The sequence below is a fragment of the Meles meles genome, chromosome 2 (assembly GCF_922984935.1).
Source record: "Meles meles chromosome 2, mMelMel3.1 paternal haplotype, whole genome shotgun sequence".
Classification (NCBI taxonomy): domain Eukaryota; kingdom Metazoa; phylum Chordata; class Mammalia; order Carnivora; family Mustelidae; genus Meles; species Meles meles.
Window position 1 is genome coordinate 203872146 of NC_060067.1, and position 144179 is coordinate 204016324.

At 42.5% G+C, this 144179-nt stretch overlaps 1 protein-coding gene across 3 annotated transcripts; it reads right to left on the bottom strand.

Moving 5' to 3' along the window:
• Positions 1-12555: 12555 nt before the first annotated feature.
• AGPAT5 (1-acylglycerol-3-phosphate O-acyltransferase 5) lies at positions 12556-87357 on the bottom strand. 3 transcript variants are annotated; one of them, XM_045991586.1, is made up of 10 exons: positions 86775-87357; positions 72770-72839; positions 65923-66038; positions 63713-63802; positions 53535-53625; positions 44257-44418; positions 37541-37664; positions 35311-35518; positions 31062-31196; positions 12556-12726 (listed from the first exon to the last, which is right to left on the bottom strand). In XM_045991586.1, exons 1-10 carry the CDS (start codon positions 86991-86993, stop codon positions 12685-12687), a joined length of 1257 nt encoding a protein of 418 aa, XP_045847542.1. In that variant the 5' UTR covers positions 86994-87357; the 3' UTR covers positions 12556-12684. The 3 variants fall into 3 exon arrangements, with proteins under 3 accessions (XP_045847542.1, XP_045847533.1, XP_045847550.1); XM_045991577.1 differs by lacking the exon at positions 12556-12726 and adding an exon at positions 26418-27253; XM_045991594.1 differs by lacking the exons at positions 12556-12726; positions 31062-31196 and having other exon boundaries at positions 31414-35518.
• Positions 87358-144179: the final 56822 nt, after the last annotated feature.

The window sequence follows — 144179 nt, forward strand, 5'->3', positions numbered from 1 at the left end:
CTGCTGTCTTTCCTCAGCAAGCTCATGACCTCTCCTGGTCGAAGTCGTGGGCTCAAGGGTTTACTGAGACCATTAGGTGTTCAAATGCGGTTATCCATTTCCCATTAAAGGAATATGATGAATTTCCCATTTCAGTAGCAAGTGCCCTTAAATTTGAAGTCAGCATTTGTGAGCTACCCAGCGTCTTATCCATGAAGCTCATTCCTGAGACCCGACGTGTATCATACCTAGCTTGCATTTCGGATGACAGGGTCCATCGGGCTGATTTTTATTAGGGGGACAATTACTATTGCCATTAAGGAAGAAAAAAAGCCCTTTTCTGTGTCCCTTTAGGGACAGTGGAGGCCCAGCTCTTGGGAGTGGGGGCCCAGCAGACGACAGACACGGGGGGAGGGGGAGGGGGGGCAATGGGTCCCCTCCCCTGCAGCCTTGCCCTGAAGATCAGATGCGGTCCCTCTCGGATCGGTTCCCTTCACTCATTACGGGGGCTCTGCCAATGTTGGCTTGGAACCTGTGAGTAGGATATGACCTTGAAAGGCTCTCAGGATTCCCACCACCCTCCTCGGGGGCCAAGGGGCATCTCCATGGCAGTCCGGTCCGGTGGGCAGCGCACCCACATTTGGTCAGCCTCCCTGGGCTTGAATCCTGGCTCCCTTCCTTGTGAGGTGAATGGCTTCACCTTTCTGCGGGAAGTGTTCCTCTCTCCAAAGCAAGAGTGACGGGAGCAGCCTGCGTATTAGGACTGTGTGTGGAATCAAGTAGGATAAGACCCAAAAGGCTTTTAGCCAAGTGTTTGGCACAGATTAAAAACACGGCATTTAGTGAAGATTAGTTTTCCAGGTGGCGGGCCTGTGAAGAGAGGTGAGTAAGCCTGTGTCTACATGGAATGACACCACTTTTCTCTGAGATGTTTGAAGTTCCCTCAAAACTTGCAATACCCACGTGGCAGCTTTTGTCGGCCCTGTCCTCCCCGGAGGACATGCCCACGGTGGGGACAGAGATGACACCAAGCCTCCACTCGGTCTTGGGGTCTCACTGTCAACCACCTGGCAGGCGTGTTCAGACTTTCCGAAGGCCAATGTGAAACTCCTATGGGGTCTTTTTGAGCCCAAGGTAAAGTCAAGGAGCAGCTCTCATAGAACTTTCTCCTGGAAAGAAAAAAAGGTTATAGCTTTTTTGTTTCGTTTTCTGTTTGGTTTTTTTTTTTTTTTTTTTTTCTGGTTTAGAGAGTTCCTGACGTGCTTCTTCTTGTTTTTCTTCATACTTGGGGACAGCAGAAATGATGCACAGCCTCCCCATAGTCGCGGGGTGCTGTGCGCTGGACCAAGTTATATTTACTGAGAAATTTTTAATAAATAAACCACAGCCATGAACCCATGCACCCTTATAAACCAGCCGTTTCTCATGGGGAGAGTTCAGGAGATTTTATGGAGTAATACTATGTTCTCATGAGAATTTTATTAGAAATCAGAGACTTGAAATCCATCAAGCAGGAAATTTATGAGGTTACATGGGAACTATCCTTTCATTGTGACATTCTGGGTTAATTTACTTCTTCATATTATGTTGATTTACTTCGTAAATTTCAGCCCTGAACGTTGTCTTAAATTTCTCAGCAGATTCAAGCCAGCTAATCGATTTCTTGAACTTTTCACTTTCCATTTTTATCCTTAAAAGAAGATAGATAATTATTGATGGTCTATATAAGAAAGCCCCCCCCCCCATCTGTGGGAAATGCATATTGCTGGTCAGAAACGTGTCCAAGCAGGTCTTTTCAAATGCCAAGGAATAAACAGAGCTTAGTGGAAAAACATTTTTATAACCACTTGCAATTCTTTACGTCTCTAACTTTTCCGCTCAATAGTTTTTTCAAATAACTTTTTTTTAATTGTGTTTTGTGAAGCACCCAGTTAAAATTTCACTTACCAAAAAAACCAAAACAAAACAAAACAAAAAAAACAACTTGTTTATCATCATGTAACCCAACTTGGAAAATAGCCCAAACCCAGAATAGATGTTTGTGCCGGGGAAGTGAGAGGAAGTGTTCTAAACAAGTGTTTCGTCTGGGCCTGTTCCAGCCCTGCATTAATTGTCGTGTTAATGGTGTGAGGAAGGAGGCCAGGCGGGGACTGGCCTTGAGCAGGGGCTAGAAAGTGAGTGGAGACACAGGAACTGGGCTTCCAATAACCAGATGACCCCTTTGCCGACATTTGAGCTTGACTCCAGGGGTAAAGTCCCCAAATTAGCTAATTTCTCTTACTCTCTAAATTTAATTCTTTTTTTTTTAAGATTTTATTTACTTATCTGTCAGAGAGAGAGCAGGAGTAGGGGGAGCAGCAGGAAGAGGGAGAGGGAGAAGCAGGCTCCCCGCTGAGCAGGGGAGCTCCATGCAGGACTCGATCCCAGGACCCTGGGGTCATGACCTGCGCTGAAGGCAGAGACTTAACCCACTGAGCCACCCAGGTGTCCCCAGACCTATTTTTTTTAAGATTTTATTTATTTGACAGACAGAGATCACAAGTAGGCAGAAAGGCAGGTAGAGAGAGAGGAGTAAGCAGGCTCCCCGCTGAGCAGAGAGCCCGATGCAGGGCTCGATCCCAGGACCCTGGCATCATGACCTGAGCTGAAGGCAGGCTCTTAACCCAGGACTCTGGGATCATGACCTGAGCTGAAGGCAGGGTCTTAACCCAGGACTCTGGGATCATGACCTGAGCTGAAGGCAGGGTCTTAACCCACTGAGCCACCCAGGCGCCCCACAAACACTTGCTTTGGGAGTTAGAATTTTACTGAGATGCCACAGTGGTATGGTTACTTTGTTTTAACCTTTTCTACCCAGCCATGACCCCAAAGCTGCTAATATTAGAAACAATATTTGTAAGAAAACAATCAAGAAGTCACCTGCTTGCTGGCCCCATGTTTCTTGGTATCAGAGAATGATAGCAGCGGCCCCGTCCCGGTTCAGCTCCTCTTTGAACCAACAGAACTTAGTTGTTCTTCCAAAAAGCGAATACCCATTGCTGCCACTAGCTCGTCTTTCTGAGTGCTGCCCTGTGCCAGCCTCTGAGCTATGCATATCTATCAGCACATTTACCCCTGGGAGCTCTCGAAAGTGGATCCTTTTCCTCTCCCATTTCCCAGATGAAGAGCTTGAGGCTCAGGTGGGGGAAGCAGTCTCTCCGGGATCACACAAGCAGACGCGGGGCCCAGAATATTCGGGGGCAGGCTGCTACCTAGGTGTTGGGGGTCAGGCCATTCACACAAGCTCCGCCTTCAGGAAGATCTCGTTCTGGTTTCAGGAGCAGAGGACTTGAGAGGATAGCCAGTACTCAGGTCCGTGATGGCCCAGAGTGACCATCGTTGTGTCTGTCTGTGTGTGGGGCGGAAAGATGCCCGGATGGCAAATAAGCCCAAGGAAAGAGGCTCCACATCATATGCCATCGGGGAAACGCAGAGGAAAACGGGGAGATGTCGCGGCGCACCATAGAGTGGCCCACCTCTGGGAGCACCGACGACACCAAGTCCTGGAGGGGCTGTGGAGCAATGGGGACTGTCACCCCCCGCTGGGGGCATGCAGAGTATGCAGCCGCTTCAGAGACAAGCCGGCAATTTCTTACAGATTGAACATGTTCTAACCGTTCGATTCAGCACTCATGCTCCTTGGAACTTACCCAAAGGAGTTGAAAACTCATGTCCAGACAAAAATCTGCACATGGGGGGCACCTGGGTGGCTCAGTGGGTTAAGCCTCTGCCTTCGGCTGAGGTCATGATCCCAGAGTCCTGGGATCGAGCCCCGCATCAGGCTCTCTGCTCAATGGGGAGCCTGCTTCCTCCTCCCTCTCTGCCTGCCTCTCTGCCTACTTGTGATCTGTCAAATAAATAAATAAAATCTTTAAAAAAAAATCTGCACATGGGCACTTATAGGGGTTTTATTCATAATTCCCCAAACTTGGATACAACCAAAAGGTCCTTCAGGAGGTGATGGATACGTGAACAGTGGTCCATTCAGACGGTGGAAGAGAATCATGGCCGCAAAGAGATGAGCTCTCAGGCCCTGAGAAGATGGGAAGGAGCCTTAAATGCATGTCACTAAGTGAAAGAAGCCAATCTGGAAAGGCCCTGTGGTGCGTGACTCCAACTCTCTGACGTTCCAGAAAATGCAGAACCATGGGGGCCGTACAGAGATCAGAGGCTTCCCCCGGGTTGGGGGGAGGAAGGAAGGACTAGAGTACAGAGGGGTTTTCGGGCAGTGAAAATGCTCCATATGGCATCATCATGGTGGAAACACATCATTATACATTTGGGCAAACCCACAGAACATCTAACAACAAGGGTGACCTCTGGTGTAAACCACGGACTCCGGGTGATGACGACGTGTTCACGGACGTTCATGATTATGACAAAGGTCCCGTGTGGCTCAGGATGCGGGTAGCGGGGGAGGCTGTGGAAGGGGGAGCAGGGACCGCTGGGAAATCTCTGCACCTTCCATTCAATTTTGCTGCAAACCTCTAATGGTTCTAAAAAAATTAACACTCTAAAAAACAAAACAAGGAAATAGGAATGTCCTTGACTTTAGGAAACATTCACTCCAGTGGATCGGGAGCGGGGCACTTTGAAACAGGGTTGTACATATCAAGAAACATAAAAACAAATCAAAATGACAAATCTGGCTCATTGATGTGGAGACCATATCAAGGAGTGCTGGTAAGAAGGGAGGACAGCGGGAAGACTGCCGGTGGAGGAGGTCTGGAAGGGCCGGAGGGTGTGTTTGACTCATGGCCAGAGAAGGAGGTGAAGGCGGGCCCTGGACCAGAGCCTGGGCCAGACCTTGGACCAGACCTCTCACTCGGCCTGGGGTCTTTCCCTTGGGATTTTGCCTCCAGATTCTTACCCCTCCCCTCCTCTGGCCTCTTATTAGGGGAATTGGTAACCAGGTGGTTTGCTCTAGCCCCAGGCAAGCTGTGTTTGGTGATGGACCAAGGAAAATCCCCACAGAATACAAACCCGTCTCCCAGAGCATATCCAGGAAAGTGCTGCAGGCAACAATCTGTCTTTAGCAAGCAGCCTCAGAATCCTGGTCCTTCCTGGTCCTTCCGCAGAGGTCTGAGGGCTCCGAGTGACAGATGTCGCTGCAGACCACGCCGTCCACGGGTGTGGCCTCTGCAGGACCACCAGGAAGGACCACCAGGTGTTGGCAGGGCCTTCTCCCCCTCCACTGGGACATGGGATGTTTCCAGCGTCACACCCTGAGGGAAGTCCCCTAGCCCTAGGAGAAACTCCAGCCCCGGGGAAGAGCTCCAGAGAGCACCCCCTCGGGATCAGAGCGGTGCAGGGGCGGGGTGCCACAGCGGGGTCAGAGGGCAACGTGGTAAGTCCCCATGGCTCTGACTGCTGCCCCAGTCTCCTCCCCATGCTCACAAGCTGGGGGAGGTGCAAAGGACACACACTTTACATTTGAGATCCAAGCAGGCTCCTCATGGGGACCCTCACTGCCGAGGGTCCCCAAGGCCCCTGTCACAACCTGGCCCAGGAAGGTGACCCACTTTCCACTGTCTCCTGCTTTCAGCCCATTGTCTTGTTGGGGGCCAGAATGGCAAGGGCTACAGGTGCCTTCTCTCTGCCTAGAGAGAGTTCTGGAACATTTGAAAAGGCTCTGACTCAGAGCGGGTTGAGCAGCAGTCTAGCAGTGTCTTCTAGAAAAGGTGCTGACTCACCCTTGGATGGCCGATTTCTCCCAAACAGCGATGTCTTTATCCAGAAGGTTGAGCTGAAAGCAGGACAGGAGTCAAAGCCATTGCACCTGATTCCCATCAAAGAGAAAGCAGTTTCCTCACCGAGGTAGAACAGAAACACTGGCCAGAGTCCCCAGGGGTTGGAGCGTTCCTGGAGATTAAGCTAACTTTTACAATATGTTCCTGCCCCACAAGAGCCCGTGTTGAGCACTTAGTGCACTAGGTTTAAGAAGCATCCACAAAAGTTCTGCTTTCCATGAGCTGTTTTCCTCCACAGAAGACCATCAGGGGACGCCCTCTCCCCAGAAACTTCTGGCAGCCGGGGACCTCGTCCACCCTGCTCCCGGGCCTCCCCAGGGTTACAACCATGCCGGAATACCCTGGGTAGGCAATACAAGTTTACGGAAGAAAGTGATTTTTTAAAAAGATTTTATTTATTTATTTATTTGAGAGAGAGAGAGAGAGAGAGCAGGCAGAGGGAGAGGGAGAAGCAGAATCCCTGCTGAGCAGGGAACCCGGTGCGGGGCTCGATCCTGGAACTCCAGGACCATGACCTGAGCTGAAGACAGAGGCTTTACCAACTGAGCCACCCAGGGGTCCCTAAAGTGATTTTTTAAATGCCTTTGACTCTGCATTGAAGTCGTAAAGAGACCTAAGTTGTTCCTGTCTTTGATGAAGAGCCCGAAGTGAGGAAAGCCCACAGAGCCCGAGGACAGAAGGCTGCCCCACCACTAACTGAAGGGCCTCGTGTGCTGGCGGCCCAGCCCCAGGGCTCAGGCTTGGGGGTGCAGCCCGTGCTGCCCCAGCCCCCCACCCCCGCCTCATCTGGGCGACTGCAGGCCAGACTGAGTCACACACGCAGGACACACGATCGCGATATGAGCCCTGTACTTGCACCATAGTGACCATCCTCCAGGCTCCTAGAGAAAACCAGCAGAGCGGGAAACCGAGTTCACTGCAAATTCAGCCTCTTGATTCCAAGCAAGGATCTTCACGCTTTTTCAAAAATGCTTGATTCACCTCCTCTCTGTCCCTAAGACCTTGCCCATGACGTTTAGCCCAGCACGGTCCTTTCTGGGAAGATGGAAACCGTGTGTGCAGAACCTGCTTAGTTCCCCCACGTCTTCCCACTATAGAAGCTTTGAATTTTCACTCACCGTCTCCTCGCCCTCCCGCCCCTCCTCCATACAAACACCGTCTCCCAGCCTGGCACGCCAGCCCTCCCTGCTCCGTCCTTCCCTTTCTCCATGAGTGACCCATTCTCTGTCTCTAGATGCTTCCCCTAAGATGCCGAGCGCTCTGAGTGTCCACCACTACGACACGTCGCCCAACACGTTTCCCTCGGCCGCCCTGCTCCCCCTCCCCAAGCCTCACTTCCCCCAGCTCAGCCCCACTTCTGGCTCCTTCCAAACAGGGGCGGCCTCCAGCTGACACCAAGAATATGCTGGATCTAGAAGAAATCTCAGAGGCCACCAGCCCAACACTCTCCTTTTAGGCTGCAAGATGAACGGAGGTAACACTCCTGCCCAAAGTCACGGGAGTTCAGGTGGGCTCGGGATCAGAACCCTGACCCCCTTTCCCATCCAGAGCTTCCCAGTCCCACACGGCTTCCCCGTCCCAGGACTCCCAAAGGCAACGTGCTCACTCCCTTGCCCGCAACTCGGCGGGACCTCTGCCAGCAGCTCTCACTGCTCCTACGTGGGCTGAATTTGCGCACTGGCCTGACACGCTGCCCTGCACATAGACAATCCCTCACTCCCCAGAAGCTGCCCGTGGTTGGTGCTTCTGACCCCAACGCTCTGTCCACGGGAAGTGATGCCGTTACCCCTTCTCTCCCACAGTGTGATGCATGGCAGACTGTCTCCTTTTGCTTCTGCAGCCTTTGCCCTGGAAATGGAGAGTCCTTCCCATCTTGTTCCATTTCTGTAGGAATTACGACAGTGATATAAACAGATGGTGTTACTCGACCAGTGGGGTAAAGCGTTGAGGCAAAATACATTTTAAAATAATTTATAAATAAATAAATATAAATAAAATAATAAAATATCCAATTATGGGATTGTTACACATGAATATTTTCCTGATTTCCTTTAAACAGCATACAGTTTCCCTTCAGGAGGCCAGATGCAGCAATTCTCATCCAATTCTTCCAGCGTCCTCCCAGAGTCTTGAGTTAGAGGAGCTCTCGAGGTCTGTGCCGTGGGCGAGACAACAGATGTGACGGCATCTAATTGATGATCCGGGTCAGGATTTTCACAGGAGCAATTACTCAGATGCACGTTTTCAGTCATTCGTTTGTCACTGATCTGTTTAGCAGATTCTCTCTCGGTGAGGCTGATGTTTCTCTGGATGGACCACAAGTGCCCGGTGCACACACCTTGGGTAGCCTCGGTCGGGACCACGGGTCAGAGAAGTCCTTTCTTCCTTTCCTTCCCTCCTATCTCCAAGTCAGCCTTTATGCAGGAGAAGAAAGAAGGAAGAAGGAAGAAGGAAGAAGGAAGAAGGAAGAAGAAGAAGAAGAAGAAGAAGAAGAAGAAGAAGAAGAAGAAGAAGAAGAAGAAACAACAATTCTAGGACATGTATTCAGCGTCATAATCACAGAAACCACAAGCCCTTGTGTGAAAATGTGCACTGATGCCCTTTGCCATCTCAACTTCGAACACTTCGAAAGTTCCAAGATACCTTCTTCTACTTTTGCCATCTCACGGAAAGATACATTCGAATTTGAAAATTTACACAGTATTCGTAAAAGCAGAGCAGAAAATAAAGTACACCGGTGAGGGACACCTGGGTGGCTCAGTTAGTAGGGCGTCTGCCTTCAGCTCAGGTCATGACCCCAGGGTCCTGGGACGGAGCCCCACATAGGGCTCCCTGCTCAGCGGGGAGCCTGCTTCTCCCTCTCCCACTCCCCCCTGCCTGAGCTCCCTCTCTCTCTAACAGCAAATAAATAAATAAATAATAAAATCTTAAAAAAAAAAAAGCCCAAACCCCCAATGGGCAGCAGAGACCTCCATGGAGGGTGGGGGGCAACGGGGAGCAGGCAAATGTGAAGAAAAGTTCTCAGCTGTCGAGTCACGCAGGCCTGCCGATGGCCGTGGCCAGGGCACCTACCTTGGGCCTCAGTCTCCACATCCACAAACTGGGCCTCCTCTAACACCTGCCCAGCAGCAAGGTTGTCAGTGATTTTGAGATCACGTAAGTGAAGCACCTACCATAGTGTTTGGCATATTGCATTCATAATAAATATTCATGACGAAAAAGCCGAAAAAGCGAAAGAAGAAAACCTGGTTGAAATACTTGTGTGATAAACACTGGTTTCTTCCTTCTGTGGATTATCCGCGCTTCACTCATCGGCAGGGGATTCCGGCCACGACCAGCTCCCATGCCTCCCATACAGGTCAAGAAAAGGCTGCCCATCCGGGTTGGGTTCCGCTCCCCCTGTCCCTTCAGCTGGAATTCCTGTCACAAAATACAACTTCCACGGCTGTGCCCAGAGGCCACTTTGTCACAAACCAGAAGATTCTGTACGTGCTTCCTCCGTCCCCAGATGGATTTGCATATCCGGTTCTCCAGTCAGTTAGTCTCGCTCTGCGCACGTAGGGCTTCGTTTTCCACCGGGCCCCCAGTTTCAAAGTATCCATGGGGCCTGGGTCCTTTGCCAGAGAACCACACAAATGGAGCCTGGAACTCTTCTCACAAAATCTAACCAAAAAGTCCCCCTGGCCGAGGTCTGGGTGTCTGGAACGCCGGAGCTGGGACAAGGGCTGATCGCGGGAGGAGCAGCCGCAGGGATGCCCGGACGAGGGGCTGTCCCAGGGCCTGCCGGAGACGGTTGGTAGGAGCGGCCAGGAAACGCTTCCTCGGAACCGCTTGAACCCGGGCAGCACCTCGAGTGGGGGTCCGTGCAGGTGCACAGAATTTCCCGGCCCTTCTCAGCCCCTCCACAGGCGTCCAGGCCTCTGTGCACCCAAGCTCTTAGGGGTAGCCCAGTGGGGCCCCTCTTCCTGTTCAGTGTCTTTGGATCGGGCAAATCGTCTTGGCCCCAGAAATGCAACACTGGGTAGTCAAACCCCTCCATGGGGCCCCTGTTCATGCCTGGGGCTAATGTGCAAGGAAAAACCTCACAAGGCCGATATGGGGGTGGCTCTGGGCTTGAATTCACAGGGAGGGTCTGTGAAGCTCCCGGGGGATGAGAAGAGGAGATTGGAACAACAAACCTTCTCTCTCAGCGATGGGGGATTTTTTGGCAGCAGCGGTTGGGGCGGGGGGGAGGCTGTGCTAACGTACACAGGTGACTGGAACCCCCAGGATCAGGCCATGACTGTCCGTTACATTCAGTCATAATCATGGCTGTAGTTTAGGGCACACACACACACCGTCCCAATTTAATCCTCAAACTGGTCATACTCATTTTGTAGATACCAAAACCGCTGTTTAGGAAAACCAAAGGATTTATCCAGTGTCCCAAAGTGGCAGTTGGCAGAATCAGAAACAGAGCCCAGGTCTGTCTGACCATTTGCCCTTCTCCTCGCCAACCCCCAGCGGCTCCTCATGGCCCCCCGACTGTCACCCCATTTTCCTGGACACACTCGCCGTCCTCCACAACATTGAGGGTGTGCATGTTCACGTCTTCTGCCCGAGGTGATCTGCACACCCTCTCGGCTTTACTTATCATGCTCTGTGGATTCTCAATAACCCTCTGAGGGATCCTCCTAGCCCAGGCTGAAGCCACGTGGTGGCCACGAGGGCACCTGCTCACCACGAGCCGTGGCTGCCGCCGTGGCTCCTCCCCCCGGAAAGCATGTTACTAGGTGGCATTTTCAACAAAGGCTGTATTAGGTGTTTAAATATTGGGGAAATTGGAGAATTGAGATTTTTAGACAAAGATTTATCTGCATCTGAAAAAAAAAAGGTCTATACGCAAAGTGGTTTTAACGGGATCCCTTCTCACTGGGATAGTCATCAAGGCTTTGTGCAAAGGTCCTGACCCTCCTCTCCTTCCCGTCACATGGAGGTAAGGCATGGCTGTGGCTGAGCCTTGGCCAGTGAAATGTGCAAGCGGAGGAGGGTGTGTGTCGCTTCTGGATGGGAGTTCCATGTAGCGCCACGGCTGGGCAGGTGCTCAGGACGGTGGTCCCTGGAGAGCCCCAGGACCACCTCGCCAGCACTGGGACTCGACGATGACCGTGCAGGCCACACCCTGAGCTGGATCACAGCGGCCCTCGAGGGGAGTCCCCCTGGCCTGCCTCACTCACCTCCCACCTGCCGGCGGGCATGGGGTGCTCGGCTCTTTGCCTCTTGAAAAAAAACGAGGGTCATTTCCTGAAACAAAACCAGGAGACCTCAGCCAAGCCAGTCAGTAATTCCTCCCACCTGCAGTCCACGTCGGTGCCAGTGTGGAAAACTACTAGGCTGGAGGAAACTTTCCCCTCTCGGAGCATTCGTATTTGGTCTATAGAGAAGGTCACAGGTCACAGGGACCCCAGGGAGGCTGTGCTGCCGGAGAGCTGGTCCTTACCTCCCACCACCGGCACCCATCCTTCCGCCCCCCAGAAAACCCTGCTTCCGAATGGCATGGTTTTTTTTTTTTTTTTTGGTCTTTTTCCAGTCCCATGAGCTGAAGCAATTTTTAGGGGAAAGACATTGATTACAAAGGACAACTCTAGGGATCGGATGTGAAGATTAATGAGGAGGAAATGCCCCGGGCACGTGGGCCGGGGGTGAGTGAGGTCTCAAAAAGGTAGCGACAGCCAAGAGGTAGAAACAGCCCACGCGTGCGTCCAGGTTGGAAGGACAAACGGGATGTGGGGTCGCCCTACAGCAGAGTGTGAATGAGCCTTGGAAAGGAATGGGATCCCGACACCTGGCCCAGCACGGATGGGCCTCGAGGACGCGATGCCCAGTGAAAGATGCCCGTGGGGTCAGGAGAAGTGCTGTGTGATTGCATTTACATGAGGTCCCTGGCGTAGCCTAATTTTAGGGACAGAAAACAGAGCCGAGCTCTCCAGGGGCTGGCAGAGGGGGAATGCAGCGTTCGTGGGTAGTGGGAACAGAGTTTCAGTTCGAGAAAATGGAAAAGTTCAGGCAGTGGACGACGGTGATGGCTGACCAGCAATGAGAACACGTCGAGTGCCACTGAACTAAAAACTGTGAAAAAGGTAAATTTAGGTTAGGTATTTTTTTTACCATAATTTTTAAAAGTAAGAAAAGAAGGAGGGGTACGCTGGTCTTTGGGGGAGGCCAACATTCTCGCATCGTCTATCACGGGCGGAACCAACATGGTGCCCTCTGCCCCGTCCGACACCCACCACACCCTGGGTGGTCTGATGCCAGGCCTTCTCCGGGCTGTGCTGACCCTCTCATCCTCTGCGCCCACCCTTCCCCCAGGTAACAGAGCAAAGGTGAGGCCCCGGAAGCCTTATGAAGAGAAGAGGCTCGACTAGACGTTGACCAGCAGTTACCGTGCTAAAAGCCAGTGCCGGTGAGGCCCTACTGTGTGTCAGGGGCTTTGTATGAATGTTTCATATTCAAAACAAGCCTAGAGATGCGTAAGCAGAGCTCCCATACTAGGTTACGGGCTGAACTATTTCCCAAAAAATCCATATGTGGAAGTCCCGACCTCCAGGCTCTCAGAATGTGGCATGATCTGGAGAAAGTGTCTTTGCAGAGGTGAGCGAGTTAGAATGAGGTCATTGGAGTACGCTCGGGTCCAATGTGACTTGTTATATCATTTCCTAGGACGACGGTAACCGACGGCCACGACCGAGGCTGAGTCTGGGGCTCAAACAGCAGAGGTGCCTTTCTCCCAGCTGCGGGAGCTGCGCACGTAAGAGGAAGGTTCTGGCACAGCTGGTTTCTCGCCAGGCTGTCTTCCTGGTTTGCAGTTGGCTGTCTCCTTGCCGTGTGCTCACACGGCCTTTCCTCTGTGATGCGAGAGGAGAGAGCTCTGGAGCAGTCACGGCATGCCAGCGATGGTCAGCAGCACTGGGCATTGTACCTGCAAGTCAGTAAGGAGACAAATCTTCAGCTCAATTTCTCAACACACATGCCCCATGCTACTGGGCAGAAGTGACGTCCAAGTTATATAGTTTGCAATTTCATGATGCAAAACATCACGTGGGACATCTTACCACACAATTTTTACATGTCAAAGATACCGCAGAAAAGTGGTTAGAGTAAAATAAAATAAAACAATGGGGAAAGCAGTAGTAATTATTAAATAACTGAGTGAGATAAGCTCTACCCCTTGTTTTGGAAACACGGAATAAATGAGCTGTTTAAGAGGGTCTCTTTTGCTTGAAGTCTAGTCTATTCTGTGCACACTGGGTTACATCGTCTTAAAATACTGCCTCTGTTGTGTCAAAACAGCAGCATCCACAGGCAGGTCAAGTGCTCATGGCAGCAGCACGGCAGTGTCCCGAGGTGCTCAACACACCAGGAGACCCCAGCTTCCAGCGGAGCGTCCCCCCGCCCCCGCCTTGTAAGATTGTGGGAAGCGAGCTCTTAGGAGGATGCCAAGTACTGGATGCGTACACCCTTCTCCTTCCTTTACCAAGCCCCCTCTCAGCTTCCATCAGCTTCTCTCTGGAAAGTTTGCTGCCCTGGAGTAGTGTTCCCACTGCCGCTCAGAGAGAATCCCATCTCTGATGCGAGTCTGGACCCTCTCTTCTGGAACAGCTCTGCCTCCTCTGAGCTGCTTCAGAGCAGAGCCGTGGTCTTTGTTGCCCTCACTGGGGACGCAGAGTCTGAAAGCAGCACATTAAGTCCTGTCCAACACTTAGATTCGACAACCTTGTCAAGCACCTTTGGGACCCAACAAAAGTCCCATATCCCTCAGTCCAGATAGGATTCTTCGAGGCAGCGAGCAGAGAAGTTGAGGAAAAGCCATGTTTGCTGAAGCTGGCTGGTCCAGGAAAGGCCACTGAATGCCCCAAGCACAGCCCCCTCTTGCAGCAGGTGCCCAGCAAGGCTTTTCAGGGTGCAGTGGGTGCGCTGAGGAAGAGAAAGAAACAGTCTGATGGTAACATAGTTGTGGTGTGGCAGGTGCGCTGAGGAAGAGAAAGAAACGGTCTGATGGCAACATAGTAGCAGGCACAGCAGAGAAGTCGCTTAGAAAATGCCAGTGAAATGAATGAAGATGTGAGTGGACGAGTGGGTGAATTGCAGGTGCCAGATCCCTAGAGTCATAGCCCCATCATTCCCAAAGCAGACAGAGTATGTGTGTCCACGCAGGGACCCCTCCGAGGGATCGCAGTTACCAGCACAGGACAGCAATAAACGAACAGAGGACTGGCTTTGCAATCTCCCATCTCAACGTTGCCCTCAGGGCAGACACAGGAAAAGAACAGACAAGGCTGGATCTCCGCAGTTCGCTTTGGAGGGTGAAGTAGAAGCTACCTATCTGTGTAGAACCCGTCTGTGATCCATGGTGCAGCATCTCTGAGGATTTTCCTGCTGCACGTTGGTAAATTCTGATCTAGGACAAAGATTTTATTTTCACGGGAAGAGAACGCGATAGAGCCTTCTGTGTTCTAGGAATGATTCAACACGCAAGCTGAAGTTCACGGCGTTCCAGTGCCTGTCCTCATGTGATTTCTTCTCGGTCTGTATCAAATGCTTTTACAAATGAAGTTTTATGATGATTGTTCCCATAATAACTGGAACCAGAGCAATTAAATTTTTCCTGAGATTAATGCTTAGGGAGATAGTCTTAATGGATACAGGAAAATTTAGAGTGAACATGTTGAATGAATTGTTTCTTTTCTATGAGGGCAGGCAGAACACTCATCAGATACATACGATGTCTGTGACAAATCCATGCTAACTGAACTACTGATATTCATGTAATTCATACACTATGTTCATGGAACTCATCCATCTTTACGTCATAGATATGCAACTAGAATATTTATATAAACAAAATACTATTAGTAAAAAAGTAATCTTGATTTCTTTAGTAAACTTACTATCTAAAGGCATGCCACACATTTTTAAAGCGAACAACTGATATTTTGAAAGGAGACGATGATTTTCTAACTTATCTGTTTTCAATCATGTAGGAAATGATGTATGTGTAAATCCTGTCAATGTATAGATTTTGATCTGCACAGCCAACTTGCAGGCGCTTATCTCTTTTCAGAAACTTCTCCTGGAAATGGGGTTAACTGCATTTGGCAGTAGGTTTTTCTCTGGCCCAACAATTTCGCTACCCATAACACTTGTTCATTGGACCTAAGAGAACCTTGAGTTCTCCACTTCATTTTATTCTCTAAGGCGTCAGAATCCTCGATTAAATCAGTCAAACCTCCTTACTGAGCCTACATGGGTTTCCTAGGACAGCCATACCCAAGTGCCAGGGTCTGCGTGGCCAGAGCGTCATCTCCCAGGTCTGGAGACTGGAAATCCAAGCTCAAGGTGTCAGCAAGGCCATGCCCCATCTGAAAACCCTCAGGCAGCCTTTTCTCACCTCTTCCCAGCTCCTGGTGGTTGGCTGGCAAGCTCTGGTGGTCCTAGGCTTGTGGATGAAATCTTCAGTCCTCCTTGTTCTCGTGCGCCCTCCTTCCTTCCTCCCTCACACCGTGTGTGCGAATTCTTCAGTGCAATTAGAAACCCTTCTCAACAGTCTCCAGTTACTATCTCTTCTCAACCATTGCTGACATCCAACTGGTTTCCACCTTCAAACTTGACTAGAACACAGTTCCAAATCCACTCTCAAACTTGCAAAAGTGAGGCTTTTTCTGACTCCTCTATGGGTTTTTCACCGAAAGTCTTTATAAGCAGTTATCCTATGGCCTTTGATGCTCACAGATGTCCGACTCCTCAGAATCCTGCTCTGCTGGAAGCTTTCTGCTTTGCGACTTCTCCAGCCACAAGGTAGAACACAAGACAAAGGGACTGTTGGCCCAGGAGTGTCCTGGTGGTTATGCGAGCCTAATTCTAATAAGCGAGATGCTGGCTTTCCTGCCATCCTGCTCTCTCATTCCTCAAAACTCCACCTCCTTCCTATGCAAGACATTGCATTTCTATTTTTTAATTGACCTCCCTGACATCTGATTGCTTTAAAATAAGAACTGTTTGGTATTGGCTGGGACTTGGACTTGTTAGGACAAGAATGTATTGATCTGAGTCTTAAAGGCTGCAAGGAACAGACAAGGTGATGTCACTATCCAGAAGGGGCCCTTGGAAGATCAGCTACGGGATGCACGGGGTCTCTAAGTTTCGTAGACCAGGGAACGCAGCCAGATGTAGGTAGAAGTAGGGCAGGGGTTCCCCATAATCCAGAATACAGCCTCATTCATGTGCACCTGCTTCTCAGGGTTCACTCTTACTTTACAGGGCTCCAGAAAGGGGATTCGAGGGGGTGGTTTGCCACCATCCAATATGGTGGATCAGACAGACGGAAACTCTCACCAAGTCCATTGGGACTCAGCTGGACTTCTTCCCAGTCTGTGCTCTATTACGCAGGAGGTCTTCTGTGTTTCTTCCCATGCACACAGCACAGTCCATAACAGCTTTGTTGGGGAGACCATGTTGCCATCAGCATTCTTAAAACGCAACAGGCATCTAAAGCTTCAGAGACTTTTCCAGAAGTCCTTAGGAAACATGGTAACCCCTCTTGCACTCCCGCTGACAGTGTTACAGGGCGCTGACCTACCTTATCGGATAAGCAGAATCATTTGACATATACTCACAAACGTGCTGCAAGTCTGTTCTCATGGTTCCCATAATCCTTTTGCAAATCCAAACCCGACAAGCATGTCAGCCCTTTCCCTCCCACATTGTGTCCCAAAGCTTCACATTCCTGGATTTTATTTTTCACAGGCTAACCCTGTTAGTTTCTATTACCCCAATTTGCAGATTGATACACAGACGCTGAAAAGGAGGAATGCATCTGGATCCCACAATTTGTGTATAACCGTTAGGGCAGCATGTTGCCCACGCCGGGGCTGATCCCTGTTCATCCTCAGATGGTATCGGAACCAACGAGGGACATCACGTTCCCAGTACTTTCCAACTGAGTCAAGTGGCTGTGGTTGGGGAAAAATTCGAATTATACCAGATGGACTTTCATGTTTCCAACAGGGTCACGGCTTCTGTGGTCAGAGTCTGGGGAAACGAACTAGGAAATGCTTCTGACATCATGACGGGCAGAGGACTCCAGGGCAGTGCTCTCTCTCCCATTAGGTGTGGTTTTTCCATGTGGAAAGAAAGCAGTCACCTAGCCAGCGGTCTCAGACGGTCCGCGGCCAGTGGGAACCATCCCCACATCATGGCAGACGTCATACATGGAAAATGAGCCGACATCATTTTGTCCCGTCCCAGGAAGGGTACTCGTGAATGACTGGGCGGTAGGGAGCGATGGAGCAATGGGCTTCCATCCTGTCCCAGGGGAGGCCTTGCGATGTAATGACTACCCACAACTGTACATTTCCTTTAGATCATTTGCTTGTTTATGTTTGGGAAGTTTTTTTGTCATTTGTTTTTTTTTTTTTAACGGAAAACCAAGCCAAAAGGGAATTTTTTTTTTTTTTAAGTCTAAAGATGGTAGTTTCCCATTCTAGAAAAACATACTAGCTTAAAATTTGCGTTGATGTCCTTGGACTTCTTGCAATTGGTTCTAGTCTTCAGGTAATAGTAGCAGATACTCATCGAGCCCCTGTTACGTGTCAGCTGTAATGTCCAGCTTCACCGGATTCCTCCAACAACCCAGTGGGGAGGGAACGGTTACCCTTTCCCGTGCTGCAGATGAGGGAACCCGAACTCAGAGAGACTCGTACCCAGAGCTGACCAGTAGGGGCCGGAAGCCCACACTCACGTGCCCACAGGACATGGGAGAGAAAGTCCACACTTTCCACACTTCATAACCTTCCCGTCCACGCCAGCCTCACTCAAGTTGGAAACAAGCACGTTATAGCAGGAACCTTAAGCATTTTGAATTGTTGCAGGTTATGCATGGGCTCGAACCCTATTTTCATAACATTTTATAACGTTTTCATAACATTCCATAATGTTTTCCTTCCCAAGACCACCTTCAGATATCGCCATGTGCTTTGGGGGGCAAGACGCTCCATGTTCTGTGAAAACAAAGGGGTGACTGGACAGGCGGAGGCTGAGCTCCCAGCCTCCAAGACTCTTATCCACCCCAGGGCTGCAAGGCCAGGCTCTCTGCGAGTCCCCTCTTTGCAGCTCTCGGAAACTGTCCCTTTGCTTTAGATTTCCGGCCAATATCCTTCCCTTGGTATCCAGAGAGAAAGCAGAACTATCTATTTCTGGGTATTCTGCATGGAGTGAAAGCCTGCCCGTGCCCCATATGTCAGAGGACCCTGCCCAGGTGTCCCTGCCACCACCAGGCTCCCGCCAAAAGAGGAAAGCCCTGTGCCTCCCGACTGTCAGTGGAAGACCTGGTGCCGGTCACTGGGGTGTGAGACGGCGGCCGTGGAAGGCTGGGCAGAAAGTGGGGTGGACAACACGATCCAACTCCCCTTGGCCGCTGCTGTCCGCCGTTGGGGACCATCTACCTCCTCTGCACGGCCTGGGTCGCGATCCCTGGCAGGCGTCTGAGACAGTGAGTTTCTAGGATCCTCTCAGACCTACTGACGCAGGCTCTGTGGGATGCACCCGGGACAGTCAGTGACCAGATGGGGACCAACGCCTACTTCACTCCCCCCAGCTCAGCTTCTGCCCCCAGCGGCCAGAAGCCCAAAGCGAAAGTGGCCCCTGTCACATGCCACCCAGCGTGACCTGATCCCCGGGGTGCGTGACCCCCGCCTGAAGAAGGTTGCGGGTGAGAAGCCAGAGGAGAAGGGAGGTCAAATCTAGAAGCGGTTTTCCGGAGGAACAAGGGGGAAAGCGCCATATACAAAGGCCCTGAATCTGGAAGCCAGTCTGGGAAACAGGATGCAGCCAAAATGACGAGTGGGTCTCCGAAGTAGGAACGCTGGCCGGTGAAGATCTGCGCAGGCCTGACCGCCCCTCCTCCCCACCCCGCAATGTGCAATTGAAACGGGGCACCCCCAGCCTGCGCCCTGGGAACCGGCTGCTTTCTGTCCAAGGCCACATCAAAGTCATGGTACTGGTTTTTATTTTTCTGTGGATCTAGCCTCTGGGGCTCTGCATCCCGCGCAGGAAACTCCGAGCGGTTCATGCCTCTGGGTCCACGGGAGGGGCTTTTCCCCACCAGACTGGCTCGGGCACTGTGTTTACGAGGCTGGTTATAAATCCTTCAGACCCAGCGGCCTGGACCCTCCCAGGGCAGACGCCTGCCACCGTCATGAGCCCTGCAGGGCCAGCACCGCGGAGGTGGGAGAAGCTGAAGCGAGCTGGCCCGGAAGCTGGGACTCCCACATGTCCCCCGCCCCAGGGGCAAAGACTGACTTGGGGTGGACAGCGAGTCCCTCCGTATCCGCGCCAGTTGGGGCATCTGTCCGCTTGGACGGTCTCATTCTGTGTGCTCCGTCGGGTTAAACCCAGGGGGTGAACAGCAGGTGGGACATGAGGCAGGCGTTTCTCTGGGCAGGAGCTGTTTGCAGAGGAGCTCCCAACTGCTCCTTCCTGCAGGAGGTCTGCGGGCTCAGAAAATAGGAAGGCCTGGGGAGAGGAAGAAAGAAACAGCCTTCAGCTTCCCTGCACTTTATTTTGGTCTCCTTTGGTAACGGTCTTCTTGTCAAATAAAGGAGGTCTTTCCTCACCCTGAAGATATCACCAGCTTGTTCTCGCCTGCCTCTGGAGTAAAACAAGCCGACGCAGTAGCACCCAAAGTTTAAATGACATAAGCTCCCAGGTGGCTTCTGGCCTGTGGGGTGGCGGACCCCGGGGCATCCTGGCAGCTGGGTCCTTCCTGCTAGGTGCCGAGCTCTGCCCTGTGCTGCCGGCAGAGCCGAAACCCGGCCCCCCTCCACGGGTTCCCCCTCAGCGCAGAGCAAGCAGCCTGCGTCTCAGTCAGCTCCAGCCGCTATAAGAAAACGCTACAGCCTGGAGGCCTGAGCCGCATACAGGTGTTTCTCCAGCTCTGGAGGCTGGGGTCCGAGGTCAAGGTGCCCACAGGTCCCATGTCTGGGGAAGGCCTGAGTCCTGGTTCTTACACTGTGTGTTCTGACTGTGTGTCCTCACATGGCGGGGGGAAAGCCAGCTCTGGTCTCTTCTTCTTTTCTTATCAGGATGCTGATTCCATCGCTTGAGCCCTGCCGTCAGGACGTCGTCTAACCTAATTACCTTCTAAGGGCCCCCACCTCCAAATACAATCACGTCGGGGATTGGGGCTTGAACATTGATTTGAGGGGGGCCCATTCAGTCCACGGCAACCTGGTCATTAGTCTGTTTAACAAAGACTGATCCTGTTGAGGAGGGGCTAGTCAGCTCAGCTTGGGGAAGACAAACCCCTGAGATGGGTTTTGAGACACGTGTAGGAGTTTGTTAAGAATGAAGGACATGACAGACCGAGGGAAAGGGGATCCTACCCAAGGGTTTAGATAGTCGCAGTTATTCCTAATTGTTCAAAGAGCAAAGCAATAAGCCGAGCCATCCAATAAATCTCTCCTCCACGAAGCATTTAAGGCACACAAATGGGTGTCCCTCAGTGAACGGCACTGAGCAGTGAGTCTCACTCCCATAGCAGAGCGACCGTTCTGCTGTAACGGACCTTCAGAGACCTCCGGATGGAGGGAGAAGTGTTGAGTTGTTTTAGAACGTCAGCACCGCGGGGGATGTAGGTCTCGGCGAGTTTAGGACGGCAGGGAGGTCTAGAAGCCTTATGGCCATCTCAAGCCACCTCCGTCTGGGACGGACAGCCTCAGTGCGCATGTGCTCTGCGGTGTCCTGAAATGGGTATTAAATACAGGTGCGAAGGGAGCATGGCAGGGGAGAGGCAGAGAGAGGCAGGCCAGTCCCGCAGGGGCCCCACCAGCGTTCAGAGATGACAGGGGCAGTCACGGGGAAAGCACGTTGCTGGCACACAGACAATTAGGTGTGAGTCCCACCTGCTGGACAGTGAGTCCTCTGAGCCTGGGGATGGTTTCTCATTGATCCGTCAGGCTGCCCTAACAAAATACCACAGACCGGGCAGCTTCAATGGCAGGAATTTGTTTGCTCCCCGTGCTGAAGGCTGGAGGTCCAAGGTCAAGATGTTGGATCTCCGGAGGCCACTCTCCTTGACAGGTACATGCCACCTACTTGCTGTGTCCTTGCTGTGTGACCCCCTGCAGCCCGCCCCACCCCCGCCCGAGCACACGCGTCCCTGGGCTCCCTTCCAGATCTTATAAGGACATCAGTCCGACAGGATTAAAGCCCAACCCTGATGACCTCATTTTACTTCCGTCACCTCTTTTAAGACCCTATCACCAAATATAGTCACGTTCTGAGGTCCTGGGGTTAAGAGTTCAATCTATGAATTTGGGAGGACACAGTTCAGTCCATAACAATCCCCAGGAGCCCAGAACCAAGCACAAGCACCTGGCACGTTGGTGGGGGGAGGGCGGACATGTACTGATTCACTCAACCTAAACATCTTTTTTTTAATTAATTAATTTATTTATTTATTTTTTGACAGACAGAGATTACAAGTAGGCAGAGGCAGGCAGAGAGAGAGGAGGAAGCAGGCTCCCTGGAGCAGAGAGCCTGATGTGGGGCTCGATCCCAGGACCCTGAGATCATGACCTGAGCCGAAGGCATCGGCTTAACCCACTGAGCCACCCAGGCGCCCCAACATAAACGTCTTTTTACTTCCACTGAACTCTGCTCAGCTCTAGAAAAATGGGCTAACTTGTCAATGGTGTATTTACAGAGTCTACACATTAACAGACACTTTGAGAGCAGGGGGATCTATGAATTAGGCTGGGGAGGTCGGAGTGCCACAGAAGGAGCAGTCGGGAGCTCCTCTGCAAACAGCTCCTGCCCAGAGAAACGCCTGCCTCACTGCTGTTCACCCCCTGGGTTTCACCGGGACCGAGCACACAGAATAAGACCGCCCAAGTGGACAGATGCCCCAACTGGCGCGGATACGGAAGGACTCGCTGTCCACCCCAAGTCATCCTTTGCCCCTGGTGTCACCTGCGGCAAATAAAGGCAGAGCTCAGTGCTCCACGCTTGCTTTCTTCATCATACACGCAAGCCCCCGGGTGCAGGTGAGAAGCCGCAGTCGCGGAGAGTGGACAAGCCCTGGAGGAGAATGTGAATGGCACAGCCTCTCCTGAGTTTCTGGTTGAGCTGGGACAATGCGGTCATGCTTGTCCCCGCCACAGCTCCCCCAAAGGCAGACACGTCGTAAACAGGAAGAACACGTAGAAAGCAGGATGAACAGGCACCAGGAAGTATCCACCGTTCCTTGGGGCCGAGCTTGGTCCTGCCCGGCAGGTCCGCTCTGCAGAAAGGAGGTGGCGAGCCTGGGTTTCTGCACCAGCCGTGGTCACTAACGCAGGCCACCAAGCCCACGTGTGCGCTTTTCCAGCTGCCGAAGACCTTGCAGGTTACCCGAGCTACTTGTTTTGCACAGATGCGGGAACAGACCCCATGCCGGGTGCCTTACAAGCTGAGCCAAGGGGGCAGATCAGTCTCTCCTCATGTCCAGGGGCTGGTGTTTCCTGAGGTCCCATCAGAGGCCCTGGGGAACGTGGGGAAAGCCCTGGTTGTGGGGTCAGGCCAACAGAGGGGGGCCGGGCCCTGCGGGGACTTTGCAGCGACCTTTCTGTGTTACTAACCTGTGCAGGGAAGGCTCGATGCACGCCTGTCCCCTTGGGGTCTGGTGGGGAATGAGCAGGAGAGTGCACATCAAGCCTTTCTGGGGCCGGTGTAGGCCAGGCATGACTGAACGAACGTGGGGCCATTTCCATCTCGTTCCCCTGCCCCGTTCTCCCAGCAGCTCTCTGCCCGCAGCCCTGCCTGCTGTCGCTGTCACGGGCACGCTCCCTCCGCCTGGAGACCCCCCGACTTTCCTCCCATGTGCTTGGGCCTGAAACTGCCTTCCTGCTCTGCTCTCTGCCTCCTACGACTTTGCAGAGAAGCACACGTGTAATCACGGACGGCTGCTCTTCGGTGGCTGGCTCAGCGGCAGCGGGGGCATCTTTGGCTGGTTCCTGGCCTGGTCCTCTCAGTGACACGGCAGGAACCATCATGCCTGCTTTATAAATCCGTGCGCATGAAGTAAACACGGCCAGCACCTGCCAGGCTGTGGACACTGGAGACACGATGGCTGTCGCTGCTGGTGGGGCTACTCGGGTCCAGCTCAAGGTCCACGTGCTCTGCGAAGCCCGCGTCTTCCTGGAAACCAGAAGCCGTTAAATGCGGTTTGAGACTTACCCAGTCTCGGTCATGAGCTCGGCTGATCGCGCGTCACCCGCTGGGCTGTGCGCTGTGTGTGGAGATGGTGGCCGTGGAAATGGGAGGACGTTGCTACTCTGGATCATGACAGGCAAGATTAACGTTGCCCTCAGCCGCTGCGCTGTCCCAGCTGGCCCCACGGACAATGCCGACGGCGTGTTCTTCCAAGAGCGTCGCTGGAAGCGTCACCATCCTTTCAGGTGGCTTCAGATCTGCTGAGGGGACATCGGTGTTGTTCCTATTATTCAGGAAGACGCCAGACACTGACCTTCGGGTTGACAGGAGTGTGGCTGAGGTTGTCCCTCAGGGAAGACATAGGCAAGGTCGAAAGCTTCGACTGTAAAGCGTTAAGCATGACATGATGATGTCCCTGTGCCCTCCCCTCAGGTTTAACACAAATATCCATGTAAGTCTTGGGGGAAACCAACCGGGGGACATCCTGGAGGAGGAGGACAGCCCAGAGGTGGGGCGGGGAGCTGTAGCCGTGGCCTCCGAGGACCCAGGCCTGGAACCACCAGTGCCCTCTGTGGACTGCCTCCTGGGATGGTCCTGCCAAGTCTCTCCGCTCAGAGCCCGGTAGGGCTCTCCAGCTCCTGGGGGGACAACGAGAGTGGGGGGGTGGGACGCAGAGGCTCGTGTGTGGCAGAAGGGGCTGGGGCTCTGCTCTCACGGCTGCCCGCCCCTCCTGCCGGCCTGACCCATGGCGTGCTGTGTCTCTGGGCCTCGCCCACGGCGGGCAACGCGCTGGAGCAACAGCAGGCTGATCGTGCCGCCACTGCCACAGCCAGGGGACCCTGGTCCCAGTCCCCTCGGAGGAAGGGACCCCCGCCCGGCTCATCTCCACTCGCCTCGGCCTCCTCGTTTGAAAGTCGCTGTCCAGCTCCGGGATGCAGGGCATCCGCCTCTCAGCAAGGCCAGCCTGTCTCGGAGTGCAGCAGGGTGCCGGGGTGGCGGGCTGATGGCGAGGGAACAGGCACGTCCAGAACCTTCGTCGGGACTGGGCGCCGGGCTGGCCTCGGGAGACGGCAGCCTCCTCAGCGGGGCACTGAAGGCACGTCGGACCGAGGCACCAAGCCGGAGCCATTCTTGCCGGCTCCCTGTCCATCCCAGCCAGCTAGGGTACCGGAACGGCGCTCCCAGAGGCTGCGTGTGCGGCTGGACTGAGCCCCAGGGCCTCGGGTGGCCTCGAAGAGAGGGCAGCCCCTAGACGGGGACGCGGGCCGGGAAGGACGAGCGCGCCCCAAGCTGAGCCCTGGCTGCGGGTTTGCCATTTGCCTGCGGGGGGCACGGCCTGCCCGGTGTGCGGTGGGTCTCTGGCACCCGCGCCAATGGAAGAGGCTGAGATGAGGTCATCGAGGCAGGGAGCCGGGCGGAGAAGACGCCGGCAACGTTTCCCGTGGCTCCCATAGTTCTCGGGCGTGGCAGGACGTGTGAGGTTCCCCCAGGGGTCTGTCCTCTTCCTGAAGCACTCTGCTGCAGGGACGTGGCCACCAGGGGGTGACAGACAGTTGTGGCAAAGACTTGGACCCAAAGAGAGGCCGCTGGGCCCCCAACTCGGTCCCTGTTCCCACACTTGTCTCACGGCAACTGCACCCTTCCCCACGTGGCCGGTCGAGACAGGCCTGAAAGCCCGAAAGCCTGAGGTGTGTTTGATCTCATCCGTTAACCTGGCCTCAGCTGATGCATGTTGGCCGTATCCAAGGTTTGTGGCTGATGGCTTCGGTGGAGGCGTCTCCTACTCTTCAGAGTCCCAAGCCTCCACGGCAGGGGAGCCATCCTGCCATCTGTGGCCTCACCAGACACGCTTCATCCTCTCTGGGGCAAAGAGCCAATGTCAGGCATCTCAGGATTCGGATCTGCTTGGGATGTTTTTTAAAATGAAATCCGTATTCACTGAAGGACGTTTGGGGATCCTTCCCTACCCCACGGGGTTATCAAGAGAAAGCAGAACACGTGAAGCGCTTTGCACACTGTCTGAGGTCATAAACAACGTAGCTTCCGCTACGATGCAGCTTTTATCTGAATTATAGATATGGCTGACACTTTGGGAATTTGTCAACTGGAAAACTTTACATTATCTACATCATCCATCAAATATTGCCACATAAAGACCCATCGCTGTCGTAGTCCAGCAGAGGCAGATGAACTGGCATGAATATGCATATAAATGTAATACGTTGTACTAAGTAAAGTTTTCTACAAGTTGTTTAGAGAGAGGGTAATTGCGCAGGTGTGGAAATTAAGGAACACAGGGCAAGTCATTTATGTCAGAATCACTGTCTCCAAATTGACGGAGGCTTCAGGGTTGAGGTTGGTTGAAGACCAACCTTGAATGGAGTAGCAGGTCACCCGCCTACAAACCAGGGGGGACTCTCTTCAGAGGTCACCTAGACCCTGGGTTCAACATTAAAAATGTGAAGACAGGGGGTGCCTGGGTGGCTCAGTGGGTTAAAGCCTCTGCCTTCAGCTCAGGTCATGATCTCAGGGTCCTGGGATTGAGCTCCGCATTGGGTTCTCTGCTCTGCAGGGAGCCTGCTTCCTCCTCTCTCTCTGCCTGCCTCTCTGCCTACTTGTGATCTCTGTCAAGTAAATAAATAAAATCTTTTTTAAAAAATGTGAAGACCGGTAACGCATCACTCGGAAAAATCCTTATCCTCAATGGGAAGTATGTATGGGATATGTATGTGCATATTTCATATATTTGAAAGCACACTTGTGTATCATGAGTCTTATTTTATCGCTGATAATAAAGTCACATCGATCCGTGGTGATTACGGTTCAAACTGGTGAGCACCTGGAAGACCAGGTTCTGTCTCTACCGTTTACTCTCTGCCTGTGAGATCTCAATCAAGTCACCGTATTTCCTTTCGTTTGATGATTGTTTCTGCATCTGGAAAGTGAACTGGCTGTGCGTGACGCCCCTCTACTTCTTTTCCTCCAACTCTTCAAGTTTCCCAACTTGAACTTCAGGATCACGGCACTGAGGTTTTTGTTTTTTTTTTTTAAGATTTTATTTATTTGACAGACAGAGATCACAAGTAGCAGAGAGGCAGCCAGAGAGGAAGGGAAGCAGACTCCCTGCTGAGCAGAGAGCCCGATGTGGGGCTCGATCCCAGGACCCTGAGATCATGACCTGAGCCAAAGGCAGAGGCTTTAACCTACTGAGCCACCAGGCGCCCCCAGCACTGAGCTATTATAAATTGATCTTTTTTGTAACTACCAGGCTTTTTTTTTTTTTTAAAGATTTTATTTATTTATTTATTTGACAGAGAAAGACACAGAGAGAGGGAACACAAGCAAGGGGGAGTAGAAGGGAGAAGCAGGCTTCCCTTCGAACAGGGATCCCAATGTGGGCCTTGATTCCAGGACCCTGGGATCATGACCTGAGCGGAAGGCAGCTGCTTAACGACTGAGCCACCCAGGCACCCTGTAACTACCAGTATTAATCTGCAGTGCCAAAATCATTTACTAATAAAAAGAGCATTCTTTTAGCAAAACAAGGGGAATCATCTGGTTTCCTATGCACTTCTCAGAGTTATTGGCTGCTGCCTTGTTAAACCCTCATTCTTTTGCTGTCCCCATTTTTAATGTGTCTTCTGAGGCCACTATAAACACTCTGTTTTTCAACACAATTCATCTCAAATAATTTCCTTTGGGAAGAGTAAAAGGAGCAGACAGATGTAACAAATTTTAGGTCTTTATTACAAGCCGATGCAACTGCAAATATTTCCATTAATTATTTGGTATCGTAGTACCAGGTACCATGAACTAATTACATCCATTTAGATACACCAGAGGAATTTCCAATTATTTGCAGATTGTCAGAGTTCACTGATTGCATTCATGCTTGGACACGTGATCAAGGGAAAGTGGTGACTTATTTAACTAGTGATCGTGATACAATATGGAATCACCTTCAGATAATATTGCTTGAACAATAACCTCTGTGCTTCAATTTAACATTTTCTAATTTGTTGAAATTTAAGGATACAAAAACAACAAAGAATAGTATGACATAGTGTCTGCGGCAGGCCCAATCCAAAATCACGACTCCGTACTGTCGTATTTCTTCCGACTTTGTTTCTTGGTTGTACTTCGCTGTCCTGAACACCAATAATTCCTAGAGGATCCTTCCAAATCATTCCTTCCATATCACTTATTAAATATTTACTGCATATACCATTGACTTTTAAAAGGAATTTGTTGGCTTCAGGCTGTGAAGTCAAAACATAAGAGACTCGTCAGCTTTTAGAGACTCTTCAGCTTTTAATCATTGAATCCGATACTGCAATTAATCAAACAATGTCTGGCCTCAGATGTCTATCTGTTGAATAAACACATCCTGTTGAGTGCCAGATATGAGCTGGGAATTGTGGTCGAGTTTCAGGATAGAAAAGTCCAGTAGAAATATAATGCCACACAGCTTTGTAATCTTTCATTTTCCAGTAGCCACATTAGAAAAAGGTGAAATTTTAATGTATTTTATTGAACACAATATATCCAATGTTATTACAATATGTAATCAACAAAAATACTAATGAACTACATTTTTTAAACTAACCAAAAAACAATCTGGTATGCACTCTACTCTTAAAGCACGGCTCGCATGTGGGGGACAAGGGACTATGGTCACATGGGAAAGAGCAGGTGTGGAGGCGGGGTGTGACTCCTACATCGTCAGAGGGGAACTGGGAAGCGATGTCCTGGCCGGGAATTTGGGGGTTAAGGGGCCGTGATGGGGCGAGAGGTTGAGAGAGAGGAAGCTGCCTGGGGCAGGAGGGAGAAACCAGCAGGCAGCCTGGCCCGAGGAGACAGGTGGAAGGTGGCCATGCATCAGACGCAGCGGGCTGGGAGGCCGCCTGCACCGGGGGGCACGACAGACGGGAAAGTGGAAAGTCTTCGGGAGATGGACTCGATTGGCGGAAGTGACTCACCGCCACAGATCTGGAACCTGGCTGCCCACATCTGCAGGACTCCTGATTCTCAGACTAACGTTTCTGTGCACTGCACTGCTTCCAAGCCAAGTGCCATTTGGGCCTGTTGCTGCTCTCGGTTTTATCAGAGCTCGCGTCAGTGACAAAACAGATCAGGGAACAGAGCGACATGCTAGGGAAAGTTAGACAACCAGAAACCAGAGTGGGCGCGGGAATAAGAGCCCACTGAGGACAACCAGAGCCAGGAATTACTGGAGACAGGGACACACGGAGGCTGCTCTGTACCCGATTTATTTCTGATCTAAAATCCCTTTTTTATCTTAACTTCTAGAAACAGAGGAGAGGACATAGAGAGACAACGTAAAATACAAAGATATTAGCACACGAGAACAGAGGGATACAGTTTGGGCTTGATGTTTTAAATACACTTTATTTCACAGTGTCAAGCTTATGCTTGTCAACTGCCAGCCGAGAGCAACAGATCACAAACCTACAACAGAAACGCATCAGTTCAAGCGTGAGCAGCACGCGCTTGTCGACATCGTACGAAGTATCTGAGGGGTTTACAGCAAAAGGCACGAGTGTTGCAGAACCTGAGCCAGAGTCCTCCCCAATACTAGGATTTCTGGGAACAGGGGTCACCGCCTTCATCAGGGCACAGGTCGCCAGAGCACGGGCACTGGTAACCTGGGCACCGGGCACCCACCACACGGCAGGCACGGACCCAGGTACCATCCGCGTGTCATTTCGGTTCTTTCTCACAGACCGCTATTATTGTCTGTGTTTTGTAATTAAGGAATCAGAGGCTGGGGACTAAACCAAGTCCCCTCAGCTGGCGGGGGGGAGGGGAGGGACTCGAACCCCAGTGGCCCGGCACCGGAATCCACGCTCTCACTCCTCCCCGAATGTCCTTCACAAAGAGTGAGAGGGCAAATGAATTCTACAAACCTATTCCCACCACCTGGACCGCAGAAGGCCTGATTTTAAGACCCACAGGGTGCGTGAGCATCCGTGGTGTCGGTGGTGTGACCGACCTGGCAGTGTGGCCGCCAAGCGCACGGGAGTCAGAGTGGCCAGTGCGTGTACTCGGTCTGGGATCAGGGGCGTCGCCTCCTGCCAAGAAAGAGCCCCCCATGGCCTGCATTGGGCGCAGCTCTCGCCCGCCTGGCCGGCATCACGCCAGTGCTGCGGGGAGGGCGAGGGCGGGGCCGCCCAGTCCGGTCCACGTGCAGAGCCCAGGCCTCCCCCCTGGCCAGCGGGCTCCCGCAGCGAGCTGCCCCGGCGCCCCGGGCGGCCAGCCCCCTCGGCATTCCAGGCTCCTGCAAGGACACCTGGGGAGCAGCCGCGGAGAGTGACGGCATCGCAGCCCGGACGTCCTCCAAAGGGACAAGAGCAATGCTGCCCGAGACTCTGCCTGACCGCCTACTAAAAGGTCAGCCTCCAGCTGCCACCATTCAGAATAAAACCCGGGCAGCCGGGGCAAACCCCGCCCCACCAGGTGTCTCACAGATGGACTCACTGCCATGGCGCCCTCACCGCCACCCGGTGATCAGATTCTCCTTCACCTAACGCGTGCTTCCTTCTACGCTAGGTTCCTTCTTCATCCCCTTTTCCGTTAGACAAGAAATCATCTCCCAGGGTGGTCCCCGGCATGTCTCATTCGGGCCAGTGACGAAACAGTGGCATGGGGTGTGGAGAGGAAGAACAAATCCCCTCTGCCATCTTTCTGTCTGTCCACAAGACGGGGCATGAGACGGGACAGACAGAAGGTGCTCAGGAACAAGCGAGACGTAGTGCACCGTCCAGGAATCAGTCAGCGGACCCGAGACCCAAACCCACAGTAACTCAGGACGCGAGGACAGGATGCGGAACCACGGGGAACACGCTCAGTAATAAACACTGCTAACCATCGTGCGTCTGAATTCCAGAATGCAGCTGAGAATAACGGACGATTACTTATCCACACGTCATAGACAGGAAGTAGAGCTGAAATGACTTCGGAAGAATTATGATAATCTCTCACATTTATGTTCAACTTTATATAAAAATGCATTTTACAACTATTATCTCCTTTGACTCTAAGCTCTACGAGGCAAATAAGCGGTTCCCTTACGTTATTGTTAAAGGAGGGCTCCAACAGGGACGTCGTGTGCTGAAGGTGACACATACGTGGAGTGATAAGGCACAGACCATTTGATAATGTGGGGTTTCCCACGGGAAGCGACCTTCAGAAGGATCATTTCAAATATTACTGTACTCTGTGCCACTGCAAGGAAAGACCTTCGGCTCTGCCAGTCCACATCCCCCTTTGCTAACATGAGGACCCCGGGCTACCAACACAAGGGACAGGCATCCCTCAGCCCTCAGGCCCACCATGGAGTCCGTTTGGACACCATGACATCTTCTCATCAAAGATGGACAATGTTTCGTTTTGTAATTTCTGTTTGATTTAGATTTTAAACAAAACCTCTTTAGTGACTACGATTACAGTTATGACCATCTGCTTGTAAAGGCACCGAGGTAGTAGGAAATACTGCAGAACATCTTGTTTAGGGCGCCTGGGTGGCTCAGTGGGTTAAGCCACTGCCTTCGGCTCAGGTCATGATCTCGGGGTCCTGGGATCGAGTCCCGCATCGGGTTCTCTGCTCGGCGGCGAGCCTGCTTCCCTCCCTCTCTCTCTGCCTGCCTCTCTGTCTACTTGTGATCTCTCTCTGTCAAATAAATAAATAAAATCTTTAAAAAAAAAAAAAGAACATCTTGTTTAGCAGAAAAGAATGGGCACACGTTTTTCTGCTAGAAGCATTAGTGGGACTTTGGGGTATTTTATTCACACTCTCAGAGTCTCCATTTCCTCATCTGTAAAACTGGGAGTTTTCTCAACAAGAGAAGTTGAAAGACAAGATTCGCTGAGCACCGGCCACCTTCCATGGGCTCTGATAACTCAGAGTCACCAGCCAACCTTTGAGATAAATGCGACTATCATCAGTAATTTACAGGCGAGAGCATTTAAACAGAAACATCAGGTAGAAACAGAAACTTTAAAGAACTTGTCCAAGGTGAAACACCAAGTGGGAGAACCAGGACTCACCAGCTGGCGATTGGCCCACAGCTGTTCGCCTCCGGGCTGAGCAACCCTGCAAGCCCAGGGTCCACGTGTGAGGAGATGAGACAACTCGCTTAGATGTGAGCACGCGGCCTGGCATGCAGTAAGCACTCCACAAACCTCGGCAAGTATCAGAAAAAAACAAAGTTATAATGTATCCTATAGCTATTACTTGGCAATAAAACATTCATGTACATAAAACATACACATTATCATAAATATGTGAAAAAACCATCACCCAACAGATATTTTATCATCCTATATCAACAAGCAGCTTTTGAGATATATATATATATATATATATAATTTTTTCTGGATTAATGAAGCACCAATAAACTCAAGATAAATCAGAATTTATTCTGAACATACCATAAGGAGACAAGACTGTTAGGCAAATATCCTTTCCTCCTGAACATACAGAGAATATCAGTGGCATCTTTTTTTTTTTTTTTTTTTTTGCTTTAAGGCGCAATGATTTATAAAAATAAAAATAAAATCAGCAGGTCTTTTCTTACATATTCCCATGTAAAATTATGAACCACTACTAATTTAGATGGAATAAGTGACCATTGATAAATAGGTACTGAGAGTTTGTTCTACAGATCATATTTCCTTTACTACAGAAGTAACTGAGTGGCTTTCCAAAAAATAACTTTTTCCCCCTGCTCAGGGTAGGGTATTTGTCCCTCTGACCTCATGCATGACTACTCTGAGAATAACACCGTAGCTGGTAAAAGTAATGGATTTACTTGCTTGTCCACAAATCGGAAAAGGTGTCAAATGAAATCTTGGGGATAATGTTGCGTCACAACTACTCTAAACTAAGTCAGTAATTGTATATCTAGCACTTCAAAATACCTGAGCAAAGTTTTATTATATTCAATTACATGGAGCTTACCCATATAAAATCAAATATCTGAATGTTTCCAAATTATCAGTTTGACTAAGTACCAATTTTCATTCTAATGTTTGACTGTTAGGTTAAATTAGTCTGTGTATAATGCCAAATACTAAATGGTAACACATTCCAAGTAAGCCAATCTTTAAAAGTATGTGTAACCCATAATAAAAACCAGTCTAACCCCTCCCTCTCCCCCCCAAAATCCTCCTTAACAAAGATACGTAACTCACTACAAGGTGGTATCTGGAATATCTGCCTGGACAGCCTTTTCTTCAATCTAATACATCAAGAACAAATACTATTATGGTTAAAATCTATTAGTACATTTGCAATTGTACACACGAATTATCATTATGATGAACATTGCTCTTCCTAAATGTGTGTCCGATAGATATCTGGCAGTTACTTCGTGTCTCTACCAGATGGGCATATTTTATATATACCGTATGTTTATAATGGTCCATCTATTTAAAAGATGACTTTCTTGACACAGATCTGTTCAGTGAATGTAATAATAAACCATATAACGTTGCAAAGGAAAAATAAAGCTTTATATGTATATAACGGAAAATTGGGACCACGGTACAGGAAACAAAATCACATGGGAATGGAAGACACGAAAGAAACCATTAGTATGTACAGGGCAGGGATTAGTCAGATTGGTTCTTTACTTACCAACCTGGCTAAGTTTAGGCCCTGGAAAAGTCTCCGTGAGGTACCTAATGATTACGGAACTGTCAAACAACAAATACTTGTGATATACATTGTGTAAGAGGCATAGATGAGTTTGTATAATGAAACTAAAATATTGCTTCACAATTTTGAGTATTGTAATGTATTTTTAAAAGTTTGCTCAATATTTATGAAAAAATATTATAATTTTATATATTCAGAATGTAGGGCCAGTCACAAAGCTTACGATGTAACTGAAGACCGTTGGGGAATTTCTGGGTCGCAAAATGTTAAATAGCACAGACATTAGAGACAGTGAAAGATTTTATTTTTTCTTTTACTTTCATCCAAACACATCCTTTTCTGGAAAACATAAAAGCATGCACATTGATGGCATTCTTATAAAGAAAATAAGTAATAACTAAGCTGCAAATCAATAATGAAAATAACACAAACATAGGCTTAAATGATATGTGAAGAGATTTACAGGTAGATACAGGGCTCTTAATTTTAGAAAATAATAATTCAAGTCATATCAGCGTATGTTAAAAAGAAGCTCCTAATTTTCCAAATATTTTGATACAAAATTTTTAAACTAACAAATATATTTTATAGAACTTCTATGAGAATATAAGTATGTTCATAAGAAATATGATGTTCAAAGTGATCTTATGCAGTTCACTGTGACTTCTTAAAATCAGTTATAATCAACATAATTCCAATGTACTACTTCTTGAAATTTAGAGCATATCCATGATATTCAAAGTCAGTTACCCAACTTACATATACTTTGATCTAATTAGAAACAGGTTCTAACTTTAAGATTGTTAAAAGAAAAATATTAACAAAGACATGGGATGGATTTAAATTTCACTTTACAAGTAAGAGAAAATGACAATTTGGCATGAGAACAATTTTCAGAAGTGTGACCTACAGTGCTGTGCATAATTAGGCCGGCTGTGTCCTGCGGGGAGGTGTGTACACATACTCACACTAATGTACACGGACAACTCACACCACCCAGCGGTGCAAGGTGCTGTCTGACATGGCCTGCCCTCTGGGTCTGGAGAAAAACTTGGATGAAATTTCCTTTCTTTATTATTTTCATTTTGTTCATCATGATTCAGCTGGTGTGTTTCATCTGGGGCACAGATACAATTTTGCAACAAAAATCCATGAAGCAGAAATGTTATCCTAAAGGACTGGTAGGCAATCAAGTTGAAGTTGTAACAACACAGAGCAGATGCAAAAAAATTTATCCTCTTGCACATCCATTATTTCATGACTGAAAACTGATTTGTGTGATTTGTTTCCTGAAACACCACTCTTATTCGGAAGTGATATGGATTAATTGTGTAGCCCCATTAAAAGTAATGAGAACTAAACAAATTCATTCAGGCCTGATGGATTCAATCTCCCTTGCTCATGGAAGGTCGATCTCTTGACATGAGACCAGCACAAACCGCCTCTGGCGCAGCCAGTGGGGTCGCCCACGAGAGCTCCCGTGAGCCCACTTTGCGGCGGGACAGACACTGGCTGGCTCACAGCCCTCCTGCGCATGTCCTGTGCCAGGCGCCGAGCAGCACGCGGCCAGGCATCCAAAGGAAGAGAATCCAAACAGTGGAAACTGACCGTGATGACATGAAAAAAAACCGACTTCCGAACTAAATGTTGTGCTAAAACTCAAGAGTAACAGCAAAGGCACGTGCTAGTAAATCTAGTCAGACGTCTGGAGGCTCCCATCACCTCAAATGTCTGTGGACTCAGGTCCAACAAAGGTTCACACTGATTATTTTGATATAAAAAATAATAGGAAACCTGAAGGTTTTCAAGTAGTTATGGCACAGATGTCGGGAAGTACTAAGAGCTTAGCGTAACTCTTCAAAAAGCCGGGCAATGTAAAGTTCTGCTACAATGAATCAGGGTCACAATTCTAACTTAAACTTAATTCTCATATTTTATACATTATTCTTTTGTATACAATACAGGGTGTGCAAATTTAGCTGTTTCAATAAATATTAGAAATGTTACTCTGCAAATATAAAGTAAAATCAGCTAGTAATGCAATACAACAAAAGCATGCGCTAACCAGAGCTTCCTCCCCATGGACAATTTCTTGCCCTTTTCCTTGGTATCCCTCTTGATACTTACATACAATTTCTTTCACTCACTTGGAGAAATTAAGCAGAAAGCAAAATATTACATAGCTCCAAGATACTAAATACTTTAGTGATAAATGCTGGACTAGTCAAAGTTGTAAAAAACTAAAAGTAACAAATACAGTGAAATATACTGCGAATTAATGTTCATGAATGCAGCTATCTGAATTACAAAACAGTAACAAATTATACAATCCTAATAGTCTTCTGAAGATGACATTAGTTCGTAGGAAATGCCAAGTATAGCATAAACTGTTTAGCTTTCCCCTTTCCAGCAGCTTCTGTTCTAAAGTTGTAAAACCATGTATATTTGCCCAAGACCAACTGTATGCCGGCTTTAATCAGAAATTCTATTTTACCCAATGTTCAATCAACAAGGCTTTATTTACACTTCTTATTAAAATCAGGAAACAATTTGACGTAAGGCGTGGCTGCCAACACTGAACCACGGAGCACATCCCACTGCCTGCAGACAGCTACCTGCTCAAGCTTTTATACTAACCCACAAGCAGCCAATTAAGGTTCCATAAATCCACGTTCTTACATAGAGTTTCCTTCCGGCCTCGGTCATAAGCATACCAGCAGTCAAACCACTTAAGATCAATAATGATGGTAAAGTCTTTTTGAGACTTAATTTAGAATTAATACTTTCCCCAGGAAATTTGTTTCTTCTTTCTGGATCCACCGAATCATAAAATTCTATAAGCAACCTATGGCCAGAATGGGAAAAAAAAAAAAAAATTAAAGTTTCAGGTTTAGTCATTTAATATTCTAATTTAACAAATAGCTCTGTTTGCCTATTACATGCTGGAGAAGTTATAGGTCCTTGGGATAAGGAAATACCTAGAGACTTGATTTAATTGGGGTTTCTAGACTTTAAAAATACCTTTATATGTTCATGATTATTGTAGATGAATTGTATTATATGTAATTTTTTTACAAGATAGTTTTAGGTAATTTTGTGGGGATGATTTTTTTGAACTTTAGATTTTTAATAATTTTGCAACCAGACTCACTCACACATGGGTAATAACCTACCCCACTTCATCTCCACCTTCCCCCGTCTTTACTCCTCCCTCCTATGGCTCCCATTCCATCAGAAGTCAAAGAGAAGATCAGTAGTTCTTATAACGTATAAATGGAGTTTCCCTCAAAAAGCCCTTATTTGCATGGGATTATAAAAATAAGTACAAGAAGGAAAAAATAGCATTGTTAATTCATTTTCCTATCTTATTTAAAAAATGTAAAGTTATAACAGCAGGAGAGACTCAGCAAAAAACTCTCAAACACAAGTACAAAGCAGAAAACCCTTCTACTACCTTAACACACTCCCTAGAGATAACCACCGTTTTAAAAGGTCCAGGCTCACTCTAAGTATGTATCAGCGCCTATAACGTGAAATAAATTGGATGTCTTGTTTTTTTCTGAGAACTGATTTTCATGTCAAAACACACACATTTTACTTTTGAAAGTAACCCACAATTCCGTAACCCACAATTCTGTCACATACAACTGATGGCCACGAAATAAGGAAATGTAGCTACTTGTCCATAAACTTCATAAAGTTTCATTTCCAATGCAGCACACTCTTAATAATTTTCATTTCCTAAAGTTAACTCAAAAGGGTTACTGAGGACATAATTTTATTGTAATACAACAAAGAAAGGGGGACCAGAGCAGTCTGCTGAGAAGCGTATCAGGAGAATAACACACAGGTAAAATTTCTGAACATAAACCCAATTTTGGAAGTCTTACTTCTGAGTCTGTAAAAACGCCACACTTGGGGTTTTAGTAAACAATGTGTCCTATAATTAATGGATCTGTTTTTTCAAAAAGAGGGTAAAAAGTAGAGATGTTTAAAACATATCTTTCACAAAACAGGATATGCACCAAAGGATAAAACTCCCACTGACAGCGAACAACAAAGCATACATCCTAAAGTATTCACCCAAGAGACTGACATCCACTTTTCATCTTCCTAGAAAGAGAAGAAAATACTAAAATTTTTTCCTTTAGAAAACCGTATTAAATCCAAGGGGTTCTATCATCCCCTACGGAGGGCCCCTGGTCCTTCCAGATTTGCTCTTGGGTAAGCAGAACTTCACACTCCCTCCCTCGGCTCGACCTCATTAAGCCGTGCCTCACCCAGGAGGTGTCTATATACACCCGTAATTCACCGGCAGCCAACGCTCAACAAGGGTCAACCTACTGTCCTGCTCTGAAGTGATGTGAATAGCACTGAGGAACATAAGCTCAATCCCAGAAACTGTTTCGGCTCCAAAACACTAACAGCAAAAGACGTTCTGGTCAGAATGTCGCCTTCTTCCAGCAAGTGTACGCATGTCATTCCCACACGTACCTCGGACACAGTGTTCTATCCCACAGCCTCGCCTCTGGGCACCGCGGGCGTGCCAGCTAGTTCTCAAACACAACACCACTTTGTCTGACCCGGGAATGCAGACGTGGGGCATCTCACAGTGAAAAGCTGTGTGTGTGTTTTCTAATTGTATATCCAACCACAGAGTACCTCTAGAAAATACTGAGAATGAAAACAGGAAGGCCTCCTAAAACACGTTCTTTCCTTTCACAGACAACGGGACAGTAAGGTTTAAAACATGAACAGACTGGACTTGAGTTTACAAAAAAAATACATTAGTTTGAAATTGTTTATTTACTACACTGAAATGTAGCCAAACCCAAGTTTTTGAAGTAGGAGAACTGTTGTTACTCACTTATCTTTAATTTCAAAACGCTCATGAAGCCATCTTCTCATAAATGCTTGTTCTTCTGGGACATCTTTTTTGTCTATACGATCAATGTGAATATGAATTTTTGGACATTCTTTGCAAAGAAATTCTAACAAGAAACAAAAAAATTCATTTTTTGTTATTTTACAACTCATCGTTATATAAAACAACTGAAAATGAGGTAAAATATATTTTTAAAAGATGAAAAAAGATTCTTAAGCTTAAAAAAGAAAAAAGTTAATAGAAAAAAAGAAATATATACTGATGGTTTTAGGTTTCAAGCTGAAGAAGAAGAGTGCTATAATATCCTAGTCTACCACAATTACCTGAAGTCATTCAGTTAAATCAAAAGTACCAAATGTCACTCTGCATACACAAACCTTCAAGTCCGTAGGCGGCCCAGGAATAGAAACTTGTCCCCAAATGCCAACCACCCTCAGGCTCACTAATCACCTGCATGAGCGCACCAGGCCGCTGCGTCCAAGCATATCACTTGTCACACACTGTCACTGCTGTTCCCACTAGACTGTGAGTCCCCGAAGGGCGGAGGTGAAGTCTGGCTGGTTCACTCTGCCAGAGCACTGGGAGCGTGAGGCACTTAACCCCCTGAGTTCCTAGTGCCTCGGCTGGGTACGTCAGCCTGTCACAGAGTGTCACACACCCAGCACAGACGTGGGAAAGAGAGCTCCCCTCCTCTAGGACTTGCTGTTGGTTTCTACTCACTGGTACCCCCAGCTCTCCTGCCTTTGCCATATTTTCACATCTCATACTTGGTTTAGGAACCAAATTCTTTCTGTGGAATAGCTCCGAGCTTTTAAGTGACTACAGTTCCTAAGACACGCTGATTTGAACAAAGCAGGCAGTTCTTTCTCAGCCTGCGTTGCATAAGCGCCAGGATTTATTCCAAGACAAGAAGAGCTCTGAGCTGGGAAATTCCCCTTCTCATGGATGCCTTTCGGTGAAGAGCTGAGATCAGGAACAGATTAAATTCCCTGGAGAACAAGGAGATGTTCCAAAGAGATTTCAAAGGAGACTATGTTCCCTAGGTGGGAATGCAAGGAGGCTGAGACCTGTCCTCTCGAGTTGGAATGTGTCCAAAGACAGGGTTCCAAGAAGTGGTGACTCACAGGGTCTGCAGCTGAAGGAAGTTTCTGCTTCAACAGGAGTCTCGGGACTCCACAGGCATCTCTTTTTCGCTACGGATTCTCTACGATTGTTCTTAACCACTGGTGTCAGGCCTTAATAGCACGCGGCATCTCCGGCATCAAAACTGTCCTGTTATATACTTTCAGCAGTGAACTGGCTTTCATGATAAAGGCACAAAAAGCACAGGGGGACGACCCGATTCTGCAGTTTCTGTCCTTGCTTTCTCAAGTTCTGCTGTCATTTATGTAGTCGAAGGATCTCAATGGCAGAGCCGCGCAGAGCTTCGGAGCATGGACAGGGAGCCAGCAGCCTGGGTCCCGCTCCCTGGTCAGCCCTGGGCAGAGGGGCTCGCTGTTGGTGCCTGTCTCCCAGTCTGCAAGACAGATATGAGGGAGCAGCGCTGGCCTGACGGGGCCGCCATGAGGAGTCTGGACGTTGAGGTCCGAGAGCAGCACCAGCACACCATACGCCCAACTTTCTGGCTGCACTTTACTTCTCATCTCGCCCTCTCATTTGTATTTCTGATCCATAAAAATGCAGAGCCTGATACCAAGTCCCCGACCTTCATCTAATTATCTACATCCCCCTGCTCAGCATCTCCTTCATTCAACAATAGGCCAACCTGTAGTTAGCCCTGAGGCCGCAGGGATGTGCAGGGCCACAGGCTGGGGAGATAAAAGTGAGCAGCCTTGAACTTGTAATTGTGGTGCCTGGGAAGTGACAGCAGTGTCTCTCACGAGACGTCAGCTGAGGAGGGAAGAGACACGGATACTGAGAAGGACTCCCAAATTCATATGGGAGTAAGATCTACATGGTACCCTGGAGTTTACACCCCAGTTTCGTCTACATTATTTCATTCGACCTGCAGGAGTCCGTGTAGGCACCGACTTGTCGGGCTTGGAGAGGACCAAGTCCCAGCACGGACGGCTGTGGAGCCCCAACAGCCCAGTTCCGGGGATGGGGACCCAAATGAAAACTAGGAGTGAATCATCAGAAAAACACTAACTGACTTTCAGGAGACAAGAAAGAAGTGATATAAATGTTTTCTTCCATATTTAATATAGCTCGTGTCTCTACACTTGCAAAAACTACGTTAGTTGGACCTTATTTCATATTGCATAAGCAAAATTTTTCCCCTACTATTCAGAAATATATGGAAAAAGTATTCTAATTAAGGTATAACTTTTTCCTTTTTTTTAAAGATTTATTTTTTTAGGAGGGAGGGAGAGCACGAGGCGGGGCTGGAAGGGGTGGGGGAGCGGGAGAAGCACACCCCCTGCGCAGCAGGGAGCCCGATGTGGGGCTTGATCCCAGGACCCGCCAACCCGCTGCCCCGAGGTATCATTTTTTTCCAATTAGAACTTTCCCAGTGGAGCCCTAGTAGGGCCCTAGAGTGCATATATGCTAGGGCAATAGGAGTCTTTCAAGTATTCATACCTGTCACAAGCACTAGTCTCTGGAGAAACTAAGTTCCATTTGGTCTGTGCCTGGGGAGCCAGGCAGGGTGGAGAGAGGGGAGAAAAGCAGAGCTCCGACAGTGGGAGCAGAGAACGTCCATGTGCTGCACGGGGACAACCTCCACACACCGGGGCCTCACCTGGCTCCCATAGTGCTGGCTCATAACCCGCCCCCTTTTCCTCTGGGGAAAAATGACCTAAATCCAGGAGTAGAAAACTAGGTAGATAAGCCAGCGTACAGTCACATCAATGGACATCATGTAGCATTTTTAAAACATTATAGAAGTGTATATACTGACAGATAAAGATGTTTATGACTAAAAGCAGGACATAAAGAAAACAACATATACAAATGACCTTATCTAAAAATATCCGAAGGCACATACTCCAACAGAGTGACGGTATAAAAAGGAAGTTTTTGAGGAAAATATTCAAATTGTTAACTGCATCTGGACAGGTTAGCCTGTGGAGTTTTCTTCCTTCTTCTTTTGGATTATCTGTAATTTTCCCCTCCCAGTAAATTTTATTTTCATATAAGAAAATATTAACAGGAAAAAGCAGTCTAGCCCCATACTAAGTGGTTAAACAGAACATCAAATGTTATCCTTAACTTCACAATTTATTGTGGTGTACCTCCTACTATAGAATAGGATTTTAAGTAAGCCTATGATCAGACTGGCCAGTCTCTCCTCTGCCTAGTGTACACTGTCCAGGGAAGACAAAGACCCTTATAACAAGCCCAGATGAATCACAAAGCGCACAGCTGGGGGGGTGTCTATCAGTGTTCACCTTATAACTAAGACACCACGAAATAGGAAGCACAAGGGACACTACCTGCTGCCTCGCTCTCTAACATGAGGCCTCATTAAGGCCCCAACCGTAAGACTCATGATCACAACAGTTCATTAACCCCGCAGGTTCTGCCCTCCCTCGCAGCCAATCCACACTAGCATTCTAGAGTGAGCGGAGGCCTACGCAGTCAGCAGTCGTCCCAAGTGACTCGAAGGGAACTGTAATACTCTTGGAGTATAATGCAACTCAGTACGCTTTGAGAAAGACTGGCCTGTGGCATATAAAAGCACAATCTAGCAACTATGGACATAATGCTTTTTAACTGGGCTATCAAATATGAGTATTAAGTGATAGTATGTCTGGAGACACTATTTAATACTAATCACACGGAACGACCAAGTACTTATGATATTCTAACTTATGGAATTTTATACCTAACTCAACGTACAGCATCAATTTAAAGTGCATCTTAATCTATTCTAGATTAAAGTTGAGCAGAATAGCAATCAATTCATATAATAATGAGAGTGGGGATTTTCAAGCCACAGGTCCCAAACTCACAATTAAAATCAACATGTGACACGGAAAACCAGATGTCGCCTCTCACGTGCACAGGCACACAGCAGCGGCGACGTCCATGCATTTGTGGGGCTGGCAGGCCCTGCCAGGGTGGCTTCTGCGGAGGCTGCACAGCCCTGCACCCCAAACAGCAAAGTACAGATGTGACTCTTGTACTTGAATTTCACCCATGGGCTTGTTACCAAACCCGATACTGGGATTTTTGCCAATCTGATAGTAAAACATGGTATCTCGCTAAAAATCTTAATTTGTATTTTTCTTACTATGAATGAGATGGAGCATTTTTTTCTGTAACCTACTACTGAGTTACTGATCATCTTCTTATCAATTTGTAGAAGCACTTTCTACATCAAGAAAATCCGACTTTTTTTCTGTGATCTAAGTTGTAAATATTTTCCCAGTTTGACTTCAGTCTTTTGATTTTACTCTGGTGTATTCTTCCTTGTGGAAATATTCACCCTTAACTGACTGAAATGACAGATTTATTTTTGACATGGCTTCGTGGTGTGATAGAAAGGCCAACCTTCTCAAAAAGAGACAATTTGTAAGGAAAACACAAAGCCACTGGCATTAATGTGTATGCAGTTGAGGAGGCAGAACAGGAGGAGGGGTGCGGGGCTGGAATCTAGACAACGCAGCTCTAACATCATTTCCTCCTCAAGGCTTCCCACCCACTGGGGGAAGGTAAGCGATTACCATATGCTGAGCGCTAACCTTGTGGCTTAAGCACTTAGTGCCACAGGAGTGCTAAAACAAGAGAAAGCAAATGAGTGAGGGAAGAGGAATGTTGTGGTTAACAGCAAAGTTGGGGGAGGGCACCCGAGGGGAGGGGTTTCACCCAGGCCTACACACACCTTCCATTCCAGAAGGCAGTGGAGTGAAAGAGAGTGGACAGCTAGGATACAGACTCCGCGGAGGGCAGGCTACAGAGGGTGGGACTTGGCCTGTGAGCACTGCCAAAGCCAGGAGCTCCTTATGACCGGGACAGTGGCATAATGAAAGCAGTTTGCAAAGGTTCTCATAAACAATTAGACCTGTTTCTCATAAACAATAAAACAATGCTCAATAAATCTTTTTTTTAAAGATAAACTAGTGATAATATTGTTGAACGAAATGAATGTGTTTTCAAATGTAAAAATAGGTCAATGACTCCTTTGATGGTTGAAAAAGAAAGAAAAATATTAATACATTGCCTTTTTGGCAAGAAGAGAAGAATTTCTACAGTTAAGAATGTAGACTTAATTTTGCACATGTGATACACAAACACTTAAGAAAAGTGGTTACCTCTGGGCAGGGGAAGGTGGACCTGGGCAAAGGGGGATGTGGTGGAAAGCAAGCCATTTCACTGTATACTTTAGATAGTTGTGGTTTTTAAACTACCTGATATAGGATATATTTCAAAAAATTTCATTTAAAGTGAAAAGAACTGGGGCACCTGGGTGGCTCAGTGGGTTAAGCCTCTGCCTTCAGCTCAGGTCATGATCCCAGGGTCATGGGATTGAGCCCTGCATCGGGCTCTCTGCTTAGCAGGGAGCCTGCTTCCTCCTCTCTCTTTCTGTCTGCCTCTGCCTACTTGTGATCTCTGTCTGTCAAATAAATAAATAATTAAAAAAAAAAGTGAAAAAATCTTCAGCTTCCTACATGGCAACTGCTCGGTGTCAAAGGCAATTGTGAGAGCAATCAGTCTACTACTTCAGATTTGTATTTCCAGCCACTGTGACCGATTTCACCCCATTGACCTCCAATTAGTGCTTCATCCTTCGGTCCTCTCTCTCAGCTCCCTGCTCTGGGAAGCTACTCTCTCTGTCTTCTGGACATATTTCGGACATTAGTCATCAGGAGGTCGCACCGACACACACACTTGACAGGCCTGGTATTCCAACCTTCAACAGCCACCGATGTGACATGAAAAGCGCAGGTTCTCTCTCTCGATCACAGCTCGAAGGGACACTTCGGTAAGGCGACTCTCCCCACTTGTTTGCCTAATCCTGTATTTAAATTTCTCTACCAGTCAAGAGTGTCTTTGGTTATATTTAATTAAAATATTCTGCTCACTTAAAATTCTCTTTTTTCTTGTTATATCTGACATATATAGAGGCAATAGCTAAAAAGTGTTTAAAACCCAGCACGGGTTAGGGTTTCTGGGTGGCTCAGTCAGTTAAGTGTCAAACTCTTGATCTCAGCTCAGGTCTCAGTCCCAAGGTCATGGGTTCAGGCCCTTCGCTGGGCTCCACACTGGGTATGGAGCCTACTTAAAAACCAAAACAAACAAACAAAAAAACAAAACCCCACAAAAAACCCAGCACAGGTTTGAAAAAAGAGTCATATTTAACTGTTTCTTCTTGCCAAAGAGATACTAAATTTCACAAGCATTACATAAAAGTCCATATAAAGGAGAACGCTGACTATCAGACCTCCGTACTGCTAGGTCAGCACTCTCCTCCCCATTCCCTCTCTTTGATTTCTGTAGCCTTCCGTTCTTACCTGGGAACTCTGGGTAGAAGGAAACTGAGTTAATGAAAATGGGGAAGTCTAAAGGACTACTATGGCAACCAGGAAAGACTTGTAAAATTCAAGCTGTTATGGATTAATAAAAAAATACTTGGAAAATAGGTCGAGCATACACTTAGAAAATACATGAAGTAAATGTTATGAAGTACAGGTACCCATTAAAGAGACTAATTACACACTCGGCAATCCATGACATAATTGAAAATACCAACTCACCGGCCATGGACGGTGCTTCTTTCCGCTGTCCTTTATCATCAATCGTCCCTTCAAAAGCCACTGTCACATCATAAATTGCATCTAAATAATTCTTCATAGAATCAAAAGCAACATGAGTTGCCTTTATTCTTGGTGTCAGCACATGTTTTAATACTGCAAAGCCTAAAGGAGAGGTCGTGGCCATGAGTTAATCACAAAACATCTCAGCAGAATATAATATCCAGACTGTCTTTAAATTTCCAGGAATAGACCAAAATATCTTAAATATATTAAAGCCATATCTCATATACATGGACAGGGCTTGAGGTTTAGAAAGCACTCTTAAGACCTGAAGTATTTAAATCAACATTCCTTTACTACGTGTTTATTAAACATCTACAGGTACGAGATGCTGGGGAAAGCTGTCAGAACGCTGGCCCTCAGCAAGCTTATGAGCTATCACAAACCCTTCAGTCTGCTAACCCCGGGCACGGGCGGGTACCACCAGCCTTCTCTCTGGCCACAGAATTAAGGCAGCATCACCCTGCCTGGGTCACTGCAGATCAGGAGTATGATTTGTAATTCTGACTCCTAGTCCACAATTTAATTTTATTTCTATTCAAATAGGGATGCAGGAGTGAGGGAGCACCTGAATGACCCCTGCTGCGTCGAGTGTCCAAGGGAAGAGCGACTGTGGTCTAGTTCATGTGGCACACTGGGCTTGATGCTTAGAACACTGTTGTTGTTGTTTTAAAACTAAACTGAGATACCATTTACATGCCATAAAATTCATCATTCCAACTGCGATTCAGTGGTTCTTAGTAGCTTCACAAAGCAGAGCCACCATCACCACCATCAAATTCCAGACCATGTCCTTCCCTCCAGACAGGCGCCCCGGCCCTTCTGCAGACACGGAACGCTCTCCTTGCCTGGGCCTGCCTGTTGCGGACAGTCCGCACGAATGCGGTCCCGGTACTGTGGCCCTTCGTGCCTGGCTTCTTTCACTGAGCACAGTTTTTCTGAGACTCATCCTTGCTGGGGCAGGGACCAGTGCTTCCTTATGTTCCGTGGCTGAGTAACGCTCCACCGTATGGATCTGCTACACTCAGTTTATCTGCTGATCAGATGATGACCCTGGGGTTGTTGTCAACCTTTGGCTACTATATATAACGCTGCTGTGAACATTCATATAAACTGTTGAGTGCTCAACGAGTTTCTGTACGAACACAGGCTCTCCATTCTCTTGGGTATATCTGAGACACAGACACACACCCATATTGTATACACTTCTCAAAGCTTCTGTAATTGAGAAAACACTGTACTTTATATAGGATAATCAATCATATCCATTGAGTGGCTCACTATGGTTAAGAATTTGTTCTACCCTTCATACTCCCCATGGCCTCTCTTTCTCTTGATTAGAATATCTACTGACCGTGTAACAGAGTAGCTTTCTGAAGTGACGTGAAAATAGACCAGACAAAAGCTGACTTGGATCTTCTCCTGCCTCTCTCCAGGGAAAATCAGCTGCATAAGGAAGAACCGCTATAGTGTGCTGGGCTCCTCCTGCAGAAGAATTTTTAAAATGCAAAGCGGTGTGGGAAAGAAAAAGATTCCCACAACCACATATCTGACTGAAGTCCCCAGGGCAGAAGCAGCTTAATTTATTCAAAAACTTATAACAAAAAGCTGAATAGTATACAAGGCTGGGAAACATTCATTTGTCGATTAAATTAGTTAATACTTCCTTCTTTGCTTTTGGAGCTCACCCAATTTTATTAAGTCCGAAGCTCCACAGAATCACGCTGTGGTATTCAGTAAAAACATTTACTAGAATTCATTAAGTTAGTGAGAAGATAGGAAGACAAAGTAGTATTTTAAAAAATTATACTGAAAGTCAGAAAAATCAGTTTTGTGACAGATGAATAATAAATGCCCATCTTTAATACATAGGAAAAGCTAAGAAAAAAAAATCTTCTCACTGAGGAATGCACCAGGAGCAGCTCGAGTGCCCCAGACACATTTTCTAGATCCAACTCACATCCTGCAGCATCCATCTTTTATCTTCCAGCTCTTGAAAGAGAACAGCCAAGGGGGAAGGAGAAAAACAAGGAGACTGGGCTAACACAGAGGCTCTGAGAAGAAAACATCTCAAGAAGGAACTAGTCAACGAAGGCACGGAAGGACCCCGAACTGAGAAGTGGCCCCCTGGCCAAACAAAGGTCACCTGTTACCCGGACGAGTACTATCTGAGGAGTGGTAGGAATGGAAGCTTACAGAAGGGGTGAAGTGAGGTGAGAAAACACCAACAGCCCACTCCGTCCTGCATGTGTTTATGAACGCCCAGTCTGTTGATTTTCTAAGCTTAGACCACCACAGGACCCCCTCACCGCCCAACAAACGGATGCCGCTAAGCGAGAGGTCACTGGGAAACTGGAAGGGAACAGACCTCTGCGGAATAGGTGGAGTCAAATAGGAAAATGACAGGGGCCCAAACTTCTCCTTTAGCACAAAAGAGAGGGAGGAGAGTAACACCACAGGTGTGCTACACGAGGGTGCATGAGCACGCACGCACACACAGACACGCACACACACAGTTTGCTTATATGAGAATCAGACCACGTCGGCAAACTGGGGCAAACCGAGTAGACAAGAGCGTGCTGGTGAGATGTGCAAAAAGCAGCTCTTAGAGCAGTAACATTAAAATCGTGAAACACAGAAGGATATGCATGACTGAATGGTGCAATCTTGTCAGAGAAACAAAACTCCTTCAAGGCAAAGACACCCTGAGATATGAGGTGGAAAAAAGAACAGATAGTTCTGTTCAAAAGGGAAAGGGAAAACAGAACTGCTCAATGCAGGGAGGAGGCAAAGCGGATCAGGCAGGGCTGAGAACGGGCAGGGCCCAGTCACACCAGCTGGAGCAGGAGCGGAGTGGGAACTGTGGGGCGGTGGCAGCAGGCAACACGGGGCAGGGCAGGCAAGAGCTACACAAGGCCCAGAGCCGAAGAAGGACCAAGGAAAGCGCGGTTAGAATCAGGCCGAAAACTGGCTCAGGGGAAGGAAGAGCCAGCAAGAGGCAGAAGCAGAGCCGTCAACAGAATTTGCAGGACCCGGTACAATTTCAAGACTGTGAAACAGAGCACCAGACCGAGCCCTGGATCCTGTGCAAGCAAACAGATTTCCCCTAAAAATTTTCCCTCCAAAAATGATCGCAGCACCCCCCCCATCCCACTCTGACTCCAGCGCAGGGAGACCCACATCAGACTTCTGGCCTCCTGACCCGTGAAAGAACACACGCGTAGTGCTGTAAGACACCAATGTCTCTGAATGTGCTTCCACAAGGAGCAAACACGCCCCCTCGGCTCCCTGCTGAAGGAGAAGCGTGCCTGCTCCACCAAATCTGGGTCGACGCTGGGCAGTAACTTTCTTTTTTAGTGTTGGCCAGGTTGACATTTGTTTGTGTGTGGATCGTTTGTATCTCTTAAACTTCCTATTTATGTGCTTTTCCCATCTTTCTAGTTTATATTTTTTTCTTAGGTTAGCAAGTGCTCTTTTAATACTAGGTTTAGTAACACACCATATATTGCAAATATTAGTTTAGCCTGCCATTTGCCACCGAAATTTGTTAACACGACACTGCAAGGCATAATAATTTTTATTTAGTCTAGAAAGGAAAAAAATTACTTTTTTGTTTTAAAAGGACAATTAAACCTACACAACAGCCTGTGCTATTCATAGGATACAAGCAAATGCATTAAGCCTAAGGAGTTTTAAAACTGCAACGATCTTTTTTACTTGTTCCAGTAATATAAAAATTCGAGGTATTCAGTTCGCCATTATAGATGTGTCCCTAAATTCATCTTTTTTATTATTACTAGGGTTACTAAGTCTAAATATGTCATCTTGCCAGCTGTTATAGTAAAAAACAAAACAAAACAACATGAAGCTCACTTTAATAGGTTCAGGAGGATTAAGATACATTAGATTCCAAATTTCTTAGTAACCTCTGAAAAGCAATATATCTAAAATGACTACAAGCACTTAGTCAAAATCGAACACTTCACATAAGGGAGGGGCAGGAGCTATTACAGCAGCAGCGTCTGGATGTCTCCAGGACCCACGTGGAGAGCTGCCTAGTACCCACCTCCAAGTCTCCTACAGTGAGTATGTAACTGCCACCAAACTCCCCTGTTTCTTAGTTAGGCCTAAGTATAAAATAAAGGCTCGGGTCACCAATAAATAATAGATCCACATGTCCTAGAAAACACAAAAATCTGACCCAAGTAACCTGCTGAGCACATGACTAATCTTATCTAAACGAGTGGTTCTAAAACTTTCGGATGCACCAGAATCGTGGGGAAGGCAGAACGCTACCCCTGGAATGTCTGATCTGGCAGATGTGGGGTAGATCCCAAGAATCTGGATGTCAAGGCATTTCCAGGACAATGCTGACGTTGCTGGTTCAGACAACATTTTAAGAACCACTGACTCAGAACTTCGGGCCATGGCCTGAACAGCTGAATTCTTAATCACAAATGAGCCAGTGAAGGAGTGAAAAGGCTGGGGGAATAAGGGGTAATATTTATTTTGGTAAAAATTTGTAAGTAAATGATATGGAAGTGACCTCAAAGAAGCAAAACCAAACTTTAGAAAGTCCTGGACATTTGCTCTGTCCAAAGCCCTGCAGGAGCATACAGTGGTGACTTGATCCTCCCCACACTACTCCCCTCCGGGCTCCCTGCTGTCATCCCTGAGGCTGTGACTTGCCTAGGGGCCAGGTGGGAACATGCTACAGAAACAGGGAGGAAGAGTAGGCCAAAGGATGAGAATGAGATACAGTTGTAATTCAGACAGTGATGGAGAGGTTGATATGTGAAGTGAAACAAACCAGTTTCTTGAGAAGCACTATAAATATAAATATAATTTAAAAGCTATCTTACTCCCTTTATTCATCTCTATTCTTTTCCAAAAATGCCTTGCATACAAGAATAAAAAATTCTATGGGGCGCCTGGGTGGCTCAGTGGTTTAAGCCTCTGCCTTCGGCTCAGGTCATGATCTCAGGGTCCTGGGATCGAGCCCCGCATCGGGCTCTCGGTTCAGTGAGGAGCCTGTTTCTCCCTCTCTCTCTGCCTGCCTCTCTGACTACTTGTGACTTCTCTCTCTCTGTCAAATAAATAAAATATTAAAAAAAAAAAAAAAAAAAGAATAAAAAATTCTAGAGGTGCTTGAGTGGCTCAGTAGGTTAAGCGTCTGTCTTTGGCTCAGGTCATGATCCCAGGGTCCTGGGATGGAGCCCCGCATTGGGCTCCTTGCTCAGTGGGGAGCATCCTTCTCCCTCTCCCTCTGCTCCTCTCCCCACTTGTGCTCTCTGTCTCTCTCACTCACTCTCTCAAACAAACAAATAAATAAATATAAAGAATAAAGAATTCTAGACTGAGAATACAGTCCAATGTGATTCTTTTCTGTTTTTATATCCTGAACCATCTGTGATCTTTCATTCAATAGTAACTGAGGCCCATGAGATTTATTTTGTAGCCTTCCTAGGAACAGGCAGAATCCTACACCTCACAAATCACTGCAAAGATTAACAGATACCTGACAACACAAAACTGCATTAATAGTTCAAAAACTGACAAAGAATTGAACTACCATAGGAAGTCAGAAAAGGAAGACGTCATTCCTTGACCAGTTTGTTGGATTTTAATTAAAATGATGTAATTGGGCACATAACAAAACAAACATTTAAGAAACACAATTTTAGAATGATCATTTTTATCTGATACTATTTTATTTATATTCATATAATACTGTTATATTTACATATTCTGTTACAGTTTTTCTTACTAAATGTTTCATCACTGATTTTGTTTGTTTGTTTGAGACAGAGAGAGAGCACAAGCAGGTGGAGCAGCAGGCAGGTGGAGAGGGAGAAGCAGACTCCTTGCTAGGCAGGGAGCCCAACATGGGCTCAATCCCAGGACCCCAAGATCATGACCTGAGCCGAAGGTGGCCACTTAACCAACTAAGCCACCCAGGTGCTCCTCACCATTGATTTTTTTCAATGACAAGTTCCATGCTAGCCTTTCTAAAAATAAAATTCCCTTTTCCCTAATTTACTATTGCAAAGTGGAACAGTTTCAATATATATCTTGCTTACCTGACATTTAATAGTTTCTTGAAGAGTCTACCTATATTTCAGACCTTTTAAAATCTTAATTTTTGTCTTGGAGAGATTGTAACTAAAAACAAAATCTTGCCTAATTTATTTAGCAACATGAATAAGTCTTCTTTAAAGAAGTAACTAACATTCAGTTTGAAGTGAGAAGGCAATTTAGAAAGCATTACAATGACAACCTCTGAAGGGAACAGTATTAAGAATTCATGACATGGTAACACATACATTCTCTTAAATACCAACCCTAATACTGAATGGCAATAGTTTGTGGCTAATACATTTTTGAAGTAAAACGCTTCTAAGCGTTTGGTAATAACCAGAACCTTAAAATATTTAGAGTTAAGACAGACACACCCATATCCATCACTCATACTTCTTAAGCCAGCCAGTGCCAATGACCATGGGAAACTAAAGAGTAGAAGGTATAATTATTTAAACACATGAACACATATCACATGTTAAAAATCCAAATAAATAGGCTGGTTTAGGTCCTTCTATTTATTTTTTTAAGTCAGATTCAAAGGAAGGTATTTTAGAAGCAATATTAATAATGTTGTGAATATCACAGACTAAAAAGTGCTATTAAGTTTCAACTTTCTTGAAGAAAAATTAGTTTAACAGATGGAAAAACAAGTTCTTTCATTTTTATTTTCAAGTAATCTTGATTCTAGTTGTGACCTAAGAGGAAAGAAAACAGGAAACACTTTTTCTAGATATATGGTTCACAAATCAATTTCTTTTGTGTATGGTGGGAAGTAGTTACCTTATAATCACGAGAAAATACAGTTCTGATAGAGAGCAATAGTTTCTCCAGTTGTAGAATTTGAAGAAAGAACAATCAGTAATTAAAAATTATATCTATAAGACAAATTATTCATTTTTCACCCTTCTGGTAACTTTAAAAAGATCTACAACTCAGAGAAAAAGAACAGATCAATAATTGATTAATTATAGGTGAGTGGGTTATTATCAGATTAAAAAGCTAGAGTATATATCATTATTATGCCATTTTAAGAATTACTTAAAAATACTTGATCTAGCGTTACAAAATTACCATGGATTTTTAAAATTAAGTAACTTTTAGGAACTATCTTAAACAGTCATCTCAGTGAGATTGGATAATACAAGGTAAATACTCATCTTAAATTGTTTTAAAAAATAATGAATTAAGAAATAACAGTATTAAATATAGTAACATATAGGAAGAGAACAGAAGACCCTGTTATGGACTCATGTGTCCCCTCCATCCTCCGTCCCCCCAATTTCATTTTGAAGCCCTAACCCCTAAGTGATCGCATTTGGAGATGGGGTCCTGAGGAAATAAATAAGATTATGTGAAGTCTTCCTCTGACTTACTTCACCTAGCATTATAACTCTCAAGATCCACCCACATTTTACAAATAGCAAAATTTCATTCTTTTTATGGCTGAGTAATATTCCATTGTACATAGAGACCACATCTTTATCTATTCATCAGTTGATGGACATTTGGTTCTTTCCACAATTTGGCTATTGTTGACAATGCTGCTGTAAACATCTGTCCCTTTGAATTAGGTGCATCTGTCCCTTTGAATTAGCATTTTTGTACTCGTTGGGTAAATACCGAGTAGTGCAACTGCTGGATCGTGGGGTAACTCTATTTTTAACTTTTTGAGGAAACTCCATACTGTTTTCCAGAGTGGCTGTACCACTCTGCATTCCCACAAACAGAGCATGCAGGTTCCTCTTTCTCTACATCCTCACCAACACCTGTTGTTTCTTGTGTTTTGATTTTAGTCACTCTGATAGGTGTGAGGTGATATCTCACTGTAGTTTTGATTTGTTTTTCCTTAATGGTGAGTGATGTTGAGCATCACTGGCCTTTGGGCTAATCAAGTGAAGCTCTCTTCTGGGCAGATACACCTACACATCTAGAGTCAAACAGATGCGGGTGGAAGAAGGCTTTTTGAGCCATCAGCAATCAAACAAACGGTGGCTAAAGCTATGGATCTGGATGAAGGCCACAAGAAAAAAACATGAAAATGAAATGAATGAAGGAGCAAAGTCAGACAATAGAAACAACATATAAAACAGGAGAGAATGAAGCAGATGAGAAGGCTAGAAAGGAGACTGACCAGGAATCACCAGTGAGGGAGGGGGAAATGGAGACAAGCCCTACAGAAGTCTAGGGAAAGAATTCCAATAAGGGAATTATCAAGAATTTTGTATAGGATCCCAATTAATTAATTAAAATTAACAAAAATAAAAATTCATTTCCCCTGATGCAGGACCACATGTGGGTATGAGCTGCCGTGCTGGTCAGAGCAGATTGAGACACTGCAATTGCTGCAACAAGTTCTCCTAGACAGCCCCACACAGACCTCAAGGCATGGGCTCGGTAAGTGCTTAGGGATCATGTATGGAGATCGTATACTAATTCACAGCCAGTTAAGGGCAACTTTGAGAACACAGCACAGGCCGTTTTCTGTTTATATCCCAAATTGGTGAATCTGAATAGGTTATAGGTATATTAGTTATCCAACTTTCTAAAACACAGATACTAAGAACATTTCTGTTATTGGGGACATTTGTAACTTCCAAGTACTGTGAACCAACTTTGCATCACATTCTCCAGGAGGAACTTGACATACTTCTAATGTAATTCGTACACACAGGCAGTCATAGGTATACCTCTGAGGTACTATGTCGCAAGAGATGAGGAGACAAGCTGAGTCCATGAGGCAACTCGCACCCACATAGCTGACGGATGTCAGAGGTGGGACTCTAGCCCAGGTCTGTCAGCCCACAAAACGGAGACTCTTTCCATCACACAACCCGCAATGGAGAAAAAGCTCACAATCTGGTACCCAGCCAGATTTTCACTAAATCCACGGCACTGGAATATGTATTTTAGCAAGGCCTCAAATTTAATCTCTCATATATATGTATATAAAATAACATGCATATGAATTAATGAAGAAACTTCATTTCCAAAGAGATGATACATATATTCACTGAAGAAATGAACACATTAACTCATTTCCATTGCTGTAAGACATAAATATCCTCTCCAGGAACAAAACTGAAAAAGATATTTATTTTTAAAAGTTATTTTTCAAGTATAGTCAAGTTTTTACTTACCTTCTTGAGCAGCAAATGTTTGACTAGCTGAAATGACTTTTGTTAGTTCTGGATTATACCTTGTTCCCTCTGGAAAAATCACAAGATACATCTGTGAAACATAAAGAAATTTGATTTGTTTTGTGTGAGCTTTTTTTATTGTTCTGTGACCCTACCAGTGCCAACCCTATAATGCTAGGAGAGTACATTCTATGGTAGGAAAGATGTATATTCGTTTTACATGTGACCTTCATTTCAAGCAGAGCAAACAAAATGCGAAAATGCAATTAAATCTTAGCATGAATTATATTTAAAACGCAGTCATACATTCACTGGTAGGTCAATCATTAAGACTCTAACAATGTTTCTAATTACACACCAATATTCATTAATTAAAAATTTGCCCATGAAAATCTGACTCATTTAAAGACTCAATTAATTAAAGAGCTTTTTCCCCCTAAGATTCTGAAAAATGACATTTTTAAATGGTGCAAATTTTAGACATTAGTGTCCCTAACTATTAATAATAAAAGCTTATCTCATCCAAAGCAATATCTAAATTTCCACAATATAAAATGTATTAAGTATTCACATGTCAAAAGATTCCCACTATTCTTATTTTACACAGCTCCTTTAATGCATTTTAAATGAGAGAATTAATGATGGGTCTGAGACCTAAAGAATGGTAAAAGAATGAGTGCTTTCACCAACAGATGGGGAACGAGGCAAGGACACCTACTCTCATCAGTGCTAATCAAGGCTGTACCAGAGGTTCTAGCCAGGGCGCTAAGGCAAGACAAAGAAACAAAAGGCATCCAGATTAAAAGAAAGAAGTAAAACTGTATTTATTTATACACAAATGACAAGACCGTCCATGTAAGAAATCTAAGAAATATTACTATTTTTAATGTTGCTAAATAATAAGTCTAGCAACGTTACGGAACAAAAAGTCAATAAACTGAATGTTTAGATACAAACAATCATAAACTAAAATAAAAAATAATGTTATCTACAACAGCATCAAAAAACATAAAATTAAGAATTTATTTCAGCAAATGTGGATACCTTTGGCAAAAGATGATTAAATCTGTATAGTTAAAAACCACAAAATGCTGAGAGACATTAAAGAGGACCTAAATAAACACTGTGTTTTGGATCCAAAGATTCAATGTTGTTATGACAGCAATTCTTCCCAGAATGATCTATAGATTCAATGCAATCCAAATTAAAAAAACCCAGCAAGCTTTTATGCAGAACCTGACAAGCTGATTTTAAGAATTTATGCAGGAAATGCAAAGGACCTAAAACAGCCGCGCAGCTTTGAAAAAGAACAAATAGAGAAGATTTAACCACACCAGATTTCAAAACTTACCATAATAGAGCACAAGTAATCACGATAGTGTGGCAGAGGCCCGGGGATATCCAATTTTAGTATATGTGCTGCCGAAGCGAGCACAGGCCCGGGGATATCCAGATGGTCAGTGGAACACAAGAGTCGGTTCAGAAACAGACCCATACGTACTCAATCACTTTGTTTCAAACAGCAGGGAAAAGAATGACCTCAGTAAGTGGTGATGCATGGCCGTATTTGGACACACAAATCCTCACCTTACACCATATACAAAAGTTAACTCGAAACGGGCCACAGACCTAAATGCAAACTAAAACTCTAAAACTTCCAAAAGAAAAACAAAGAAGAAAATCTTAGTGTCATTGAGTTTGGCAAACCCTTTTACAGTGGGACAGAAAAAGCAGAAATTTTAGGAAAGAACAAGAAATTGGACTTCAGCAAAATTTTTTAAACTTTTGTTAAGACTCTGTTATCATATGAAAAGGCATGTTACTGATGCAAAGAAAGACCCGTACAGGGGCACCTGGGTGGCTCAGTGGGTTAAGCCTCTGCCTTCGGCTTAGGTCGTGATCTCAGGGTCCTGGGATCAAATCCCACATCTGGCTCTCTGCTCAGCATGGAGCCTGCTTCCCCCCTCTCTGCCTACTTGTGATCTTTCTCTCTGTCAAAAAAAGAAAAAAAAAAGACTCGTACAGGAACATTCTGAGGGTTACATTTTAACAGCCGCAAACTGGCCGCCACTGCACAAAGCAGACGACCTTCTGCAGGGAATCATACGTACAAAGACTGCAACTAGAGAAAGAATACAGAAGAGTCTGACTACTTGGCTTCAACCTCCAGACTCCACTTTCAGGCCCCGAGAGCCGGGATAAATTGATTATCCTCTCTGTGCCTGAGGCTTCTTGTCTACAGGAGGAAAGGATGGTTGTACCTCACCTCCAAGAGCTACGGTAATGGTAGCAGGTGATAATTTATGTAGTCTAATTAGTGTGCGCTTGGCACAAACAATACTGCAACTTGCTGTTGTTCAAATGAGGACAGATGTGCTTTCCCAATGTGAGAAGACGCATCAAGGCCACGGGGAGCGACAGGAGCCGCGCAGCGGCCTCGAGCCTTCCCCGGAATCGGCTCCGCACGCTGCATTCCCAAGAACGGCCTCTGAAGGCCACACGGCCAAAGCAGAGGAAGAGATGAGCATGCCACAGAGCACACACGCAGAGTCACGATTCTAAAGTAAAACTTTTCTCCTCCTTCAGCTGTTCGCACCTGGTAACTTCCTCACCGCCACTTTCACACCCCACCAGAAAGGCAGAACTCTTCCTCAGTTCCCATGGAGACGGAGAAGGTGGCAACAGAGGAGGGGAAAGACGAAACAGGAGGAATCAGGGTAAGAAAAGAACTCCGGGGTGGTGTGACATCTCTGGACTGACTTCTCAATCCAGGAAAACCCCTGCTTGAGGACAGGGAGGCCCCAAGGATGACAGGAAATAATTGGCAAACAGTCATGACAAACCGAAGTATGTACAAGGTTATTGCCACTGTTCACAGAATCTTTTATTCTGCTAAATTTTCATTTGGAAGGAACCAGAGATTGTTTTCTTTAATGAGGACTGACTTTGCATCTAAGATCTCTAGTCAAGATGTGAGGCACCATTCTAAGTGTAGATACTTCCACCTCTAGCGGAAATCAGCAAGCTATTTCATACTAAAATTCCATTCAGAAAGAAAAGAGCTATTTAAGAATTTGAAATAGACTCATACTGCAATCAGTTATGGAACTGATGACTTTCTGTTAAAAACAGCCTTTCCTCCGTGCTTTGGATAAGTTAATTTACTTTTAATTGAGTCTCAGTTTCATTCCCAAAGGAAGACTGAAGATAGCTGTGAGCAAGGAAAGAAAGTACCTGAAAATGTCAAGCTCTGTGTGGCAGTCTCTTTACATTGTTTCCTTCCCCGCTGATTTTTAAAAATTCTGTCTAGTTTACTAAAGAGTTTCAAAGCAGGCACATTTATATGGAAATGATGTCTCAGAACTTAATGAACTTTGATTAGCTAGACGTCTCTTAATTACTGCTTTGGCTTTAAATAAAAATCCATTTCATATTTAGACATACAGAATATAAACAAGATAGTTCATTTCTGCTTTCTTCCTCCCAAATTAACCCAGTCTAGCAAATCACAACTGTTAAAAAGGGCTTACAATTACAATCAGAAACATTCAACTCATTAAAAATTCCATTATACAGTTACAGAGGGAAAAATGCACAAAAAGTGATGGGATATAAATAACAATCTCCTTCCTCAAAGAGCTTACTGTTAAGTATCATCAGAAAACAATTACAAAGTCACACAAACGCATACGTGAATGTAGCAGGCAGAATAACGTCCCCTCCCTAAAATGTCCACATCCGGATCTTCAGAATCTGTGAATACGTTACAGAACATGGCAAGGGGGATTGAAGACTGTTAGCACTGGACCCAGGGAAAATGAGGTCAGCCTAGAATGTCCAGGCGGGACCCATGTCATCGTAAGGGCTCTAAAGATGAAAGGGGGAGGTGGAAGAGTCAGAACCAGAATGATGGCTGCAAAAAAGACCAGAGCAGCCATTGCTGGCTTTGAAGACAGAAAGAAGCCCTGACTGAGCAGGCAACCTCCAGAATCTAAAAGAGGCAAGAAAATGGATTCTCCCTTAGAGTCTCCAGAAGGGACCTCCACCCCAATGACACCACAGTTTTAGTCCAGTGGGATCCATTTTGCATTGCTTATCTCCAGAATGGTTAGAATAATAAATATATGTTGTTATTTTTCCTAGATGTTTAAGGATATGATTGACAATAAAAATTATACACATTTGAGGTATATAATGCAGTCTTAATATACACAGACATTGTGAAATGATTACCACAAAGTACTTAACCTGTCCATCACTTTACATAGTTACTATATTTCTTTGTGTATGTTAAGAACACTTAGAATCTACTCTTTTTAACAAATTTCAAGTACACAATATAGCATTACTAGTACCTACAGGCACCACGCCATACCATATGTCCTCAGAACTTACTCCTCCTATAACTGAAAGTTGGAAACCTTTGACCTACATATCCCCATTTCCCCCAATCCCTAAGGCCCTGGTAAACCACTGCTCTACCCCCCAGTTCTATGAAGTCAACTTTTTAAAATTCTATATGTAAGTGAGACTATGCAGTACTTCTCGTTCTAGGATTTATTTCAGTTACTGTAATGCCCTCAAGGTTCACCCACATTGCCACAAATGACAGAACTTCCTTCTTTTTTAAGACTGAAAAATATTCTGTTATGTATACAAACTATATTTTTTTATTCACTCATTTGTTGATGGGCATTTAGGTTATTTCCATACCTGGCTATTGTGCATAATGCTGCAGTGAATATGAGTGCAGGAAATAATCCTATTTCCTTTGAATATATACCCGGAGTGGAATTGCAGGGTATGATATTTCTATTTTTAATCTTCTGGGAAAACTCCACTCCATTTTTTGTAATGGCTGCACCAATTTATATTCCTGCCAACAATGTCTAAGGGTTCTCTTTTCTCTAAGTCCTCAACCAACCCTTAACTTTTGAGAACTATTTAAGAACAGTCACTGTAACAGGTGTGAGGTGTTAATCTCATTATAGCTGTGCCTGGCATTCCCCCGACTAAGAGTGAGGCTGAGCACCTTTTCATACAACTGTCGGCCATTTATTTGTACTTCTTCTTTGGAGAAATGTCTACTCAAGTCCTTTGCCCAAGTAACTCAAAATTGAGTTATTCGGTCTTTTTTTTTTGCTGCTGGGCTGCATGTTAATCTTAAAAATTAGCATCAGATATGTCATTTGCAAATATTTTCTTCTTTTCTGCAGGTTGTTTTTCATTTTGCTATTATTTCCTCTGCTGTGCAGAAACATTTCAGTTTGGCGAGGTCCTACTTACTTATTTTTGCTTCTGCCACCTGTGCTTTTGCGTCAGTGAGTTTGTGGCGAGTAGTTACAGCAGCAGTTGGAAACTGCTACAACATGCCTAACTTTCAAGCATGTTATTTAATTCTAGCTACGGAATGAATTATTAACAGCTGTAACATAAAAAGAAAACAAGCTTAAGAAGTTAAGTGACTTGTGCAAGGTAACAAAGTTTACATGGCAGACCTGAATATGACCCCAAATCTGGTCTGGCCTCAAAGCGACAAGCACTCACGGCAGCGCCAGTCTGTAATTCAGCACTGTTGCACGAACATCGAAAAGCTAGACGTCTGCCCTGGAAAAACAGAAAGTTCTCTGGTAGCCCAAAGTAAAAGACTAGGTTATTTGAACACGCCTTCCTAATGAAAATTTCAAAAGGTGGATATAACATCATTTAAAGAGTATCAAAGAGCGGAAAAGATAAAAATCAAAGCCCACAGACCTTCTTTTAAGAGTGAAAAGAAGTTGGGACACCTGGGTGGCTCAGTCGGTTAAGTGTCTGCCTTCAGCTCAGGTCATGATCCCGGGGTCCTGGGATGGAAAGTCCCACATTGTGCTCCTTGCTCAGCAAGGAGCCTGCTTCCCCTCCTGTCTGCCACTCCCCCTACTTGTGTTCTCTCTCACGCTCTCAAAAAAAAAAAAAAAAAGAGTGAAACAAAGTAAAGAGAACACCAAACACCAAAGACCATATTCTTAGGGCAAAAGTAAACCAGAAGTCAATCAGTCTCACATGGATTTGCAACTTTAGTCCAGTTAATCTCAAGTTCAGAATTCAGTCTGGGTGGGCTCACAGTGAAGAAGCCTTAAGGGGCCCAGCTAAAACAAAGGCAATTATTCTCTGGAGGAAGGCACTTTTTACTCTTTGAGTTGATTTCTACAGATAATTTTCCAAACAGAATCGGGAGCAAATAAAGTTAACCAAGCACGTAAGGAAAGAAAGTACCATGGCAGAAAATGACAGGGATTCACTAAATACATATTTACTCAATACATATTTACTCAATACAACTTTTAAATGATGCCTTCAATATTTAAAGAAACAAAGTTTGAAGATTAAATCAAAAATAACATGGGCACCGGGGTGGCTCAGTTGTTAGGCATCTGCCTTCAACTCAGGTCACGGTCCCAGGGTCCTGGGATCGAGTCTAGCACTGGGCTCCCTGCTCAGCAGGAAGCCTGCTTTTCCCTTTCCCACTACCCCTGCTTATATTCCTTGTCTCTCTCTCTCTCTGTCCAATAAATAAATAAAGCAAAAATAACAGATTTGACAATAACCATACAGTACGGCATACCATGAAAAATACAAAATAAAGTTAAAAAAGGATTAAAAGGATTTATGGTATAGTGGATTGCATCTTGAAACAAACAAATAAAAAAGGACATTAGAAAAACTAGAGAAATTTGAATAGTGTGTAGTTCAATTAATAATGTGACACCAGTGTTTCTTTCTTAGTTTTGACAAACGTACCATGGTTCGGAAAGACGTTAATATTAAATGTTAACATTAAGACTAGGTGAAGAATAAATGGGAAACTCTGTACTATCCATGCCACGTTTTTGTAGATCTAAAATCATTCCAAGTTTTACAACACATTAACAAAAGAACAGGACGAGGCTTCCATTTTTTTTTTTTAATATTTTATTTATTTGACAGAGAGAAATCACAACTAGGCAGAGAGGCAGGCAGAGAGAGGAGGAGGAAGCAGGCGCCCTGCGGAGCAGAGAGCCCGATGCGGGGCTCGATCCCAGGACCCTGGAATCATGACCTGAGCCCAAGGCAGAGGCTTTAACCCACTGAGCCACCCAGGTGCCCCGAGGCTTCCATTTAAGACAAAGGTATTATAAGAGTCTCTCTCCAATGTAAAAACAAACAAACAAAAAAACCAGAAAAACAACAAGCTGAACCCTTCAGAGTTGAAGTTGCAAGGCAACAACTCACCTGGACATCTAAAGAAAGAAAGGCAAATCAGAAGAAAATGCATGCACGCATTTACCCGGGGCAAATGCCAACAGCTGGCAAAAACAAGATTTAGTTAAAATTTTAAGCTGCAAAAGGCTAAGTTGGGCTAGTTCAAAAGAAGCAGCCCTGGGGGCTATAGACACAGGATAATTCACCAAAACTCAGAAGCTCTACTCCACAACCACACTTTACACACACACACACCCCACATACACACACAAACCAAAAAGAAAAAAAGAGCAATTGAAAAAGAAAAAAAAAGGCTAGGCCAGGCGAAGTCCTGCACACTCATCCTGGTGATGATGACGACGACGATGATGATGATGGAAGGCTTCAGAGAGGAGAGAGCCAGTATTGGGAACGCACAAAGCCCAGGTGAGAGCCTTCTCCTCTATCTTTCCTGCGGAACATTCTTAAACTCTCAAGTGATGAAAATCCAATGCGGCTGGGAGATGTGTACAGCAGGTTAAAACTCTCTGCCAAGAATGGAGCAGGAACACTTCCTGGGCACAGATGTAGGAGGGGGAGCAAGGCAGCATCAGAGAAGGCTGCACCCAAGACCTCCCTGAGACTTAGACAACAAGCCACCCCTCCCCCTCTCTGCCTCCTTCTCTCTCCCAACCCTCCTCCCCACCAAACTAGCAAGAATCCAGAGGACATTGTTGGGGGAGGTGCAAAAAGGAGACTCTAAGTGTAGTGCAAAAAACTGAGTGTGGAACAGGAACTGAGAAAAACTCTCCAGCAAAACATCTCCGGCTCTATAGACATAGTAAAGAACGCTACAATAATTTGAAGTCTCTGAGAAAAATTATTTCAATGGTAAAACCCAAAGTCAATACAACTCCTGACTAAACCGACTCAAGCCCTCTGGAAGCCTCACAAAAAGACCAGTGTAGCCATTCTCAGATATCAAGACTACTTCAGTCTCGACTATTCTACTCAAGAGGCCCAACGTTCAACAAAATCATAGGAGTTATTAAAAAAAGTGAGATAAAGCAGTCCGAAGAGACAGAGCAATCAAAAATTTCAGGATCAGATATAGCAGGGATGTTGTAATTATCACATGGGGAATTTCAAGTACATGCCAGCAACACAATAAAGGTTATAGCAGAAAAGGAGGTCAACCCTCATCATCAGAAGCTGCCATTAGCACAGATGTGCAAACCGTGAGACAGAATCCAAGGAAATTCTGGGAATGAAAAACAGGAACAGAGGTGAAGAACACTTCTAACTGGCACCACCAGCAGGCTAGGCAAAGCCAAGAGAACCATCAGTGAACAGGAAAATAGGTCAGTGTGTATTACCGACACTGTAACACAAAAGTGAAAGAGAGTGGAAAAAAAAAAAAAAAACAGAAAAAAGCATCCAAAGACTGGGGAACAAACAGCCCCAAAGATGTGTAATTGGAGAACAAAGAGAGAACAGGACAGGAATAACATTTACAGAAATAAGAGCCACGGATGTTCCAAAATTAATGACAGACACGAAGCCAAAAGTCCAAGTTCAGAGAAGACCAAGCAGAACAAATAGGGAGGAAAAAAGAAAAAGAGCACACTAAGATGTACAGTACTTAAAGTGTTGCAAACCAAAACCAAAGAGAAACTTGTGAAGGTAGCCAGGGAGAAAAAACACTCACACAGAGGAGGCGGCGGGGGAGGAGCCAGAGAGAAAAACACCTAACAGAGAAGCTGGGGACACTGCATATAGAACGCTGAAACCCGTGTAAAGAGGGGACTATCCCCATCTGTCTGGCACAGACGAAGGTCTACAGAATAGCCAAGAAATCAACTGGCAGCTCCCCTGCCTGTTGGCAGAAGGCAGCAGAAGGATGGACTCTGTAATGTGTAAGTCACTGCTGAAATTTAAAATTATTTTTTGAAGAGACAGCAAACATACATATTGCCAATCTATTCTGTCTTGTGGCGGTCTATGAACAACGGCCCCCATTCTGCCCAAATATACCAAATTGTTCAGAGTAAACATATCTTTCAAAAGGCTACACTGTGTTCTCAAGGGTAAGCGGTAACGGGCTCAAGGGGCAGTGTTTATGTCACCACACTCTACGCCAGCTCTTCCCCGAACGGTGCAGCGCTGTAACGTCGACACGGGCAGACAAGGTTCCTAAGCAAAACTCTTGGCCATTAAGCACCTCATCAGCCGACTGTGGAAGACTCGTCTTTAAATATGAGCTCTGTGCTACCTATGGGCGCTAGCGAGGAGAGGAAAAGAGAAGGGCAGCCAGAGAGAAAACGAAAGGGAGGAGGAGCAGAGAGAGGACGAGGGGGGAAAAATAACACAGCTGTGGCCGCGAGCCAAGGCCCTGAGCGCTGGTGACCAAAGTGCAAGCAGTCGCTGCGAGCGGGTGCTCTGCCCTCGGTGGGGCCGGGGGCAAAGCCACTGGGCAGCAGTTAGCATTCTTCGAAGAGGATACCGAGATGCCTTTTTCAGGGAGCAAGTTTTTATAACCAATATTTACAGTGAATGATTCATTTGCAGATATTCATACCTTTTTTTGAAATAACTGAATATAAACAAGCAATCCAAATTTATACTGACACACAGAAAAGTTATTCCTTCTCCAACTACACGTGATACTGGAGAGCAGTGACCAGCGGAAGTGCAGGGTTGCGGGCGTGGTCTGGACTTCCAGTTTCGGGCCGCAGACACGCACTGTTTTTGCCGCTCCTCCGGGAGGTCCTTACGGGCCCCCAGCGAAGGACGGAACCATCTGCAGCCTCCTCCGGGGCTGAAAGCAGGAGACGGTGTGTACTGCCTCAGCAAAGCTCCCAATCATTTACTACCCACGGGATAACACATTTCCAAAACAATTCTTAAGTTCTAATTTAGTTCTTAAACGAAAAACTGGGACTTGATAAGGAAAATGGTAAGAAGGAGCGTGATCTTACTGGAGTTCCTGCGTTCATGTACCTCTGCAGCTTGTTTCTCATGTCCTTTTCGTTAAACTTGGCACTTCGCTTTACATAGATCCCTCCGTGCTGCCGCATTGGAAAAAAAAAAAAAGGTGGAGGAAAGAATTTACTATTAAAACATCCAACGGCCGGTCATCAAAAAGGTAACTTTACTCCCCCAAAGAATAAAATTACATTTTAGGAATTAAACTGTATTTAATATATTCAAATATTAGCATCTCACAAACAATTAACTGAAAGCTGTCCTAGGTGTCAACATAACTGAAATAAAAACCACATGCTACAGGACACTCGAAAAACACATGAACATTCCGTTTTGTTGACAGTTAAAAACGCTTTCATTTTCAAAATAAAAAGCTTGATCAGTAACATAGTTCTTAGCTCTCAATTTTTCCAACGACATAGAATCACTAAAATGTCCTTAAAATGTCAATATTCATGGTCTTTAGGGATTTTTAAAACTGTCCCAGCTATAGGAGTTTATGTAGCACAGTTATGAACTCAACTGTGTTCCCCCAAAATTTGTATGTTGAAGCCCTAACCCCCAGTGTGACGGTATTGAGAGAGGGCATTTAAGAAGGTAATCAGGTTAAACAAGGTCTTTAAGGGTGGGCCTGAGTCCAGATGAAGAGGAGGTTAGGACACCAACAGGCATATGCACAGAGGAGAGACACAGGCAGGAAGCAGCTGACTTTAGGCCAAGAAGAGAGGCCTCGGCAAAAACCAATGCCAGTAACACATTGATCTGGCACTTCCAGCCTCTAGAGCTGTGGGGGAACACGTGTCTGTTATCTAAGATCCAATCTGTGGTACTTGGTTAGGGCAGTCCTAGCCAACTAACACAGGCATCGTCCTACCAATTAAGAGATCCTTCATGAAACTTCCTAAGTGTACGTCACCAAAACTTTGCATCAAGTTCACGTTATCTGCACTCGTCTGTGCTAATTTGAACTCATCTGTAAAATAAACCAACTGGCTGAATTTGATTTCGTCTTAACCAAGAATATGAGTAAAAGGAAATGCACAGATAGGAGCAAGGAGGGGACTGTAGAGAGACCCTAAAGAGGAGAGGAAGCAAGGGAGCCCTCATCTTGGTGGTGGTTCCTTCCAGATAGAAACTGGCGTGCCTGACTGCAGAGGAAAAACTCCAAGTACTCTACAGAAGGCATGTCACTGCTAGCCCAAGTAAGAACAGATTCATTCTTTGCGCACCCTTTAGAATCAAAAGCCACAGCATGTGAGTATACCACAACGAAAAATTTTCCCAAGCTGTAGTGGACGTGATGCCTACTCTTTACATACTAGTTCTCGCCGTCATTGAATTTGCTTCTTAAAGTCCATTTTAATTCAAAAGCACCTGAGTTCCTTCCCAGGTATATGGAAGCTACGGAAGTGAAGACCAGGTATCTTTCCTTACAGAACTTAAAAACTAGTGGGGAAGTGAAATATGTATGCAAGTGCGATACCAAGAGAATGAGATAAGTATAATAATAAAGAGAGCCCATGACAAAAGCAGGGTGGGGGGAACCGCCAGGCTCAGGAAGGGTTTCCTAATCACAGCTAAACTGGGCCTTGGAGACAGTAAGCAACAGCCTAAAGAAGGACAGGGAGGGAGAAACGGATTCAGGCTAGAAAAAGAAAGGTGGGCTGCAGGGAGGCAGGGCATGGTGGAGGTGAATGCCACGCACAGGAACTGGCATGTGGTACCGTTGAGAAACACACATGTGGAGCAGGTCAGTGGCCTGACCAAATGTATGCTGGAGAAGCAAATTAAGGGTATTTTGGAAAATATCATTTACTAAATGTTTATTATGCACCTGATACTCATGCTCAACACGCTGTATTACAGCACACTATTTTTAAATATCCTACAGATCATAATTAAGTTTTACTATTAATTTCTTAAGGGAATCATCTATCAGATTGTATGCCTTTCAATTTTCCTAGTTGTTTGATTTTTGTATGCTTGTATTTTTCCTATTTAACTACCTGGGTGATCAGACATGCACAAAAATGCACAGCATTAAAAATGTCCCAGTAAAACTACTTCTGTTCGGAATAGGTAATTAAACCCATAAAAATAAACAAAACAACCTACACATTTATATTAAGTGCATGTTAAATTTCCAAATCTGAAATTCTTATAGGCTATATATATATAATGAAGAAAACATGGAAAAAGTTACCTGAGAAAAATAACACCCATACAACGGAAGCCACTTTAACCCATCTTTCAGCACGTAGCGGACATGTCCAAGAGCATTCTGCCTGATGGCCAAAATATCAGCAATAATCCAGTCCACTGCAAAGACACAACCCGATTAGTGCGTAAATCTGGCACTCCTTTCCCAGAAACAGAAAAAGCCTCTTCACAAGATTATACTAGGAATATACTTTTGGAAATATGAGTAGAATTTTAAAACTATAGCAACTGCAGATATTTAAAAATTACAAATTTCATTTTAAAACTTTTTTGTTGGTGTTTTTCTTTTTACATTTTTTTTTTAAAGATTTTGTCTATTTATTTGACAGAGATCGCAAGTAGACAGAGAGGCAGGCAGAAAGAGAGGGAGGAAGCAGGCTCAGGCTCCCTGCTGAGCAGAGAGCCTGATGGCCATGGCGATGCCAGGCTCCACCCCAGGACCCTGAAATCATGACCTGAGCCGAAGGCAGAGGCTTTAACCTGCTGAGCCACCCAGGCATCCCTCTTTTTGCATTTCTTTTTTTAATTTATTTTATTTTATTTTATTTTATTTATTTATTTGACAGACAGAGATCACAAGTAGGCAGAGAGGCAGGCAGAGAGAGAAAGGGGGAAGCAGGCTCCCCGCTCGATCCCAGGACCCCGAGATCACGACCTGAGCTGAAGGCAGAGGCTTTAACCCACTGAGCCACCCAGGCGCCCCTCTTTTTGCATTTCTTAAAGGGCTTTTTATTTCAGAGGCAAAATGCAAAAAGTCACAAACTGCCAAATGATACGAAAGTAGTATGAACAAAGAATAAAGTGCTTCTAATTCTTAGTCTAAAAAAATAACAAAATTATAAGCAAAAAATGGTTAAATGAGACGGTCATATATATTGTGTATGTACTAATATGTTCCACACAAGGCAAGAACACTTCATCTTTACTGGTGAATTCCCACAATCCTAGCTTACAATATCAGAGCAAAGCCTCACAGCTGCACTTGGCAGATACATCCCTTACAGGCCCACAGCCACGTACCCAGGGGGCGAGCGACAGTCATACGTGGGCATGTCCTCACTAAAGGGTCGCAAAAGCAAAAATAAGAAGCCGTGAGTGTGCTGATAACAACAACGCTTCTAGGCAGAGAAGAAAATCCAAACAGAAGGACTAGCCCGTGCCGAAGCAAAGATCCAGAAACCAGAAGGTGGCAAATAGGAGTGAAGGTCGAAAGTGTAAGCTACTCTATCTCTTTGATAACAATGAAAACTGAATTGGAGTTTGGGATACTTGAGGGAAAAAAATGGTAAGAATCTCTGAAAATAATAGTCTATCATGTATGTATCCAGGGCCATAAAAGCCAGAACAAAAGGGGTAAATTAGAGGGGGAAATGTTAAAATAAAATCTGTGGCAAATAAAAGCCTGGAAATTTAAGCAGTTAACTGTAGTTTAAACCAAAACAGACAGTTTTCCACAGGATATCAGCGGTTTGTGATCCTCTAGATGATACATCATACTAGAGAGAATATTCTAAAGAAGACTTAGCCAGTTAAACACTAAAAATTATTCTTGTGAAAAATCATTTTATCAATTATGCAAATGTTTTTTTAAAGATTTATTTATTTGACAGAGAGAGAGAGATCTGTACAAGTAGACATAGAAGCAGGCAGAGGGAGAGAAGGAGGCAGGCTCCCTGCTGAGCAGAGAGCCCGATGTTGGGCTCGATCCCAGGACCGGAGCTGAAGGCAGAGGTTTAACACACTGAGCGACCCAGGTGTCCTGCAAATCTCTTTTTAATCTCTATCATTAACAAATTCTTTCTTGATGACTCAAGTTATAATTACACACTTCAATCTATTACAACTCCTTTTAAGTAGAGTGATGCAGAGATCTCCTCCTACACCGGGGATCCCTCGAAGCTGTCTGTCAGCTGGAGGCACCTATGTACAGAACAATCAACTATCACTTTGCTCTCAAGTATGTGCTGCCTATGGAAGCCATCTCCCTAAGCCCCTGCCTTCTCATTCGAATCATCTCCACAATACTGATAAACACAGCTCTTTCTGATTATATCTTGGAAACCAAATGATCCACCTTGTAACAACCGTACCTAATGTAAATAAATTGTGAGAACTAAATCATCCTGGAACATACTGGGGCACAAATCTAAAAACAAGATATGGTATTTTTTCCTGGAACAATTATCTTTTTAAAGTTTGAAGGAATTTTTAATAACACATTTTTATACTGAAACAAGCAGGACTACATGTGGCCTAGAATGTACCGTCTAAAATTTTTAAGATTCAGTGTAAAATGTGTCATGTTGGTACTAAGTCCCCTGGGCTTATGACCTTAAGCTTGTGTAAATTTTAGTGGAAAAGCTTAAGAGCTAATTTAAGTAGTTAAAACACCCAGATTTTGTGCCATCAATTTTTGCTACTCAATTACCTTTACTTTTCCTGTTTATTCTCACCCAGGTTTCTGATAGGAGACACTAGACTACAGCTGGTTGCCGACAGCTGACATGGGAATATGTACCTTTACAGTAACTATTCACACAGCCACAGCAGGGTCATTGTTCCCACGAACTCCGAAGAGAGGAGAGGGCAGCGAGGACAGACAGCAAGAAAAGTGAGGCTTTTCTCATCTATGTTCTTACGTAACAAGGGGCCCTAAGTCATAAGGTACTGTGGATGCAACCGAGACGCCGGGCAGGAAGCACTTGCCCAGCACGGACACAGCCGCCGTCATCAGCGTCACCACCACCACCCCTGCTGTAGAAAGCCCCCCATAAACCAGGCACACTGAGGGACTAGGAGCTAGCCCATGTAAACTGCCCAAAAACCCTGAGCAGACCTTCTCACAGCTTACAAATAATGTTAAGAGAAGCTAAGTAATTTGCCCACGGTCACAGAGTCCACTGCAGAACAGCACATGAACCAGGGTCTGACGGCAAAGCTCACACCTTTTTATGATGGTCTACTCACTGCTCGTTTTCTTAGTCAAGGCAAGTTGTCACGGAAACCAAGAAAAGGGCGCATTTCATGAGATCAAGGTAACAGTGGCAAAAGCAGGGATTTAAAAAGGCCAAGAGGCAGCAACCTCTTCGACCTCAGCCGTAGCAACATCTTCCTAGGAACAACGGCAAAGGCAAGGGAAGCAAGGGCAAAAATGAACTATTGGGATTTCATCAAGATCAAAAGCTTTTGCACAGCAAAGGAAACAGTTAACAAAACCAAAAGACAACAGACAGTATGGGAGAAGATATTTGCAAACGACATATCAGATAAAGGGCTAGTATCCAAAATCTATAAGGAACTTAGCAAACTCACCACCCAAAGAACAAACAATCCAATCAAGAAATGGGCAGAGGACATGAACAGACATTTCTGCAAAGAAGACATCCAGATGGCCAACAGACACATGAAAAAGTGCTCCACGTCACTCGGCATCAGGGAAATACAAATCACAACCACAATGAGATATCACCTCACACCAGTCAGAATGGCTAAAATTAACAAGTCAGGAAATGACAGATACTGGCGAGGATGTGGAGAAAGGGGAACCCTCCTTCACTGTTGGTGGGAATGCAAGCCGGTGCAACCACTCTGGAAAACAGCATGGAGGTTCCTCAAAATGTTGAAAATAGAACTACCCTATGACCCAGCAATTGCACTACTGGGTATTTACCCTAAAGATACAAACGTAGTGATCCGAAGGGGCACGTGTACCCGAATGTTTATAGCAGCAATGTCTACAATAGCCAGACTATGGAAAGAACCTAGATGTCCATCAACAGATGAATGGATAAAGAAGATGTGGTATATATACACAATGGAATACTATGCAGCCATCAAAAGAAATGAAATCTTGCCATTTGCGACGACGTGGATGGAACTAGAGCGTATCATGCTTAGTGAAATAAGTCAATCGGAGAAAGACAACTATCATATGATCTCCCTGATATGAGGACATGGAGAAGCAACATGGGGGGGTAGGGGGATAGGAGAAGAATCAATGAAACAAGATGGGATTGGGAGGGAGACAAACCATAAATGACTCTTAATCTCACAAAACAAACTGGGGGTTGCTGGGGGGAGGTGGGATTGGGAGAGGGGGAGGGGGCTATGGACATTGGGGAGGGTAAGTGCTATCGTGAGTGCTGTGAAGTGTGTAAACCTGGCGATTCACAGACCTGTACCCCTGGGGATAAAAATACATTATATGTTTATTAAAAAAAAAAAAAAAATTTGGAAGGGGAGGCGAACCATAAGAGACTATGGACTCTGAAAAACAACCTGAGGGTTTTGAAGGGTCAGGGGTGGGAGGTTGGGGGAACAGGTGGTGGGTAATGGGGAGGGCACGTTTTGCATGGAGCACTGGGTGTTGTGCAAAAAGAATGAATACTGTTACGCTGAAAAAATAAATAAAATGGAAAAAAAAAAAAAAAGGCCAAGAGGAAGGAATAAGAGCCACCACACCCTCTCGGCAGAGAAATAAGTAAAGAGACCAAGAACAGAAAGACAGCAAGGACGACCACAGAAAACTCCAGAGAAGAGATATTAATTAAAACATTGACTGTTTGGAACGTGAGGCCCAGAACAGACTACATCCCGGCAGGCCTACTAGAGGACAGACAAGAAAGTCTAGGTTGAACAGCGGTCCTTGAAATATTCTTTCTGCTACTTACATTTTTAGACACTCATTTGTGGTTCTTGATATATCGCAGAAGGGTCTTGAAAAAAGGGTACCCAGACCCCGCCAGCCAGTGACCCATGACCATGGAAAAGCTTCAGGAACCTCAAACTATATACAAATTCGTATGTGCCCCCTTTTCTGGGCATCATCTATCATATTCTAAAACCTGCAATTCTAAGGTGAGTTAAAAATCACTATCTAGCCATGTTCCGAAGTTATGGGTTTTTTCAAAGGCATTCAAAAAAGCAGCTTTCTCAAATCCCAAAGGCTACCTGGTATAGCACCTGGTCCCAGAGAGTGTGAAGCTCTGAACGGTCAGGTAAAGGGATGAGGAAATGGCTCTCTGACCCGAGAAGTGAGACTTTTCCAGGATGGTTGTGGGCTGACTATGGAGCTCATACTTCCCATATTATCTTCCAGTTCTAAATACGTACGTCAGAAAGAAAACAAAACTGCTTTCTTCTAAATGTTTTTCCCAGAGGCCTCACTCTGAAGTAATGTACATAAAGGTCACCACGTAGTAAGCACAGCCGGGACAGCAGTGACCGCAGTGACTCTCCTTTTATTGCTAGTTTACTGCCACACCTCCAACGCGGAGAGTACTTACTCCACACAGTCGGCCTAGCTCTGCAGCTCTGTTAATACGGCTATTTCCACATGGAAACCCAGCAAAAGAAAGTTGGCAGAGAACCTGAACAAGGAATTTTAAGAGAGATCCTCTTTAAACACATACAAAAAAACTCCAATAAAATGAACCAATGGGTCAATATAAAGAAAATTTGGGTTGTCCTGAGCCACTCCCTACCCTGGACCCATAAATCCTTCATATCTGGGTATCGGAAGCCTGGTAGAAAGATGCCATCGGCAACAAGACTGCAGCAGCAGGACTCATTAGTAGTAAAGACCCAGTATGTCTGCGGAAACGGAATATAGGAAGAGTAAGGCCGCTCTATAGAACAGCCTGCAAGCGGACCCTGACCCAATCAGGCTGTGTGCTCTGCTAAAGTCAAGCGTAATTACACTGTCCAAGCCAGTCACATTCATAAAGTCAGGGAGATACACAGATACATCAAAATCCCTATCAACCCTTCGTAGAATCAACTCTTGTCCCATAAAACTGAATATAATCATTAATAAGCTTAACTGAGAAAAATACATATCAACTTTTTACTTTCTTTACCTTATCCATAGTACAGGCAGTGATAAAAGCAACAAAATCATAAAGAGACACAGGTGACAGGAGGAAGATAAAGAACAGCCATAGGCTTAAGTGATATTTCCATTATCCTATAATCCATTCAGGTTGTTTTTAGCTTCTGGCTACTGTATTTCTTAAAGTAGTAAAATGGAATTTAGGAAGTGTGCATCAAAAGCAGTTATAGGCTTGAAAAAATGTGAAGTGGGATTTTCTTTGGACTGAATTATTCGTATGACTAAAAAGTACCTTAACCAATGTCAATTTCTTGGGCTTTGATACTATATGTACAACAGCTATATAACATGTCATCACTGGGAGAAAATTGAGTAAGAGGTCATGGGACTCCATATACTGCTTTTGCAAATTCTTGAGAATCTACAATTATTTCAAAATAAAAAAAGTTTTTTGAAAAAGTACTTTAAAGTATATACTGCACTATAATTGAAGACCAGACTCTTCTGAGTCTTCTGACAAAACAGCAACCTGTAATTAAACCAAACCGTTTGATGAGGCCAAAGGAACTGCAGACATTAGAAATTAGTACTGTCTTTAGGGAAGGGGTAGTCACTTATTAGCACAACCTTTCTGCTTACCAATCAAAAATGTAAAATGCGTATACACTTAGACCCAATTTTACTTCCAAACACAGAACTTACAAAAGGAAGAATGCATAATTTATTCAAAGAACTATTCAAAGAAACAAAATAAATGAAAGAAAATGGCTCATTTATATCCATCAGAGGGAAGAAGGCAAATTTGGGAAAATTCATAGTTTTCCTATGACTGACTTTCCAAAAAGTAAAATCACAAGACTACAAGGTCACAATATCTGCGTTGAAAATTCATTTAACAATAACCAAAAAATTTTTTTCATGTAAATAAATAAATATATTACTTGGAATGCCCATCTACTTTTTGTAGAAGACCGCAATTTCATGGCAATGAAATACAAACCTGTGCTTTGATGATTTGCTAAATATATTATATTTTCTTTATTTTTTGGCAAATCTCCATATAGCAATATCTAAAAGATAAAACAAAAAGAAACATTAATATTTCAAAACATGCACTACTGTAACAAAATAGGACGGGCAAAAAATTGAAAATGTCATGACTATTTCCATCCAAGATTAACAAAAATTAGACTTCTCTTCGAAGCTGCAGAGACCATAAACGACACATGTTTATAAAGTAGTTAAGTGCAGGGCAGGTAAATGATTATAAAGTGAAACACAGTGATTAACACCCCCGTGAGAAAAATACAACAAGCATTTAGTTACTGACTGCTCACAGTATCTGAAGCTTTTTCTGTAAGATACAACTTCCTTCAAAAAGCCTACAGTAGAGTGGGAGAGACAGCCATGTAATAGAGTAACTGCAGTAAGACAGAACACTAACATTATGAAAATAGGACACATTTTATATCCGAGACTGTCGACCACAGAACAGAAGCAGCATCCATTAGGTGTGGTTTCAGCAGATGAGATGAAGGATCACGAAAATGTGAACAAAGAAATGGAGTGGTAGCGTCCAAGGCCTGTGGAGTCTGCCCCCCGCCCCCCACTGCAATTTCACAGTAAAGCCACGGCTGCATGCAGAGCTGGTAAGCAGCAGCAAGACCCCAGGGAAATCTGGACCAGAATGGGAAAAGTCTTTCGAATATCAAATTGAAGATTATTTTGTAAGTAACAGGGAAACATGGCTCATGGTCAGGACTCTCTGTATCTCTGTAAAGAACAGAGAAATTGCATTGGGGTGCCTGGCTGGCTCAGCAGGTGGAGTGTGTGACTTGATCTCAGGGTCACGGGTTCCAGCCCCAAGTTGGGCATAGAGCTTACTTAAAAAATAAATAAAATCAGAAAGAAAGAAAGACAGACGAAGTTCAGGATACAGATGACTTCCAGGACGGGGCCGGGGGAGGGAGGCGACATGGTAGTGGCGTGTGGCGGTTTCAGCTCTAGCAGGCACGTTTTATTCCTTAGACTAGATGGTGGGTGTACAGGTGTTCACTATGAGTCTGCATATAGTTCGGTATGTCTTAAATATTCCACCCAAATCATACAACGAAATTAAAAGTATATTTTTAAAGACTTTAAAGGAAAGGACTGCTAATAGTGGTATTTTTTTTAAAGTCAGGGCATTTTTGCTTATCTTGTCATCATGGATTATGCAAGATTATAAATTAACTAAGGGGTTTTAGATCTATGTTGTTGGATTCCATACAGAGCTTTTGGTCACAACACGCTTCATTAACATCTTCACAACAGAAGAAAGAAAATGACATTAACTCAGCATCTCTGTAGAAAAGTGGAACTAGAGGACATAACACTGTGGAGGTCAGGGACTCAGACTGAAGTTTCTATTCTTTCCCAGAAAACTATACCGTGCTACACACGTGCAATATGTGTTTAGATAGTTGCACGATTTTTTTATTAATAAAGTCTCTCAGTGCCATAAAACAAAACAAAACCTTAAACCAACAGTTTGATCTCTGCAGGGTTAAAAGGGGAGTTCTTGCTCGTGAACGATCCCCATTCTCTTGCCAATACGCAGGAACTGCTTCGAGAGCACTGGGTACGACGCACTGCGTTGACAATACTGCAGCCACTCGACCGTCTATTCTTTGGCTTAAGGTCCCTGGATGGGATATTCACATTTAAGGATTTCAGTTTAGTTGATTCAACCTGATTAGCACTCTTTGGAGACCTCCCTGCCCCCAAGCTGAAGCCAGCACCTGACCCATCCAACAAGAGGGTCTCCCTTTCCTTTCTTACTCTGAGCTTGAATAACAGACTGTCAGGCTGAATGAAGTCTTTGAAGGTAGATTAAAAGGCTTTTTTTTTAGAAGTTTGATTGTGGTAATTCTGGCATGTTCTGACTGTTTGGGGCCGGCAGCACAGGTTGTGAAAAAAATCACCCAAGGCAGAGCAGCGGAGACAGAAGTTTATTGAATACACCGCGAGAACAGGAGCAGGCAGGATGGCCAAGGAGAGACTGTCTACCTAGGCAGAGGTGAGGGACTGTAGTAATAGGTACAGGAACATATGGAATTCTTCCTTTTTTGGTAACTGTGCCTGGCTGTAAGCAGCCCTTTGGTAGGGGAGGGCCTACAGCCATTTCCAGGTGGGTCGCTTAATGAGCCTGTTTGCATCCAGCTCAGTGGTCCCTGTGGGCCCTTTTCCCTTGCTCACATTTCCACTGCTGAAACCAGCGGCCTAAAAGTGGCCTCAACGGTATCTACAGAAAATTAGTAGTGAATTTAATTGGGCAAAACAGATGGCAAAAACACAGTTCTACTGCTAGATCACTCTGAAGGAAAAAAAACCCAATTCATAGCTACTGAAGGGAAAATATATACATATACCCTTCCAACTTTTAAAAAATTATTCTTCAATATGCATAGTATCTCACTGAAATAAAAGGCATTTCCAAATAAAATGCAAGATAGGAAAAAAAGAGGCTAAGCCCCTCACAAAACATAATTTAGTTATCTTAAGCATGTGGACTGATTGCTTATTTAAATTTTTTTCATTTGCCACTACAAATTGGTTGGGATTCATCAGAAGTAAGTTAGAAAAGAGGAGCCCTTCATAATTAAAAACTGAAAAGATCTAAAAGCAAAGTAAATGAAATCATGAACTACAAATCTTACTGTAATAGCTGAAAATCTTTATTAAGTATTCTGAATAATGTTGACAAACCAAAAAAAGGAACGCATAATTACAATTTTAGTATCAATATATGCAGTTTTAAGGTTCTTCACTTGGTTTATTTCCAAGGTTTCAAAGAAAAAGCATTTCATTCTAATTTAAAATTGTCAAATTTCTTTCATTTATTTAAGTGGAAGGTTTGTTTTTTAAATTTACTAACAAGGAGGAAAACAAAAAATTTTTATTCTTTAAGAATGCAGATTCTCAAAATACTTAACAGCTATTACTACGTTATTAACAGATACATGGTTAATTAGATAGCCATAGTTTCTAAATTAGAGTTCTAAGAACTTACAAAATACCTATACATATCAACATATTAATTATTAAATGATTATGCTGGGACCAAGGGCAGGCTGCCCCTAGACAGTCCACTTTGTCATAAAGATTAAGTTAAAAGTAATCAAAACCCAGCAGATGCAGGAAAAGCTATCTGCCTGGCTCTCAAAGGCCTACATTTGTGTTAAAAAGGAGAGCCTGTTCCAGGAATGGAGCTCGAACCAGGCTCCCCTTTACCTAAGAAACTTAATTACATCATAAGGCACCTCCTCTCATCTTCCTGCTAACAGCCTTCTCCTTGTTGTATCCTAATATCCTCCCCCCCCCGCCCCTTAGCTCAGGTAAGCTTCCCATTGACTATCTTTGGAATCTCATATGGGTGTGGAGTCCCCATACATACACCTATTAAACTGGTTATCTCCCGTTAATCTGTCTCACGGCAATCTGATTCTAGGTCCCGCTAGAAGGACCACTGGGCAGGGGACGTTCTTCTTCCCCGACAATTATATGATGACCTATAAGCCTACCAGCGCTGTCTCAGTGTAATCATCTTAAATCCACTCCTCAGCACGCATTCACCACTTCTCTGAAGCGTTCTGGCCTTCTAACCCAGAGCCCGGGATTAATCTCTCACACACACACATCCATTTTGCCCTGGAACAAACCCATTCACACTCCTAAGGGAGCATCAACCACATGCTGTGCGTATTTATCTGCAAATCTGTGTGGGGGCTCATAAGCTCTTCAGCGGCAAGGTCTTCATTTTTCTACCCTCCCCCCCAGCCTGGCACTCAGATGGCTTTCAGCACAAGTTTACTGAATTATTAAGTTGTTCTTTTACTTTTCACAAGTAGATAAGGCTGGATCTCATTTTCAGCAGTAAAAGGTTTTGGAATAAACGTAAATAAAACACTTTAAATGCACCAATGACTTTTTAAGGCGTTCTGTGAATCTTCTAGTACTTATATTTTGAATCACATCAATCAGGTCTTCTGCAGATAATTTGTTCCTTCAAAACAAGGCACATGAAAACATGGCTTTTTTTGTTCTTCCTAATTCTTTAATTTTAGGTTCACCATAATTGTTTAATTTTAGCTTATCCGTTTTTTAAAAGCTCATCTAAAGTCTCTACAGAGGGGTGCCTGGGTGGCTCAGTCAGTTAGGTGTCTGCCTTTGGCTCAGGTCAAGATCCCAGGATCCTGAGATCAAGCCCCACCGAACAGAGAGCCTGCTCCCCCTGCTTGTGTGTGCACGCTCTTTCTCTCAGTCAAATAAATAAATAAAATCTTGTGGAAAAAAAAAAAAAGAAAATCCCTATAGAAAAAAGAACATTTTTTCCTTTTCATTTTATTAATTCAGAAGGGGACAGTAAAAATGCTCTTCGAGGGCACCTGGGTGGCTCAGTGGATTAAGCCGCTGCCTTCGGCTCAGGTCATGATCTCAGGGCCCTGGGATCGAGTCCCACATCGGGCTCTCTGCTCAGCATCGAGCCTGCTTCCCTCTCTCTCTCTCTGCCTGCCTCTCTGTCTACTTGTGATCTCTCTCTGTGAAATAAATAAATAAATAATCTTTAAAAAAAAAATGCTCTTCGAATAAATTATCTTCACTGCAACTGATCCTCTAGTTACTACTCTGCTTTAGTCAGACTTGTTCAACTTGCACAAACTGGCTCTCAGAAGGTGGCCTGGAGGTAGAGGCAGACTTCTTTCACCTCACTGTGACCGTATCTTTATATTATTTTTAATTTTCTCCCATGATATGTAAACAACCTAAAAACTCTTTTGTATCCTGAAAAAAGGGAGTAAAATGGAATCTATAGTGATCATGTGTTTAACACAGCAGAGCATCTAATAATCCCACCAGGACACAAGTGTACAGCATTTTTTTGTGTGGGAGGGGACAGATTCTTTATCTCAATAATATCCATTTTCTTTCAGTATGCAAAATGAAACATTTTTTAAAAAACGTTTTCACTGCCCTTAGATCTAGACTGTGTTCAGGGTGACCAGAATATGCTACCCCAAAATATGGGCTATTTGAGGTGAAGACAAGTGAGAAGACCTCTCTGCACCCCCCTTCGGCCTGAGTCCTAAGCTTCCCTCTGTAAGGCTGATGTTAAGACCCATTCCTAAAGGTGTTCCCTTCTAGAATGCCAGAAAAAAACAGAGATAGCACAAGATGAGTCTGCATGGCAAATGGTACTAAACCGCTCTTATCTCTCACCCATTCCCTAGTGACCTGCCCACAACTTACCAGCCCTAATGGCCAAAAGCCCTCTCTCTGTCATGTTGAGTTACTGCCCTGTTAAAATGACATATAAACCCCTCAAGCTGAGTCTATTCACTTCTCTTCATTTCACTTATTTTCTGTGAGGCACCAATGCATGTAAAAATATTAACATCAATAAAATGTGTGTCTTTTCTGCTGTTAATCTGACTTTTGCCAGTTCAATTTGCAGATCTCGGCTATGAGCCTAAGAGGAAAAGTTTTTCTTCCTCTACACTGCAACATAATGTTCACTAAGCACAGGTTCAAGTATCTAGGATTCAAATCCAAGTCCATCACCTTACTAATTGTGTGAAATTGAGCAAAGTCCCTTACCTCTCCATATCTATTTCTTTACATGTAAAATGAATGTCCTAATGGCAACTACTCCTAATTAATGAGACCAGGTAAGCTACTTCACACAATGCCTTGAACATAGTAACCATCCCCCCAAAAGTTAGCTGTTGTTATTATTATTGTCCAATAAATTGACATTTTTTATTCACAACTAAGCTATGTGATTAATGGATGAGAGGAAAAAAAAGTCTGTGATACACAGAAATGCAACTATAAATTGTTTTAATACGATTACATATGTGATTTATATGCTATGATATTTATAATCATTTGAAATGAATTTTTAAATGCATTTTTATGCCAATGAACTATATCACAAGTTAACCAGCATGAGGTTTCTACTGTAACGCATACAAACATGATGGTCTTTTTCTGCCCAATCTCAAACACTTCACCGAATAGGAAAATTACAATGCCCTCTGAACCAAGATTAAAGTAGAAACGTTGTCATTTGTCTAATAAGCAGTATGCTATAAGGACCACGCAACATTTAAAAGGAACCTTTCAAACCACAAGGCTTTCTTACACATTCTTCATGCGTGTCCCTTGGCACAGTCCTTACCCTACAGGGTGTTTCACTGAGCACCTAGGATGTGCCGGTCACCGAAGGCAGCTCCGCACGCTACCTCGTTCAGTCTTCCAGACGGCATGACAGGAGTATTCACTGAAGGAGGCGAATACTGAGCTGGGAAGCTGCCTTACTCAAGCTGACACGTACTCTGTCAGAGAGCTAGGAATTACGCCCAGGTTTCTCACACCAAGATCCAAAACTCTTTCGAACGTTATAAAAGTATTCTCTGCAAAAATTCCAAATAAGAACTTTGAATGAGGAAACTTCCCATTTATTAGAAGCTTATGTGATTTTTTTTCCGGTCTGAACACTAAGGAGATAAGAAACTCATAAGAAAAAATTAAATAGACACAAAAAATATTCCTCCAGAAAGGTAAATGAAGACAGGGAACAAAGCAATACACGGGACAGGAAGGGCAGCGGCCTTTCGCTCCGTGGGCCCTGCTGTCTCCGAGTCCTCCACTGAGCCGCACGAGCTCCCTGCAGTGGGGCAAGCCCTAGGATTCAGTTGCAGAGCTCTTGTTTTCCCAGGGCTCTTGACTCCTTTCTTTTATAACTTACCTCATCCGCGCTTTCTTTAAACTGACTTCTTTCTACACTGCTAAGCTGTGTGTTGAGAGTAGAGACTATTTTCTCATTCTAAACCATGAGTGCCTAGGGAGAGCCTGGATGGCTCAGTCGGTTAAGCGTCTGCCTTGGGCTTGGTTCACGATCTTGGGGTCCTGGGATCAAGCCCCCAGTCGGGCTCCCTGCTCAGCACAGAGTCTGCTTCTCCTCCTCCTGCTGCCTCCTCCCCCCTGCTCACGCTCTTTTTCCAAATAAAATTGTTTTAAAAAATTAAATTAAGTTTAAAAATAAAAGAAAACATGAATGCCTAGAATATGATTAGCATTTTAGGTGATGCTCCAGGTATCACCCCTGGTTTCTTTTTGCTCCTGAATTCCACCTGGAGACCAGGCAGAATAAAGCTGTCTTCCAAATACCACTTTCACTTCCAGAAGCATACAGTCCTCTAAAATACTTGGACAGCACTTGTTTATTTGGGCTCTCCAATGCTAGTTCCCATACAGAAAGAGGAAACAAAATAAGCCTTAGAGAACTGTACAGGTTCAAAAGTAGCAAAAGTACAGGTTTTTATGGACAAGCAAACAAAGGTTTCTCTATATTGCTGGCTGTTACAGAACTGCCTCCTTTATAAGGTCTCTGACCTTATTCTTTCACAGTCTTACTTCTAAGTGTGCGGTTCATGTTTCTTTCCCTTTTATCTATTTAAGTAAAAAATACAATTAGACTCACTAGACCTGTAGTCCCTATTAAATTAAAACCTGTCAACCAGTAAGCTCATTCAAGAACCCACTCCCGTTAAAAGTGAGATTGATCTACATTTCCACAAAAACTCAGACCAGTATTATTCCCTGTACTCTGCCCTTTTGTTAAAAGGGAAAAATTAAGATATTGTCCCCTTTATTGACATCTCCACAAGTTTACAAATTTGTAGAAGGAATAATACAAACGTTAAAAGACGCTAATGTTAATATTTCATGTGTTAATTCACGTGTGATGCTGACACTGAGAGGGCGTGAGGGAAAGCTGAGGCTTCAGCTAGAAGAAAGTATACAGAGAACAGTAGTCCATAGGCACATGCCTGAAAAGACGCTGGTGATTTGGGCTGGGGAGGAAGCTGCAGTTGGGCTACAGTGAAACCAATAAACAGAAAAACTGGCCAGGGCAAAATTTAGACAGCTTTGAAGGCCACCCTTATTTGTCTTCATTTTCATTCAGTTGTCCCATGAGGGCCTCTTTTTCCTAAACATATCATGAAAACTTTCTCCCGTTTGAAGTAAAGATTCAAAGCAACCCAGAATAATTGATACAGCCTTCTTGAAGAATCCAGGGGAAGTTATTTTATCTTTGTATCACCAAGCTAACAAACACTCCAATTTCAGTATTATCCTCTACTGGAACTGTTTGTCCATATTTTTCTTAGCACTAAACTGAGAGCGGGGATCTCATTTCAACCAATATAAACACACCATCAAGTAAAGCATCTTCAGAAAATGGATCCTGAAGCCAGGGTGCCTTGTACAGAGTCCTGCCTTAACTACTACGGATGGGAACTACTGGTGCCTCCGTTCTCATCGGTAAAACAGGAAGAACGGCGCCCACCTTGTGCAGCACCAGGACTGACATGCTAGAGCACGACTGACACAGTCAACCCCAAGTTTGTTCCAGACCCTCCCTCTCTTTCTCTTCCACAGCCAGTCACAAAACCCTATCAGCTACTTCGAAAACAGATCTGGGAGTCTTGACATCCTCTCCATGTCCACTCTGTCCACAACTCTGACCACCATCCCTCGCCTGGTTTACTACAAAGGCTCCGATTGGCCCTTTTTCGGAGCTCAATACGAATGTCACCGGTTTGGGCACACTTCCTCAACCACTAGTCTAACAATCTCACAGAGCACAGTACACTTTAGTTTTCTTGTTATCATGTGTCTCACTAGAAGGTGAGCTCCAAACGGGCAGGGATCTTGCCCACAGTTCTCCTCCCTGTGTCCCCCAGCATCCAGCTAAGGATCCGGAACAAGGTACATGCTCCAACACTGCACGAATGAGGGAATGAAGAGTAGTTTTTGGTGATTCCTTAGAACTTACTACTTAGCTTTGGATTACATTATCAACCTGTGTTTGAGAAACCATAATAAAACGAGAAAATATTAAAGGAAAAATCAATTTTTTTTTTCAGATTTTATTTATTTGACAGAAAGAAGCATAGCGAGAGAGGGAACACAAGCAGGGAGAGTGTGAGAGGGAGAAACAGGCTTCCCGCTGAGCAGGGAGCCCGATGTGGGTCTCAGTCCCAGGACCCTGGGATCATGTCCTGAGCCGCAGGCAGCAGGCAGACGCTTAATGACTGAGCCATCCAGGCGTCCCAGGAAAAATCAATTTCTAGTCCATTTAGGAAGAGTCAGCTGTCAGTTCATTCGGCTCGACAAATTCAGACAAATTCACGAAGAGGGAAAGTAAATTATGCCTGTATATTCATATTTTCCTATCCTCATCATAAGAGTATAGCGACGTCCCCACAGGTTACAGACATATTGTGTGCGACAATAAAACCCTCCTGAGAAGTTAATTAATTGGCAAAGTCTTCCCACAATTTACTTTTATTTAAAAACTCTTAGAAGGAATCTAAAGTTACACACCAAATTGTTGCATACCTGGGAAAGGTGTGTGTAGGCAGAGGGAACTTTAACTTTCTCAAAATATTTTGGCAGTGCATGAATGTTTTATTGCATCTGTGATTTAAAATAGAAAAATAAGACATTAAAAGGAATCTTAGACCAATGCAACCAAAACAAAAAACTTGCTTGCTCAATCAGGGATTTTTATTTATAGAAAGTACAAAAAATTTTATTTATAGAAAGGTTCTAATTACAGTTCTCTAAGTTTTTTTTTTTTTTTTGAAGATTTTATTTATTTATTTGACAGATAGAAATCACAAGTAGGCAGAGAGAGAGGAGGAAGCAGGCTCCCCGCTGAGCAGAGAGCCCAATGCAGGGCTTGATCCTAGGACCCTGGGATCATGACCCCAGCGGAAGACAGAGGCTTTAACCCACTGAGCCACCTAGGCGCCCCTCTTATAAGTCTATTCCCTAGCCAGACTCAAAATGTGTTAGACTGGAATCCTATTTGATTTGGGAAATGTTTAATTTCCCTTATGAAAGGCTGGTGTCATTCTTAAACACACAGAGGCAGAAGCACAACCCAATCTGCCGGGCTCTGTCAGGCCCCAGCTAAACTGAAGGAAGTCCTCTCAGGTCTTTTAAGGTCTTCACATGGATGATAAATAAGCAGAGGAAAAGGAAATTAAGGATACAAAGTATTCATATTCTCTTGAGGACTACTGATGCTCAGGACGACTCTGGGCAACGTTTCAGCAGAAATGCAGACAGAATCCAGATGTGGTAAAAAGGAGGTGGGCTTACAAGGTCCCTTTTCCCATTCTAAACAAACATGTTTTATTCAAATAGTTTAGCTGCCTTTAGCTACAAGACACAAATTTAACTAAAAGTTTAGGACTATGTTTGATGAAACAGTGCTACAAAAAGAACCAGTTATAAATGGTCTCCAGATATGAATGCCTTGGTTGTTCAGGAAGAACTTGAAACAATGTTTCAATTAAAAGTATGAATTAAAGAAGTTAAGAGTATTTTAACTGAACACATTAAAAAAAATCAAAATTTTAGGCTTAAATTCTGTCATCTTGTTTCCAGTGTTTTTTGGACCACTTTGCATTTGAAGTAGGTCAGTTGAAAAATTAAATTCATCTTATCTCAAAGTCCATTTTGTTGTTCTATCATGTTAGCATTTGAGAAACAGCAAATTAGAAGATAGGCCCTGTAATGTAAAATACATTTTAAAGTAAATTCCAAATGTTAGAAAAGGATTTAAGCAGAAAAAAAACTGACTAAAATACTTATTAGATGTTAATGAGGAGGCATGTATTATATCACTAGATATTTTTGTTCTGCAAATATCAATGATCAGTTTTTAGTTCATTCCATTGGAAGGAGGGAAAAAAGCAGAACTTTTTTTTTTTTAAATAATGAGAAAGGAATTCTGACATTTAGGGAAAAATACATTAACTTTTAACAGCTTCCAAAGCAACTACTTCCATCCAGTTCTTTTTTATTTTTTATTTATTTATTTATTTATTTTATAAAAGATTTTATTTATTTATTTGACAGACAGAGATCACAAGCAGGCAGAGAGGCAGGCAGAGAGAGAGAGGAGGAAGCAGGCTATCCGCATAGCAGAGAGCCCGATGCGGGGCTCGATCCCAGAACCCTGGGATCGTGACCTGAGCCGAAGGCAGAGGCTTTAACCCACTGAGCCACCCAGGCGCCCCACATCCAGTTCTTTTTTAAAACTTAGAATTAAAAAGCATTACCAATTCCATTTAAAAAAATTCTAATTTATGCTCAACATCACTAATCAACAGGCAAATGCAAATCAAAATCACAAGTTATCACCTTACACCTGACAGAATGGTTAGTATCAGAAAGACCTTTAGCAAGGATGTGGAGAAAAGGGAACCCTCATGCACTGCTGGTGGAAACGTAAATTGGTGTAGCAACTGTGAAGGTTCCTCAAAAAACTAAAAATAGAAATACTCCCTGATCCAGTAACTCCACTATTGGGTATTTACTTGAAGAAAACAAAAACACTAATCAAAAAGATATACATATACCCCTATGTTTATTGCAGCATTGTTCCAAATAGCTGAGATACAGAAGCAACCTATGTGTCCACTGATAAATGAAGATGTGCTACACACACACACACACACACACACACACACACACACACACACAGGAATATCACTGAGACAGAAAAAGGAATGATCTTGGCATTGGGGACAACATGGATGGACCAGAGGGTATTATGCTAAGCGAAATAAGTCAGACAGACAAATACCATTCGGTTTCACTTTATGTGTTATCTAAAAAATGAAACAAACAAAAAAGAAACAAACCCATAAACACAGAGATCAGACCAGTGGTTGCCTGATGAGAGGGGGTGGAAAAAATTCCAATTTAAATATACTTCTACAGGGGCACCTGGGTGGCTCAGTGGGTTAAAGCCTCTGCCTTCAGCTCAGGTCATGATCCCAGGGTCCTGGGATCGAGCCCTGCATCGGGCTTTCTGCTCAGCAGGGAGCCTGCTTCCTCCTCTCTCTCTCTGCCTGCCTCTGCCTACTTGTGATCTCTCACTCTCTGTTAAATATATAAAATCTTTGAAAAAAAAAAAAAACTTCTACAATTTATATAACTTAATGGCGAACTTCCTTTCATCCAAAACCTTAAAATTACTAACACTTCTTCAGAAATGAATCAACATTCTTATATTCATGAGGATCATCTCTGTTCTTTGCAAACTAGAGGTGAAAAACAATTCAAGGGGAAAAAAAAAAAAGAGTCCCCTAGCAAAATAAGAAAAACTAAAATGTTAATCAAAATTTTACAATGACAGTCACTGATGGAAACTAGTAAGTAAAACTAAAAATTAGGTGACAGAATGTCCTTATAAATACATTTCCTTTCCTTTATTATCCTGGATATTGTCATTCATGCATCTATAAAAGGATATCTAATGGCTCTTGAGTACAATTCAAAGTTTTATTTAATGTGTGTTCCTTAAAGCTTGTTAGGAATTCTAGAACTGACTGTCCACTGAGGATCAATAGATTCAATTTTTTAAAAAACCAAGTGCTGAGAACTCAAAAATTAAACTGGAGGTCTACACTGAACAGGGTATAAGACATACAATTTAGAAACACTGGAATTTTATAATCATTTTTAAAATAAGAAACTTGCTAAACACACTGGTATATTATCCATTACATCGCGTGGAACACAATATGTAATAACCCACCACAGGCAGTATTATTTTTCTAAAAGGTAACTGACTTTGTCCTATGTTCTGTCTGTACCCTAGCCCAGGTCAGCTATCATCTGATGTAAAATTAAATATTTAATCATGACAAAACCATACATTTAGACAAATACGGCGAAGAGCAAAGGGCGGCAAATGATTGCTCTGAATTTGTGAAGATTTTAAATGAAGACCATTTTTTAAAAAGCCAATTAACAGGAAACCATGATGTGAAAGAGCGTTCTTTCTTCTCTAGGAAGCACTCACAGATACTGGTTTAAATGTAGGCCCTGGCTTCTCCTACTTCCCTTCCCCCAAACAACCTCCAACTGGGGCAAACTCAGAGTCATCAGGGATCCACAGCAGTGCAACTGCAAACTGAAAATAGTAGCTGGTTGAGGACAGGGTGAAAACAGCTGCTTGAGGGGAAAAAAAGACAAAAAGACAAAACCAATGCCATCCCATTCCCTTCAACCCAACCCCGACTAAGAAAAGGGGAGGGGAAAAAAGGACAAATTGGATATAAGGAATATCCAAGAATCAAGCTCTTTTATTCAAATTGGGAAATAAAAGGAAAATCTGCAATCGTTATTTTTGTAAAAGAGAATTCAAATAACTAAAATTAAGGGGCTCTTCTACATTTTTTAATACAAATTTAATCCACAGATCCAGTCTCTACAGAAAAAGTAACAAAGTCATCAGACAAAACATCAGTCACACATTTGAGCCCAGTTTAAGCTGGCAAGAATTTTATCTACTATAAGGCTTCTACAGTAACAAATGTATTAATTTCCTCGTCCAGCTTTCACCTTTACTGGGGAAGAATGCAAACCGAAGTTGTAATCATTGTCCAAAAAGCAACATTCATGGGTTTCAAGAAAAGGTCTCCGATTTTTTAAAGCGCCCTTTTGACTTTAAACATTACCAATCTTCTTAGACCAAACGCCAAAAAACTTGTCAACTGCTTGCCCTACTTAAGTGCTCATCTGCACCTACTTAGCTAAGCACCGAGACAGACAGTAAAAGATGGGGAGAAGGGGGCGGATGATCCCACTTGTGGCCTCAGAACAACATAACCACAGCTCCCTGGAGACCTTGGGGTACCTGCAAGGAAGTATCAGACCAACCCCTACCTAAGAACGCGAACCCTCCCGCGGCCGCAGGATAGGGCGCGGGCACGTGTTCTTGGGGCCGGATCTGCCAGGCAGAGCGGAACGATCCACAAGTACCCTGGGGTGGGGGGCGGGGCACGGGCTGGAAGGTTCCCGGCGGAGACCCGGGTGGAGAGCGGGGAGCCGGGTGCGGCAGACGCGCGCGGAAGGCGGGCAGCGCCTCTCACCTGCACGCCGGTGTAGTTCTCGAAGAAGAAGAGCACCATGCTCTGATAGATGCAGTAGAGCCGGTCGTCCACCGCATGGTAGCAGCGGGAGGGCAGGAAGGCGGAGAGCAGCCGCCAGGCCCCCCAGGCCAGCACGTAGGTCGGGGCAGTGCCCAGGAGCACGGCGGCCGGCAGCACGCAGCGCATCGAGTACATGTGGAGCACCAGGGACAGCAGCATCTTGCCGGCGCCGCTCACGGAATGCTCCGCTGGCTGCTCCCCGCCCGGGACGCCTCCAGGCCGCCCCGCTGCCCTCAGCCGGCGGCCAATCACCGGGCCGGGCCGGGCCGCGCCGCCGCCCCCTCACCTCTCCGGGCCGCCAGCCGCACCTGAGACGCCCAGCCCGCGCCCGCTCCGGCCTCCGCCCCCAGCCGCATGGGCCGCGTCGCCGCCTGACGCTGGGCGGGCCGACGAGTGCGGGGCCGGGCGCCCTCCTCGCGGCTGCGGGGCAAGGGGATGCCGCGGCCCTCCGAGGCTCGGGAGCTCAAACGCGTTTACACCCCATGACCCTCGCCCGTCACCCAGCGCCCCTGTCGGGGGCGGGGCTCCGCGGCAACAACACGCCGCCTGATTGGCCTCCGGTTGCCATAGTCCCCCGTAGGGGGCGGGATACCGTGAAATTAACGCATCCTCTGACTGGTCAAATGCGCTGACAGTGAAGCGCAACTGTCAACCGGAAGCGCGGACAGCCTGGGTCTGTCCGCTACGCATGCTCCGAAGCTTGGTCTCGCTGCAGACGCGGGAAGAAAGGTGGCGACTGGCCTGCTAGGTGGGTGCAGGTGGGTGCGGGCCGGAGGAGGGGGCCCGGGTTGGTTGGAGGGCTAGGCCCCATGTTCTGCTCGCACGCTCTGTGGGCCCCTGGTCCCCGGAGTGCGCCATTAAGCCGAGATGTCCCCTAACACGGTGGCTGTCAAGTGTGGTGCAGACCGCTGTCTTCAGTCAGGAGGACTCGGGCGTGCCGCGGATACTTGCCAGGCTCGGTTCGGGCAGGCCGAAACGGCAGACCTGGAGTGGAACACGGGGGTGCGATAAGCGCTATCAGAGCTCCGCCCCGGATTATCTACCCAGCGCCAGGCTGGGCGAGATGCCTCCCCGCCCTTTCTAGGTGGCTCCCACCGCCCGCCTTCCGCGCTCTGTCCCTTTCTCCCCGGCAAGCGCCAGGACTCCCTTCCCTTCCCCCGCCACTAGGGAGGTTCCGAGTCAGGCCCGCTTTTTTCCGTCACAGTAATGATGGCAACTGCATGTTGGCGCTCGGCTGGACCGCCTTCTCGCGAGGTGCTTTGCACGCTTTGTCAGACCTCTTGGATTCACCTCTGCTTCACTTCCCCGGCGCCTGGGTCTCCGTCTTCCCATTTTGTTTTAATAAGGAGCCTCGTTTGGGGTAGTACTTAAAAGTACCTGGACTGTACATACAGAATATATAAAGTACTGACACACGTTTGTGACCGAAACAAAATTCTAGGAAGGTGGGGCAGTTGTTTTGTGGATGTGAAAACGGATCCAGTGACCTCTGGATCCTTTTACTGCCCTTTGGCTTCAGTAAAAGTGGTTTAATGTGTAACCTTTTTTGGGGATAGTTGCCCTTCCAAAGGATGCCGAATGCTTTAAGTGAAAAAATTTTTTTTTCATTTTTCTTTCTTTCTTTTTTTTTTTTTTTTCTTTTTTGACAGAAGCCTGCGGGGTAGCTTTATGCTGGGAGCCATTTTATTTTATTAAAGATTTTATTTATTTATTTGACAGACAGAGATCACAAGTAGGCAGAGAGGCAGGCAGAGAGAGTGAGAGGGAAGCAGGCTCCCTGCAGAGCAGAGAGCACGATGCGGGACTCGATCCCAGGACCCTGAGATCATGACCTGGGCCGAAGGCAGCGACTTAATCCACTGAGCCACCCAGGCGCCCCGATGCTGGGAGCCATTTTAATGGAAAATTCTAATCAGGGCCAGAACAGTGTCTACTTTCTGTGACTGTAGAGGATTGACATCGCGTAATATGATTGGTAGATGCTTATCTTAGGAGACAAAGCCAGGTGAATAGACTTCTCAAGGAACAAGTATTTGGACAAGTGTATTGCCAACAGGAAGCATTGCACGAAAGAAAGGTTTTCAGCAAAGTTTCCCTTCTCGTTCTGTGGGAAGTAATGGCCTGAACTGTGAGAAGAACTAGATTCTTTTTGGAAGGAAAAAGTCCTGGGTGTGGATAGGGTGTTTCTCCAGTGCCATTCATGCTTCCTTTGAGACCAGACATGCCTACAATTAGAAAGAATGTATGAAGAGGTGAAGTAGGCTCAGTGTTCCCATTACGATCTGTATGTATGAAGTCAGTAAATATGTGTGGTGGATGTAAATACGTTGCTTTCTGTGAGTTATGCCCCAGTTGCTGTTGGTCACCAAGTGGTAAAGTTCTGTGCAGTGTTTTGGCGTGGAGACACACAGCTTAAGTTCCTCTTGTCCCCGTTTATATCCAGACCCAGCCCTGCCTCCCTGGTTAGTCTTGTGCTCGTCTCCCTTCCTAGTAATTGTGGCAGATTCACTCTCCCCTCTGGTCACTTACTCCTTTCTTAAGTGATAGCCCACATTCTGTTTCTACCTCTTTACCTCTACATTTTTTTAATCCATTGCAGTCTAACTTCCTTTTCTACTGCTCTAGAAAAATGGTTCCTTTAGGGAAGTACAGCTACGCTAGCCTGCGTGCAGGGGCACTGGAATATAACAGGGGAAAGACCGGTTCTGTTTGTGACTTGCTGATGCTTAGTTAGGTGCAGTGAAGGGTTTCACGCGGGATAAGTTTTACATAAAGAGAAAAATGCATAGTACTATGAGAACATTTATTAAGGAGATTTCATTTAGTCTGGGTACAAAGAATACTTCTCAAGCAGAGTGACACTTAAAGTGAAACTTAACAGTGGACTTAGCTAGGCGACAGCTAGAGATAAAAGGAAGAGGAAGAACCTCCCAGTGAGAACTTCGAATCTGGAGGACAGAAGCTGAGAGTGCAGTGTACCCAAGTCCTGAAAAACCCTGTGTGGAGCGTTGGAATGGGGGACACTTTTGTTTTAAATTTTATTTATTTGAGAGAGAGAGACAGCATGTACAAGTGAGGGGGGGGCCGTTGGGATGCGGGAAATGGGAGAAGACTGCTTGCTAAGCAACTCCATCCTAGGACCCTGAGATCATGACCTGAGCCAAAGGCAGATGCTTAACCCAGTGAGCCACCCAGGCACCCCATGGAATTGGCCACACTTAAAAAAAAAATAGATGTCACCTAAAAGAATTGTACTTCCCTCACACATTTTTAAGTTAATAGTTAAAACTGTTTTTATTATAAGTTTAGTTAGTTACAAAAGTAAGTTCTGATGAATTATGACATTTTAAAATAAAGTGATTACAGAGATCTTTTAAATGGTCTGAATGGATTATGAATACCATGGTGATTTATTACCCATCATCATCTGTTTAAATACATCTGTTTAAATAGTTTTTTACCAATTAGAATTTTACATTGATCCTTTCTTTTTCTCCTTGAAAACATACTTCATTCCACTTGTACCACAGAATTTAACTTAATGGACTATCCTTTTATGATTCAGTCTTTTATTGTTCAAACTATATCGTCAAGTATCTAAAAGCAAAAATTTCTCCTGTATTGAGCTATTATTGTTAGCAATATAACATGATGAATCAGTGTGTATCACAAAATCTGATAAGTAATTATTGCAAATAAAGTTTTATTGACAATGCCTGTCTTAATGATGCCTTAATTAAAATAAATTTTAAGTTATCTTTTGGTGTCCTCAAGTTTATTACACCTTTCCACCTCTGCAATGCTGTGCAGCGAAGATGTGAGGTGGACCCCGTGGTGGGGACCGTTGTGAAATGCAAGGTGGGTCTGGACTCCCGGGAGTCTTTGTAGGTGGATCAGTTTCAGGAAAGTTAAGTGTCTGAAACTCAGGTCCTTTAGAACTACTCATGACCACATCTTTACATATTCTCAGGGATACCCCATGGAATAGTTTGAAAACTATTGGTGGAGAAAGTAAGAGGGGCACGGGAAGGCGACAAAGATGGTAGGGGTTGAATCAGGAAAGGAAAGATGGGGGAGGAACCACATAACAGTGGGACTTAGGAGGCATGTAAAGGATTTTAGACCTTATCCCAAAAGGTCTTGGAAGCTACTAAAAGGTTTAAAAAGGAGTTTTTAAAAAGTTGTTCTGGGCAGCCTGGCAAGTAGATTGGGAGCTGGTTGGAGATGTTGCTAACTCTCCAACATCTCAACTAGAGAGAATGTTGGCTTGGACTTCGTTGGTGACCCTGTATGGAGAACAAGACATTAATTCCTCCTGTACAGCCTTTTCAGAGGGAAATTTGACAGTGTCTACCAAACGTGGACAGATAGCCTTTGAATCAATAAATCTAATAAGCATCTGTAGTAGAATGGGTTACACGAATGCACAAAGATGACAAGTGAAATGCTATGTTGTAGGTGGCAAGAAACAAATAAGCTGAAATATATTCCCCTAGATCTCCAGCACATTAGGTGAAAGAAAAAAGAAAAGGTTGCTGAGTGATCTACGCACTACTACCCCATTTCAGTAAAAACTAAATGTATTTCTACATGCAAATGTCTAGAAACTACTGATGACAGTGAATATCTCGTGGGTGGGGGCGGGGAGTAAGCTCAGATAAAGTGCAACAGGACTTTCTGCATTGTTTCAGGTTTTTACCAAGAAATACTGATTCAACAAATGTATATCCACTGCTAGTCTATATCCCACCCATTCTGTTGGGTTTCAAAGATAAAGAGCAGATGGAGGCCTTGAGGTCATGACCTTTGTGAGGTGTGTGTGGAGCGGGTGTGGGATTTACTTACTCCCTGGGCAAATAAAAATAAGCAGAGAGGTGAGTAAGAGATAGCTGAAAGGTGTGATTCACGGGAATTAATTGACTGGTGGTGATAAATGAGAAAGAGAGGAGAGAGGAATGCCTTCCAAGTTTCAGGCTGGAGTAACCAGGTGGAATTTCATCTGATGGAGTGGAAACAGGCTCTGTGGGGTGTGGAAATTAGCTGGGAGAGTGGGAGCCTTTGAAGAAAAAACACAAGTTTACAAATAGAAAAGCAGATGTGAACCTGGATATTTATTTAGAATGAGAAAAGAAATCACAAGAAAGAAATAGCTGGCAATGGGGCGCCTGGGTGGCTCAGTGGGTTAAGCCTCTGCCTTCGGCTCAGGTCATGGTCTCAGGGTCCTGGGATCGAGCCCCACATCCAGCTCTCTGCTCCGCAGGGAGCCTGCTTCCCCCTCTCTCTCTGCCTGCTGCTCTACTTGTGATCTCTCTCTCTCTGTCAAATAAATAAATAAAATATTTAAAAAAATAGCTGGCAGATCACAAAAATAAAATATCCAGAAAAATAACATTATTTAAGTGTATCATGTATCTGTAGAGCATACTTTTTTTTAAGTTTTTATTTATTTATTTGACAGACACAGAGAGGGAATACAACCAGGGGGAGTGGGAAAGAGAGAAGCAGGCGTCCCACCCAGCAGGGAGCCCGATATGGGGCTGGATCCCAGGACCCCAGGATCATGACCTGAGCTGAAGGCAGACACTTAACGACTGAGCCACCCAGGTGCCCCACCTTTCTTTTTATTATGAAAACCATTTTATATTTGCTACATATAGCAAGAAAAATCATCTTTCCTCTAGGGCAATAAATGGAAATTTAGTTTTTATCACTGTTAGGATGTACGACATACTCAACATCACCCTCTGACTTTAATGCGTACTCAATAGAAATCTAACTAGATTTTTTTTGTTTTTGTTGGGAGAGGTGTGAAGGAGCAAGAGAACAGTGTAGTGGGACCTTGACAAATTTGTTCTAAAACTCATGAAGGTTTGGGCCGCTGCCTTCGGCTCAGGTCGTGATCTCGGGGTCCTGGGATCGAGTCCCACGTCGGGCTCTCTGCACTGAAGGGAGCCTGCTTCCCTCTCACTCTCTCTGCCTGCCTCTCTGCCTACTTGTGATCTCTCTCTGTCAAAATTAATAAATGAAAGAAAATCTTTAAAAAAAAAAATAAAAAATAAAACTCATGAAGGAAAACAAGTAATTTTTCTAAAGGAGGAATACTGATTGATAGAATGACGTTCATCCGAGGATACCAATATAATTTCTGCAACTTGTGCATAAGTTAGTTTCCATGGCAAAGGCCAATGTGAGACTCAGATGGAACTTGGGATTACTAATCAGCACACGTTGATAGAATCTTGGTCTACCCAGGTTGGCCCCATGTGATCAGCAGGGCCCTTTCAAGTAGAAAAGGGAGGCAGAGAAGGTGTTCAGAAAGGCAGCTGGAGAGGGTTCCACTCGTTTGCTCGCTTTGAAGGAAGAAAGCAGCTGGGAGCCAAGGATGGGGGGCAGGCTGCGGAACAGATGGCCTGCTGAAGCCCCCAAAGGAACCAGCCCTGCCGACACCCTGACTTTAATCCAGTGAGGTTCATCTTGGATTTCTGATCTCCAAAACTGTGAGATAACAAATTTACATTATTTAAGCTACGATGTGGTAATTTGTTACAGCAGCAATAGAAACAACACACTGATGGGAGGGGGGTGGCTTTCTCCAGTAAGTATCAAACCTACTCTAATGCTACAGTAGTAGTACTTTCACTAGTGAACAGATCCGTGATTCAGCGGAGCAACTCCATGCACTGTGAATTTTGTATTTTTTGAAAGTGGCATTTAAAACCAGAGTAAAAAGAATGAGTTAGTCAAAAAATAATGTTAGTACAACTATCTGTGTTTTTGAAAAATGTCGTAAATGAACATAACCAACACCAAAATAAAAGATGGTATTTAAACATAAAAATATTGACAAATTAAAAACATGGACATAGTAGAAAAAACACGATAATACTTCTATAATATTCAGATGGAGGAGGTCTTATTTGGATGATCCTAGAATAGTCCTCCTAAAGTATATATTCTCAAGAGATCTTGGAATCGCCACAGAAATCTGACAGCAGAGTTGAGTAAACACTAACGTTCTGTACAAACTACAGAATATTCATCCTGAATACTATGAGATTTCACGGTGTCCCTGAGGCCCTTGTGGAATGTTCATGAACTCAGGTGTGGCGTGTCATTAAAGAAAGCTATAACCTGATCAAGTGTGTAAATTGACGGTCCAGGTGGTAACAGGGTGCTGATTTGGTTGTGATGCCATTAGAAACAAACAGAAACACTTGTCTCAGTATGCATGCTGGAAAGATCCCAAATAAGAATGCCTCCAATTCAACAGCAACCTAAAATTGTAGCCCAGTACTCTGCCTCTGTTGGTCAGCTACCATGCAAGCCTTTATTTTTAACTTGTAAAACTAAAACAGGCATCCTTGTCCCAAAAGACCTAAATAATACTTAAAAAAAATTATATATATATGTGTATATGTACATAGGATGAAATCTGGATGTCTCTTTCAGTGCTGTTCAAATCCCACCGCCTTGCCTAGAGGTTAGAGTTGTAAAAGTGTTCTAGCTTTTCGCCTGTGCTTCTGTTAGTGGATGTTTGTGCATCTATGGTCCTGTTTGCCTCTTGACCTGACTGAAGATTTTCGTTTGGGTCAGATGTCCATCCCTCCCCAGCCAAGGTCCTGTTTGGGGGAAGTTGGCTTTAATCCGGGCTCTGGGGTGGGCCATGAGGCAGTGATGTCTGAAGTGTGGACCTTGAGCCCCTGAAGGTTGCCGCAGGGTGAAATGTTTCTTAATGGCAGTGAACTGTGACTTGCCTTTCTTACTGGGTTGAATTTTCAGTGATGACCGTGGATAATTCCACTAGCACCCTAGCACTCATCAAAGCCAAAATACCACGTGCCCACGTGTTCCTCGCCACATACTCGCGGCAAAAACACCGTCGTTTCAGTTAATATTGATGAAGCAACAAAAAATACCAGGTTTATTAAATCCTTAGCCATTAACATTGTGTGTGAGTACATGGGGAGTATCTGTGAAGCAGGCGTGATTTCACTGAAGTACAATAGTTCCCTGGAGAAAAAAATTTTTTCAGACGGAAATAGCTACTTTTTGTTTTGTTTTGTTTTTAGGAACATCGTTTTTACTTGAAAGAATAACATAAGTTATGGTTATTCTGGCATATTTTCTCAAAAATGAACAAAATACTACTTCAAGGAAAACAATGGATAGTATTGCTGGTAATAAAACTTGAGCTTTCAAATGAAAATGGTAATTCTGAAAAGCTTAAATTTGCTCCTAGGAATCTGACCCGTTCTCAATACTTCAGACTCTTAAAAGTTTTGTGGTAATTACCATCGTGACTTTCCATATTGTATGTCAATATTTTAGAAGATTTGCAAAAATAAGTGAACCAATAATCTGTAAGCCAGTGCTTCGTGTCCAAATCCTTACATGGGTAAGAGGTTCTTCCAAAGTGCAAGGGAAACCTGTGGATTTTAATGTAATAGGATATAAAACTTCCACAATATTAAGTTCCACAATGCTAATAACCTCTCAGAAATGACCAGTTGCAGAGTTTTACTCTGTGTGTGTTCTTTCTTTATATAAAGGCTAATACACTCCTTTCTTCCAATTACATATCTGATGGAGGCTGCGGTCTCTTCGTTTGCTTCCACCAAAAAAACATGGCAACAGAGTGAATGCAGGGAATCCAGCTGTATTCAATTAAGCCACACAGTAGGGAGACTTGCAAGACCACCTGTAACTGGCCACTCTTCTTATTAAATTTACTTTTGGAGGTCCATTTTTTTTCATGAAAATACTGTTAAAATGCAATGGGTTTTAAAGTGTTTTTAAAGGGAAAAATATTTTTAAATTTCTTGTTTTAATTCCCAAAATAGTAAATATCAATAGATAAAACTTTTTTTTTTAAAGCTTTGTCTAATGGTTTCTTAAACCATCAGTCTATTATAAGTAGCCTACTTGTGTTGCTACAAAAATTGGTTTAGGGATGAACCCCTAAGGGTTTCTGAGACCCAAAGACAACTGGGGTATTCTGGAAAATAATCCTGTCCACTCTGCTAAAGAAGCTACCAGAAGAGCTGCTCCTCTCTCTCTCCACTTAGTGACTCAACTGGTCTGACCCTGCAGCTCCATAGCCACTTTGCTGTCTCATGGAAAGTCAGTTTGAGGATGGTGCTGACCCCCAGCAGAGAAATAGATAAGGACTTAATTTGGATTTTATTCCAAGATGGGAGGATCTTGGACAGAGAAGTAACAAAAGGATCACTTTGGCCACTGCCTTCATTTGCTGGGGCTGCCATAACAAAGCATCACAGGCGGGGTAGCTGTTGAATCCAACCAGCTCTGAAACCCACCTCAGTCCTGGGGTTCTAGGAGCAAACAAGTCTCCCTGAAAGGCAGGTTGATGTGGGTTTCTGTCTCATCTGTTATCTACTCAGTCCTCCACACTGAAAACCTAAAGGTTACTCTGCATGTCTCTGTTGCTCACTGTTGGCCTTAAGGCACCCTCATTCACTCCACCAGTGACTGAATGCTTGTGTGCAAGGCCTTGTTGTCAGACCTGGTAATACAGCCATGACCAAGGCAGATAAGATCCCTGTCTTGGTGTTAACTTCCATGTCCGTGGTAAGAGATGGAAAATCGCATGGCAAGAAGTTCTGAGGGCAAGCAGTGAGCTAAGATAACATAATGTGAGAGTGGTGAAGTGACACCTTTACACAGCAAGGCCATGGAATGCCTCCCCAAGGAGGAGGCCTTCACATTACAATTGGAATTATAAGATCTAAGATGACAGGATTTCAGGCTGAGGGAAAGGCAAATGCAAAGGTCCTGAGGCAGGAAGGAGCACAGTAAGTACCAGTGTTAATTTCTCGCTGGCTAAATCCTTACAGTCCTTCTTGATTCCTCTTCCCCATCCTGCATGCAATCTATCAGTAAATTCTACTGACCTCACCCTCAAAACACACCCAGAACCCATGCCCTCTCTCTACCTCGTTGACCAGCCTCATCCGAGATGCCACCCTTTTACCCATGCAACTGTGCTAGCCTTCATGTAGTCTCCCTGTTAATACTCCTGCCCCTCACATTTCTATTCACTATATTTGAATTGTGTCTTCAAAATTCATACAGTAAAGCCCTAACCCTCAGAATCTCAGAATAGGACCTTATTTGGAGGTAGGGTCTTAACAGGGATAGACAAGCTTAAATGAGGCCCTTCAGGGGGCTTTAATTCATTATGACCAGTGTCCATAGAAGACGGGGATACGGAGGGAACATGAAGAGACAGGTAGGGTAAAGATGGTCCTCTCAGCCAACGAGAGTGGCCTGGGTCCAGTCCTCCTCCCTCCTGGCCCTCTGAAGGAGCCAACCCTGCCAACGCCTTGATCGCAGACTTCAGCCCCAGATCTGTGCCAACAAGTTTCTGTGTAAGCTACCCAGCGTGTGCTTCTTGGCTGCGACAGCCCCAGCAAATGAACGCAGCAGCCAAAGTGATCATTTAGTTACTACTCTGTCCGGGATCCTCCATCTTGAAGTAAATCCAAATTAAGTCCTGCCTGTGGCCCACCAGCCCCCAGGAGCCATCTCCTGACCACATGGAGAATGGCTGTGCCTCAGACTCTGCGTTTCAGCCGTGAGTGACCTGATGAAACCCTCCTCACCATGACCTTATTCTCTGCTCCAGGAAATTCTTGCCAGCAAGATAAGGCTGTAAACCAGTAAGTAACTTTTTTGTTTGCTTCATGAATCCCTGCATTCCTCTGACACCGACAATGGGCTGCTCAGCCAGACTCTTCTCAGGACAGCCGAGGGCTCATCTGTGTAAACGGCCCTCTCTGGAAAATCTAGTCCACAGGGTGCTTAGCAAAGAACCACTGGTGTGTACGACTTGCTCAGAAGTCCTTGGCGAGCTGTGTCTACCACTCGTGAACTATTACATCATCAACATTGTCCAAACCCAATCCGGTCCCCACATTGAAACCTTCCTAAAACTATTCAAGCCCAGGCCCTAAGCCCTGTAAATGTACTCTCTTCTCTCTTCTGGGACTCTAGGACTATCTAGATGATATTTCTCACTGTGGAAGTAAGCAGTGGTCGTGCTTGACCAGGAGAGCCAACCATCCTCACCTTCTGCTCTCCTTTCCACGCACTGAGCAGGAGGGTCTGCCCAGAATTCCACCTGTTCTTCCCTCCTCTAGGAACATGTTTGCCCTCTTTCCCGGGCTCTGTCAAATGTTACCAGAGAGACTGTCCCACAACCATCGTGCATGACCTCTTTGTCCCTTTTGTGTTCTTACGACCTTATAACAGACACTAGTTTCCACCAATATTCACACTTCCTTTATAATAATTACATCACTGGTTTTTCTAGGCGCATGGCTGCATGAGATAAAACCCACTTCCCAGCTTTTCTTGGACCTAGACAATCGATTAGCCAGTGAAATATAAAAGGAAGTAGCATATATGTGGTATGGGATGGGTTAGGTGGCCTTCTCTTCTTAGACGAAGTTGTAGGTCATGGCTGGAGTTCCAGCAGCCATCTTGGTACGCATATAGGGCAGACCCATCCTAAAAGGAACGTGAATTCCTGACACCATGGGGTATCCTTCCAGCGTTGGACTTACCACCTCCGGATATTATGAAAGCAAAAAGAAACTTGTTTAAGCTTTTTTTTTTTTTTTTTAATCCCCCTTATCCTGCTTCACATTACATTTCCTTTTTTTTTTTTTTTATGATTTTATTTGAGAGAACAAGTGGAGGGGAGAGACAGAGTGAAGGAGAAACAGATTCCCCACTGAGAAGGGAGTGCAATGCGGGACTCAATTCCAGGACCCTGCAATCCTGACCTGAGCCAAAGGCAGACACTTAACTGACTGAGCCTCCTAGGCACCCCCAATAATACACTTATTTCTATGTGATGTGGATTTTTGTCTTTTCCTAATGAGAACGTATTTTCCTTGAGATGTGAGACTATTTTGTCTTTGCTGTATTTCTACAGCCTGGACCAATGCCTAGCAAACAATAATTCAGTAAAACTTTGTTGAATTAAAGAGGAAATTTGCTTTCCAAGAAGATGTGCCATTTTTTTTCCTCCCCAGGGCATATTGAATACCCCTGGCACATTGTCATTATGTAGATACATATGGGGTGCATTCTTCATTCATGCCCCCTTCTTTAGGGGTGCTCCCCAGGGTCCCTAAGTGAGATCTGTAGAATCAGGATTGTACAAGGGAATCTCTCTCTTCAGCCCCTGATATTAGACGCATTAAAATTATGTCCCAGACAATCAGAGATTGAGATTCTGAGCCCAAAAGACCTGAGAAGTAGGGCATAAAAATCATGTAGAAATACAGTCCTAATTGGCATCATGGAAACTGCAAATGGCACACGTATTGATGCCTTGGGAGAACTGGAGCGAATGAACCTGCAGGGATAAGAACGCAGCTTGCACACAGCCCATGTACCCCACAAGAAAGGGAGAGAGAAGGAAAGAATCCTTGGTTCTTCCTCATGAACTCCCTTTTACCTAATCTGCTTTGGATTGGTTTGTATTTCCTGTATTGGAACAATCCAGGCTAAGACCTCCTTAGATGTTGTTGGGGCATGTGTTCTTCAGGACAAGGCTGAAGCCCTTCCCAGTCTAGTCCCAACCTGCCTTTCTGACATCCGGTTTCATTGTTTGCCTCTTCCCAACCTGAGTTCCCTCCACAGAAGCTCCTTTCCGTTCTCTAAGACAGCTGTGCTCTCTGGTACTTTAGTTATTTTGTAAGTGTTCTCACTTCTGCAGGAATGTTCTTCCTCCCTAACCCATGCATTGGGACCTAGCTCAAGTTTTCTCCCTGCCCAAAGTATCCCCAGACCTCGTCCCCTCTTCCTTCCTCAGACAGTGGGACACTCCCTTGTCCCTCAGCAGTTCCTTGAGGATAACTGTTACAGGATTTACCACAAGTTATCATAATTTGTTGAAATGCTTGTTGGTGACTGCACTTTGAGGCCGTCTCTTTCTCCTCTTTGCAACCTCCACCCAGACCATTGTCCTGTATGTGTCCAATGCGCAGTCCCCCACCCAACATTTTCCCAGCTGGCTGTGATCCGCCTTTGCCAAAGCCCAAAGTGCTTTGGCCACACAGCCGGTCTAGTTCCCCAGATGTTCCGAAGGAGTCCATTTCCCTCTTCCTGTCTGGCTAATCCACTCTTTGCTAATCTCCCTGGAATCTACAGACTGCTTTGAGCTGCAGGACCTTTTTTAAAATCTGCCTCGTTGACATCTGAGCTTGGGAATGCTGGAAGAATTTTAAATGTTCTTAGCAGGAAGCATCCGCACCATCCCCACCCTGCCCTTCCCTGAATCCTCTCCGTTTGCTACTAAGACTCAAAATAGCCCTCCACTTTCCCCTTGGCTTCATTCATGCACACCGCACCCTGAATGTTATGCAATTGGCTAGCGGGGTTCCTTTATTCCAATTCCTTTTTCGAGAAATGCCTTTTGACTTACCCTGTCTTTTCCACGGAACCCTCGACATTATTTCTGCTTGAGTACCGCCTGGATGCTGTCGCCCGTCGCGTCCCACTCTGCCACCCAGCACTGCTTTTCTAAGATGAACATGATCTTACCCCTCTCCCTCTGAAAACTCTTCAACGACTCCTCTTTTCTAAGGATAAAGTCACACCTCTTTATGGCTTCCAGGACCTTTCATGACCTGGCCCAGCTGGCTGGGCGGCGGTGCCAGACACGGCTCAAGTGGAACACCGACGGCCCGGTACTGAGACGCTGGCCTGACCTACATCCACTTTCATCCTGTCCCACAAGTGGCAATCTTTCCCGCTGACAATAATATCCAGCCACCTGTTTCTCCTGGCTGCCTGCTTCAGAGATGACTCATGCTTTTGGCTTCACGTTTCAGAAGCAACTCTTCCTTTCTAATTTTGTCTCTCCCCAAAATATTTAAACTTGACATATGGTAATAACATGTGTATTTCACTTTGTTACAAATAAGCCATATGGTAACTTACAATGATGCATTCAGAGTAAAACAAGTAATAAAATGAGAAAACAAAATCAGCTGATTTTGGTAGGTAGGTACTCCTCTGGCAAAAAGAGGAGGTGAGTGAAACGCAGACTTCTCTAGTAAGGGGAGGACACAGCTTTATCCCGAAGGAGGTTCCCACTTTTGGAGTCAAGTGTCTATACAAGTTGCTCGAGGGAAGTACAAGTAACATTCCTATTTAATATCAGAAAACAAGATCATCAACAACTGCCTTTAGGTCACCATGGCCAGCATGGGAAGCTGAGTAGACGTTCTGCAATGGTCTTGCCAGGTCCAGGTGTAACTGGGCACCTGAGCTAGCTGAGCTGTGGCTTACACAGTGGCAAAGTAGACATCCGTTTTTCTTCTTTCACACCCTGGAAGAAGAAAACACAGAGCTGCGAAAACAATTGCTGGCATCTACTGATAAGCATGGAAACTTACTGTTTGGAATGGAGGTAGTAGAGATTCCTAGGGTCCATTCTATCCTTCTTTGTAGTAAGAATCCGAAGTTGAAGCTGGGAGGACCGCCATGCAGCTAAAGAGTTTCTGTAACTTCCCTTGTAGCAAACCACGGCCATGTGACTGCACTGAGTGCCGTCAGTGGGAGGTGAGCAGAGGTGTTGTCGGAGACCTCTGGGAAACCTCTTAAAAAGGAGAGCTCCCTTCATTTCTGTTTCTCTCTTCTGGTTGGTGGAATGCAAAATGACAGCCAAAGCTTGAAGAGCTCTTTCAGGCTGTGTGCCAGAAGAGTAAGCTGGAAGGGCTTGGGGTCTTGGAACTTGTAGGGTCATTGCCGGGTGGGTGGTGGTGGTGGGGGGTGTGTGTGTGTGTGTGTGTGTGTGTGTGTGTGTGTGTGTGTGTGTGTGTGTGTGTGTGTGTAAATTGCAGCCAAAGTTAATCCTGACAGAAAATGATACTGTTTAGAAGTCAGAGCCCCACGCCCTTCCAGTGGGTAAGCATAAGAAGATCAAGGATGTTGGAGGGGCAGTTTAGCTTCTATTTTCCATCTGGCATTTTGGAGTAGGTTGAGTTCTTAGTCTTTAGAAGTTAAAAGAACTGTTTTAATAAGAGAATGAGTGCACTCTGGGCAAATTCAGGAGTTCTTTGGTTCTTGCAAGATGGTGGTGAAGATTTAGAAGAGAACCCTCCTCTACGCTCCCTATCTGAACGAACAGATTGGTAGTGGCCAGAGAAGAAAGCCATATGGATATTATTGCTCTCCTGGTGGGAACGTTCTCATCCTACAAATACGTTCTCTTGAGTAGTGATTTGTTACAAGAACAGACTACAATTTACCTATCTGTTGATCAACTATAGTTTATCTTTTATTCTATTAATGTAATGTATCACATTCACTGATTTGTGTATGTGGAACTATGCTTGCATCCCAGGGATGAAACCTCCTTGCTCATGTCGTATGATCCTTTTAATGTGTTGCAGAGTTTGGTTTGCTAGTATTTTGTTGAGAATTTTTGCATCCATATTCATCAGGGATATTGAATTGTAGTTCACTTTTCTTGGGGTGCCCTTATGTGGCTTTGGTATCACAGTAATGCTGACCTACTCCAAATTTTTATTTTATAAGAGAAGAAATAATTCATGATTAGTAACAACTACATGCTGACTCTTTTCTGGTAATGGATCCAATATCACTTCTGCTTTTTCCCACGATGAAATTATGGGGTGAAGCCACATCAGTTTTTGAAAGATAATATAACAATCACTCTAGAATGTAAAGGGGTTAATCGTTTCTAACTTCTGGGCTTGATTGCATTTTGAGTGTATTTAGAATTCAGACAGTACTGGAGATAAATAATCAAATGACTCAAATATTATTCACTCCAGAAATAAGGGGGTAAGGAGGTGGTGAGCAATAAACATCAGTGACTTGGGTGGTACAGAGTTTGAACTTGAACATCATGGCTTTCTTCATGGGTGGAGACACTGATATTCCCTCCCCACCCCATCGCAAGATGCTCATTTCTTCTTTATACTTACACAAATGACAGCCACCTATTAGGGTTATTTTTCTATGTCTAGGAAGAATACCATTGGTATTTCAATGGGGACTACATTGAATCTGTAGATGACTTTGGGTAGTATGGATATTTTAAAAATATTAATTCCAATTCATGAGCATAGGATGTCTTGCCATTAGGTTGTGTTTTCTTTGATGTCTTTCAGGAAAGAAAAATACAGTAAGTATTTTATTTTTCATGCTGTTGGAATGGAATAGTTTTTGTCTATCAGATGTTTTGTCACTAGTATATAGAAATGCAAATGATTTCTGCTGATTTTTCTATTCTGCAACTTATCAAAATTGATGGTTAAGGTTTTTCTATATGCGAAATCATATCCTCTGCAAAAAGTGAGTTTTTCTTCTTTTCTGATCAAGGTGACATTTATTTCTTTATATTACCTAATTGCTCTAGGGAGGACTTCCTGCACTATATTGATAGGAGTGGTTAGTGTGTACATTCTTTTCTTGTTCCTGATCCTTGAAGAAGAGCTTTCAGATTTTCTCACTGAGTATAATGTTCACTCTGGGTTGTCATATATGACCTTAATTATAATAAGGTATATTCTTTCCATACACCATCTAAAAATGTTTTTTTAAATTAACATATAATGTATTATATGCCCCAGGGGTACAGGTCTGTGAATCATCAGGCTTACACACTTCACAGCACTCACCATAGCACATAGCCTCCCCAGTGTCTATATACCAACCACCCTCTCCCTACCCACACCCCCTGGCAACCCTCAGTTTGTTTTGTGAGACTGAGTCTCATGGTTTGTCTCCCTCCTGATCCCATCTTGTTTCATTTTTTCCTTCCCAACCCCCAAACTCCCCCACTTTGCCTCTCAAATTCCTCATATCAGTGAGATCATATAGCAATTGTCTTTCTCTGATTGGCTTATTTCACTCAGCATAATAACCTCTAGTTCTGTTCATGTTGTTGCAAAAGGCAAAATTTCATTCCTTTTGATGGCTGCATAGTATTCCATTGTATGTATATACCACCTATTCTTTATCAATTCATCTGTTGATGGACATCTAGGTTCTTTCCATAGTTTGGCTACTGTGGACATTGCTGCTATAAACATTCAGGTGCACATGCCCCTTCAGATCACTACATTTGTATCTTTATGGTAAATACCCAGTAGTGTGATTTCTAGGTCGTAGGGTAGCTCTATGTTCAACTTTTTGAGGAATCTCCATACTGTTTTCCAGAGTGGCTGCACCAGCTTGCATTCCCACCAGCAGTGGAGGAGGGTCCCCCTTTCCCCACATCTTCACCAGCATCTGTCATTTCCTGACTTGTTAATTTTAGCCATTCTGACTGGTGTGAGGTGGTATCTCATTGTGGTTTTGATTTGTATTTCCCTGATGCCGAGTGATGTGGAGCCCTTTTTCATGTGTCTGTTGACCATCTGGATGCCTTCTTTGCAGAAATATCTGTTCATGTCTTCTGCCTATTTCTTGATTGGATTATTTGTTCTCCAGGTGTTGAGTTTGGTAAGTTCTTTATAGATTTTGGATACAAGCCAAACTGATTGTCATTGGAGAATATCATCTCCCATTCTGTCAGTTGTCTTTTGGTTTTGTTGACTATTTCCTTTGCCGTGCAAAAGCTTTTGATCTTGATGAAATCCCAATAGTTCATTTTTGCCTTTGCTTCCCTTGCCTTTGGTGATGTTTCTAGGAAGAAGTTGCTGCAGCTGAGGCTGAAGACATTGCTTCTTGTGTTCTTCTCAAGGATTTAGATGGATTCCTGTCTCACATTGATATCTTTAATCCATTTTGAGCCTATTTTTATGTGTGGTATAAGGAAATGGTCTAGTTTTTTTTCTGCACGTGGCTGTCCAATTTTCCCAACACCATTTGTTGAAGAGACTCTTTTCTCCATTGGACATTCTTTCCTGCTTTGTCAAAGATTAGTTGACCATAGCGTTGAGGGTCTATTTCTGGGCTCTCTATTCTGTTCCATTGATCTGTGTGTCTGTTTTTGTGCCAGTATCATACTGTCTTGATGATGACAGCTTTGCAATAGAGCTTAAAGTCTGAAATTGTGATGCCAACAATTCTGGCTTTTTTTTTTTCAACATTTCTCTGGCTATTCAGGGTCTTCTCTGGTTCCATATAAATTTTAGGATTATTTGTTCCTTTTTTCCTTTTGAAAAAAAATTGATGGGATTTTGGTAAGGATTGCATTAAATGTGTCGATTATTTTAGGTAGCAGAGACATTTTCACAATATTTGTTCTTCCAATCCATAAGCATGGAACATTTTATCATTTCTTTTTGTCTTCCTCAATTTCTTTCATAGGTACTTGATAGTTTTCTGCATACAGATTCTTTGCCTCTTTGGTTAGGTTTATTCCTAGGTATCTTATGGTTTTGGGTGCCATTGTAAGTGGGATCGACTCCTTAATTTCTCTTTCTTCTGTCTTGTTGTTGGTGTATAGAAATGCAACTGATTTCTGTACATTGATTTTATATTCTGACACTTCACTGAATTCCTGTACAAGTTCTAGCAGATTTGGGGTGGAGTCTTTTGGGTTTTCCACATAAAGTGTTCTATCATCTGCAAAGAGTGAGAGTTTGACTTCTTTGATAATTCAGATGCCTTTAATATCTTTTGGTGGTCTGATTGGTGAGGCTAGGACTTCTAGTACTATGTTGAATAGCAGTGGTGATAGTGGACATCCCTGCCGTGTTCCTGACCTTTGGGGAGAAGCTTTCATTTTTCCCCATTGAAAATGATATTCGCTGTGGGTTTTCATAGATGGCTTTGATGATATTGTGGTATGTACCCTCTATGCCTACACTTTGAAGAGTTTTGATCAAGAAAGTCTGCTGTACGTTGTCAAATGCTTTTTCAGCATCTATTGAGAGTATCATATGGTTCTTGTTCTTTCTTTCTTTCTTTCTTTTTTTTAGATTTTATTTATTTATTTGACAGAGAGAGATCACAAGCAGGCAGAGAGGCAGGCAGAGAGAGAGGAGGAAGCAGGCTCCCTGCCGAGCAGAGAGCCCGATGCGGGGCTCGATCCCAGGACCCTGGGACCATGACCTGAGCCGAAGGCAGAGGCCTTAACCCACTGAGCCACCCAGGCACCCCTCTTGTTCTTTCTTTTATTAATGTATTGTATCACATTGATTGATTTGTGGATGTTGAACCAACCTTGTAGCCCAGGAATAAATCCCACTTGGTCATGGTGAATAATCTTTTTAATATACTGTTGGATCCTATTGGGTAGCATTTTGGTGAGAATTTTTGCATCTGTGTTCATCAATGATATTGGTCTGTAATTCTCTTTTTTGGTGAGGTCTTTTTCTGGTATTGGGACCAAGGTGATGCTGGCCTCATAAAATGAGTTTGGAAGTTTTCCTTCCATTTCTATTTTTTGGAAGAGTTTCAGGAGAATAGGTATTAATTCTTCTTTAAATATTTTGTAGAATTCCCCTGGGAAGCTGTCTGGCCCTGGGCTATTGTTTGTGAGGAGATTTTTGATGACCACTTCAATCTCCTTACTGGTTATGGGTCTCTTCAGGTTTTCTATTTCTTCTTGGTTCAGGTTTGCTAGGTTATTCATTTCTAGGAATGCATTAATTTCTTCCAGATTATCAAATTTGTTGGCATATTGTTGCTCATAATATGCTCTTACAATTGTTTGTATTTCTTTGCTGTTGGTTGTGATCTCTCCTATTTCATTCATGATTTTATTTATTTGAATCCTTTCTCTTCTTTTTGATAAGTCTGGCCAGGGATTTATCAATCTTCTTATTTCTTTCAAAGAACCAGCTTCTAGTTTCGTTAATGTGTTCTACTGGTGTTTTGGTTTCTATTTCATTGATTTCTGCTCTGATCTTTATGATTTCTCTCCTTTTGCTGGGTTTAGGCTTTCTTTGCTGTTCTTTCTCCAGCTCCTTTAGGTGTAGGGTTACGTTGTGTACTTGAGACCTTTTTTGTTTCTCGAGAAAGGCTTGTATTGCTATATACTTTCCACTCAGGACTGCCTTTGCTGTGTACCAAAGATTTTGAGCAGTTGTGTTTTCATTATCATTTGTTTCCATGATTTTTTTCAATTCTGCTTTAATCTCCTGGTTGACCCATTCATTCTTTAGTAGACTGCTCTTTAGCCTCCATATATTTGGGTTCTTTCCAACCTTCCTCTTGTGATTGAGTTCTAGTTTCAGAGCACTGTTGTCTGAAAATATGCAGGGAATGATCCCAATCTTTTGGTACTGGTTGAGACCTGATTTGTGACCCAGGATGTGATCTATTCTGGACAATGCTCCATGTGCACTAGAAAAGAATGTATATTCTGTTGCTTTGAGATGGAATGTTCTGGATATATCTGTGGTGCCCACCTGGTCCACTGTGTCATTTAAGGCCTTTATTTCTTTGTTGATCTTTTACTTGGATGATCTGTCCATTTCAGTGAGGGGTGTGTGTGTGTGTGTGTGTGTGTGTTAATGTCCCCTATTATTATTGTATATTATCAATGTCTTTCCTTGATTTTGTTATTAATTGGTTTATATAGTTGGCTTCTCCCATGTTAGTGGCATAGATATTTAAAATTGTTAGATCTTCTGGGGCACCTTGGTGGCTCAGTGGGTTAAAGTCTCATGATCCCAGGGTCCTGGGATCAAGCCCCACATCAGGCTCTCTGCTCAGCAGGGAGCCTGCTTCCCCTTCTCTCTCTCTGCCTGCCTCTCTGCCTACTTGTGATCTCTGTCAAATAGATAAATAAAATCTTTAAAAAAAATAAAAAACAAAATTGTTAGATCTTCTTGTTGAACAGACCCATTAAGTATGATACAGTGTTCTTCCTCATCTCTTATAGTCTTTGGCTTAAAATCTAATTTATGGTAAATTATTTTCCACCACTTTCAATCTGGAAGTGTCTTTGGCTCTAAAATGAGTTTCTTGTAGATAGCATATTGATGGGTTTGGTTATCCATTCTGATACCCTGTGTCTTTTGATTGATGCATTTAGCCCATTTACATTCAGGGTAAGTATTGAAAGACCATTGTATTGCCTATAAGGTGACTGTTGCTGTATATTGTCTCTGTTCCTTTCTGGTCTACTACTTTTAGTTTCTCTCTTTGCTTACAGGATCCCTTTCAGTATTTCAGGTAGGGCTGGTTTGGTGTTTCCAAATTCTTTTTGTTTTTGTTTGTCCTGGAAGCTTTTTTTATCTCTACTTCTATTTTCAATGACAGCCTAGTTGGATAGAGTATTCTTGGCTGCATGTTTTTCTCATTTAGTGCCCTGAATATATCATGCCAGTTCTTTCTGGCCTGCCAGGTCTCTGTGGATAAGTCTGCTGCCAATCTAATATTTTTACTATTGTATGTTACAGGCTTCTTGTCCTGAGCTGCTTTCAGGATTTTCTCTTTGTCACTAAGATTGTAAGTTTTACTATTAGATGAAGGGGTGTGGACCTATTTTTATTGATTTTGAGGGAGGTTCTCTGCCTCCTGGATTTTGATGCTTGTTCCCTTTGGCATATTAGGGACATTCTCTACTATAATTTGCTCCAATATACCTTCTGCCCCTCTCTCTCTTTCTTCTTCTTCTAGAATCTCAATTATTCTAATATTTTTTCATCTTATGGTATCACCTATCTCTCGAATTCTACTTTCCTGGTCCAGTAGTTGTTCGTCTCTCTTTTTCTCAGCTTCTTTATTCTCCATCATTTGGTCTTCTAAATCACTGATTATCTCTTCTTCCTCATTTATCCTAGCAGTAAGAGCCTCCATTTTTTATTGTACCTCATTAATAGCTTTTTTTAATTTCAACTTGGTTAGGTTTAGTTCTTTTCTTTCTCCAGAAAGGGCTTTTATTTCTCCAGAGTTTCTCTAATATCTTTGATGCCTTTTTTGAGCCCAGCTTGCACCTTGAGAATCATCATTATGAACTCCAGATCTGACATATTACCAATGTCTGTATTGATTAGGTCCCTAGCTTTCCATACTGTCTCTTGTTCTTTTTTTTTTTTTTTTGTGGCTTTTCTGCCTTGTCATTTTATCCAGATAAGAATATATGGATGAGAGAATAAAATACTAAAAGGGTGGTAAAGACCCCAGAGAAATGTATGTAACCGAATCAGAAGAGGCCCCAAATTGGGGGGGTGGAGGGGGTAAAAAGACATTAATTTTTTAATTAAAAAATGTATATATTAGACTGGTGAATAGAACAGAGCCACACACTTGATTTTGGGTGCATTCTGGTCTTTTAGAATAAACTACCTCCCATAATTTTAAGGAAAGAAAAACTTATATATATACACAAAAATAAGGGTAAACACAATGAAGGGATGGAATATGACCATAAAGATGAAAATAATAAAAATTCTAAAAAAGTAATTGAATTGATAAGTTGGTTGGAAAACAAAAGTGAAGAAAATTTGCTCAGGCTGGAGACTAGAACAAAGCCCTGTGCTAGATTTAGAGTATATTTTGATCTATTAGAAGAAATTGTATCCCAAAATTTTTAAGAAGAAAAACCCTATATATATACAAAAAATAAATTTAGATACCATGAAGGTAAAAATATGACTATAGTAATGAAGGTTTAAAAAAGATTTTTTTTTTTTAGAAAAGTATTGTTAGATAATCTAGTTAAACGTTAACAGAGGAAGGAGGAAAAGTTAAAAAAAATTAGAATAAGAAAAAAAAATTAAAAAAATTTAATTAACTTTGCAAGACTAACGAATTATGGGGAGAAAGCCATGAATTCCATGCTTTGCTTTCCCCCACCTCTGGAATTCTGCTGTTCTCCTTGATTAGTGAGCTTGGTCTTAGCTCAATGTTCTTGCTGATCTCCTGCAGGAAGGGCCTGTTACAGTGATTCTCAAATGTCTTTGCCTGAGGTCGAATCGTGCTGCCCCTGGCAGGAGTCAGGCTAAGTAATATGCTCCGGTTTGCTCTTGGGAGCTTTTGTTCCTTGAATGCTTTCCATAGAGCTCTGGAGGATGGGAATGAAAATGGCTGTCTCCCAGTCTCTGGCCAGAGGAACTGAGAGTTTAGGGCCACACTCCTCAGTGCGCCCTTGGAGAAAAGCAGTCAGTCCCTCTTGTCTCCCTTGTCTCCGGCCACACTCTGAGCTCACCCGGCCTTTGATTGAGAGTTTCTGTCTCTGGCGCACGGCCCCATTTGGAGTCTCCAAACCTGGCAGATTCCTGCCTCCAGAGATGGAAGGTGAGTCTCCCTGGATTTACCATTTGTGGGGTCCCTGCTTAAAGAGCAGTGGTCTGACTGTGCTGCAGATCACGGTTTAAGGTAACCCCGAGCTGACAGCTCACTCCTCAGTTCCATCTCTGTAGCCAGCTTCCCTGATCTGACACCTATGCGCTCTGCCACACTCAGACACCCCCGATTCTTCTGTGACCCCGTGGGTCCTGAGACCAAACTGTCTCCATGAGGGATCCACCCCTGCTTACTCGGAGCATTGTCCCTCAGTGGGTTAGACTTCTAAAAGTTCTGATTTTGTGCTCTGCTGCTCCACCACTTGCCAGGAGCCAGACCCTGCCCCAACGGTCTACCTTCTTCCTGGTGCTTCAGATTCACTTCTCCACATGTCCTACCTTTCAGAAAGTGGTTGATTTTCTGTTCCTAGAATTGTTGCTCTTCTTCTCTTCAATCACCTGTTGGATTTGTAGGTGTTCAGAATGATTTGATAACTATCTAGCTGAACTCCTGCAACCTGATGTCATCTCAGTCGGCTACTCGTCTGCCATCTTGACTCCTCACCCATAAAGGGTTTTTACCATAAGAGTATGTTGTATTTTGTCAGATGCATTTTCTGTTGGGATGATCCTGTGATTTTTTTTTTTATTAATGTGATGTATTACACTTACCAATTTGCATATGTTGAACCATTCTTGCATACCACAGGTTGAACCCACTCAGTCATGGTGTACAGCTCAGCTCTTCTATTGAATTCTTGAATTTGGTTTGCTATTACTTTGAGAATTTTTGCATCCATATTCATGGAGGATATTGGTCTACAGTTTTCTTAAGGTGTCATTATCTGACTTTGGTATCAAGATAATGTTGGGTTCATATAATAGTTTGGTAGTGTTCCCTGCTCCTCAATTTTTTGGAAGAGTTTGAGAAAATTACTATTAATTCTTTAAATTTTTCTCAGAATTTGGTGGTGAAACTGGGCCTTGCATTTTCTGCTTCAGAGATTTTTCAGTTACTGACTTAATCTCTTTATTCATTATTGGTTTGTTCAGATTCTCTATATCTTCCTGACTTAGTCCTGGAAGGATAGTGTATTTCTAGAAATAGATCTGTTATCTAATCTCTTAATGAAATTACTCATAATAGTCTTAATAGCTTATGTATTTCTGTAGTATTGGTTGTAGGGTCTCTTTCATTTCTAATTTTGAATCTTTTCCTTAGCCAAGCTAAAAGTTCATCAATTTTATCTTTTTAAAAAAACTGCTTTTAGTTTCATTAATCCTTTCTACTGTTTTCCTTGTCTCTATTTCAATTATTTCTGCTCTGATCTTTACTTCTTCTAATTTGATGCTTAATGTGTTCTTCTCTACTTCCTTGATGTGTAAATTTACGTGGTTTGAGAGCTTTGTAATTTATTAATGCATGTTATTTTTTTCATATCCCATATGTTTTAATATGTTGTATCTCCATTTTCATAGTTTCATTCTAATTTTTATATTACTTTTTATTTCTTTGATACATTGGTTCAGAGTGTGTTAATTTCCACATCTTTAAACATTTTCTAGCTTGTTGAATTCTAGTTTCATATCACTGAACTCAGAAAATATAGTTGGTATGATTTCAATCTTAAATTTACTTAGTTTTGTTTTGTCTTCCATTGTATGGTCTATCCTGAATAATTTTCTTTGTGCACTCAGAGATGTGTATTTTTAATTAAGATTCTGAGTTTATTTCACATGTATATTTTTGTCTTCCTATCATTTCCATTTGTCTGAACACTACTATTACCATGTCTTATAACATCCCATACATACTTAAAACCAAGCAAAGGGGGGAGTTCTAGCATTAAAAATAAACAGGCATGGGTGCCTGGGTGGTTCAGTGGGTTGAGCCTCTGCCTTCTGCTCAGGTCATGGTCTTAGGGTCCTGGGATCAAGCCCCACATCAGTCTTTCTGCTCAGCATCCGCCCCCGCCCTCCCCCCACCTACTTGGAATCTCTCTCTCTCTCTGTCTAATAAATAAATAAAATCTTTTAAAAAAATAAATAGGCATTTTGGCCAGCACATTCTTGATAATGGAAACTGGATAACATATATCAGACATAGGAGTGAATGTTCTCACTCTGCAGTATAAAAAGGACAGATATCAACTGTTATAGAAATGAAATAAGATGGAAAATTTTAATAAACTGCTTAAAATGGTTTCTTTTTTTCAGATTTGGTGTTTTTTTAAATTTTTGTTTATTTACAGCATAACAGTGTTCATTGTTTTGGCATCACACCCAATGCTCCATGCAGTACATGCCCTCCCTATTACCCACCACCTTGTTCCTCAACCTCCCACCCCCCCCGCCCCTTCAAAACCCTCTGGTTGTTTTTCAGAGTCCATAGTCTCTCATGGTTCATCTCCCCTTCCAGTTTCCCTCAACTCCCTCTCCTCTCCATCTCCCCATGTCCTCCATGTTATTTGTTATGCTCCACAAATAAGTGAGACCATATGATACTTGACTCTCTCTGCTTGACTTATTTCGCTCAGCATAATCTCTTCCAGTCCCGTCCATGTTGCTACAAAAGTTGGGTATTCATCCTTTCTGATGGAGACATAATACTCCATTGTGCATATGGACCACATCTTCCTTATCCATTCATCCGTTGAAGGGCATCTTGGTTCTTTCCACAGTTTGGAGACCGTGGCCATTGCTGCAATAAACATTGGGGTACAGATGGCCCTTCTTTTCACTCCATCTGTATCTTTGGGGTAAATACCTAGCAGTGCAATTGCAGGGTCATAGGGAAGCTCTATTCTTAATTTCTTCAGGAATCTCCACACTGTTCTCCAAAGTGGCTGCACTAACTTGCATTCCCACCAACAGTGGAAGAGGGTTCCCCTTTCTCCACATCCTCTCCAACACACGTTGTTTCCTGTCTTGCTAATTTTGGCCTTCTAACTGGTGTCAGGTGGTATCTCAATGTGGTTTTAATTTGCATCTCCCTGATGGCTAGTGATGATGAACATTTTTTCATGTGTCTGATAGCCATTTGTATGTTTTCGTTGGAGAAGTGTCTGTTCATATCTTCTGCCCATTTTTTGATATGATTATCTGTTTTGTGTGTGTTGAGTTTGAGAAGTTCTTTATAGATCCTGTATATCAACCTTTTGTCTGTACTGTCATTTGCAAATATCTTCTCCCATTCCGTGGGTTGCCTTTTTGTTTTGTTGAATGTTTCCTTTGATGTGCAGAAGCTTAAAATGGTTTCTTAAAGAGACTTCCTCCACTGCCAGAGATCTTGAACAGCTTTTTGGTCAGTCATCTGGAAGCAATTCTTCATACAGTTGATGAAGTTGGCTTCCACTTTGGGAAGAGAACCACCTTTTTCTATACTTACTTGCATTTTTACTTTAATGTGCTCTAGGTCCTTTCATAGTTTTGAGAGTCTTTTCCTGTTATTTGAAGAGTTCTTAACCTTTGATCTCAATGTTGATGGTTTTTAGTCTTCTCCATTCTGGCTTGATTTCTGTGCATATTTGGCTGGAGCATCTCATTATAAATTTCTTTACTGGTATCTTCAGCTTCCTGATCAAAATCCTCATCAACATCATCTTCAACAGCATCAAGTTTAAGTGTTTTCTGTGAATCCTTGCTCCCATTTCCAGGGGCAGAATGCTTTCCAGATAAATTAAGGAGTTTGAGGGAATTGAAGTCCCCTATATTATTGTGTTGTTGTCTAGTTCTCCCTTTATATCTGTCAGTATTTGTTTAAGAAATTTCAATTCTCTGATGCCGGGTGCATATATAATTCTTGATCTATTGACACCTTTACCATTCTATAACAGGGTACTGTTTGGTTTGAAGTTGATATTCTCTGATAGAAGTATGGCTATTCCCACTTCCTTTTGGTTTCTACTTTTCATCTGTCTTCCATCTCTTCGCTTTGAGTTTTAGAAATGAAATGGGTCTCATGTAGGCAGCGTATCATCAAATCTTGGAGTTTTAAATTTTTTTTTTAATCCAGCCACTCTTATGTTTTATTTATAAGTTGAATCCATTGACATTTAGAATGATTATAGTTATGTTAGGACTTACTACTCCCATTTTTTCTTTTGCTGTTGGGTTACTTTGTATTACCATTGTTTCTGTATTCCCCTATTCCACCTTTGTAACTTGGTGGTTTTTCAAGGTCATTTGCTCCATCCCCATCCCTTTTTATGTTTTGAGACTAAATTTTTGCTTTATTTGTTACCATGAATTTTACATTAAAACACATATAAAGTAGTCCCTTTTCTGCTGAAAGCAACTTACCTTAGTTTGCCTGTGAAGTTCTTAGCCTTTTAATGCCTTTTCAGATATCTGATGTCACAATTTTCCTATCCATACTGCCCATTTGTTAGTTATTACACTATAGTTGTCTTTTTTTAAGATTATATTTATTTGAGAGATACAGAAAGAGAGTAAGCATACAAGCAGGGGAATCAACAGAGGGAGAGGAAGAAGCATCCTGACTCAGGGGTCGATTCCTGGACCCCAGGGTCATGACCCGCTTAACCAACTGAGCCATCCAAGCTCTTTTCCTTTAACCTTTATGCTATAGGTAAATAACACACTATTCTGATAGTTTTTTGATTCTGCATTGCATACTTTCCTGTTTTTATATGTTACTAATTAGCATCAATTTCAACTGAAAGAACTTTAAGGTTTGTTTTGTTTGTTTGTTTGTTTTTGCAAAGCAGGTCTAGTGGTGGTGAACTCACTAAGCTTTTGTCTGTCTGGGCAAGGTTTTCTGGCTCCTACACATCTGAAGAGTAATGTGCTACATAGAATATTCTTGGCTTCAATTTTTAATTTTTCAACTCTTTGAGGGTGTACTTACACTCTCTCTCCAGGCCTATAGATTTTCTGCTAAGAAAACTGCTAAAAGGCTAATGGAGTTTCTTTGTGGATAATATTGTCTTTTCCCTTGGCTGCCATTAGATTTCTTTCTTTGCCATTGACTTTAACATTTCATTATGATGTGTCTTGGAGATAGTCTTTTTAAATTCTTTAAGATATTTTCTTTTAATTTCACATAACACTTGTAACTTTATATTGAGGTATAATTGACATAAAACATACTAGTTTAGAGTTTCCAACATAATGATTTGATATTTGTATGTATTATAAAATGACTACCCCAAGAGAGCTAGTTAACATCCATCACCACAGAATATTATTTTTCGTGATGTTGATTTTTAGGATTTATGGTCAATTTTGAAGCGTGTAATACAGTATTATCAATAACCCCATGCTGTACTTTACATTGTCAAGACTTATAACCGGAATTTTGTATCTTTTGACACTTTCACCCAGTTCATTCATACCCCAACCCCGGCCTCTGGCAACCACCTATCTCTTCTCAATATCTGCAAGTTTAGGGTTTTGCATGCTCATGTGTGTGTATATATGTGTGTATTCCACAAACAAATGAGATCATACAGTATTTGTTTCATTCTGATCTATTTCACTTAGATGAAATATTTCATTCTTTTTTGTTATTAAATGATATTCCTGTGTGTGTGTGTGTGTATCATGTTTTCTTTATCCCTTCATTCATTGGTGGACACATAGGTTGTATCTGTATCTGTGTCTTAAATAATGCTTCAATGAACATGGGCTTGTAGATAACATGTTGAGTTAGGTTTTGTTTCTTTTAGATAAATACCCAGAAGTGGAATTGCTGAGTGATACAATAATTCTATTTTTAGTTATGTGAATAGCATCCACATTGTTTTCTGTAGTGGTTATACCAACTAGAATGCCCACCAACAAACATACAAAAGGGTCCACTTTTCTCCACATCCTTGCCAACACTTACATTTTACATTACTATTACATTTCAGCAATACCCATTCTAACAGGTGTGAGGTGATTCCTAATTGTGGGTTTTATTAGCATTTTCTGATGATTAGTGACATTGAACATCTTTTCATGTACCTGTTTTCCATCTGTGTGTCTTCTTTGGAAAAATGTCTTTTCCTATCCTTTTATTTTCTTGCTATTGTTGTAGGAGTTCTTTGTATTTTTGGATATTAGCATCTTACCTTATCTTTCATTTTGTTGGTGGTGTCCTTTGCTGTGTAGAAGCTTTATGGTTTAATGTAGTTCCACTAATTCACTTTTTCTTTTGCTGTGCTTTTGGCATTAATCCAAAACAATCATGGCCAAGACTGATGTCCAGGAGTTTATCCCTTATAATCTCCTTCTAAGAGTTTTATGGTTTCTCATATTATAGTTAAGTCTTTAATCTAATTTGAGTTAATTTTGGGTTAAGGTATAAGATACTGGTTGTTTTATTCATTTTTTGCTGTAGTTGTTCAATTTGCCAAACACCATTTACTAAAGCAACTTTTTCACCATTTTATGTTCTTGGCTCCTTTAGCATTAATTATTTGACCATATTTGCACGAGTTTATTTGTGGGATCTCTATTCTCTTCCATTGATCTGTGTGCCCATTTTAATGCCAATGCCATATTGTGTTGATTAATAGAGATCTGAAACATAGTTTGGAGCCTGGGAGCCTGATACTTCCAGTTCTGTTGTTCTCAAGATTGCTTTGACTAATTGGGTTTTTTTGTAGTGTACACAAGTCTTGAGATTATTTGCTCAATTTCTTTTTTTTTTTAACATCTTAACTTTATTTTATTTTTTCATATTCCAAGATTCATTGTCTATGCACCACACCCAGTGCTCCATGCAATATGTGCCCTCCTTAATACACACCACCAGGCTGACCTATTCCCGCCACCTCCCTCCCTTTCATAACCCTCAGTTTGTTTCCCAGAATCCAAAGTCATCTTTCATCTCTCCCTCCGATTTACCCCAATTCACTTTTCCTTTCCTTCTCCTAATGTCCTCCATGTTATTCCTTATGTTCCAAAACTAAGTGAAATCACATGACAATTTACTTTCTCTGCTTGACTTATTTCACTCAGCATAATCTCTTCCAGTCCCGTCCATGTTGCTACAAAAGTTGGGTGTTCATCCTTTCTGATAGAGGCATAATACTCCATTGTGTATGTGTACCACATCTTCCTTATCCATTCGTCTGTTGAAGGGCATCTTGGTTCTTTCCACAGTTTGGCGACCGTGGCCATTGCTGCAATAAACATTGGGGTACAGATGGCCCTTCTTTTCACTCCATCTGTATCTTTGGGGTAAATACCCAGCAGTGCAATTGCAGGGTCATAGGGAAGCTCTATTCTTAATTTCTTGAGGAATCTCCACACTGTTCTTCAAAGAGGCTGCACTAACTTGCATTCCCACCAACAGTGGAAGAGGGTTCCCCTTTCTCCACATCCTCTCCAACACGCGTTGTTTCCTGTCTTGCTAATTTTGGCCATTCTAACTGGTGTCAGGTGGTATCTCAATGTGGTTTTAATTTGCATCTCCCTGATGGCTAGTGATGATGAACATTTTTTCATGTGTCTGATAGCCATTTGTATGTCTTCATTGGAGAAGTGTCTGTTCATATCTTCTGCCCATTTTTTGATATGATTATCTGTTTTGTGTGTGTTGAGTTTGAGGAGTTCTTTATAGATCCTGGATATCAACCTTTTGTCTGTACTGTCATTTGCAAATATCTTCTCCCATTCCGTGGGTTGCCTTTTTGTTTTGTTGACTGTTTCCTTTGCTGTGCAGAAGCTTTTGATCTTGATGAAGTCCCAAAAGTTCATTTTCGCTTTTGTTTCCTTGGCCTTTGGAGATGTGTCTTGAAAGAAGTTGCTGTGGCTGATATCGAAGAGGTTACTGCCTATGTTCTCCTCTAGGATTCTGATGGATTCCTGTCTCACGTTGAGGTCTTTTATCCATTTCGAGTTTATCTTTGTGTATGGTATAAGAGAATGGTCGAGTTTCATTCTTCTACATATCGCTGTCCAGTTTTCCCAGCACCATTTATTGAAGAGACTGTCTTTTTTCCATTGTATATTTTTTCCCTGTTTTGTCGAAGATTATTTGACCATAGAGTTGAAGGTCCATATCTGGGCTCTCCACTCTGTTCCACTGGTCTATGTGTCTATTTTTATGTCAATGTGGTTTTGATTTGCATTTCTCTGATGGCTAGTGATGATGAATATTTTCTCATGTGTCTGATAGCCATTTGTATGTCTTCTTTGGAGAAGTGTCTGTTCATGTCTTCTGCCCATTTTTTGACATCATTATCTGTTTTTTGGGTTTTGAGTTTGAGGAAATGTTGAAAAAGAAAAACAGAGCTGGGGGCATCACATTTCCTGATTTCAAGCTTTACTACTAAGCTGTGATCACTAAGACAGCATGGTAATGGCACAAAAACAGACACATAGATCAATGAAACAGAGTAGAAAGTCCAGATATGGACCCTCAATTCTATGGTCAAATACTCTTTGACAAAGCAGGAAAAACTATCTATTGGGGGGGAACCATCTCTTCAATAAATGGTGCTGGGAAAATTGGACAGCTATGTATAGAAGAATGAAACTCCACCATTCTCTCACACCATACACAAAGATAAACTTGAAATGGACGAAAGACCTCAACGTGAGCCAGGAATCTATCAAAATCCTAGAGAAGAACATAGTCAGTAACCTCTTCAACATTGGCCACAGCAACTTCTTTCAAGACACATCTCCAAAGGCAAAGGAGACAAAAGCAAAATGAACTTTTGGGATTTCATCAAGATAAAAAGCTTCGCACAGTGAAGGAAACAGTCAACAAAACAAAGAGGCAACCCATGGGAGAAGATATTTGCAATGACACTACAGACAAAGGGCTGTTTGTTCAGTTTCTCTCTCTCTATATATAAAGCCCTTGTAATTTTGATGGGAATTGCCTTGAGTCTGTGGGTTGCTTTGGGTAGTATGGACATTCAATAATACTAATTCTTTGATTTTATGAGCATGGAGTATCTTTCCATTTCTTTGTGCCTTCAATTTTTTTCAACAATGACTTCTTATTTCATTATACAGATCTTCACCTTCTTGGTTATATTCATTCCTAGGTATGTTATTTTTTTTCATGTGATTTTAAGTGGGAATTTTAAAAATTCTCTGCCACTTTACTGTTATTTTATAAAAATGCAGCAGGGTTTTGTATATTGATTTTGTATCCTGAAACATTAATGAATTCCTTCATTCTAAAAGGTTTTGTGTGTGTGTGTGTGTGTGTGTGTGTGTGTGTGTATGTGAGAGAGAGAGAGAGAGAAGTCTTTGGGCTTTTCATATATAAGATGTCATTTGCAGATAGTGACAGTTTTATTGCTTCCTTTCCAGTTTGGATGCCTTATCTTTCTTTTCCTTGCTTAATTGTTCAGCTAGAACTTCCAACACCATGTTGAATAAAAGTGGCAGAAGTGCACATTCATGTTTCTGATCTTAGAGGAAAAGCTTTTAGCTTTTCACCACTGAGTATGATGTTAGTTGTGCGTTGTCATATATGGCCTTTATTGTCTTAGGGTTCCTCAATATTCCCTTTGTTGGGTCTTCTTACTGTGAACGGATGTTTAATTTTGTCAAACCCTTTTCCTGCAGCTATTGAGATTATCATATGACGTTTATCCTTCATTTTATTAATGTGGTATATCACATTCTTTGATGTGTGAATGCACTGCTTGACTATATCCCACTTCATCATGGAGTGTGATGCTTTTCATGTATTGTTGAATTTGCTTTGAGTGGGGTTCCAGGAAGGTGATCCACAATGCTGGGGAAACTGGATGTCCACCTTGGGCCCTCTTTTTCCTACTGGGCCCAGGGAGATTCTCTCAGTGTAGTACTGCAGTTGCCTGGGGGTGGAGTGATGGGGATGGAGGGTTACTCTTCCAATCTCCTCCTAATTTGGTTCAGGGAAGACCAAATTAGCCCATCCCTGTGTTCAAGAAGTTTTATGATAATGTCTTATATGGATAACTGCTAGTTTGTCATCTTGTGATGACCTATATCACTATCTTGATATCATCCCAATTTTCTATTTTATTGTTTCCTTTGCAGAGCAGAAACATTTTAGGTTGATGTAGTGTCACTAGTTTGTTTTTGCTTTTATATATATTTGCTTTCAGTATCAACTACAAAAGATCATTGCCAAGATTAATGTCAAGGAGATCTCTTCAGTGTTTTCCTCTAGGAGTATTGTGGTTTCAATATTTAATCTACTTTGTGTTAAATATATTTAATACATATTTAATGTGTTTAAGTATTTAATCCATTTTAAGTTGATTTTTGTATATGCTGTAATATAAGGGTCCAATTTCTTTGGCATGTGGTATCCATTTATTGAACATCATTTATTAAGGAGCATAGCCTTATTGTATATTCTAGGCACTGTTCTCAAGTTGTTTGTATGGCTTTGTTTAATTCTACATTCTCTTTTCTGTTTCAGGCCTGTGCGCATGTGTTTATGCCTGTACCATACTGTTTTTTATTATTACAGATTTGTAGGATAGTTTGAAGTCAGGAAAGTCACAGTTTTACGTTTCTAAGTCAAGACAGCTTTATTCAGGGTCTTTTGTCCTTCCAGAAAAATTTTAGGCTTTTTTTCTATTTTCATTGCTAATGATATTACAGTAAGCATTGCATTGGATCTGTAGATTCACTTTGGAAAGAATGGACATTTTAACAAAATTTTTCCAGTTTATAAACATTACTTTTCCTTTGATTGATTTGTGTTATCTTGGGTTTCCTTTAGCAATGTTTTTATAGTTTTCAACACACAGAACTTTGACATTCTTGGTTAAATTTATTTTTAATTATTCTTTTTACTGCTATCATAAATAGAATTTTTCTTAATGTCCTTTTGGATAGTTTTTTATTAGTGTATAGGAATGCAACTTATTTTTGTGTGTTGATTTTGTTTCCTACAACTTTACTGAACTCACTAATGATATTTTGATAGAGCCTTTAAGATTTTGTATATATAAGATTATGCCATCTATAAGCAGATAATTTTACTTTTCCCTTTGTGGTCTGGATTCATTTCTTTTTCTTGCATAATTGCTTCTAGCTAGCACTTATAGTACTAAAATGAATGAAAGCGGTAAACATGGTCCTCTCTGTCTTATTTCTAATCTTAAAGGAAAAGCTTTCACCTTTTCACTGTTTGATATGGGCTTGTCATATATGGCTTTCATTATGAGATACATTATCTTTTATATCTAACTTTTTATTTTTATCATGATGCTATGTTTGGTTTTTGTCATGGGCTTTTTCTGCATCTTTTGAGATAATCACATGTTTTTCACTTTGTTAATGCTGTGTATACCATTTATTGATTTGCAGATGTTGAGACATCCTTGCATCTCTAGAATAAATCCCACTCAGTTATAGTGTATAATCCTTTCAGTGTGCTTTGAATTCCATTTGCCAATATTTTGTTGAGGATTTTTGCATGTATGTTTATCAGAGATACAGGCCTGTAATTTTCCTTTCGTATAATGCCAGTGTCTGGTTTTAGTATCAGGGTACTGCTAACCATTTAAAGCCACTTTGGAAGTGTTTCCTCCCCTCCTTGTCAGTTTTTGGGAAGAGGATGAGAAAAATTAGCGTTAATTCTTCCTTAAATACATAGTAGTATTCACCAGTGAATCTGTCTGGTCTTGGTCTTTGTTGGGAAGTTTTTGATGACTGATTATTCTCCTTACTCATTATTGGTCTATTCAAGTATTTTATTTCTTTATGACTCAGTCTCTGTACAATATATGTTTCTAGGAATTAATTCATTTCTTCTAGGTTATTGATTATTATACAGTTATTCATAGTAGTCCTTTATGATTCTTTGTATTTCTGTGCTATCAATTGTAATGACTAACAAACAATAAAAAAATTATAAAAACAAAAAACAAAAATTGTAATGTCTCCTCTTTAATTTCTCATTTTATTTGAGACTTTTCTTTTTTTCTTTTTTTCTCTTTCTTTTTTTCTCTTTTTTGCTTAGTCTACCACTTGTTTTGTCAATTTTATTTATCTTTTTGAAAACCCAGCTTTTAGTTTCATTAATGTTTTAAATTAGTTTTTTTTGGAGGGATGGTCTATATTTCATTTATTCCTGCTCTGATCTTCATTTCCTTTCTGCTAACTTTGGATTTCACTTGTTCTTTTCTAGTCTCTTGAGCTGTAGAGTCCAGTTTATCTGAATTTATTTTAATATGTTATTTATTGGTATAAGCTTCCTAGTTGAAACTGTTTTTGTAGCATCTTATAAGTCTTGTAATATTGCCATTCCATTTTATGTGTTTCAGATACATTTTTGTTTCTCTTTTGATTTTTTTTTTCTGACCCATGGTTTGTTCAGTATGTGTATATTGGGAGATTTTCCAGTTTTTCTCTTTTTATTAATTTGTAGTTTCATACCATTGTAGTTGGGAAAGATACTAGATATGCTTTTAATCCTCAGTTTATTAAATCTTGTTTTATGGTCTATTGTATGTATGATTTATCCTGGAGAATGTCTTTGCATAGTTGAGAAGTTTGTGCATTTGGCTACTGTTAGAATATTCTGTATATGTCATTTAGGTCAGTTTAGTCTGGTAGTTCAGGTCTGGTGTTTCCTTATGTATTTTGTGTGGATGATCTGTCCATTGTTTAAAGTGGGGGATTGAATTTAGCCATTTTTGTATTGCTGTCTATTTCTCCTGTCAGGTATATTAATATTTGCTTTATATTTTTAGGTGTTTTCATGATGGGTGCATGTATATTTATTATTGTTATTTCTTCTTAATAAACTGACTTCTTTATGCAGTGACATTTTTGTCTCCTATTACAGTTTTTGACTGAAAGACTATTTTTGTCTGATGCAAGTATAGTAACCCCTATTCTCTTTGACTTCTCTTTACATGGAATATCTTTTGCCATCTCTTCACTTTGAGACTATGTGTGTCCATATAGCTGTAGTGAGTCTTTTTTAGGGAGCATGTTGGGTCTTGTTACCCCTTCATCTACCACTCCATCTTTTACTTGAAGAGTTTGGTTCATTTATATTTAATTATTGGTAGGTAAAGGACTTGCTCATGCTATTTTCTTGATTGTTTCCTAGCTATTGTATAGTTCCTTTGCTCTCTTGTCCCTCTCTTCCTTGTCTTCCTTTGTGATTTGATCATTTTCGGTAGGGTTACGCTTTGTTTTCATTCCCTTGTCTGTTGTGTAACTACTATAGTTCTGTGCTTTGTGATTTCCATGGGGCATATGCAATATATCTTATAGTTACAATGACCTATTTTAAGCTCATAACAACTTACCATTGTTCCCATAAAATACTGCAACACTTTAATTTCCTTCCCCACATTTTGTTTTTAATGTCACAATTTTTCTTTTTTCAGATTGTATCCATTAACAAATTAGAGTGGTACTGTTATTTTTAATTCTTTACTCTTTCAACCTTTATGCTAGTGTTATAAGTGACTTCCAAGCCATCTTTACAATATTAGTGTATTACGAATTTAACTACATCTCTACCTTCACTGGTGAGTTTATACTTTCATCATACAACTTAGTGTCTCTTCTTTCCAGTTTGAAGAACACCCTTCAGCATTTTATGTTCGGTCTAGTCATGGTGAGGTCCTTCAGCTTTTGTTTGTCTGGGAATGTTTATCTCCCCTTCAATTCTAAAGTAAACTTTTTCTGGGTAAAGTATTCTTGTTTGGCTTTTTTTTTTTTTTTTTTTGAGCCATTTGAATATATCATCCTGCTTTTTCCAGGCCTATAGGTATCTGCTGAGAAATCCACTGATAGTTTTTTTAGGGTTTCATTGAATGTGATGAACTTCTTTCTCTTGCTGCTTTCAAGATTGTTTTTGATTTTTGACTGTTCTATCATAATATGCATCAGCAAAATCTTTGGGTTGAGCTTTACTGGGGACTTTAGAGCTTTTTGTGCCTCAATGTGAATATCTTTCCCCACATTCTCGAGATTTTCAATCTTTATTTCTTTAAATAAGCTTTCTATCTCTTTCTCTGTTTTTCTGGGATTTCCCATAGTGCAAATATTACTGCTTCTCATGGTGTCCATTAACTGTTATTGGCTTTTTCCCTTTCTTTTTATTCTTTTTTCCCGAGTCAGTAATCTCAAATGAAGTATATTTGAGTTAACTGTTCCTTCTGTCTGATTGAATCTGTTGTTTAAGCTCTTTACTGCATTTTTAGTTCACTCATTTTTTATTCATTGTTTCGTACCTCTAAAATATGTGTTGTATTAACGTTTTCTTTTTTTAAATTTTTTTAAAAGATTTCATTTATTTATTTGACAGAAAGAGCACAAGTAGGGGGAGCAGCAGACAGGGGTGGGGAAAGCAGGATCCTCCCCAGGCAGGGAGCCCAGCCCGATGCAGGGCTTGATTCCAGATCCTGGATAATGACCCAAGCCAAAGGCTGCCATTTAACTGACTGAGCAACCCAGGCACCCCTTAATCTTTTCTCTTTACTGAACTTATTATTTCTCTTTATTGAACTTAAAAGAAGTTCATAAATTTTTTTATTTAGATAAATTGTTCATTGTGTGTGTGTGTGTGTGTGTGTGTGTGTGTGCGCGTGTGTGTCCAAGATTCTTCTTTTCTCTTTTTTAAGTGAGAATAGGGTGGGAGGAGCAGTGGGAGAGGGATGTGGGGTTTCATCTCACAACCCTAAGATCATGACTTAAGCTGAAATCAGGAGTTAGATGCTTAACTGACTGAGCCACCCACATGCCCTGCTCTCCAAGATTTTTGAATTCTTTCGTTAGTCAATTTGTAGATTTCCATTTCTTTGGGATCAATTACTTGTAGTTTATTGTATTCCTTTGTTGGTGTTGTATTTCCCCAATTCTTTGTGAGCTCTTGTAGCCTTGCATAGCTGTTTGCAGAAGAAACAATCACCTCTTTGAGACTTTGTGACTGAGTTCTGTAAGGAAAGACTTCCTTCTTCAGGTTATGTGCACAACTTAGCAAACTGTGGCCCTGTGTCTGGTGGTGCAGGGTGCCAAGGACAGGGGATGTGATAGCTGTGAGTTAGGAGAGTGGACATGGTGTCTCATTGGCTTGGGCTATTGGGCTCATGACATGGACAACTATGTAAGTGTTGGCACTGAATGCTTGGGGCATCTGCAATGTCAAAATTTGTTAGGCTCTTCAGTAGCTTCTCAAGGTCCAGTTGTATGCGATGAGGGCAAACAACATTGGGGACCAGAGCCAGAACTCTACACAGCTGCAGGGACTGTCTGTAGATGCCTGTGTGGTGACAGGGGCTGGCTGCTCGCACTCACACAGTGGTGAGGCCTGGGTTCAGCAGCAGGGACCAATGACAGCATTCATTTGGCCAGAGGAGCTAGGTGTAGGCAGGTGAACAGCACTGGGAGCTCATGATGGGAATCATGGCTGGTGTGGTGAGTGTACAACTGTAAGAGCTAACTGTGGGCACATGTACGGTGCAGGCCAGTGACAGGATTCCTAACTGCATGCAGGTGCACAAGCAGTAGCTGGCATCTGGGCTAGCTTCAGGGCTAGCTCTGGATGTATGAACCATAGTGGGTGCCCATGACAGTCAGGGCTGGTGTCTTATAAATCAGTGACTGCCTGGACTTGCTATGTGCATGTAACCAATACATCTGTTTTGCAGAGTGGTTGCACCAGCTCGCATTCCCACCAACAGTGTAGGAGGGTTCCCATTTCTCCACATCCTCTCCAGCATCTGTCATTTCCTGACTTGTTAATTTTAGCCATTCTGACTGGTGTGAGGTGGGATCTCATTGTGGTTTTGATTTGTATTTCCCTGATGCCGAGTGATGCGGAGCACTTTTTCATGTGTCTGTTGGCCATCTGGATGTCATCTTTGCAGAAATGTCTGTCCATGTCTTCTGCCCATTTCTTGATTGGATTATCTGTTCTTTGGTTGTTGAGTTTGATAAATTCTGTATAGATTTTGGATACTAGCCAATCTGATTGTCATTGGAGAATATCTTCTCCCATTCTGTCAGTTGTCTTTTGGTTTTGTTGACTGTTTCCTTTGCTGTGCAAAAGCTTTTGATCTTGACGAAGTTCCAATAGGTCATTTTTGCCCTTGCTTCCCTTGCCTTTGATGATGTTTCTAGGAAGAAGTTCCTGTAGCTAAGGTCAAAGAGGTTGCTGCCTGTGTTCTCCTCAAGGATTTAGATGGATTCCTGTCTCACATTGAGGTCTTTCATCTATTTTGAGTCTATTTTTGTGGTGTAAGGAAATAGTCCAATTAATTCTTCTGTGTGTGGCTATCCAATTTTCCCAACATCAATTCCCCCCAAAAAAGAGTTGAAGAGACTCTTTTTTCCACTTGGACACAAAAATGTCCAAGAGACATTTTTCCTTCTTTGTTGAAGATTAGATGACCATAGAGTTGAGGGTCCATTTCTGGGCTCTCTACTCTATTCCATTGATCTATGTGTCTGTTTTTGTGTCAGTACTGTACTGTCTTGATGACAGCTTTGTAATAGAGCTTGGAGTTTTGAATTGTGACGCCACCAACTTTTTTTTTCCCCCAACATATCTCTGGCTATACAGGGTCTTTTCTGGTTCCATATAAGTTTTAGGATTATTTGTTTCATTTGTTTGAAAAAAAGTTGATGGTATTTTGATAGTGATTGCATTAAATGTGTAGATTGCTTGAGGTAGCAAAGACATTTTCACAATATTTTTTCTTCCAATCCAGGAGCATGGAACGTTTTTCCATTTCTTTTTATCTTCATCAATTTCTTTCATGAGTACTTTATCATTTTCTGAGTACAGGTTCTTTGCCTCTTTGGTTAGGTTTATTCCTAGGTATCTTATCGTTTTGGGTGCAATTGTAAATGGGATCAACTCCTTAATTTCTCTTTCTTCTGTCTTGCTGTTGGTGTATAGAAATGCTACTGATTTCTGTGCATTGATTTTATATCCTGACACTTTACTGAATTCCTGTATGAGTTCTAGCAGATTTGGAGTGGAGTCTTTTGGGTTTTCCACAGAATGTATCATATCATTTGCAAAGAGTGAGAGCTTGACTTCTCCTTTGCTGATTCAGATGCCTTTAGTTTCTTTTGGTTGTCTGATTTCTAAGGCTAGGACTTCTAGTACTATGTTAAATATCAGTGGCTATAGTGGACATCCCTGCCATGTTCCTGACCTTAGGGGGAGAAGCTCTCAGTTTTTCCCCATTGAGAATGATATTCACTGTGAGTTTTCATAGATGGCTTTGATGATATTGAGGTATGTACCCTCTCATACCTATGCTTTGAAAAGTTTTGATCAAGAAAGGCTGCTGTACTTTATCAAATGCTTTTTCAGCATCTGTTGAGAGTATCAGATGGTTCTTGTTCTTTCTTTCATTAATGTATCACATTGATTGATTTGTGGATGTTGAACCAACCTTGTAGCCCAGGAATAAATCCCACTTGGTCGTGGTGAATAATCTTTTTAATATACTGTTGGATCCTATTGGGTAGTATTTTGGTGAGAATTTTTGCATCAGTGTTCATCAAGGATATTGGTCTGTGATTCTCCTTTTTGATGGGGTCTTTTTCTGGTTTGGGGATCAAGGTAATGCTGGCCTGTCTGGACCTGGGCTCTTGTTTGTTGGGAGATTTTTGGTGAGTTCTTCAATCTCCTTACTGGTTATGGCTCTGTTCGGGTTTTCTATTTATTCCTGGTTCAATTTCCATAGTTTATATGTCTCTAGGAATGCATCCATTTCTTCCAGGTTATCAAATTTGCTGGCGTATAGTTGCTCATAATATGTTTATAATTGTTTGTATTTCTTTGGTATTGGTTGTGATCTATCCTCTTTCATTCATGATTTTATTTATTTGGGTCACTTCTCTTTTCTTTTTGATAAGTCTGGCCAGGGGTTTATCAATCTTATTAATTCTTTCAAGGCACCAGCTCCTAGTTTTGTTGATTTGTTCTATTGTTCTTTTGGTTTCTATTTCATTGATTTCTGCTCTGATCTTTATGATTTCTCTTCTTCTGCTGGGTTGAGGCTTTCCTTGCTGTTCTTTCTCCAGCTCCTTTAGGTGTAGGGTTAGGTTGTGTACTTGAGACCTTTCTTGTTTTTTGAGAAAGTCTTGTATTGTTATATACTTTTCTCTCAGGACCGCCTTTGCTGTGTCCCAAAGATTTCGAACAGTTGTGTTTTCACTTTCATTTGTTTCCATGAATTTTTAAAATTCTACTTTAATTTCCAGGTTGACCCATTCATTCTTTAGTAGGATCCTCTTTAATCTTCGTGTGTTTAGGTTCTTTCCAACTTTCCTCTTGTGATTGAGTTCTAATTTCAGAGCATTGTTGTCTGAAAAAATGTAAAGAAAAATACCAGTCTTTTGGTACTGGTTGAGACCTGATTTGTGACCCAGGATGTGATCTATTCTGGAGAATGTTCCATGTGCACTAGAAAAGAATGTGTATTCTGTTGCTTTGAGATGGAATGTTCTGAATATATCTGTGATGTCCATCTAGTCCAGTGTGTCATTTAAGGCCTTTATTTCCTTGTTGATCTTTTGCTTAGATGATCTGTTCATTTCAGTGAGGAGGGTGTTAAAGTCCCTACTATTATTATATTATTGTCATTGTGTTTAATTTTGTTATTAATTGGTATATTGGCTGCTCCCATATTAGGGGCATAGATATTTAAAATTGTTAGATCTTCTTGTTGAACAGACCCTTTAAGTATGATATAGTGTTCTTTCTCATCTCTTATTATAGTCTTTAGCTTAAAATCTAATTTATCTGATATAAAGATTGCCACCTCAGCTTTCTTTTGATGTCCATTAGCATGGTAAATTGTTTTCCACCCCCCCACTTTCAATCTGGAGGTGTCTTTAGGTCTGAAGTGAGTTTCTTGTAGATGGCATATTGATGAGTCTTGTTTTTTTATCCATTATGATACCCTGTCTTTTGATTGGAGCATTTAGCCCATTTACATTAGGGTAACTATTGAAAGGTATGACTTTAGGGCCATTGCATTGCCTATAATGTGAATGTTACTGTATATTGTCTCTGTTTCTTTCTGGTCTACTACATTTAGGCTCTCTCTTTGCTTAGAGGATCCCTTTCAGTATTTCATGTAGGGCTGGTTTGGTGTTTCCAAATTCTTTTTGTTTTTGTTTGCCCTGGAAGCTTTTTATCTCTTCTCCTATTTTCAATGATAGCCTAGTTGGGTAGAGTATTCTTGGCTGCATGTTTTTCTCATTTAGTGCTCTGAATATATCATGCCAGTTCTTTCTGGCCTGCCAGGTCTCTGTGGATAAGTCTGCTGCCAATCTAATATTTTTACTATTGTATGTTACAGGCTTCTTGTCCTGAGCTGCTTTCAGGATTTTCTCTTTGTCACTGAGATTGTAAGTTTTACTATTAGATGAAGGGGTGTGGACCTATTTTTATTGATTTTGAGGGAGGTTCTCTGTGCCTCCTGGATTTTGATGCTTGTTCCCTTTGGCATATTAGGGACATTCTCTACTATAATTTGCTCCAATATACCTTCTGCCCAGTCTCTCTGTCTTCTTCTTCTGGAATCCCAATTATTCTAATATTGTTTCATCTTATGGTATCACTTATCTCTTGAATTCTCCCCTTGTGGTCCAGTAGTTGTTTGTCTCTCTTTTCCTCAGCTTCTTTATTCTCCATCATTTGTTCTTCTATACCACTAATTCTCTTTTTGCCTCATTTATCCTAGCAGTAAGAGCCTCCATTTTTTATTGTACCTCATTAATAGTTTTTTTTATTTCAAGTTGGTTAGATTTTAGCTCTTATATTTCTCCAGAAAGGGATTCTCTAATATCTTCCATGTTTTTTTTGAGCCCATCTAGAACCTTGATAATTGTTCTGAACTCTAGTTCTGACATATTACTAATGTCTGTATTGATTAGGTCCCTAGCTGGTACTGCTTTTTGTTCTTTTTTTTTTTTCCTTTTTTTGTGGTGAGTTTTTCTGCCTTGTCATTTTATCCAGATAAGAATAGACGAATGGGAGAACAAAATACTAAAAGGGTGGCAAAGACCCCAGAGAAATATGTGCTAACCAAATCAGAAGAGACTCAAAACTGGGGAGAGAAGATATATATATTACACTCGTGAATAGAACAGAGGCACCCACTTGATTTGGGGTGTATTCTGGTCTCTTAGAAGAAACTACCTTCCAAAATTTTAAAGAAAGAATAACTTATATATTTACAAAAATAAGGGTAAAGATGATGAAGGGATGGAATATGACCATAAAGATGAAAATTTTAAAAGATTCTGAAAAACAAATTGCTAAGTTGGTTGAAAAAAGAGGAAAGAGTGTGATCATGCTGGAGACTAGAACAAAGCCATGTGCTAGATCTAGATTTAGGGTATATTTTTGTCTTTTAGAAGAAATTTTATCCCAAAATTTTAAAGAAAAAAAAATGTACACAAAAAATAAAGTTAAAAACAATAAAGGGATAAAATATGACTATAAAAATGAAAATTTAAAATTTTTAAAAACATATTGATAGATAAAATAGTTAAACAATATTAAAATAGGAAAGAGGAAAAATGAAAAAGAATAGAATAAGAAAAAAATAAAATTTAAAAAATTTAACCTTGAAAACCTAAAGGATCCTGGGGAAAAATCCATGAATTATATGCGTTGCTTTCCCCTAGGTCTGGAATTCCACAGTTCTCATTGATCCGTGAACTTGGTCTTAGCTGGATGTTCTTGTTGATCTTTTGGGGGAGGGACCTGTTGCCATGATTCTAAAATGTCTTTGCCCAAGTCGGAATTGCACCACTCTTGCCAGGGTCCAGGCTAAGTAATCTGCTTGGATTCACTCTTGGGAGCTTTTGTTCCCTGAACACTTTCCGTCAGCTTTGGAGGATGGGAATGAAGATGGCAGCCTCCCAATCTCCACCCAGAGGAGCCAAGAGCTCGGGGCCCCACTCCTCATTGTGCCCTCAGAGATAAGCAATCAATCCTTTCTGTCTCCCTGGTTTCCAGCCACACTCCAAGTTCACACGGCCTGTGACCAAGTGTTTCTGTCTCTGGCACATGGCCCCATTTGGAGTCTCCAAACCCAGCAGATTCCTGCCATGGTGCCCTTCTGGAGCAGAAATGTGAGTCTCCCCATATGTGCCACTTGTAGGGTCCCTGCTCAAAGAGCAGTGGTCCGACTGTGCCATGTCCATCATGGTTTAAGGTAACCCCAAGCTGAGAGCCCCCACCTCGGCTCCCTCTCTGCCACCAGCTTACCCACTCTGATACCTGGCAGCTCTGCCACACTCAGACACCCCTGATCTTTCAGTGACTCCGTGGGTCCCGAGACCACACTGTCCCTGCAAGGGCTTCACCCCCACTTAGCCTCTGGAGCAACATCCCTCAGTGGAGCAGACTTCTAAAAGTTCTGATTTTGTGCTCTGCTTCTCCACCACTTGCCAGGAGCTGACCCCTCCCATTCATGGTCTATCTTCCCCTCACTTTGGATTCACTTCTCCACACATCCTACCTTCCAGAAAGTGGTCACTTTTCTGTTCTCTTCTTCTCTTCTATCTCCTTCTTTTCTTCTATCTCCAGAATGGTTTAATAATTATCTAGCTGAACTCCTGGGACCTGATAATATTTCAATCTCCTCCTCTGCCATCTTGTTTCCTCCTTGCCATCACTAAAATTTTGTACTTCTCAATCCCCTTGAAATATTTTGACCAAGCTCCTGCCTCCATCCACTTTGACAGCCATCAGTTTATTCTCTTTATTATGAATCTGTTTCTGTTCATGTCTTATTTGTTTTGTTCTTTAAATTTTACATATATATGAAATCACAAGGTATTTCTGATTTATTTCACTTACATAATACCTTCTAGGTCCATCCATGTTGCTACAAATAACAAGATTATATTCTTTTTATGACTGAGTAAAATTCAATTGTATGTATATACCACATCTTTATCCACTCATCTTTTGATGGATACTTAAGTTGATTTCATATTTTGGTTATTGTAAAAAATGATTCAATGAACATAGGGCCATATATATCTTTTTTAATTAGTCTTTTCACTTTCTTTATATACCTGGAAATAGAACTTTTAGATGGTATGGTATTTCTATTTTTAATTTTTTAAGGAACAGTGATACTGTTTTCCATAGTGATTGTTCTAATTTGCAATCCCACCAAAAGTGCATGATGGTTGTCTTTTCTCCACATCCTGGCCAACACTTATTAATTCTTATCACTTTGATACTAGTCATTCTGGCCTATCTTGTGGTTTTGATTTGCATTTCCTTGATGAGTAGTGATATTCAGCATCTTGTCATGTGTCTGTTTGCTATCTATATGTCCTCTTTGGAGAAATGTCCGTTTAAGTTTTCTGCCCATTTTTAAATTGGATTGTTTGCTCTTTTGGTGTTGAGTTGTATGAATCCTTTGTATATTTTTCTTTGTATATTAACTCCTTATCACATATATCATTTGCAAATACATTCCCTCATTCTCTCATTGCCTTTTCATTTGGTTAACGGTTTCTTCTCTGCAAAAGTTTTTCCTTTGTTGTTGTACGAATTGCTTATTTTTGTCTTTGTTGTCCTCGTCTTAAGAAATATCCAAAAAATTGTGAAGACAGAAGTCCATGCATAGTTTACTGTCTGTGTTTTTTTTAGGAGTTTTACGGTTTTAGGTCTTATGTTTATTTCTTCAATCCATTATGATTTTAATTTTTGCATGTGGTATAAGAAGGTGGTCCAACTTCATTCTTTTACATGTGGCTGTACAGTTGTCCCTACACCATTTATTGAGGAGTCTGTCTTTCCCCATTTTACATTATTACCTTCTTCATTGTAGATTAACTGACTATACAAGTGTGGGGTATCTCTTGGTTCTCTTTTCTGTTCAGTTAACTAATGTTCCTGTTTTTGTGCCAATATATACTATTTTGATTACTATAACTTTGTAGTATGGTTTGAAATCTGGACCATGATGCCTACAACTTTGTTACTCTTAAGATTCCTTCGGCTATATTCAGGGTCTTTTGTGTATCCATGCAAATTTTAGAACTGTTAGTTCCACTTCTGTAAAAAATGCTATTTGTATTTTATAAAGATTGAGTGTAATCTATAGATTATTTGGGGTAACATGGACATTTTAACATTAATTCTTCCAATCCATGAGCATTGCATATTTTCCATTTGTTTACATCATCTTCAGTTTCTTCTGTCAATGCATTGTAGTTTTCAGAGTACAGGTCTTTCTCTCCCTTGGATAAATATATTTCTAGGTATTTTATTCTTTTTGATGTAGTTGTAAATGGGATAATTTTCTTAATTTCTCTTTCTGATACCTAGTCATTAGCATATAAAAACAACTAATTTTGCATATTAATTTTTAAAAAGATTTTATTTATTTATTAGAGAGAGAGAGATCACAAGTAGGCAGGCAGAGAGAGGGGGGGAAGCAGGCTCCCCACTGAGCAGAGACCCCAGTGTGGGGCTCCATCCCAGGACCTTGAGATCATGACCTGAGCCAAAGGCAGAAGCCCAACCCATTGAGCCACCCAGGCTCAAAGTTGTATTCTGCAACTTTATTGAATTTATTTATTAGTTCTAAAAATTGTCTGGTAGAGTCTTTAGGGTATCTGTTTATAATATCATATCAACTGCAAATAGTGAAGTTTTACTTGTTCCTTACCAATTGGGATGTCTTCATTTCTTGTCTTATTGCTGTGGCTAGGACTTCCAGGACTATATTGAATAAAAATGGAGACAGTGAAATTTTTGCATTGTTCCCGATCTTAGAAGAAAAGCTCTAGTTTTTCACCATTGAGTATGATGTTAGCTGTGGGCATTTCATATATGGCCTTTATTATGTTGAGGTACATTCCCTCTAAACCCACATTGTTCAGGGTTTTTAATCAAACATGAATATCTTAGATGAGATTGGAAGGGAAACAAACGATAAGAGACTCTTAATCTCACAAAACAAACAGGATTGCTGGGGGGGTGGGGAGGGATAGGGTGGCTGGGTGATGGACAATGGGAGGGTATGTGCTATGGTGAGTGCTGTGAGGTGTGTAAGCCTGATGATTCACAGACCTGTACCCCTAGGGAAAATAATACATTATATGTTAATTTAAAAAAAGAATGAATGTCTTATTTTGTCAAATGCTTTTTCTGCATCTATTGAGATGAATATATGGTAATACAAACTTTCAAGAAGCAGGGATACCCATAGTTATTTGCATAGTATTGACATTTTAACAATATTCTTCCAATTTTGACCTTGGACTGTTTCCATTTATTTTTATTTGCTTCAATTTCTTTCATCAGTAGTTTTGTAGTTTTGGGTATACAGGTAGTTTTAACTTCCTTTGTTAAATTTATTTCTAGGTATTTTATTCTTTTTGATGCAATCATAAGTGGAATTGCTCACTTAAGTTTTCTTTTTGATAGTTCATTATTAGTATGTAGAAATGTAACAGATTTCTGATTATTAATTTTAATCCTAAAAATGTACTTACTTGTTGAAAGAGTTTTTTGGTGAGTCTTTAGGGTTTTTTTTTTTTTCATATAGTTTCATGTCATCTGCAAATAGTAACAAATTTACTTCTTTCTCTACCAATTTAGATGTATTTATGCCTTAATCTTGCCTGACTGCTGTCTGTAGGACTATTGGTACTATGTCGAATTGCAAGAGTAGGATTCTCGTATTGTTCCAAGTTTTAGAAGAAAAGATTTCAACTTTTTACTATGAAGTTTTATGTCAGCTGTGGGTTTGTTACATCTGTTCTTATTGTGTTGGGGTATATTCCTTTTATATACACTTTGTTGAGAATTTCATCATGAATGGATGCTGAATTTTGTCAAATGCTTTTTCCGTATCTATTGAAATGATAATGATTTTTATTGTTAATACAATGTATCATGCCTGATTTTTGGATATTGAGCTATCTCTGTTTCCCTGGATTAAAGATCATTTGATTGTGCTGTGTGATCCTTTTGACATATTGTTGATTTCAGGTTGCTAATATTTTGTGAAGATTTTTGTATCTATGTTCATCATGGATACCAGACTGTACTTTTTTTTTTTTTTTTTTTTTTGTAGTTTTAATGGCTGGTTTTCATATCAGGGTAATGCTGGTCTTGTAGAATGAAATTGGGAGTGTTCTCTTCAATATTTTTGGAATAATTTGAGGAAAAATAGGTATTAGCTCTTAAGATGTTTAGTATAATTTATCTATGATGATGTCTAGTCCTAGGCTTTGGTTTATTGGAGTTTTTTTGGTTCCTGATTCAATTTTATTATAAGTAACTAGTCTGTTTAGATTTTTTTCCCTGATTCAGTCTTGGAAGATTGTATATTTGTAGAAATGTATCCAATTCTTTTTTTGTTCACTAATTTGTTGTTGTAGTCTTACAATCTTTTGTATTTTCTTGGTGTTGATTGTAACTTTTGTTCTTTTATTTCTGATTTTGAATCTTTTTTTTTTAATGAATCTAGGTAAAGATTTATCAGTTTTGTTTATCTTTCAAAGAATGAGCTTAGGTTTTGTAGTCTTCTATGTTGTCTCTTTATTCACTGTGTTATTGATTTCCACTCTGATTTTTATTATTTCATTCCTTCCACTAACTTTGGACTTTGCTGCTTTTTCTAATTCCTTTAGGTATAAGGTTAGATTGTTGAAGTACTTTTTTGTTTGTTTTGTTGTCTGTGTTTTCCTCTTTAGATAGGGCTGTATTGCTATATAGTTCATTCTTATAACTGCTTTACTGTAATCCAAAGATTTTAGAATAATGTTTCCACTTTTATTTATTTATTTGTTTATTTGTTTGAAAAATCCTTTTGGATTTTTCTTTGATTTATTTTTCATTGACATACTGGTTGTTCAGTAACGTATTGTTAAGTAGTCTCTTTATATTTTTCCAGACCTCCCCCACCCTGTCCCCAGTAATTGATTTCTAGTTTCATATCATTGTGGTCAGAAAAGATGCATGGTATCACTTAAATTTCTTAATTTATTGAGATCTGTTTGGTAGCCTAACATGTGGTCCATCCTGGAGAATATTCTATGTATACTTGAAATGTATATATATTCTGCATTGTTTGGATAGAATGTTCTGTGGGTATGTCTTAATTCCATGTGGTCTAGTGTGTTAAGACCAATGCTTTCTTTTTTTTAACATCCTAATTTTATTTTATTTTTTTTCATTGTTCCAAGATTCATTTTTTATGCACCACACCCAGTGCTCCATGTAATACCCTCTTTAATACCCATCACTGGGCTAACCCCCTCCCCTCTGAAACCCTCAGTTTGTTTCCCAGAGCCCATAGTCTCTCATGGTTCCTCTCTCCCTCTTATATCCCCCATAATTTTCCCCTTCCTTCTCCTAATGTCCTCCATGTTACTCCTTATGTTCCACATGTAAGTGAAACCATATGATAATTGACTTTCTCTACTTATTTAACTTGGCATAATCCCCTCCAGTTCCATCCTTGTCAGTGCAAATGGTGGGTATTCATCCTTTCTGATGACTGAGTAATATTGCATTGTGTATATGAACCACATATTCTTAATCCCTTCATCTGTTGTAGGGTATTTTGACTCTTTCCACAGTTTGGCTATTGTGGACATTGCTGTTATGAACATTGGGGTGCATGTGCCCCTTCTTCAAAGGGGCATCTGTATCTTTGGGGTAAATATCCAGTAGTGCAACTGCTGGGTCATAGGGTAGTTCTATTTTTAACTTTTTGAGGAATCTTCATACTGGATATTCCTCTATCAGCATGTTGGACTGCCCCCAAGATGAACTTCTTTTATAAATTTTTTTCTCGGGGCGCCTGGGTGGCTCAGTGGTTTAGGCCACTGCCTTTGGCTCGGGTCATGATCTCAGGGTCCTGGGATCGAGTCCCGCATCGGGCTCTCTGCTCGGCAGGGAGCCTGCTTCCCTCTCACTCTCTCTGCTTGCCTCTCTGCCTACTTGTGATCTCTCTCTGCCAAATAAATAAATAAAATCTTTAAAAAAAAATAAATTTTTTTCTCAAGACTATTTAAAAAGGGGCGCCTGGGTGGCTCAGTGGTTTAAAGCCTCTGCCTTCAGCTCAGGTCATGATCCCAAGGTCCTGGGATCGAGCCTCGCATTGGGCTCTCTGCTCAGCAGGTAGTCTGCTTCCCCCCTCCCCACCTGCCTGCCTCTCTGCCTAGTTGTGATCTTTGTCTGTCAAATACATAAAATCTTTTTTAAAAATTTTTAAAAAGACCATTTAAAAATAAGCGCTTTCATTTTGGAAAAATTTTGGATTTTTAAAATGTAAATATAATACAAATGACTCTTGTAACACTTGACCAAGTTTCACCTCTTATAATTCTAGTACATTTGTCAAAATTAATTAACTCTAGTGCTTTGCTATAAACCAAAATCTAGACTTCCTAAGAGTAACTGGTAATCTTTTACAGTTTATTACTTTTGCTACCAGTGGTTATTCTCCCTCTTCACTTCGCCCACTCAGGACCTATTTTTCTTATATCTATAACCCAGAAATGCTCATATTTGCCAGAATTGGTGGCAGTATTGTTGTATTCAGTTTTTGAGGACTTTCATGCTTTAAAACAAATGTTGAAAATAAATTATTTTTCAGGTGTTTTTCCTTGTAAATCACCTAAAAAGTTCTGAAGTAAGACTTTTAAGATTCAATCATGCCATTTCTCTAATCTCTACTCCAATAATTTCTGTCACTTAAACACATTGTTCTTTTTCTGTCAAATAATGTGCATTTTGGTAGTGTTACTTTCAATTCTGTAATGAACACAGTCAGTGGAGACAGAGCATTCGAATGAGCTATGGCTATTTGTGACTGAACATCAATCAGCCTTCTGTTCTACAAGAATCCCCATGATAATTCCCCTCCTCATCTGCCAAGAGATGTCAACAGCCATTCTAAATAATGCCATTCCTTCTGTACTGATGACCCCAGATAAGTGTCACTTGCCTTGACCTTTGACCATTTTATTATCCTGCTTCTGAGTGTCTTTCTGATAGCTTCATTTGGACAAATACTGATTCCTTATGGAACAGTTAGAAAGGATAGTTCCCATTGTCTCTTGCTTTCAAGCCTTTCATTATGTATTTTTGAGAGGGAACAATAAGCTTCCTCTCTTCCTTTTTCTACACCTCAGAGTATTACTATTTTTCTTATCAAAACTCAAAGCCTAGATTGTTAAATCATTGTGGTTTTTTTTTACTTTTGGAAATCCATGCCAATTCCTATTGTTTTCTGAATAATATATTACTTTCAGACTTGTTCTCTCTGCCAAATAGTTATTATTTAATATTACAACTGCAAAGTCCTTCCACTTATATCTCCCAAAACCTGGCATTTCTACAAAGTCTAGTCATTAATATCTTTTAGGCAGAAGATACATCATTCTTAAAACATCTTCTCTCATTTAAATGCCCTATACATATTCTAGGTTAAATTCTCTTTTTTCTTAATCACTTCAATATTTTCTTGTTCATTCTTTGCCCAATATCATTGAATTCTATAATTATTTTGACCTTAACATATACCACACTGTATAAGACACCAGTAACATCAAACTAGAGAAGACACACAATATATGTCTTCATGAAGCTGACATCCTGGTAAGAGAGACCAGACTTAATTTTTCATTCAGTAAAAATTTGTTGACATCTAACTGTCTTGTGGATTGCAGCTAACATCTCTGAAGAGAAAAAAAAATAACAACTGAAGACAGAAAAGAAACAACAGTAGGAAAATGGAGAGAGAAATAAAAACTTCAAACCACTACAAATGAGTGTCCAGGAATTTTTTTTTTAATCTCCTGACTTTCTCCTGAGAGTGGCCTAGCCACCTGTATTTCAGAACTACACAGTAGATGCAAAAGAGCAAAATCTCTATGAGAAGCCCCACTTTTCTGGCCAGGGGGTTGGGGAGGAAGATGTTCCTGTGAGCTAAAGACTACAAGAGATTGGAAATCTATCATTTCCTTAGATTTGTTTTTCCTCTCCTGGCCCAGGCATGTAGACAGGTCACTTCCAGAAATATAGTCCTGTAATGGTGACATAGGCATCTAAAATCCAAGATAAATTATCTTAGTGTCAGAAGAAGTGGGGGAGAAAGGTCCTGGAGAGTCCAACATCTTCAGGGGAATCCAAGAGAAAAGAGACTGGAGAAAAGGCATCTCCTAAATATGATTGTGAACCTGCACAATCCCAAGTTCATTGAGATCTGTGGATGCATAAAAACAGATGCCAAAAATAGAAAAGTCTTGGAAAACTGTATTCTGTGGTAGGAAACATGGCCCAGAAGGCAAAAAAGAACTTGAAGTCTCCACCTAACCAGTATGCTTGCCTGTTGAAAGAGACCATAAGAAATTAGCATCCTAAAAAACTTAAATATTACCCAGAGTTTCATAACAAATTCTTAGTATGTCTGGAATATAATAAATAATTACTTGATACTAAAAGAACCAGGAAAATATGACCATTTGTCAAGGGAAGGACAGTCAACAAATGGTAACAATGAGATGACTCAGATATTGGCATTAGCAGGCAAAATCTTTGAGGAGCTATCATAACCATGCTTGAAATATGTAAAAAGAATAATCTCTCAACAGAGAAATAGTTTCTATTTTAAAACACAACAAAATATTTTAGGACTGAAAAATTCAGTGTAATACAAAAAATATTTAAGGAGTAATCGGATGGGCTCAATAAAAGAATGAAGACAGAAAGACTATAGAAAATGATCAATATAAATGATCTAACATGAATTATAGAGAGAACAAAGATTTGAAACAAAATTAACAGAGCCCCAGGGACCTATGGGATGATATCAGAAGTTCTAACACTTATGTCATCAGAGTTCCAGAAGAGAAAGATTAGTGCAGAAAAACTATTTGAGAAAAAAATAGGATGCTTAAAACCTACCAATTGGAGGGAAAACATAAACCTCAGTAAAGTTCAATCAGGATAAACTCAAAGAAAACCATGCCAAAGCACAAAATCAAGCTGCAAAAGGAAGAAGGGTTAGAGGGGAGGAGAGGTGGAGTGGGGTGAGAAAAAAGGGAAAGAGACAGATAGAAACAGGCAGACTGAGAAAGACTATAAGAGAAAAAGGCTATGAAAGCAGTAAATAAAATCAACTTGTTACAGGAGAAAAATTTGAATTACTGAAGATTTCTCATCTGAAACCATCATGGCCAGAAGACAATGAAATATCTTTAAAGTACTGAAAGAAAAACAAAACTATCAACACAAAATTCCATATGCATCAAAAATGTCCTTCAGAAATATATTTTTAAACGAAATAAAACACTTTGACACCAGTGCACCTGCTCTAGAAGATATGCTAAAAAAGATTATTCAAGCTAAGAGGAACTTGGAACTTTAGAAATGAAGAGCAGGAGAAGTTATAAATATCTGCACAAATGTAAACTGCTTTCCCCTTTAGCTGCTTAAAATACATGTGATGGTTGAAAGCAAACAATATGCCACTGCATAGTGAGGTTATTAATGTTATGTACTTGTAACACATATGCCAACATAGAAGTAATGGGAACCATTCAAGAAACTGAATTGTTGTAAAACTTTCATGTTTCACTTAAAAGGAGAAACTAACTATAACTGGACGAAAAGGAACATATAATGTAATACTTCGAGCTACCAGTAAAAATAAATGCAATGAAAGAGAATTAAAAAAAATTAAATAGAATAGTAATGACTACTCAAACATTTTTAAAATTCAGAGAAAAGAATAAAAATAACAAACAGGGCAAATAGAAACAAAATGATCAGCATAAAATCAACCATATCGATAATATTAAATGTGAGTAGTCTAAGCATACGCAGCAAATGGCAAATTTTCAGACTGGACTTTTAATTTTTCCATGTTTTGATTAGTTTCAGAGGTAGATTTTGTGATTTATCAATTGCATATAACACTCAGTGCTCATTACATCATTTGCCCTCCTTAATGCTCATCGCCCAGTTACCCCATCCTCCCACTACCCACCCCTCCACCAACCCTCAGTTTGTTTCCCAGAGTTCAGCATTTCTTTTGCCTCCCTCTCAATTTTCATCTAATTTTTATTTTTTCCACCCATCCCCTATGTTCATCCGTTTTGCTTTTTAAATTCCACATATGAGTGAAACCATATGGTATTTGTCTTTCTCTGATTTATTTCACTTAGCATAAGACATTCTACTTCCAACCATGTCATTGCAAATGATAAGATTTCATTATTTTTTTTAAAGATTTATTTATTTGACAGAGAGAAATCACAAGAGAGGCAGGCAGAGAGAGAGGAAGGGAAGCAGGCTCTCCGCTGAGCAGAGAGCCCGATGTGGGACTCGATCCCAGGACCCTGAGATCATGACCTGAGCTGAAGGCAGCGGCTTAACCCACTGAGCCACCCAGGTGCCCGATTTCATTCTTTTTGATGGCTGAGTAGTAGTCCATCATATAGCTCAGACTAGATTTAAAGACAAAACTTTATTATTTGCTGTCTACAAGAAACCCACTTTAAATATAGTGGTAATGGTAAGTCAAAAGTACAGGAAGTGTAATATGCAAGTACTAATAGAGAAAAAGCTTGAGTGACCTTGTTAATCTATAAAAAGTAGATTTCAGAAGGGAAAAACTTACCACAATTAAAATGAGTTATGTAATAATAAATGGTCAATTCAAGAAGACCTAACAGAGTGTCAAAATACGTGAGGCAAAATCTGATAGAATTATACTAAAGAGTCAACAAAAAATACTTACAGCTAATAAATAGCAAAGTAGCAGAATGTGTAAACAACATGTAAAAAAATGGTTGCATTTCTATACCCAATGAAATGAAAAAAATTAAGGAAACAAATTCGATTTATGATAGAATAAAAATACCTAAAAAAAATTAAGCAGTAAAGCAAAGGACTTTGTACACTGAAGCTTAAAAAGAAAATTAAAGAGACAAATAAATGGAAAGGAAGCACATGTTCATGAATTAGAAGACTGAATATTGCTAAGATGATAAAAGCTTCTGCACAGCAAAGGAAACAGTCAACAAAACAAAGAGGCAACCCAAGGAATGGGAGAAGATATTTGCAAATGACAGTACAGACAAAAGGTTGATATCAAAGATCTATAAAGAACTTCTCAAACTCAACACACACAAAACAGATAATCATATCAAAAAATGGGCAGAAGATATAAACAGACAGTTCTCCAATGAAGACATACAAATGGCTATCAGACACATGAAAAAATGTTCATCATCACTAGCCATCAGGGAGATGCAAATTAAAACCACATTGAGATACAACTTTACACCAGTTAGAATGGCCAAAATTAGCAAGACAGGAAACAACGTGTGTTGGGGAGGATGTGGAGAAAGGGGAACCCTCTTACACTGTTAGTGGGAATGCAAGTTGGTGCAGCCACTTTGGAGAACAGTGTGGAGATTCCTTAAGAAATTAAAAATAGAGCTTCCCTATAACCCTGCAATTGCACTGCTGGGTATTTACCCCAAAAATACAGATGTAGTGAAAAGAAGGGCCATCTGTACCCCAATGTTCATAGCAGCAATGGCCACTGTCGCCAAACTGCGGAAAGAACCAAGATGCCCTTCAACAGATGAATGGATAAGGAAGATGTGGTCCATATACACTATGGAGTATTATGGCTCCATCAGAAAGGATGAATACCCAACTTTTGTAGCAACATGGACGGGACTGGAGGAGATTATGCTGAGTGAAATAAGTCAAGCAGAGAGAGTCAAGTATCATATGGTTTCACTTATTTGTGGAGCATAACAAATAACATGGAGGACATAGGAAGATGGAGAGGAGAAGGGAGTTGAAGGAAATTGGAAGGGGAGATGAACCATGAGAGACTATGGACTCTGAAAAACAATCTGAGGGTTTTGAAGGGGTGGAGGGTGGGAGGTTGGGGGAGCCAGGTGGTGGGTTTAATGGAGGGCACGTGTTGCATGGAGCATTGGGTGTGGTGCATAAACAATGAATTCTGTTACGCTGGAAAGAAATTAAAAAAGAAAAGATAATACTTCCCAAAGTGATCTATATATTCAGTGCAATATTTCTCAGAATCCAATGGCACTTAACAAAAAAAACAAACAGAAAAGCCCATCATAAAATTCATGGGGAATCTCAAAGACACTGAATAGCCAAAACAATTCCAAAAAAGAAGAAAGTTGGGGACTTAAAATTCCTGATTTCAAAGTTCCAGTAACCAAAACAGTGTGGTACTTGCAGACATTTAAACAAATGGAATACAATATAAATCCTAAAAATAAGCTGTTGTATGTATGGAGAATCCTTCATACCCCTTTGACAACAGTGTCAAGACCATTTAACAGGGAAAGCACAATCTTTTCATTAAAAGTGCTGCTAAAACTGAATATGCTTATGCAAAAAAAAAAGTTGAACCCTTCTCTTACACAAATATGAACTCAAACCTGTCAAAAACCTATGTGTAAATTTTGTTTGATCAATTTTTTTTTAGATTCCATATTTAAGTGAAATCATGTAGTCTTTCTGTGTCTGGCTTATCTCTCTTCTTGTAATATCCTACAGGACCATCCATGTTGTCACAAATGACAATATCTTTATCTTTTATGGTTAATACACACGTGTATATATAAAACAAATTTTATTTATCCATTCATATATCAATAGTTATTTGAATTGCTTCCATATCTTGGTAATTGTAAACAATTCTGTAATAAACATAAGAGTGCATGTATCTTTTCAAATTAGTGTTTTCATTTTCTTTGGGTAAATTTCCAGTAGCAGAATTACTGGATCATATGGTGTTTCTATTATTAAGTTTTGGGGGAACCTCCATACTGTTTTCCACAATAGTAACACAAATTTCCATTTCCATCAACAGTGCACAAGAGTTCCTTTTTCTCCACACCTTCTCCAACACTTACTCTTGTCTTTTGGATGGTAGCCATTCTGACAGGTGTGTGGTGATTTCTCATGGTCTTGATTTGCATTTCCCTATTGACTAGTGGTGTTGAGCATCTTTTCATGTGTCTGTTAGTCATCTGTAGGTCTTTTTTGGGGAAAAAAAATGTCTGTTCAGATATTCTGCCCCTTTTTTTCCCCGCTAGGTTGTTTGGCTTTTTTGATGCTGAGTGATGTATATTCTTTATGTATTTTAGATATTAACCACTTATCAGATATATCCTTTGCAAATATCTTCTCCCATCC

What these genes read in the sequence shown, in the direction of transcription:
- AGPAT5 (XM_045991577.1), bottom strand. Translation starts at nt 86,993, where the DNA reads ATGCTGCTGTCCCTGGTGCTCCACATGTACTCGATGCGCTGCGTGCTG. An exon ending in AGAAGCACCGTCCATGGCCG is followed by an intron (nt 37,665 to 44,256) that starts GTGAGTTGGTAT and finishes GTTTCTTGTTAG; the next exon opens with AATTTCTTTGCAAAGAATGT. An exon ending in CGTTTTGAAATTAAAGATAA is followed by an intron (nt 35,519 to 37,540) that starts GTGAGTAACAAC and finishes TTCTGGCCATAG; the next exon opens with GTTGCTTATAGAATTTTATG.